Genomic DNA, 141,454 nt, shown 5'->3' on the forward strand with positions numbered 1-141,454 from the left:
CTCAGAACTAACTGATATTATTTTCTAACCTCAAGCTTCAAAGTCAGTAATAATAAAAAAAATAATAACATTTCAAGCCAGTAATTTTAATTTTATGAATCTATTACATCTCCCTGATTATGCTTATATGATGATTCAATAATTGCTCCTTAATGATATGCTTGATGCACAATTCCTCTTGTTTATTAGTAAAAAAAAAAGAGGACTCTTAATGACATGCCATGCAATCAAGACTGGCCTCTATCGGATTTCCATCATTTACATTAATTGCACTTTAGACTGCGTTGTCTTGTGTAAAGGGCTGTTGAAAGGCAAACTTATGATAAATTACGATGCACAAATGCATTTTATTTAGGTTTAAAATACTTTTTCATTTAATAATTCACCTATTTTCACTCCTTAAGGTTCTCTTATAAATGGTAAACCACAGAATTGTGCCTCAACACAAATTAAAGACTGATGATGCACTTATTAGTTATTTATCCATCAATTGCTGCTGTTTGGAAACACTTAAAGCTGTTTCATGAAGCTGAATCTGTTTTTGTTTTAAATATGGTAGTCATTTCTCTAAACTGTTAGTATTTTTGAAATAATAATTGTATTTTTCTGTAACAAAAAGAGTGCATTTCACACCAGTCAGTCAGAAAATGTGACTGAATCACAGCCAATGGTAATTAAAGAACTCCAATCTGATATCTTTATAAGCCATTTTCCCAAGATGCTGGGTGCACGAGTCTCATTCTCCTGACTTCTCGGAGGAACCTTTGAAAACCATCAAATTCCATCTCTTCATCTGAGTTCTAGCACCTATTGGGAGGTGCGGGCCGCCTTAAGTGAGACTGCGACATCCCATGAGGCTCACTGATGGAAAATGTGTCTGGATTTCCACCCTGACACCCATCTTCCGCCACCTCCTGCTATTGTGGGATCTCGTATCTTTGGCTCAACCAGATGTCGCAAGATTTCCTCACGTCTCTTCAAACACAAACACCAGAACGCCTTCATCAGTAGATCCCTCCTTTTAAGGTATGTGCGCTGACTAAAATAAACGATCAACTGTTTCCTAATGGCATTGATTACACAGTGTTAAGTACAAGAGTGGAAGTGTATGTGGATAATTGTGTGCTTAGTGGATCAATTAAGCAGTAAAAGCCATCTGGCACAATTAATTGTAAAACTAAGGAGCTCAGAGATTTCTTTGTCTGCTGTTTACCTGAAGAGGAGTAAAATGTCTTCCTGTTGTTTGTATTAAGGCAATAAAGACATCTCACACATGTGCTCAGCTCTCACTGGTTTCATTTTCTGTTTCCGTTCCAAGCGGCATTGAATTACGCTGCCTATACGACATATACTTCCTGCCCTCATAAGATTAAACCAACCAGGATGCTTTAATGCCACAATATGATTTCTATTTTTACATTTGCTTTACATATGATTATGTTATTACACATTTTCAGCGTGCAATCACAATCAGGTTGCGTTACGGGGTTAGATGTAATCCCAAAGTAATACAAATTCAGCTCACATGCTAATGATATTCATGAGGTGCAGTGTGCCCCAGCCCTCTGCCAGGAGCTTGAACATGGTGTTAAGCCTCCGTCTTCCCCCAGAGGTGCAGGCCAGTGGCAACATTTAAGGGAAATGACATAATCTACACCTAAAAGCTGTCATCTAAACAGTAGTCTGGCATCGCATGGTGTCCAAAAGCGTCTCCTCAAAAACAAAAAGGCTGGAAAATTAAATCTCCAAATTGTGCAGTCTCAGACTCTGATCCTCTTCTTAATAATTAGTGCAAACTTACAACGTGCACTTTTCGCTTTCCTCCAAACATCAGAGCAGCTCAGGCTGTTGTTATCCTTTATGTCACTACCGGGAGCTTTTTCAGAAGGACGCCCTTGTCTCTTTCACTGGCTGCCATTTAACAGTAAGACAATAACCTCCTTAAGTACGAGACTTAGTCTCAGCTCCGGCTGCATTATGCAGGGGGGGGGCTTTTGTAATTAGTCTTGCACTATAAATCAAGTGGTGTGACTCTATTTCGCCATGCCCTAATTGAAAGTGCTCCCTTTCTTCCCGTGCTGTAGTCGGACACAGAGCTCCATCGGATGGTGATAGATGTGGAACCCAGCACAAACAGTTTGAACCAGTCAGGCTGTGATTGATCAGTACCCTCTGGGATGTCGGGTGGATCTTTCTCCTTCAGCCAGGAGATAAAAGCCTTAACGACTCTCCCGTCTTGTTGCACCTCCCGATTGTGTGTTTGTGTGCGTGTTTTATTTTTCTTCTTTTTCCGCAGTGTTTGACCTTGAAGGTTCGTGTGCTTTCTGGGTTGTGATTCTCAATGATTTCTGTCCTAAGTGCCAAAAACGTGCCTTTTATGTGCTATTGATACTGCTGTACACACAGTACATAAACGCCCCACCGAGGAGGCCATTTGCATGAAAATTTAGTTGATTTATGAGTGGATTCTATAGCATTTTCTATAATCAGCCAGGACACATTTTTGCATGGGCTTAGTAGTGGCCGTAGTGATTCCTCAGTACAGTGCTGGGGCCCGACTTCAAAGAGCATTTTGTTCACACGCACCCTCACAAAAACACAGGGTGACTTCACTGGCTTCCAGTGGCAAAGGTGGACCAGCTGGGTTTCCCCCCCAACCCCCACTTGTGTTCATTTTTCTGTTTTTTTCCTCTTATCCCCAGTTGTTCTTTCAATTTTTATTTCTCCCTGAAATCGCTCCAGAGATTTACAATAGCTGTTGTTGATAGAAAAAAGGGGGGCAGGGGTGTGGGGGAGAGAGAGAGAAAGAGAGAGAGAGAGAAAGAACGAGTGATAGCTGGTGATTCCTGTTTATATCCATGATGTCCGGATGGATATGGCTTTTGCAAGTAGAGATGCATCGGAGGGAATCATTGGGCATCTGTCCCTGGCACTCTGGTGTCACCATGACCCTCCTGTGAGAGAGGCAGCGAGGGCCGCCGCAGGGGGTCTCGCTGAAAAGACATAAATTTTAGCGGGTGAATCAATAGAGTGTGAGAATTGTAAGAGATGCATTGGCTTGGCCCCTCTGACGGTGACCCTGTTGTATCGAAAGACAGCTTGGATGTGGCATAACGGCGAAAACAACAACATGAAACACACGCTAAGACACGATGGAGTCGGACGTCCTTTGATAATGTGATAACTTTCTCCTAATTCTGTGGAAAGAGAAGGGGTCGCCTCAGAGAAGGAATAAGGAGTGGTGATGGGGTGGGGGGTGGGGGGGTCTGTGCATGGGGGAAACCTTTTCTCCCACAAGATGTATAAATAGCTGCAGCCATGGTTCTCTTCACTGTGTCAAAGTTAGGACACTCAGTGGGGTGCGGACTTCAAAGAAAGCAGGGATTTCTCCAAAGCAACTGCTGGCAATTTTGAATCAGCATTCCCTCTGAAAGCAATGTAACCTTTCACCTGCATTCCTAGAGAAAATGCCAAATTAAGAATATACAGTCTCGTTTACGAGCTGGAATTGTCCAGAAAACACAAAAAAAACCCTGGCTGATTAAGTTTCAGGTCAGTTGAAAATCAAGACGTCCCCGAAGGTTAAAAGGCGAGAAAACATGTTGAGAACAAACAAGTCTGTTTTATTGTTACTCTGGGTGAAACATGTGTGAAGCATTTCTTATTTCAGTCTTCGAGCGAGACATCTGAATTCACTGTACACACACACATGCACACACACACAAAAACAGAGGGAGGAAAAAGGAAAGTTAAGCCTATTCATCAAAGAACCGGGTGTTAACATGGTATTGTGTCTTTGATGGAGTCGAGATGTGGTGCATTGTGGGTAGCGGGGTGCTCTCCGGCCGCAGCAGGATGCCGGGAGCTCTGTCCAGTTTTCAGGTGCTGTCGCTCGCTTCTTGGCTGTAATAATTAAGGGATAGAAATACACTAATCCCCCCCTGCCTTTGAAGCAGCAGACCACTTACTTTACAGCTACATTACCCACACACAGGTCCCAATGTATGCTTCACTGTATGAAAGAGCATATGGTGACTGAATGTTCCCACCGCGCCTGAACCTCTTTTAATAGAAAATCCTCTGAATCATAGTTTCTTTATCTATGTAATTAAAACAGCAGCAGATCATTTAAGACAGGGATTAGCTCGCCCAAATGCTCTGCTGTTGCTCATTTAGAATTAGCAAAGTGCAACATTTCCAAGCTATGAATAAAGATAATACAGATCTCAGGTCAGCAGTATCAAGGTGCGACGTGTTGATGGAGAGAAGCCGAATGCCTCTGAACATCCTGATTTCTATTTTCCTACTCATTACTCATAATCCTTTCCTTACCCACCTCCTCAAAGCAGGAATAACAGCATCAGAGGCAAGACAAGGATATGCCATTTTTAAAAAAAATATATTTTATATAGTTTTTTTTCTGTATTAATTTGCCAATAGCTTTTGTGATGTTCGTGTGTCTGAAAACACATTTCTTGCAGATGAAAAGCGCTCTCCTCCCAGATCAAAGAGGAGTCCCTGCTGAACGGCCCTACAAAGAGCGTCCCCCCCCCCCCCCCCCAATCCCTCGTAAGCGCACTGTGGTTCAGTTCTCCCTCTGTAATCAGATCTCGGGGAAGAAAACAACCAGTGGAGATTGGCAGCCCACAACAGGTTTTATGGCTGTTGTTTCAGGTGGGAGGCGAGTTAGTCGGACGAACGAGCAGTGCAGGGATTTCACACTGCCCTCTTGTGCTTTGACACACACGGCACTTCCTCCCTCCCCGCTCGCGCTGACTCATTTTTACCGCTGCCTGTGTTTGCAACCCAGGCGGCACAGACAGCCGACAAGGCCAGACAGTTGTATGTAAATGCTGAGTGCTGTTTTTTGTGGTTGCTGTTGTCTCGCAACACTTTTCTAAATTCAGGTGCTAAAGCATATCCACAATTACGTTAGTGACACTCGGCCTTGGAATGACCTTACAAAGCCCTCACACAAATGGATTAGCAATATATATCGCTTCTGGAAGCATGTTGCACCTTGATTATTTTTCCAGCTGACATTTCATGTGGGTGGGAAATAAAGAAATACCTCAGAATCAGAAATATTTACTTACACGTCTTAAAAACGAGGAAATACTCCCTTGCTGTTCCCTTTCCTTTATTACGGATTAAAAAGGATTCTGAGGCGCGCTCTTCCTCCTCTGCCACATGTCAAAAGGGTAGAGAGGAGGGTGAGGAGGAATAATTGTTTGATCTGTCCTTTTGCTTGTCGCTGCCCTAATCACTCAAGACTGATTCACAAAATGCAGGCTTGAATGTCAGAGGGCCTCCTGCGGTGAGGTGGAGCATTTCAGCGGCTTTGGACAGCCGTGCCCCCGGTAATCACCACACTCAACCTGACTGGGCACTCCAGCACTCCCCTGATTGAGCACCTCAATCTAACAAGGTGCTATTGCCACGTTTTGACAAACCGGCAGATGCCCCGCTCCCCCCATCCCCTATTATAGGACATTTCTTTTTCACGACTCAGCCATGCTTGGCTGCCTCAGATTCTGGAAATGAGGAGAAGGGGGGGCTTGAAGGTTACTGTCTCTTAAATAAATCTAATAATTCCACATCAATGGATGGTTACATCACCAGAGGTCAGCTTGTTTCCTGTCATGTCCTGCCATAGAGCCATTTTGGGGGGACTCATTTTACATTTCCCATGTGATTTCCAGCCACTACCAGGCCTCCCCGACCTTGATTCCGTCTTTGACACGGGGGCTCACCCTTGGGGAATTTACGTCCCGACCCTCGCTAGATAGAACCATGTTTACAGATACCTTTAACCTCTAGCTTTTGCCTCTGGAGGCCTAATTGACAGCAGAGCAGCATTTGAATGGTAAGATTTTCCAAAGGAGCTGCAACAAAGACTCAATTAAGTGACTCATTTAATCCATAAATCAATTAATTCATGTAATTAAATCACTGCCAGCATAACCAAATACTGACATCTGATCAATTCACAAACAAAATTGACAGCTTAAAGATCTATAAATTTATAATCAACTAACTGTCTGTGATCAATAACCTGCAGTGTAACCTACCATGTCCTGTATTGGCAACTGTCCATTCCTCGTGTCACTTTTGAATCCATACAAATGGTGTTTCACAGATCAAAATACCTACACAGCACAGAAACCACAATATAATCCCCTACGTAAAGTATGATCACTTCAAACTAAATCTGCCGAGTCATTCTTCAGCGGCAACCATCCAATGAATATTTACACAAATCAGCGATTCTCAGAAAGCCTCTGCAGATGTAAAAATCTGTAACAGACGCCAGATTTCACGCTCCGCGCCTTTGCTGTTGTCAAAATGGATTTTTTTCGGGGATGGGGGGCACCGCTGAATAGTCAGAAGTCCCGCACTTGTTCTTTCATACTTTGACAGCTTATATTACAACTTTTAACCTAACGTGCTGGTAATACAGCGCGAAACCCAAATGACCCCGGAGGACCGTGGCAATTTTCTAATCTCCACGCTTAAAACTGCTAGTTTAAGTACCGCCTGACGGTCTCGGCCTGCTTAAGGGGTTTATTGTGAAGTATCTCTCATAGAATTTCAATATGTCACCCGAAATAACGGCCCCACACTTCTAAAAAGCATTTGAACTAACTACTGACTGTATGTGTTCTAGCAATGCTTCAGAAAATATGATTAATTGTAGTTTTTGCAAAGCTGGATTTAAAGTGTCATAAATGTCTCCATTCAATGGGAAATGATAGCCTTTTACAGGCCGGTGAGGGTTGAAATTCATTGTAGCCTTGCCTCCAGTCTTTTAACCTCTCACATGTTTTGAGCTTAATATAATATTGTTGATTTATCTGTGATGCATTTGGAGCCGCGGGAGTTTCTCCGCTCTTATTCAGGAATGAATAGTGCGTCTTTAAGGGAACAGACGGGTGTTTCATTATTCTCATTGGCTCGACTCGAAATTGTGGCAAGAACATGGCGGCCACTCCATCAAAAGGAATTATGTTCAGTTTCTCACAAAGACATTCATCATTGGGGTGACGTGAGGTATTAAAGCAATGAAAGACTCTTAACTCCCGTTAAAATCGCCACCTTCCTGCTGGTGGAGCCGAGGGAAAAGCCACTTGGTCTCCCGCCTTCCTGGTGGCATTTGCGACGCAGATCCTCATAACCTGACGCTGAACGTTGATTAATAGCACATTTAGCACAACTTGTAGCCTTCTTCCCTGTAATGAATTGGAGTCATTAATCAATAAAGAGCACGACGATGCCAGCGGACCGAAGACACGCTGGTCCCTAATAGAACAAGAGAACGCTGACGCTCAGGTCTTTCACACCATTGACCACCCTGGCTGAGATCCTCATCCCACACCTGCTTCAATCCATTTCAGTGGCATAATTAATGAATATTATCCTCACCAGTAATAGTCTCAACTCCTATTGATTAGTTAGGGACGCCTGCTTGTCATGCCAAGCATTTATATTTACGAGCCTCTATTATTACACAGCCAAGATCAAACAGCGAGTTCACAATATCTGGCAACAAATTACATAAAGGAGTCAATACATTTGTTCCAAATTAGATGCAATTTCGACTGAACTAACCAATCAATTAACGTTCTAAAGGGAGCAAAGTTAAAATGCTGGCAGGAAACGGCTGCGCGCTTCAGCGGTGGATAAATGACTCTCAGGTTGGCCTTGCTGTACCTGAAAAAGCCCCTTCCCCATCCAAGAGCTGTCACGCATGCCTCCGCTTCATTCAGCTTGATTAATGATAAGCTGTGGGGCACAGCTAGAAGGTCTCGTCTCAATTATGAAAAAGGCAGTAACTAGTCCATTGTGCTGACGCCTTAATTTCACTGACAAGCCTGAAAAGTAGCAATATTTCTAAACAGTGTTGAATCATTTATCACTCAAGTATTGGCATCCTTTGACTCCCTGCCTCATTCATTCAAACCTTAGCCGCCTTTTAAGTGACCCCTCCTTACCCCACGTCACCTTTTGCCCATAATAAGTCAATCCCCTGTTAAAACTTACTGATTTTAGGGGGAAATAAAACTCAATCAGTTTAACAAATTCCTCTCCTGTTTCATCTTGTAAATAAATATGCTTAGGAACAACAGAGGCAACTTTCCCTATTTCACCATTAATTTCTAACGAGTTTAAAGGGAGAAGATAAGTGAGTTTAATATGCACTGGAGGGTAAAGAAAATATTCTATTACTGCGTGTAGTGTAGAAATTACCCCATAAAGAAACTAATATGGCAATTTGGGGAGCAATTTTTAATATGGCTTTTATGATGCACAGTTCTACTTATGCTAATGAAGTTGTCATCGCAGTTGTTCACTGCTGCTAATGCAGAGCCCATCTTTCAATTTTGTGAGAATTAGACTTAACTGTTACGAATGAACTTCATTAATGCCGGAATGAAAAGAAGGAGAGAAAAAATAACCATGTTATTGTGTTTTTTGGTCTGTTGGTTCTGGGATTGTGTGTTTTATTCTGTTGTGATCTAATTTTGGGGTCTGGAAGAAAACACTCTTAGGTATATGGGGACTGCTGGAAAACACAAACAACCAGCAGGGGGTCATTATAGGTTTTGAAATAGATGCCACAGAAAGTCTCTATGAGAAGAGGAATAATGTTGTTTATGATTGCTGCTGTACTTCATTATTATATATTATAATTCGAGTATTATAGTGTCACGTGGCCTAAATTGGATATTTAGAAAATGCTACTCTGGCTGCGTTAGATGACAGAAAAACCAAAAACATCAAAGCAACGAGTCTTCAGATGATTCAGTGAGGTCATTTGCTCCACCGAGGAGGTGATGTGGTAGTTGCTGTGTCTCTGAGTACAAAAACTCAGTTGTGAACACATTCCTGTGAAATTTTCAGGCGATATTGATCACGGGCCACAAAACATATGATTGGTGATATTGTGGGTTCCTGAAGGACCTTAAACCCTTGATACAAAATTATGAGTGTAAGTCACAATATGTGAGGAAACGTGGTTGGTGCAACATTTTTATTTGAGTTCCTTTTTCTAGTTTTAATAAATGTAATTTTTTGCAAGAATTTCCCTCTTATTTATAGAAAATTGCTGTCCAATTGACACTGTTTTCAAAGTGTGCAATAGATTATACTAACAAAAAAAGGTTTTGAAGACCAGGTTATAAACTCTAGATGACTTGTTAAACATAAAAGCTCCTATGAATTATAGAAACATGTCTTTTTCAGAGAGAAAGAGCAGACGAAAATTAATGTCCGGTGTCAATTCTGGATGGAGTAATTACCTGTTGAGTCTTCATTCATTTCAAAGTGAATGCTGAGCTTGGCTCAGTGAGTACAATCCCTTAATCTTATTCTGTTCACTGATTAGGAAACCCGGAAATGGTCAAATGCGACTGGACAGATGTTGGAAATCAGGGTTGATTTTTTTAATTGCTCGGTGCACTTCAGACACGCTTTTCTCTCCATTATGTGATCCCAGTTTGGAAAGAAAGAGAAACAACATTTATTTGCTTGAAGTATTTTTGCCTTTTACAACAAAGAAGTTTTTTTTGCTAAAAACCCAAACAAAGCCTCAATACTTTATTTTTGGGGGTGTTATGAAAATGTATGTGGACATTTTCAAACAATGAAATAGAATGAAACATTTAGATTTATCCAGAGTCGTTGTTTTTTAAATCCCCAAACCACTCCAAAGTTGCCAGCTACAATTAGTAACCGACAGTTACTTTAAATATCTTGGAGAAGAGACAACTGGTGGTTAATGTAGCAGCAGCGGGGATGGGAAGCAGACTGGAAAGGTCCTGACTTCACACACCCAGACCTTCTCTTCATTTTCAAACACGCAGTCTTTAGCCCCAAACAACTGATGACCTGCAGCTCAACTTCGCTATTACCATGAAGTCTAATGCAAGTGAGATCTAATCAGACCTACTTCACCCCCAGCTACCACATTTCCCAACTTACTTTGCCCAACAAAAACCTCACCTGAACCCAGCTAAAAGAATGATCATCCCAACAGGCTGATTTTTCTTGGACAGGCATGGAGTTGAGCCAGTGGTAGTATTTGGGTGGAACAATAAGCCGATCACATGAAGAGTAGCTACATAAATGCACAGAAGTGGTACAAAAGAAAGGAAGAAGGGGAAAAAAACTGGTGGAATGTTCAAGACATGACATTCCAATGGCACTGACATGCAAGTGGGAGCGTCGTCTTACATCGGAGTGCTGCTAACATTCATTCTTGACTTCTCTCCATCTTTATCTGACATGTGTGAAATAAGGGTATTCCGACTTGTCTGTGAACGCCGTGACATCCGCTATTACACATTTCAGAGGGTTGTCGTCGCCGATTTATTTGCAGGTTTTGGAAAATGAATTTAACATCACTGGATTAGAAGGCGTAGGATTTATTATATCCATCACCACGGCACTGACTGACACTAAGCTGTCTTTCAAGCGTCCAAATGATACCCTCAAATTTAATGAGATCTTAAGCCCTGCCAACATATAATTAAAAACGTTGACACAGAGAAATAAGAATGCAAAAATGTCTGCGAGGCCTTCGCAGCGAAATTCCATCCATCCTGAGCGTACTATGCTTTAAAGAGCAATGCGAGGCTACTGATGATTCACTGCTGCCTTGAGAATAATCATGAACCCATAATCAGAGTGTTGTTTTTTTTTAATGCACCTGTGTTTCCTCACATGGGTCACACTGTTACAGTTTGTTTTCCTCGTTTCTTATTTTTCCTATATCGGACAAAATGGGAGCAATTGTGTCGTTAGCTCCTGCATATTGCACAGCCTCCTTCTCCCAGCGGGCGAGGGCGGTGACAGGGTCGGATGTCAGGCCAACGCTTGGCTGGTACGTGTTGTGCCTTCGCCCAGTCCTGCCACAGTGAGCATATGGGCGGAGATGCTGGCGTCTCACCAGCGTCCTATCACCTTTGCCCACAAACCGAGCGGAAGCTAATAGGATAGTGTTTAATTCGAGCGACATACTGATGCAGGGATATGCGCTGACTGGTTTTATAGAGTACTTCTGTCTGATTTATTGACTTTTCTGACTTCTGTTGAAGTCCTAGAATTTCTCGTATTGTCTGACTTGTGAACTCTGTTTGAAAACATGATTAATTAGAGTCCTCGAACTTGGACGGGTAATCGGGCAAACAGACGTTTTCAGCCTCTCGGTGGCATGTTTTCTCACTCGCCCTCGCAGCGAGGAAGTAACGATACACCAAAGCTGGCTCGGTGTCTTTGCAACTGTCGATCGGAATATTTGTTGTGGCACCAAAAGAAAAAACAACATATGGTGGAGGAAAACATACTGTATTTCCATCCACGGCCTGTTCGCTTTGTGGCAACATAAGTTTCTTTTTTGGTAGTGTATTGCAGCTGATTAAGCCCGGATGATAACACAGGCATGAAGAGGAAGGACCCCACCCCCTTCAGGAACACTAGCTAGACCTACAGTCTCGCTTACACTTTCAGGAGCTGTCGCTTTGAATCGGCAGAAGGCAGCCAAGCTGAAGATTTCCCACTGACTGGAGAGGAGTCATTGGCCAGGCTTTCCTTGTCACTGGGACTTAAGGCAGTCAATGATCCTAATGCTTACACTGTTGTTTCAGCATTCCAATTTTTAATCACTGCGTGACCTGTCAGACCTAATGAGGGCAGTCGTGTAAGAATGATCAACCTACCAAAAAAGAGAACATCATATTCTGAGGATGGCATCCTGTTTTAAATGTTTTTTTTATATGCCCTAATACATGCAGGAAGCATTTTTCTGCTTCAGAGCCCTGTGCCACACACTTCCTTTAGACTGATTGGTTGCTAAGGTGACCTGTACTCTGACCATCTTATGTAATCACAGCTCATAACGTCAACTGCTCAGACCTGTGCTCACCTTTTCTAAATCACCCAGATGTGGTATAAAAAGCAAGAAAAATGCTAAATCACTAGCACTGATTTGTCAAGTGAGTTAATGAATGCATGTTTGACTTAGTCTGGGGTTTTTTTTCCAACTCAAAAATAATTCACTGCATCCCTGTGTGTACACAGGATGGGTATCGGAAAAGACGTTTAAGCCAAGGATAAGCACAACTGGCGTGCGGTTTGTCAGGTGCCCCCTCACCCCCCCCCCCTACTCTTTAATCCTTTGTACGCACAAGGGTCAAGAGGAAGAGTCTTACTGTAGTGGCTGACTGAAACATCGATGACAGAAGGCTCTCCACTTTTAGTCGCGTGCCTCTCTTGAAGAGCCTCTCACTGGATTTCCAGTGAAGTTCCAGGAAGTTCCAGGTTTCTGAAAGAAAGTCTGTGCTACTTATCGGTCGCGCAGGTCACGATAATTCAAAGGCAACAAATGCTTCATGCTAAATGGGGACTAAATTTAGGAGTGTTTTTAGGGAGGAGTTGTTGCATAAAGGGAGGTTCTTGTGAATTTCACATGTGCAAATCAAAACAAACACAGAATTTAATGACCGAGTGATATGGATACCTGTGAAATATTTTAAGCATTTGGTACTTTTGAAAGAAATACCAGGTTGAGTTTGATATATATTTTAGTCAACTATTAAATCATGCATAGCAACAAAAGTTTGAATTTAAACCTAATTTAAATTTTCAAATCTGCAGCACCGAGAGGACAAAAAGAGGATCAAAACTCTGTCATTTTCAAACCTTCAGGTGAAATAACTCAAAGTCCATAAAGTGAAAACCACTCTAAAGACGAACATTAAAAAAAATGAACTACGTGAGGAAAGACATGAAACAAACATGCAATTTGCGCAGCAATGTACAGGAGAAATGTAAGCTGTGTGGCTCAGACCACAGACCTGCGCAGGGTCATTACAGTTCACTTCCCAGTGATCACTGACTGACACACTGATGTTGGAGTACCTGTGCACGTGTACGTGACAGGAAAGTTGACACGGCAGCGCTCCGCATAGCTCTTTAATGCTGCCAACATTCTGGGGATTTTCTGAATGTCTTGACACTAGACATTTGTGAGTAACAAACAGAGGTATGATTTTTTTTTTTTAAAAGTGTATTAAATAAACATTAAGTATAAAATAAATGGATTTTAAGTACTTCAGATGAATAAATGAGCTGCGCCCCCTGTATGTGGCCTGTTCAAAGCCCAAAGAGAGTTAAATTGAAAGCTACAGAAGTAAGAGCTATTTTAGAAGACATGTTAAAGGTTAAAGGTTGTATCATGGAGCCTTTGTGTAGCTGACTTCTTTATTAATAAACAACATTCATTAAAAAGCAGACTGGGGGTACCATAACTGAATATTACCACACCTCTCTCTTCCTTTGTGTGATAAGAAGAACCCTGGGGATCCCTCACATGGCTCCAAAAGCTACTGGGGAATTTCTCTTAGAAGCTGCCCCTTCAACTCAATTCCTCCCCACATTTCCAAAGGCTTTCCATTTGTATCCCCTGGAAACCGCTCCACATTCTTTAAACTCCCCTTCAAGGGGAAAAAAGGTAAGGAGGAGGAGGAGAAGGGGAAACAGGGCCCTTACACATTTTGTTATGCCCTTTGATCACACGTTTATCTATAAAACAGATGGCTGTCCACTGTCCTGTCTATATCAATGCATGCTTATTTTCTGGTAAAAAGGGGTCCGGAGATTGGGTTTAGCGTATCTTGAATCACAAATCTTGAAAAAAGAGCTCTCCTATTCTTTCCAGCACTTTAAAAGAAAGCTTAACTGCCTTCCATCCCCCATGATATCCATGTCTACTGTCAAGTGCTTTACTCAGAAAATGAAAGACAATTTTCATTCTCATAAAAAGATAATATACACTTGGAGATCAATTGCTGTTGTGTAAAGGGCGAATTAGCAGAGGCTACCCGTGGTATTACCACTAGGGCAGAAGTAAGGCAACGTTTCAGTGGAAATATGAGATATCATCGAGGTTTTAATAACACAGCAAAGCAAAATTCAAAGGAAAAACTTTAAAAAGTTGGCCAGCTATAATCTTTCCAAGCTATCAATAATTCTTTGCAGCTGGGATCTCTTCCTGATAAGAGTTTCAGTGCATTTTGGGAGGATTTGTACTATTTTGGTTACTTGTGCCAGTTTTAGTAACCAGCAATTGACAGATAACAAAGCCCCCAGTGGTCAATGAATTGGTTGCATTTATGAGGTCATGTCCGTGGGACAGGAGGTCAGGATGATGAATGGTGGCAGACCTCGAAAGAGATGCTCTTTCCCATGTCAATGTGCCGTAGCTGTGGCAGACGTGGGGGGAAGTTGCAATTTAGGCATCACCGTATCTACCAGGGGGGCTGCCCTCTCGGGTAAGTGGCTTTGCAACAGAAAGCTGACGCCTGCCGCTGCCATCAAGGTTGTTGTCGCAGGCAGCTCATTAAGTGGAGTCGCCATGTTAAGGGATGAATGTTGCCCTGAAAGAGTGACGGCGAGGACGAGAATTACAGGAGGATCGGCGCCTGGAAATGAGTTCTCATAATGTTGCTTACACGAGAACACGGGTGAATATTACCTAATCAGTCAAATCCTCCCAAGCTGACACTTCTTGCGAGACGTTCCATGAAACCCCCCTGGAACCCTTGTGCCCCCCACCCGCGGCTCAGCCCTGAGGGAGCCCCCAAGAGGGAATCTGTGGTTTGGAGGTTGTCCTTGACAGATATTCTTAAAATTACTCAAATGTTTTATGCCAACAGTGCAGTATCCTACTACTGGGGGCACCTTACCCTCAATTAAAAGTGCACCGGTGAAGCTGCATATTTTGCATTTCGTAACAATGTGCATGTTAAACTGAAGGTGATCTTAATAGGATTTTCTGAGGTTGGGAACCAGAGATTAGGGGCTTTATATTGCAAGAGATGGAGCATCGGAACAGGGGAGTGTTTTAATCTGCACTGGATTAAAAATGCCAGGCTCAAACCTTAAAGGACAAAACATCAAAAAGAAATGCCCATTACCTCTTCATTTTAGTTACCACCTCACATGTTAATATCGCCTAATAGCAAGACTGGGCTTCAACTTCAATACTGCAACCAGAAAATTATCTTTTTATTTTTGCATATTGTGTGAGTTTGAAACATTTTAAGAACATTTTTCTACGCACTATCCATGCATGTGGAAATTGTATATTTGCCACTGGTGGGAAGAATCAAAGAAAAGTACTGAGACGTGGTCTACCTACAGCTTTTAAATATATAATCCATCTGTAATCAAATTTGACAGGTAATCAAGTGCGGCATTTGTTATGCAGACATTTGGACAGACGTAACTCCATCAGCATCTGCATAATAAATGTATGATTTTAATGAAGTTTCTATTAAGCATCCGGCTCACTTTACAAATGATTTGACATGTTGGCTGTTTATTTGTATTTCAGGGGGGTGCAGATTGTTGCTAGGAGCGATAATTATGATGGGGGAGGGGGGCAGAAGAGGTCAGCAGAGAGGGAATTTAAGAAAAAAAATACAATTACTTATAGATGGGGTGAATTAATTTCCTAATGGCATTCACTGGTTTTGCATGACAGCTGCTGAGACCCATTCAGGAGTAACAAAAAGTAAAGGAGTCCCTTTGATGGCAGACAAAAGGCTCCATCATTTCCAGAAAGAGGGTATCGCCACACCAAGAGAGGAGAGGGTGCAAGTGACATGTCAACAAAACGTGGTGGGCTTTCTGCGGAGGACCCTGACATCCACAACGCCTGTGACATGTGTGCCATCTCTTCAAGCTGGAGAGTGGACATTGTTTCCTGCCACGTCTGCATGAGGGGAGGTGCTGTATGTGCAGACGGTATATTGTATTATATTGTAAGACTGAGATAGGTATCTCATCCCAGTGTGCACGTATGGAACATGGAGCAAAGGAATACATTCAATTTGTAAGAATTTATATTTTATGGTTGATTTCCTTGTCTCTTTGTCATAGTTGGTGAACCATCTACAGAGAGAGCCGTCTAAGGTTTGATGTGAATGCCTGATGAAGCTGACTTCCACATTAAGGCAAATTATTTCCCTTGAGCAGGTTGTTCATCAAATAAAGGCCACCTCAAATGACTATAACCTAAAATAAAGGGCAAGCTTACGCAACCTCCTCTCCAGATTCAAATATACACTCTTGAAAATTGCTGACAGGCTAATCTACAGTGTTCTCAAATCGTTAAATTCCCAGTATCTCCCGAGTTGACGTTCCATCTTGTTGCGTTTGTTCTGAGGATTACACCCTCGCTGTATCCGCACGCTGCTTCCAGACGTGGATCACAGACTATTACACGCTCCTTCTTCCGGATGGATGTTCATGCATCTTTCGGAACAGGACGAGTGCCACAAAAGGTTGGTCAGTTTAATTACATGGACACCCTATTGTCCCCTCCTTTCAGCGCCTCGCACCCTAATCATAGTACGCACTGTGCGTCTGCATTTTCACCGTGTCTCCCTTGCTTTCCAGGAGATTCAGAGGCTTCACCAGTTAGCCGCTTTGACGAGGTACACAGTGTTGTCTCTTGCCTCAGAGAAAGAACCCTTCGCCTCATCTCAGCATCAAAGTTTAACCTTTCTCAACTTTAATTACACTAAGTAAGTTCGGAGTGTGCTGCGGTGCTGTCTGGCTAACTCAGCTGCATCCCTGAGCTGATGGGAAACCTGCATGGGTGCCACGGCCCCCGCTGCCCCTGACACACTGATGCTACACAGCACTGACGCCGATGCTGACGCTGGCTCTGACTTTCTCAACCATATAGCCGTACAGTAAGTCTATCCACACTTACACAAACACACATTCACACTGTCCTTATGGGTTGATTTCAAATTTACTTTGGACAATTTGTGGACAGAAAATATGACGTATGCTACATATGCATGTTTGATATAAGATATAAATTGGGGCTGCCAAATGATTACAGCTTTTAATGAGATTAATCACGGGGCAACTGTGTTTGAGTTTGATTATTTCCAATTAATACCCATTCATTATTATTTGTTTCATCTTGTTAGTGCAATAGAACTCCAAGGCCGAAATATGTTGTATCCAAATATTAAAATGATACAAAAAATAATCTTACATTATAAGATCCAACTTGCATCCATTGTAAACACCTTGTTGTTGATTATGTTAGTAAGTCTCAAGGTTTTTGCGATCAGTTGTGTTTCCCAATTTGGGACCTAACGAGGTCCCAATGTTCCGTGATGGTAGTTTGGACATTGCTGATGTACATTCGACGTCAGCACGGTCGCCTACCTCATGTCAGAAATGTTTTGGTCTACAAACTTCTTTATATTGGTCAACCATATAGGGTTTTTTTTATATTCAAAATTCCATATGTTCATATGTGACCTTTTTACAGAGAAGATCCACACCAGGGAGTGAAGAGATACAGCTGAGGTATGTTTGCTCATTACTCATTCCTCTGCAGGGGTGGAAAGGCTGTTTTTTTCCTGTTACCACGAAAACTTCCACTTGGAATTAAAGTGGATTTTGTTGGAAGGGCACTGCACATTCCAAAGGGCAAGAAAAAAACAGATCCATGAATGGGCATAGTGTATTTATCTACATTTGCTCATTTCGCAAGCCTTAACACACCATTCAAGACTGCAGTTCCAGAGAATACTCATGGGAAAAAGGAAGCAAAAAAATAAATAAAATTCCATAATCGTATTATTGACAGAGTGAAATACAACTTGCACTAGGTGTAGAGAAAAACAGAGCACAAAGTAAATTAGTAAAATATGTGAAAAACAGACGCTCTATATTTTATTTTTAACACGGACGTTGAGTGCTTGACTCAGACAGTTCGATCAATTCACAGGTAGTCGATTGCGCCACTCACATGCACACCCTTATGATAATAGGCCCTTTTAGAGTCATTTAATTCTGATGATGAATTGGACTTCCATAGAAAGCCAAAAAGGAGCCACTGTGGTAACCGCATGGCCTGTCAATCACTTGCAATCAGTCTTTTTCTCTGTTCATTCGTTGATGCGTCGAGATTAGGACCTTCTCGACGGGGGGCTTCAAAACACTCGGAGGAAATGAAGAACCACGTGGAAGTTCTGCCGCTGATGTTTGGAAACTTTGCAGAATCTGATGGTTTGGCTTTCACGTGGGTGTGTTCCTTGCACTGAAAAAGACAGGAGAAGGCTGAAATAAAATGAATCCGAATGCACACCCGCTAATATCTCAACCGGCTGAACCCTCGACAGCGTCAGGGCTTTTCATCTATGTCAGCTCCAGAGACAGCATATGTTGCTGACCACAGAGGCCTATAATGAAATGCCCCCATTAAGAGGAAAAGGCCATTTAAATGCTAATGCTTTGTATGTGTAACTGTTAGGGAAGGGTTGAAAATGTCTTTCTGTACAGTACAGTGTGCCAGTATTTAAAGATAATGGCCCAATTTTTAACTCAAACTATTAGGTGGACTTAAAAGGTTAGAAGGTGCTCTAAATAAAAAGAAAAAAAAACATTACGTTGACTGTGTTGCACAGACTGTGTAAGCTCTTTTTTGGTTTCTTTTTTCCTTTTGTGGATTTGTGAAATAACTGTGGTCTTGAAGAGCTCACAGGCTCCTTTAATGATGTTACATTTCATTCGAGCACGCTGGCAGCAGTTAAACATTTAGGGGAAGTGCAACTAATTCGCCAGGCAGGACTGTGAACTGTGGCATTACATCCTTGAAGAAAAGGGGAAAAGCCATATAACAGAATCACCCAGGCTCTAAAGATCTTAATTCCCCATTAGTTCCTTATTCTATCCAGTGACAAAGCTGGGGCCCTTTCAGTCTTGTGTTCCCTTGCATACCAAAGTCATTCAACGGAGGAGACCTTTAGCAAGAGCAATGCTCTATTCAAGCCATGTTAATTACAATTTTAAACCATTATTTGTTTCAACACCTGGTTAACCCATTCAGACCTGTTTAAATCCTCTTTATTATCCCAGGTGTGATGGGAAGCCACTAAGGAGTGAAAGGGTCCTGTGTGTACCAGGAACATAATCAACGTGGCACTACATGTCGTTGAATAGCTTTTGGGATAAGATCAGATGTAACACACTCCAGTCCTCAAGTAAAATAGTGCTGGGTGGATTATGCCTGAAAAGAGGATTTTGTCAAGGATGTGTCCTCAACTTTTCTTTTTTGGTGGTAAAGCACTTTGAATGGCACAAGGCTTCTTCATCAGCTGTATTAGGACTACAAAACTCAATTGCAGGCTTCAAAGCAATTGGCTTTGTTGTGCATTTCTGTGCATATATTTGTGTTACATTTAAGGGCTTTGAGACCAGGGGGCCATGCTGCGTCACAAGGATGGACGGTGTTTCTTTTTCGAGGAGGTGGTCACCGAAAGGTCTCCTCATCTCCTAAGCTTCTTTTCTCTCGGCATCTTTCACCTACTTTGAAGCCGTAGTTAGGCCATAGCCCCCTGTCCATTATGATGTCATTAACACAGGCTTTACACAGGAACTTGACCCCCGTGGAGCTTTTGTTGCCATGGCCACTCACAGCTTACCTGTCTTATACACTTGTTTGAGGATGATCCCATTTCAACAGGAAATATCAACAGAGTGGCATAATAGGACAACATGATGGAAAATGGGGCGAAATGTGTGAAAAAGAGAATATTACACCAGCATAAGAGCTTCTTTTTTTCTGATTTCTCTCAATGCGCCTTCTAATTTCCTAGCCCACCACCGACATCCACAATGGCCTCAGGCCATTTTGTACCCCTCCCGCTGTTCAGATATAGTACAGACTTCAATATAGTAAAGGATAGCCCCACAAAGTTCTGATTAACGAATTAACACCCTCTAATAGCCCTTCACCATCCTCCCTTAAATGGATTAAGGTTCCTCTCTAACACTTTCTTTTTGCACAAAATTTAATTAAGATTTAGATTTGGCTCGAACATGCCACGACAGATTCACGCTGCATTCATGATGTGCTTCAATTAGCAAGCAAAGCAACTTAAGCTGCTTCGCCAATAATTAGACTATCTCCCCTTTAAAATGCTATCTAATTATGCTTTATCCCTGCGTAATTCAATTTATTTGTAGGTTACGGTGTGGGTAGCAGAGCCATATTTACACTGTGAAAGGTCATCTTTTAGGGGTTTAAGCATTGAATTGAACACACATATTCAATTAGAGATCATTTTAAGTCTCTTAAATAACAAATTAAAATACAGCTTCTCCAATTTCAAAACAAAAAAAAAACTATGCATAGTTCATAGCTGTCATAAATATGTTTGCAAATGTCTCTGTCTTTGTTGATTTCTGGCCTCCTGAGGTTGTATCCTATGTATTTGGATAGTGATTTAAACAACAGAGAATGTCCTGCCCAGTGTTAATTTACCTAAAGCAGCAGGGGTCACTGGCATGACCGCTGACCATTACACAGTAGGACAGGAGTGTCCAGCTGATTGTCCTTTTAATCGACAACAGCAGGCCTGAGGAATTTAACAGCATGGGATTCACCATTTTCCCCATCAACAAATAATGTTTATGGAAGATTTACGAGATGCTGGAATTTTCTGGGCTTTCCTTCCTTTCAGCTCATTCAATTAGTGGCTGTGAATGTGTTGCTTAAAGGGGTGACGAGACAATTGAAGGTGTCGTCTAATTATTTTAGCCCAGCGCTAGGCTAAACCACTCCCGCGCAGGAATCCCTGGGCTTGGCTTGGTGATATGAAGTAAATGGGTTAAAGCAGCAGGGGTGATGCAATATGTGGCTCTCCTGGAGATGTTCCCAAACCTCTCACATTTTTAAAATGAATCAACGGCTTGCAGGCCTGCCACAAGATTAGATAGAAAACATGCACAGCACAAGGGCAAATCTAATCACCTACTTTATTTGCAGGTTTATGAGTAGACTTGTGAAGTCAGATGCAGTAAAGGGTTCAAACATGGAGCTCCTGTCACAACTGTTGGCCATGTTTTTCTCCAAACTGGCCTCTTAATTACAAATAGCTAGCACAGCAAAAGCAACAAACCACAAACTGAGGCCTGTTATGTGGCTGGATTTTACCCTTGTTTTGAGACTATTTGTGACTACTCCCTGCCCATCTGCGGGGTGGTTCCCGCGATCTCGTTCTCCTTCCAAGCTCCCCCGTTGACATTGCCATCCCAAATCTGTCCTGATGCAAGTAAACTGTCAGAAGCAGCCCTGGGGGGGCGGTATGTTACACCGCTCAGCCTGGTCCTGTCCCTTCTCTGGCCTGAGGCAGCTTAACCGTGTCCAAGTCCCTGCAACTGCAGACACGGTGACCCCAAATGGGATTGACAGGACGCAGACCGTGGATGCTAGGCCACCAGTCCTGCGATATCACTCATTACCGATGTTAAGAACCTGAAGTGGCAAAAAAAAACATTTTTTAGACTAGCATTAATAGGTTTTTACAGGATCCTTAATTATTTACCCCAAAATTGAATTCAGTTTGCATGTGATTTATGTCGATTTCAAAGAACATCCTGCTTTTTCTTCTGTACTGCTGCACTTAACCGTCTGTCTGTATAAAAAAGGCTTGGCTGTGTCTACCACATGGGTCCCCAAGTGCACATTAGAGAGCCCGGGGGGTCCCTAAGTGTCACCCATGAAATCAGGATGTTAGGGTATGAAAAACGGGGGAGGGACCGCTAGTAATTCTCATTATTGTTAAATGCTCATCGTGCCTGGTGTTGACTTTCCCTTGGTCTAGCTGTGCTGCCAAGAATCAACACGACTACCACCCCCACAGCCAGTTCCTAATACTACAGATATTGGGGAAAAATCCTCTTAAATCTGGAACTGAACCCAAATTAATTACAACATCTGACCACTGAAGGTTACACATTTTCCTCACCACTGCTTTCATTTTAACTGTCAAAAATTCTATATCAGCCCTTATGAAACATGAATAATTATATGCTCATAAATGCAATATTTCCTTACTTTAACTCCAAAGGTCAAAAGCAATTTGTCAGCAATTAACGTTAAGGAGACACTGCAGGCTATAGACATCATTTAAATTGTGGCCCTGCACAATCCATTCTGCAGCTATGACTGGCAGAAAGAAAAGAACTTCTCAATGGCGGATTTTTGACATTCCATAATGGCTTAATGTCTGCGTTTGACGGAGATATCGGGGGAAAAGAGCGGCTCTTTGCACACTGGCGTGGCCCAGAGGCTTTTGCTGTCACTGCTGATGACAGTGACTTTCTCCATGCAGATTAAATTGGTGTTTACAGATTTGCTCTGGGTGTACATTTTTCCCCCTGCTGGGCTCCACTAGCTGATGATGAGTCGCAGATGAGACCAACGGTTCCCGACACTGATGCTTACGCTTCTATCACATTGTGGCTTACCAAACATCCGATACTTTCTTGGCGGAGTAAAATGGCATTACCAGATATTTACATTTGCATTCCACTTCCATCACTTTGATACGCGCTGCTCGGTGTTACAAGGCAAGGAAATTAAACATCAAGATGTTGACAATTTGATTGCGCAGTTTTTGTTGTGTTATAATAGATTTCAATGGCTTTATAGCACTTGTTGTATTGCTGGAGTTGTTACAGCTGGTCAGCAAGAATGTGCTCAAAGTTTAAAGACACTGTGGCTTGTTTTCACAGTTGGCCCCTTTTTTTTTCTTTGAGTCTCCACTTCAAATAGCCCTTGGATGCAAGGTGTGGGTTCACGCATGTTTAAAAGTGCTCTGTTCAACTAGGATTATGTGGAAAATCAGCCGGAAGAGTCAGGCTGACAGCAACGTGAATTAAAGCCGCGTTATATCCTTTCACAAACTGCGGTCATGTGACCTTCCACAGCCATTGTCCCAAAGGTTTGATGCAAAAATATTAAGTAGTTTGTCATGTGTAATTTGCATTGATTAAACTTTACTTTTGCAATCGCCGGGCATGATATGCTGATTGCCTGAAGTGTGCGAGGGTGCATATTTACTCTGAAGGGCACTTTGTTAGTGTAAATTAACTGCACGGGGGGAAAGAAATCAATGAAAAGAGTAGCTGTGACCATCCCAGCTGTAGCAGAAGTAATTGTAAGAAAGTTTAATTGGTTATTAAACTGAGGATGCATTAGTTAGGAATCAGCTTCCAGGAAAATGTCATATTGTTCATCTTTAGCTCAGCTAAGAACCTTTTAACCACTTTCAAACACAAATATATGCCACGTATGTATATCTTTATATAATGTTAATATACTGTGGAGTATCTATGTGTATTAATTTCAGGTTGGAAACAGAAGTCCAGGTTGTTATCGAGTTGTGGCCCCCGGCGTAGGATTGATCCACTTCAGTCCAGCAGCAGGGGGCAGGAGCTCTGGAGGGGCTCAGCAGGGCTCCAAATCAATAAGGTTAATAGATGTGGGGGCCACGCAGTCAGAGGTGTGCAGCCTGGCATTTTCGGTGCCAATGAGGAAAATTCCTGATGACGAGTTGTCTCTTTTGGAGCCTGCATTAATGTCAGTCTGATTACCTGGAGTCAGGATGTCAGATACGGCTTCACCGAGCCCTGTTTCCTGGCCATTAATCGGAATTAGCTCCTCAAGGAGACCCTTCAGAATGGAGACTTTAACTTGCCACCTTTTCACCCGCTGTCCATTGAGAACAAATTGCCAGCCCCCCACCACCCTTTCCTCCTGACTATTCTTTCACTCTGATTTCTATAATGCTAACAGTTTGATAATCACTTGATGAGTAATTTCCTCTCATTTGGGATTTGAAGAGTGAGGTTTCATTAAGATGTTCCTTTCTGCTCCCCACCCACTCCCATTTTCACCTTTCCATGCAGCAAATTTGCAACAGGAAGGGTTTGAGGCTGCAAAAGTGGGGAAAAGACAAGAGATAAATGATTTTTTTTAAAGTCTGAATGCATGATGTTGGTTAAAATAATCTACTCCCGAGGGTGTCATTATGGAATTGAAATTTGTTCGAAAAAGACATGTTTTCTCTTGTTTATCTGGGAGACAATGAGCTAACAGTTCACAGAAAGTCTTTTGTCTTTTTTGTTTGCTCCCATACAAAGTTTGTGCTTAGCTTTCCCACACTGTGATACTCTCTAGACTATTACGATTTCTGAATAGGACCCCTTCAGTTTCTCGCAGACTTACAGCAGAGTTTGAATAGTGCAAATGCAAATGAGGGCGCTTGCTGATCTATTCTCTCGGTACCTGGCTAATGTCTACATGGGAAAAGCCAAATGTCTGTGTCTGTCTGTGTGTGTGTGTGTGTGTTTGTGTGCACGGGTGAGGACATACAGAGGTCGAGGCAAGCCACCGCCACACCTGCAATTAAACACGCACCTGCATCAGCTGAATTAAAGTGTGTGAGCAGAAGTCATGCTGGCTCCACTCCCCTCAGCCCCCCTAAACAAAACACTGAAGTCATTTGCAATAAAAGAATCAGTTGTCTCCTTTCCTTCCCCTTTCAAAAGGTCCTTTTGCATAGGAAATCAGTTGTCTCTCCCTTCATGGACATCCTGCAGTGTGGGCTCCCATGGAAATGAGTTTTGGCATTGTTGTGCCGAGGCACTCCCCCTCTAATAAATTGAGGAGGATTAAGGGAGAAGAATGTAATAAAGGATAGTCATTTCATCATGACAGCCATTTTTAGAGGGGGTTGGGGTAGCCCTAGATTTAAAGGATAATCAGACTGGGGTTTATTTCCATAACATGCATTACAATTTGCTTCTTTGAACTTTGCTGCCACTTAGGTTACTAGATTTGTCCAAGGGGAAAGGAGGGGGGGAACATGATTATCAAATGTTTAGTGACATATTAGAGACATCTGAGTTATTATAGCGTTATGGCTCTTGGAGATTATTACGCATTAATCTAAGCACTTTGAAGTGCTGGCCTGTGTGTGTTCCTTTAAATTTGCATTCTCACATATCTCACTACTTTTTTAATGCTCATTTTACTGATTCTTACATAGACGTGCAGTGGCTACAATGGTTCGTCTGTTCTGTCGGTGCCAAATTTCTCCACACATGGTTTTAGATTTTATTGATCACAAAGTCAGCTTCCAGCTGGCCCCTCCTTGCTGTTTGTTTAGTCTCTGTATCTGATTGGAAACACTTCAGATGGTGACCAGCAGCAGGTGAAGGGGGTGCCTGAGCGTTTGAAGTCCACGCTCCTTATTGATCCCACGCATATTCTAAAAATCAAAGAAGGCATCAAAGGCATAGCTAAACTCTTAAAGACTCTGCACGCTCCAAAAAAGGGCACCAGTGACAGCGTGAACAAGCAAAGCAGGTGGTGGATGCTGGTTGGAGCAGTCACCCCTCCAACCCCCGCCACAAGCAGACGGACTGCTGAAGGCTTCTATTTTAATGTCGGACGACCGTGTGGCTCCCGCTTTGACTGGCACTTGTCTCCCATTAGAGGAAGAAAAAGCAGCTTGGGGAAATCTTCAGTTCAAATTAATTAGTCTAAGCCAACACACTGTAGACACTTGGCTGCAAAGGAAAAATGATTAGAACATAACATTTGGTGCAATTAGCAGACACTGATACTTCAGACAAGGTGATTTGCGTCATTATACTAATGCTATAAATATTAAAAAGGTTCTAATCTTCACAAGTCACTTTCATCGCTGCATTTTTTTTTTACTTAATCCATTAGAAAATGTTAATGAAAATGGCAAAACTTTCATTCAAAAAGGTTTTTTACAACAATGTTTTAGCCTTAAAAAAAAGATATTATTGATGGAGAATATCAGAGAGATACACTAATCTGCTTGTTTCTGTATCTTATGTAACGTTTGAATAGGTTCTATATATTGTTACCAAAAAGTGACAGCTGTAAATAATAGTTTGTAGGACTGGCAGATTAGCTCAATGCTAAAATAAGCATTTCTGTATTTAGCTAAATTAAACCCCTTCCAGTATTCTGATGTACAGAAGGACCTTTGTGAGGACATGGTGCAGGACAGTCATTAAATCACAAGATAACTAATCTTTGTGACAGCAGCCGGTGGAAAGACCCATCACAACAGTCAGTTACTCCACTATTGGCAGAATTGATGGCGTTAAAGGGACTAGGTGCAGCCTGCAACTGGAACATCCAGGATAAATCCACACTTCTTCAACCTCCAGCTCCGGCTCTGATGTATGTCTGTCCTCTGCTCTCCTTGGGTGCACATGGGAGTTATTTGAGTCTTTCTGAGAGCAGCGGGAAGCAGCGCTGCCACACAAGCTCGCTGTTGGATTACCCTCATCGCGTGAGTCTTTGGCCTCTTTCCTCTTGTGACGACACAGGGTCGAGTTCACAAGGGGCTGATTTAACTCATTCACCGCAGTCCACTGCCACTAGCCACATGCCTGCCAGACCAGTGATCCCAGCCCAACGCTAAGTGCTCCTGAAATGAGGAGACAGAACGTCTCTTTTACTTGGTTCACAAAGACACCCACTGTGGTATTAATCCTAAATCTAAATATATCTAATATTTAGAATGTTCACAATATTCAGCATGCACGGTACCTCAGCAGTATCTAAAATCTAAAACAAAACATAAGCACCATCAGTGCTGGAATCCCAGGTGTAGGTTTGGCCACTTTAGCTTATTTAGCAAGGAAAGCTAGTGGCCCCACTGCTTAGAGGGTCTGCTTACATTACCTCTGATTCACAGGGGGAGTCACCACAGGCAGCGGGGTTCAGCTCAACTGGGGTTCGCATCCTAAGCACAGCTTGAAATCAAACTCAGAATGGACAGTTGACATAAATAAAGACGGATGACAGATCTTCACTTCCTATTATTGTACAGGCGCTAGGGCCAAAATAGCCAAGATAAGAAGGCTGCCATCTTGACATCGTGATTGAATCTACACTGTTGGGACTGAGTGGTGGAGTTCCAGTATTCCCAACATCAATTTAAACAGATGCAAAATGTATTGTGGAAAATGGAGAGAAAAAAAAAAGGAAGAAGAATGTGTTGTGACCCACGCTGCAGTCTGCCACAAGGGGAGTGATTTATGATTTGACTAAGTTTTAGAGAGCTGTCATGTCCATCCATCTCTATATCCAGTCAATGGAAGGAACATGCATTTTGAGCCTTGGGTGGAGGCCAGTGAGGTGACTGGGGGCCCAGCAGAAAAGGTGATTTACCGCTGGTCTGTGGAAGACTAACATCGCAACACAGCAGGATAGAGAAAAAAAAGGAACTTAGTGAGATGCTGTCAAATAATGACTTTTACAAAATCAGCAAAGGAGGATTTATTCTGTGTAAACTAAATGCAGAGTTGTGACTGACTGGGCTTTTGCTACAGTTCTAGGAAACTAGCGCCTCCACAGGCCAGTAGAGGCATTACAATGTAGGAGAGTATTGCTGAAAATAACTAATTTATCCACATTCACAGTCATATTATATGGAATTAATGAAGAAATACGGACCGTTTCAAAAAGAGCAGAAAAGCAGATTAAATAATTGTAAAATGTGGTTTCCTTGAAGACATAGGACTTTTATTCTGTTGAAAAAACCCCATCTTAATTGCAACTGGATTATCCATCTCGTTTCACGGGATGTTGTCATTGGGCTCACAGAAAAATAAAGAAAAACAAAAAGCCTATCCTGCTTTTCCTCGGGGGACTTAACAATAACACACACAATGAACTTAGTGACCCTCAAGAGCCGTCTTTTTAGCCGCGGTGTTTTTATTGGCTGCGCTACTGAAGTGTTAAGATCTGCCGGTACAGCAAACGTCTTTGGCCAGACCGAGGCATCCCTTCATTTGAACAGCCACGTCCCCCTGACATCCCAGGAGATGCAGCATGAGTTATGTTCTCACATTAACCAGACTAAGTGGGAATATTCTTTACACTGAGACAATTAATACAGGGTTCTACAGTGGTCTGACATAAGATTATGATGGATATCAGGTGACTATGTTTTAATGAAGCCATTATGAAGGCAGATTTTTAGATATGTGTCAGCTGTGTGTATTAAATATCAACTTTAACTTTAAATTCATTGTAAATTATATTTGTGAATTTTTTTATGTGGTTCTTCTGGAGGTTTCTTCCATGGTTTTCCTTGTTATAGTCTATTATTGTACTTTTAGCCCCATTTCAGTTTGACCACTTACTGTTTGTGACCCATTGCAAGTAATTAAAAGCTCAAATTGATTAGGTCAACTCTTGACATCTTTTCAATAACCGCCGAGTCGAGGAAATCTGAAGCTAACTTTCGCCGTGATATATCTGTGTGGCTTGACATATTTTGTTTAAGAACAATCCCAACAGTTGGAAAAAAGGGTGTGAAAACGACGGCTGCCCGTGGCCAAAAGAATGAACTGTGGCAGACTGGAGTTGGTGAATAGGCCTTTAACAGGTCACAGAATCCATTCAGCGGCCTGACATTGTTATTATCTGGACCATCATGGATGGGCCTAATTAATATTCTTATCATAGGCCTCCGGAGCATAAACAGAATTATCCACTGAGCATCAGTTGCCTTCACAGTCCGTCACTGACTCTGAGAAACAAGCTGACTGGGGGTAAAATGAGTTATTTATACAGTGCTGTATTTTTAACTGTAAATAGTTACTGATCAATAAATACACGGAGGCATTACTTTGCCAATTATCTCATTCGGTCAAATATCTTCCAGCTCCACCAAACAATGTTAAACAATTTGAAAATTGCATTTGAAAGATCAGGTTTTTTTTATGTGAGTCCTGTAAAGACAATCTTGCACATTTATTCGGTGTTCCTCCTCTTTGTCGCTGCATTATGGCCTGTCATGGCAAAAGGGTCCTGAGGCTGACACAGACACATTTTCAGGAGACGTGACGGAGCTCCTTCAGTCCGGGGAAAGTGAGCAGACTGCATCGCTAATTTCCCCGCCACGATAAATCTCCAGTATGAAATTGCCGGCGCGGAGCTCTCTCGCCCCAAGGCTGCGCATTATTGCTTTATTCTATTAGTCAGTTATTACCAGCAATCACAGTCAACCCCCACTGCCCCCCACACACAAAGCCGCTTTTACATTACATCTATCAGGCGTTGTACAAACGCCGAAAACATATGACGGCAGCCCTGAGAGCTGTGTTTCCTCCGGGGCTGGGAGGGCCTCTTCGAGAGGAGGGGACCTTCAGCTGGCCCACTGTGCGTCTGTTCCCTGGGCTAGGCAGCAGTGACACCATGAGGGCCACTTGTTTTCTTCTCCGTCACATTCCCACCACCTCCTATGAACCCTAATCTGAAATGTTTACGGATGAGTTCGAGAAGCTCTCGACAACTGCGTTTAGGTGTGAACGGCGCTGTCGGATGTATGCTTCTGGTGCATGTGGGATGTCGCTAATCACCTGAATGTACACCTCTAATTGTGCCACCTCTTCACCCAGATGTTCAGCCTCGAGACTGCTCTCCACTTCCTCCTATGAGAGGAGCCGCCTCAGGCTATTTACATCACTATCTGTGGAGTAATTACATCACTGTTTTTGTATAGTGCCACGGCAATCATCAGGCGATAACGTGCAATTAAGCCAAGCTCTCCGATTTGTACGTAGGAAACTCCTTCCAGCCTTGAAGATAAAGTGGCAATCTGAAAATGTCAGATTGAAGCGGTTGGCTTAATCTGATTATTTTCAATTAATATGCATGTCCTGGGTATAGACATTGATAAAGTGAGTTTATTGCAGTCGGAATCTGACTCACAAATTTTGCCCTCACACATGTTCGCTGTCTTTTCCCTTGTTTTCCTCAGGCTCCAAATCCAGAAGAACATAATCCCCAATCCCAGCTCTGAAGTTGGAGTATGTCAATAAAGGATTTATATACATTTGTGGTTAAATATACATTTATTTTGGGACAATTTTATCAACCCGGCAAAAAAAAAAAAGAGCTCTGAGCTGTTGTTTTGAGCAGGCTGTTCAGAAGGGGTTGGCAGCTCTGTCACATTTGAGCAGCTTCTTCCATCTAGCCTGAGGGAGCGTGGTGCTCACCGTTTGAAGATTAAAACATCCACTGTCATTTCCTGCTCCAGTGGTTGCTTTCCCAAAAAGAGTGCAGATATGAATTGTGTTTTCCACCCCCTTCGGAGCTGATTATCGGGAGCTAGCCTTTCAGTGGCCTCCACGTTTCATGGTGGTCTCAGGAACAAGCTACCAAAGAGGCGGAATAGGAGGGGTGCGGATCAGCTGTGCGTTGTATTTGTGTAAGCCATTGTTCCAACCAAATACAAAAGGTGAAGCATGGTTAAATCCTTTCTACTTCCTTGTGTGCTTCTTGTGTGTGTGTGCACACAGCCGCGTCCGTGTATCTCCCTCAACTCGCATGTGCAGGCTCTGTTTTTATGTGCGCCGGCCTATTGGCACGTCTCTGAATGTGGCTGCTGGCATCTTTGGATCCTCCATTTATTCTTCTCCTTAAGCCATCAGTGCGTTGTCAACAGCACATCCAGCCCATAGAAAAGGCCGGGACAGGACTAGGTACCGTGGTGGGGGGCTCTAATAGAGCCATCAGTCAAGTGCCTGTCCGGCAGACCATACCACAGAGCGTTAGTGTTAATGCTGAGGCACATGGCGTAAGTGCCGGGGAGCAGGGCTGTTTGTCAAAGTGCACCCAATGTGAAGGAAGTTGTTAGTTAAGTGTGTTCACACTGCGTCACGACTATCACCCTGGAACATGTGCGACAGCATTTTCCTTTTTCAGTTCTATTAATAAGCTGTTTCACGCACGTCAATCAGTTATTTACTCATCGTGCACACAAAATTACATCTTCTAGAAAAGAGTGCAACTTTTGTCTGTCATATGAACTGCTAAGTTATATTGTATTGATTTATATTGTATTGCCATAGCCACTGTAGTGTGTACACTAGTTAATTTCAGATAAAGTCAGGGAGTTGCCTCCTAATTGCAAATGCTTGCAATTCATTTAGCTTTATTTTTTTTATCTAAAATGAGTCTGTTGGGTGGCATAAACGCCTTTGTTTGTTTACCTTCAAGTTCTATGGCATAAGTTTAGTGGTAGGATGAGAAAAAGGCAAGGAAAAACAAGGTAGACCTTGGGAAGGATACAGATGTAGACAAAATTAGCATTGTTTGCAGCACCTGCTACAGTTAGTTTGTTTTCTAAAGGAGCTGCTTCTGTCATGTTTTAATTGCTTCAGTATGTGTTGGTGATTCAATAAAGAAGCAATTTCAACAAAACAAAGTCAGTTATTGTGCAGCATTGTTAAAAATGTGGCAAACTGGCGCATAATGTCACAAAGCAATTCGAAAGTGAGGTTTGGATGTTAAACCCAATCTTCATCAGTAATGATACGAATATTTAATGAAACAAAGCTTGACTGGGGTTAGCATCGTTTAATGTGGTGCTGGCCTGTCTGTGCAGTTGCAGTGCGACCCTGAGAATGACTCTGCATGACCTGGACCCTCTCTCAGCACCACCAGTGAGCCCATTATTCATCCTATATGCAATATTTTAACCCTGATACTGAATTGAGATACTCAGATTGTATCAGCATTTTTTAATGTTTTAAAGTTAAGTCAAAAATGCATTCTTATGTCTTTTTAACCAACGGAAACTTTCTATTATTAATTGTGAACATTTTTTTAGGATCTAAAATAAATTAACACTTTTTTTTTTACACCACTTGACAATGGTAAATAACACTTATTCCACAGATATCATACATTTCTGCTCATTAACATAAGAAACACATTTTGTGCTAATTTGCACCTTTGGAAGTTCGCTGGAAGACGGAGCAGAAGGTAAAATTTAAGGAATATCTTTCAAGACACTTATCAGAGAGGTAAAAAGTGCCCCGGGCACGAAATAAAATGGTTCAGCTGTTTCCAATACAGCAGCCCTCTCAGTGAAAACAGAATTCAAGATGTAAAGATGGCTCATGTCAGAGCATATAGATCTTTTTTTTCCATGTGGGACTTGCTGCTTGTTTAGAGAATCTCTGATCAAAGCTGCCCCTCCTGAGAATGGCTTTATTAGATTTCACACCTTCTCCCCTGGAGCCCCGAGAAAACACAAAGCACGCTTTCCTGCATCAACAAATATTCATTTTTGTCTCGGATCAATCCCTCTTTAGGTCTGTCGTGGCATCGCAATGTAGGCTGCTAGATTAGGCCTGCGTGATGTCTGTTCAGGCAGCAACATTTCGCACGGCAATCGAGCTTTACCTTCCTGGTGATGAGCTCCAGGCCCGTCTGAACGAGGAGGAAGGGAAAGCGCTTTTAATTGGCTGGGATTAAGTTTGGATTGGGAGGACTTTTTTGGTTGAATGAAATCCTGGGCACTCTGCCAAATGAACAGAAAAACGGCGTTCTCTTCCTGTCAACCGACCGCGGTCGTCCTTCGTCATTGGGGGGGGGAGGGGGGGGCATTGCAGCCATTTGATTTTAATGATGTCAGTGGTTTCATTTTGCCCCCCTGTCCTGGCCTCTTTAAACCACGGGGTTCGGGTAGAAGCAATCGAGCTCCCTGTTCCATCTATTTAAGAATTTGGATAAAACACTTCTCATTTCCTTTGACTCCATGCTTGAGGGGTATCAGATGTATTTGGCACGAGTGTTTGATAAGTTTCTCTCAAACTAAGGAGTTGTGCTAATGCTGCCAGTGCTGGAGTGTTTCCTTTATATTATATTTATTATTTTTGACCATGTAGTGTTATATTGTATAATTATCTGACTTAAATGCATCTTAAAACAGAAAGAAACACCTTTTCTAATATCACAAGATAACATGCAGACATGTTGCTCTTCCTCAAAAGTCTTTATATTCAAGGTGTTATTTAAAATAAGTGTTTGTTTATTCCATGGAGTGATTATCACCACCTATATGAGGCTTCACCACATAATGTTTGACAGAGTGTCACATTGTCCCTTTTTCACCTTTTTTCGAGTGCCGCTATTGACGGCACACAAACAAACAGCCAGAGTGCAATTTACTCTCTCCAAATGAACTGTCTGGCCTGGGAGCCAGAGGTTAGCGCTCTCATTTTCCTCCCTCTTTGCCGCATCTCCATGACAACGGATACAGAAATCACACTGTGTGCTGGGAGAGGAGGGAGGGGGGAGGGAAAAAGGCCTGGTTGATACCACACAGTGGCACTTTTGTGGCACATGAGGAGAGCTGGGTTCATTCAGATGAGCCGGTCAAGGATGAGTATTCACCCTCCTAAAGAGGGAAGATCTGGCCAGACAGAAGAGGAGGAGGCCTTGGCCAAAGATGTGATGTGGATCAAGCCCATAAACTCAGCAGCTGAATAGAAGTAGGTGACTAAACCATTTGTTCCTGCAATACCCAACTAGCGTATGAAAAACAAAGTTTTAACAATATCTGGGGGTTTTTTGCGTGTTAAATTATTGATATATTTGTGTCAAGTTTTGCGAGACACAGGCATCCTCTACTGGATGATGACCTAATGATTGTCCCAGAGTGGAAACTAGATCCTACATGCGGAACCACAGTAAGAGGAGTTACAGCCCCGGACAGAAGTGCTGCTGTGGCTTATAGTTGAGAAGCTTATTAAAATTCAATGCACACTTTGTCTGATGGATTAAATCTAAGAACTGGAAAGGCTTCTTCCTCTCTGTGTGTAAGTGCATGTGTCTAAATCCATTCAGTAAACCAGTCTAAGTCTTCACGCTATTCGCTGAACAATAAAAATCAATACTATTAAATGCTTCTTTAAGGAATCTGAAGTGTTTCCCCCGGAGGCTTTCTTGTATCTTTTAGCCTCGTCTTGTCGATGAAACATTCAGAGGATCTTAAATTCTTCATTGCATCTCTGAGGTAGAGGTTTCCACCTCTTTTTCTTTATCCCCCCCCCCCGATGGTGTTTTGAAGATTCGAGTAAATGTTCGATCAATAGACAATATTCTTGGAGGAACGTGTGTAGCTTTCATGCGGCGCTAACTTATTTCTTCCTGTGCCCCAGGTGTCTAGGGCATCCATCCAATCAGGGCATCCCGTAAGAAGCGGGCCGGCCGACCACAAGGCTGATCATTTTCGCTTCCTGAATGCATTCCAATTCCTTCACAGGCGTATAAGCAATTTTTACAGTAGTTAAGCAGAGGTGGAACTGCTTCACATAATCTCGTTCAGACCGTCTCCGCTGTCGGCCTGGTGACAAATCATGTTAACTCCCAAGCTGAGCTCAAGCACAAAGTGGAATAAGCTTTTCTCGCAGTGATAAACATGCAAGCGTGGACGGCGAAAACACTCCTGTGATCAGTGTTATCCGTCCCTTCAGTGCGCCGAAACTCCCTCTACCCGGCGAGGCACAGCTTGTGGTAATGGATGTTTAATTTGAGCCTGTTTTCCCTGGACTTGTGCCTTTTAGGCAATGTAACTACACTATAATTCAGAGCTAAAACAGCATGCCGTGACAGCATTCACAGTATTTTCTGCTAAATTTTATCCTTGATGTTAGGGTCAGGGTTCCAGTTATGAGAGGTCATGTTTGGAGCAATGCCTTAAGGACATCCAGAGGTTAGTTGGAATTCCTTGGATTTTTTTTTTTCTTTATAAACTTTGGGGCATTTTCCAAGTCTAACCTGAGTCTAAAGCGCTACACAACTTGCTTTATCTTAAGCTGCCCACAACTACACTTAATGGTGTTCTAAGTGAGCCAACGATCTTCTCTAACCTTCATCGTAACAAAAAAATAACTCACAAGCGCACAACAAAAAATACCATTTTGATTTATATGATGATTTTGGAGACATCTGTTGTGTGTGTGTGTTTGTGTTTCTGGGACACTCCTAACACACACATGTATGTAAAATGGCCATTTGCACTGACTGCGGTTGATCTTGAGAAAACTTATCCATGTTTTTAACAAAATAGGCCTCCACACAAGGCTATTTACATCCAGCTTTCCACAACACATTTTTGGTCAGAGTAAATAAAATTATATCATAATGACTGATAATTTAAAAAAAGCTGAATGTTTTAGCCAAAACTATACTTTTAATCCTATTGAATATTTGTGTTGTCCACCTGTGTATGTTATTACATGACATGTTTCCCAAGACTGATTTTCCAGTGCTTCAACTGACTTTTGATGCTTCTTCTTCCGGGGGCCCGCTGGAAAACACGGCATGCCCTCCTCCCCCTGCCTCATCACCCCTGCTCTCCCCTTCCACTCTTCCCAACCTCCCCCTTCCCACCTCCCCATCCTGTGTGAGCCTCATCAAAGTAAAAGTAGCTCAAGGATTGCTAATTCTTCAGATGGTAGCACAAGTCCTGGCGACCCTGAGGTCGAGGAATTCTTTGCAGCATACTGAGGTCATTTTTGCCCCCCCCCCCCCCCCCCCCATTCTCCATCTCTTTCTCTCCATCTTACGCTCTCTCGTTCCCCCCCCAAAATGCTTTTTCTCCATTAATCGGGGCTCACAGCTCAAACTGGCCTTCAACTTCCTCCCCAATCCTTGCTAAGCCTGTCATTTCTGGCTATTATTTACTTTAATGGGCTTTGGCTGATCCTCGGCGAAGCCTTGGATCTGAGAATAATGCGACTGAGGGTAGTGGGCCAGACGCAAGCGCAGGGCTGCCTGTAGATTAGCTATGGCAGATGGGCTTTACAGGGGCTTCCTGTGAGCAGGAGTGTTGATTGAGAGGGCATAATGAGAGAGGTGGTGTCCTCACAATGGAGCCAGCCACCTCGCTGCACCTCTTGGGTCCAAACAACCTCCGAGCCCCTCAGCACTCTCTCTCTCTCTCTCTCTCTGTCTTCTATGTGGAAGTGAGTGCAGACACAAGCACAAAAGCTACTGTAAATAACCATGAATGTTAATCCAGCATTAATTGGTTACCTCTTTAAGTGGTTGTGCACTTCCACGAGCTGCACTCCCCCATTGTCACCTTTTTTATTGTGTCTTTTACTGACTAATAAAACTAACAATCCCTCTTTTCCTTCTTGAATCATCCTTTTATTTTTCTGCAATCTTTTGCCATCCCGTTGAAAGACCTCTTTCAGAGGTACTTCCACATTCAAGGAATGAATTGTTCCCCCAATTGTTCTGAAAACCAGCTACAGTATGAAGCTAAACTCTCTGATTCTTGTTTTCAGCCACGACAGACATTTCCAGTTTCCGCGTCTCATTGTAGATACAACCGAAACGCTGTTATTGTCATTACAACTAGTCCTCCAGCGTTGCTGCCCTCATCTGTTTCTCTATATACTGCAGTGTTGACACTGGGCCCCAGGCCGCATTAGGGCAAACACTCTGCACACCAAGTGTGGAAAACTTCGCAGTGGTCCCGGGGTCAAGTTTGTATACACGAGTTTAAATTTTGTTGCCTCCGACTCTCTGTGTCTCCAGCTCTGGAAGTTTCCACACAAGGGCCACTACACAATCCACAAACTCCAATTATCCCCTTCCTCTGAGCGCCTTAAGCAAGTTTTTCTAAACTCCTTTCACTTCACTCTTGTCAAGCACTGAAAGAAAAACTAACCACCATGTCAAGAGAACTCGGCTGCCTAGCAACAGGGCCACAGTTTAATTCTGATTTGCTTCAGGTTTTGAGTAATGGGAATTGACAATGTTAAGCCAGCCACAAGTGTTGTTTGTCACCTCTGAAATGCAAACAAAAAATGCATTGTTTTTCCGAAGTATTGAGCATGATTGATGTTTACCGGCCACAATGGCATCATTCATTTCTCCCTTGTGTTTTTGCCAGGATTGATGTCATATCTTTTCATGGCGAGTTAAAGGTTTTGAAGGGGCATGAAAACGCGCGGCTTTTCATCTTGCAGCAGACGGCGGTGCGTCGCATAACTGGTAAAGTTTAATGATTCCATTCAGCCCCCCCACCTCTCTCTTCCCTTCCTCGGCTCACCCCTCCCCAGGCTGCCGTTCATCTCACCCAGAAATAATTTAATAAGAAGCTTTGGCCTTCAGAAGTCCGTATCGTGTCACAATCGCCAGCGGACGGACAAAAGGCAACTTGAATGCAACAAAGAGGGAAGTCCTGGAAATGAAAGCTTTTGATGGCCTTCTTTTATTTGTTCTGACTTTTGTAGGGCTTTCAAGACACAGTTTGATGGCGAAATATTTGCATTAGCATGCAAACTGTGAGTTTATTATAAGCATACTTATATTTAAATTTACATTGCTGATGGGAGCTGAGTATTTTCAGATGCACACAGGTAGCTCTGCGGTTAAGCAACTTACAGTACTGAACCACTCTCTGGTTTCACAAATATGCACAACCAGTTGCGCTACTATATCAATTTCCCTATTGTAGCTTTATATACGTACATATATTATGTGTTAATCCTGTTATTCTATACAGATTTGTGTATTTGGCTATGGCATCAGAGGGCAACGCCCCCCTCCCAAGTTGATGCACTGTTACTGTAAAACACAGTGTGTTAGAACAGATTCTCAGATTTGACTTCATGAAATAGCTGTATAGCTAATTGCTACAGTTAGCAGATGTGGTTGTACCCTGGTGTTGCTGTGATTTCGTTTGTTAGATTTACAGCTACCAAAGCAGTTTGTGTCCATATTAGTGACTTTTCCTCCATAATTTGGTCCATTTAGGATAGTTCTCCTTGTCCCCTGGGCGAGCTTTTGTGTTCCCGGAGAACTGTGCTTGATTGTGTATGATTTGGAAGCGGGTAATTTCTTCTGCTCTGTGGAGCATTTTTCAAAGGCACAAATGACACAATAAGAAAGCCATCCATCACAAAGGAAAATTAGTGTAGGAATAAATGGCAGTCTGCGCCCTCCCTCCTCTGTGTCCCGTGTGAAGTTGGGATGATTATTGAGGCAGACAGCAGCGAACGGTCAACAATAACCTCTGTGGCATGAAAGGCTCGGACAGTAATCCAAAGGAAGCCCGCAGAGGGCCTAAGACTAAATAAACAGTGGCTACGTTGAAGCTCTCGTATCACCCAAAACTCCCCCTTCACCCATGTTTCTGCTGCAGGTTTGTAGCACGGACATCCGCAATAAATTGGAAAAGCTTCATCTTTGCTGTAAATAGTGTTCCCCCGCCCAGAGACGGCGCCGGCCTCGGTGATAATGCACCACCTTATCCTTACCAGGCAAAAGAGACGACTTAATTTCCTTAATTGTGGCTCGAACCCCATGTTCCACGCGGTGTAATCGCCCACAAGTGTGCACCTTCTCCACCATATGCAGCTCCATTCTTGCGAGATGCAGCGACGGTGACGTGTGTAGTATCGTAGCAGAAGTCGTGCATATGGCACATGCAATTTCACATCATAAGTCTCTGTCGCTCTGTGATAGCATCACTATTCGCGGGTCTCTGTTTAACATAGGCAAGTGTGTTAGGCTTTGATCAAATGTACATAATTTCATCCTAAAAGCTTTTTACATTGTTTTGTGCAATCATTTAACACCAGGATGATAAAACGTTGGTGTCTGCAATCGCTTAAACAAAACAGGGAGCGTATATTCTGACTAATCTATACATCGCGTGCCTTGGGAGAAGGCGCATTTATAATCGCCAGACTGCCTAAATAATCAAGAACCAACAACAAATAGTGCTCGCTGTGAAAAACATATCTGACGCCTGTCAGGTTCTGACACTGTCTGAAATGTCTTCCTGCATCGATAACAAATGGCTTTCAGCACTCATGCCATCTGTCCTTAATGAGTCCATTTTCTCCCCAATCCATTTCCATACTGTATTGTGCATTGCCTTGCGTGATTTGCATAATTGTTCAAAGAATTTTGTGCCAAAAGAGATATCCATGCTGGGAGTGTCTGCGAGGAGAAAAGAGAGGGAGAGAGTGAAGATGTTTGTGATATAATGTGCAAAGGGAAATCCTTCTCTCTCTCTGTCTCTCTATGTCTCTCTCTCTTTCTCTCGTCTAAGCCCTGCAGTAACCTAATCAGGAGTTGCTTTATCTGCTAATCCACATTTAAACTTTAACCTGTAGGGGGCCTCTTTGTGTTAGTTAATGTAAGCATAAAAGCAGAGGCCGGCCTGAATGACTAATCAGATCCATCAGACGTTGTAAAACCAAATAGCTTCTCCAAAGGAAATCAGAATTAGCGTGACTCCCATCTTTGGAGGGAGGGTGAAACAATGGCCATATAACAAAATGGTGGCGTGTAATGAATCGGTGCTCAAAAGCCAACTTCTTAATCAGCTCAGCTGTGTGAGCGTGACGGAAAACAGGGACGTTGGTAAATAAAAGCACGGGCGTTGGGACGCAGACGGGCAGCTGCCGATGGAGAAGAGTTGGAAGCGGAACGCGAAGGACAGGCGTAGAAATGGGAACAAACGCGGGCAATTTGATCAAAAGTCATTTGAGGGAAATCCATCCAGGCCCGTGGGACACGCCGCAGCTAAGATGATAAATGACGGCCCTGACAGCTGACATATTAGGCTTTTAATATTTCAGTATATAAAGAGAATTAGAAGTTCAAGCTCAAGGCGGGACGTAAATGGGATCATCTGACAACAATAGTAATTCATTGCCCCATCTGAAACACTGAAAGTTGACTTTCTATTAGGTGCAAACACCAGCTGAACACAAAAGGAGGTGTTTACACTTCCTTTTACGAGGCCACGCCCCCCGATTTCAAATTTGATTTGTCCAATCACAAACGATGAAACGAAACCTCGCCATATAAATGTAGAAGCATTTGTTTGACTCTGAATATGTGGAACAATTCATTATTTACCGTGACACAAATAGTCCTCATTGGGTGCTGAAGTCAATTACCTGTCACAACAGCTAAATGGTGCAATTCACATGAGGCATCAAGAGAAGAGGAGGGTGGTTTTTCTTTCCCTTTTCTGGGACTGGAACATCTGTCGGCAGAGTTCACGTTGGCTCCTCTGGGAATCGCACTCCTTTCTGTTTTCCCTTAATATCCCCCGTACCTTTTCAGGTGAGTCTGTGACACATGGAAGTGATGTTTAAAGAGTTTAAATAAACGCGTGATGCCTAAAGATTCCTTCTTTATAGTAAAATAAAAAATGTATCATCTAAATGCATCATCTAAACCCACATCTCAAAATCCAAAACATGCTAATAGCAGACATTAAGATTCACCTGATAGAAATTAAATTTAATTTAGATAGCAGACGATTTTACCAGTTTGCACTTAAGAACCATAAAGGAGACGCTATCACAAAATGTAACGCGTCTATAGCTCCATGCATAATCCAAACACTTGCATAGGTAATTAGCTCGCTGTATGAGAGGGGCTGAAAGCTAGGGGGGTCCACGCAGGGTGATTAACATTTTCATTTTAATAAAAGGTAGCTTCTCCCATGGTACTCAGGCATTGCTCCATGCATACCAAATAAAGATGGGGGCCATTGTTCGATTGTGCTGTGGCCTCGGCGTAGGTAACTCTGTATTTTCCCTTTGCGCGGTCTTGAGTAAAGAGGGGCTGCGTGTCCATTTGCTTCACTCCTGCTTTTATTGTCTCATTTCTGCCAACGTCCCAAAGCTCTCCAAGAGGATCTGACTCCATCTAGTGGCACAGCAGGCTCTCTTCAGCATGCACGACCCTGCGAACTCCAACTGAAGCCCTGTGTTTGTGCAGCTATAGCTCCTGCAGCCAGGAAACGCAACAAATAAAGTACAAGAGTTCATTTTTATTTATTTTACCTCAGGTTTCACTCCTTTCTTTCCCTGTGGCTGTGCTCCTGTGGCAGGGACCAGGGGCAATACAGCGCAATTTTTGGCGCCAATACTCGCCGCCTAATAATAAAAGCAGCTATCTCAAGGGACGTGTAATCTTTGCACATCCTCATCCTCTAAAGCTCATTATTATAATAATACCACAATAAAGTTGTCTCTGTCACATTAATGTTGCCCACTTTTTTGGGGCGAATTTTAATGAAGTTGTCGTGTCCGTTTTCATTTAGCAGATTACGATATATAAAGAAACAATAAGCGAGGCCAAGGCTTTGCAACTGTAATCACGCAATTTGCCAAGACTCTCAGGTCTTATGACAGGCCAATTTCCACACTTATTAAGCCTCTGACACACTCGCAATAATCGTATTAGCCATTTTTTTTGTTGAAATTAGCCCAATTTCTCAGATCGATGTAATAGACTCTCACACGTAACCGGTGATGTCTCAATCGGTGCTGAGTAGCTGGCAGGGGGTGGAAAGGCCGCTGCATACCCAAGACCTATCAGTCAAACCATTCACTGGCCTTGGTGTGCAGCAGTTTGAATCCTTTTCAGTTTCTTTTTTATTGTTTAAACCAAGTTGCAACGTGAGACTTGACAAGAACAGAAGAATATCTCAAAGTTTCCGCTCAAATCTGCTCCCTCAGCCTCAAAAATGGGTTTCTTGCTTGCTGCAACCCGCGTTTCGCCTGAGCAACATCGGCAAGCTTACCGCGAAACCGGTGCCACCATAAAATGAGGCCTCTTGCTGGGAGCGGTGTGAGGAATGCTCACACTGCGAACCAGTTTTTTCGGTGGGCTACGCCACATCCTGGTACTTTCATGTTTAACCCCTGACCCCTGGCACATCTGGAGTTGGACTCAAAGATGAGGAAGTTTCCCTTTCTCCTCTGTCAAAGCCAGTAAAAGGGAGAGACTTAGAATGTTTGTGTGTGTCTGTGTGTGTGCGTGTGTATGTGTGTGTGTGTGCATGCCTGTCTGTCTGTCTGTCTGTCTGTCTTGTCAGGTCTAAACTATGGGACTCTGCAGTTGTGCAGTGCAATGAGAGTGCGACCCCCGAGATGGCGAGAAATGCTATTGTTCTTTTTGACGGCGCGGCCTCGAGACTTGGAGGCAGATAAACATCCCAGCTGGAGCTCCGGGGGCCTTTGATGTCAGAGGATGATCTGGACACCAAAGCGGAGCCAGCACAAACATGCCAGGCTGGATATTTTAAGTCAGGAATGGAATGATGTTTTTTCATCGGATCGACTGGTTCCAATCAGCTTTTTATGCCTTATTTTATTACAGGGTCTGTTTTTGCTAAGCGGTGTAAAGTGGAACATTTAGATATCACACCGGTCAGCTCGGTTTTCCAGAAGCAGACTGCATTCTTTGCCCGGCTCTCTCCGTTCTTTAGCGGTTTCAACATTGTCACAACTATAATACAAAAGAAAGAAAAGGCGACAAACAGTGCCGGTAGGAATTCCAATACCCCCATCAACGGTCGTCTTGGTGGAAATCCGCGAACACTTAAATTGAGATGTTTTATAAGAAACCTTCTTTTGGGAATAGCAAGATGTCAGAGTCTTCCTGCTCTTTCCAGTTGAAACAGATGCGGCTTTTTTCCCCCTTTATTTAAAGAAAAACACTAAACTTTGTGCGCGACACTTGAAACCAAGTGCGACACTTGGGAATTATCCCTCTGTTCACTTCTAAGGAAGTAAGAAAATACCCTGTTTGCTAAAATACATAAATGTATTCAATGAGATATGGAACGCTTATAAATGTGTTGTCACTGCGCGGATAATTGCGGCTTGTCAGCCTAAAGCATTTAGTGATATATCGCACACATACAACAGTATTTCCCACTGCACCTCTTTTACACCACATATATGCTTTCTGCAGACTTTTAAAGATTCACACAGGGTGGCAGTTTGGCATTTTCATTCATTTAAATCTGTGTAAGCAGATTAATCTTTGGAAGTTTGAGGGGATTTTTTGCACCGTGCACGCTAAATCACAAACAAGGTTCGTGCTCTTCGCGTTGAAGCAAAGTTACGCTGGAGGTTTTGATTGTTTGAGATGAGCGACGGGTTTAATCTCAGGCAGACGCGTGCATAAATATCACCACTGAGGCACGCGTGGTGTGGAAACAGGCCGCGATTTTTACATCCGTAGACTTCGCTGAGACAGGCGACACGGGGATAGAGCCTTTCACAAATCTCACTTCCACGTGGTTGTCTGACTTGCAGTTTATTTTTTCCACCCTTGCTCTGCCTCCTTAGCTCTTACTTGGACCCCCGAAGTGCAAAAAAAATAAAATAAAATGCTTGGCTTTGTTCATCTGGGCCATTCTCCTGGCAGTTGACATCTATGTTTATGACAACCCAAAGGCACTGACGGTGACTCTCAGTCGGTATGGAAAGCAGCTGTAAAAGAAAAGAAAAAAAGAAAAAGGTTGTGCACAAATGTTTCAGATATTCTAGATGAAAAACTGGAAAAGATCGGTGGTGGGTGGGGGTGGGGGGGGGGGGGGGACTGGAGACTTGGAACTAACTCTGGGAGTGTGTGAAGTCCCAGATTACAGGAGGTCACATCATGCTAATGAACATCGTTTCAATCACAAACACTTGCCAGCTTATTTACAAGGCAGTTTGTCCCAAATCAAGAGGTTAATTACATCTGAGACAGAGTCCTACATTAGGAATTGACCTTTACATTTTCTTTTCTTGCCCTTCCCCCCACCCCCCAGTCTGCTGTGGATATAAAAGCTAGCATCTGAATGTCTGCCTGCAAATTTCTTGATAAGCTTCAGGCGCAGACCCTCCACTATTACTTTTCTGGTTTCTGGGGAAGTGCCTTGACTGTGTAATTAGCAAGTATCATCAGACAAGACTCGGTGCCACCGAGGACGTTATTTTTCCTGAAGTTTCCGCGCCCCGAAGCTTTCCCCCAGCCACCCAAGAGTGTTTGTTCTTTGTGAAATTAGATGGGTTTAATTGCTGTGAAAGAACAGCATAACATGCCCCCCTCAGAACTATCCCCCACACACACAAGCATAATTCTCCTACATGAAATGTCTTAAGATCAGGCTGGCTAATTATGCTAATAGCCAACCGTTCGACCGTGGTGATATGTTTACTGAGGGGACTGATGTGTTTCCTTTTGCTTCGTCATAAGCCGCCCGTCAGAGGGTCCTCTGTGAGCTGGTGCACCTGAAGGCAAGAGGACCGTGCCCTCATCCATCCTGCCTAACCCATTACCCTTGGACAGGAAAGAAGATAAATATTGTTGCAGATGCCTAACTCTCTGCAAATGAGATTTTTCAAGCCAGATTTATCAAGCCTTGGCGGGGTGTTTAAGGCTCTGAAAACTTGGCCCTCGGCATGATAAAATGGCAGCACATGTTTCTGAATCACCCGCCGCAGTGTTGTTGCCAAAGGGTTATGATGATACAGTCAAATCCATGTTTTCCTGTTGTGCGGGCGTTGAGAGTCTCATATCAACTCAAAGATCTAAATGATCGAGTGGGTTATTTATTTTTGGCGTAAGTCCTTTTATGAAAAAAGCATTATTTTGTGTGTGTCGGTCCAGAGCTTAGCGCCCTCTGTCCGCTTTTGGAGTTTTCTCTTTGCCTCTTTGGTAAAAATGCAAACTTGCCACAAGGGCAACGATGGGAGAAACTCACTAGCTTGTGCGTCAGAACCTGTTGCTGCCTGCTCCATCGTCATAACGACCCTCTGCGGAGCGTCCCATGGCGGAGAACCATATTTATGCTGGCAATATATGTGAGGGAATTGGGATCATAAAACTTCACGACCACGCAAAAACTCAGTTTCGTGCACCCGTGACGTCTTCTTTTTTACACTGAAAACAAATATTTTGCTCACATTTGCAGCCGCGGCGACTGGATAAGATTTATGGCCCTGAAATAGTTCTTTACTGCTACTATCAACAAGGCGTAATGTTTTACCTATTTTTCCAAAAGTGTATTGTTTATTTTTTCAGACCACCGGGAGGAACCCGGCCACACAACGCTGAGCGGCATGCGTGTGCAATGTGGCATGTCTCCTGCAGGCCATCAGGGCTGAAGGACGCAACCAAAAAAACAACATGGAATATTCCATTTGCCCTCATAAAGGTTTGACTTCCACGAAAGCCAAATATAAGTGCATTCTTTATTCACCCACGACCATAAAATTGAATCAACTTGCTTGGAATCTCTTGGTTGACGTATGGCACTTAAAATGGCAAAAGGATGTGACCGACAACCGTACGTCATTTCTAACAAAAAGGTACTTTTTTTGTGAATGACACATTATGAGAATTCAATATCAGCATTGGGAGGGAGCTCCTATCATAAAGACTGACTTAAAATGATCTCCAACCCTGAGTTCGTTAACTAGCCAGCTTTTTTCAGTGAAACTGGGATTAAGTAACACCAAAACCACCATTTCTTAATATGTTTCCATGATCAGATTTTGTTCATATTGTTTGCCTTTCTTAGTTAACAGCAGCTAGTTACGTTCAAAACTAAATGTTTAGGTCATGCTCAAGAACTCTTTATATAGTGTAGATGAGGCTCCTCCCACAGAATTTTAGATCCTTGGACCAAACCAAGGCCGCGTTTACATGAATTTTCTGGGTGAAATCGGTAAACTTTTGTCACGTTTCGGCTGTCTGGGTATATTGAAACGCAGTTTTCAGTGTCTGAAAGTAGCAGTAAATCGACAGCAATATGTAACAGTGGCGAAAGAATCAACAACGTTGATTCTCGAACAAGATGTTCGCGCCATTTGGCATCGTTTTGCACCGTAGTGTTCTTACGTGCCTTCGGTACAAATTGTCTGAACATTTGTGTGTTGTGTCCCACAAAACACACCGCCGACGAGTGGCCTGTCATGGACCCTACTGCTTTTTCAATGTTTCGAGTGTCCCTGCTAGTCATTCCCGTGGTAACGGGGCCTCAAGGTTGCAGTTCGTCGCACTTTTTTTTAATTTTGTTCAAGGCTGGGAATTCTTTCAGTCGATCCATGCTCACGCCAGGGGAAACGTTCCCAGGGAATCAAATGAGGAGCGTCAGAAATCCTACCTGCTGCTATATCCTACATCATCTGTTTTATCATCGCTGCATCTTCCTCAGCCCTCGCTCGGGTCTTTGAGTCCTCTAGCTCAAACATCAACACCAGCTTAGAGAGATTGATGCCACGGCCTGCCGCGGTACAGACTTGGAGCTTCGACGACAGACGCGGGAACACATCATCCATCTTTATCTAACAGCAGTCAACGCCGTCTCGGGCTTGTCGTCATTCAGACAAACGGCTGATTCGGGGCAATTACATTTGCTGGATTCCCACAGGTGGAACAATCCTCACCCCCATCAAGAGTCTTTTAGCTTCATGCTTCAACTGAATGTGTAAACGCTGTTATGGATTGTTGGAGCGACACCAGTTTCCATGATTCAGTAGCCAATCGCGTTTAAAGAACGGCCGCCGCCTTCCGCTGAGTCGGTGGATCGGCTAACAAACGTACAGTAAAGTGCTTTCGCAGATCATTCTAGCGTCGCAGCGAGAGTATTCTCTGTCAGACGAAATGTAATTAGGTTAAATCCCAGGTTCTCCACACCACTCGGTCTGAGACGTGCCTCTGGCTGCGGCTGCGTCTTGCACTTTTTTAATAGGGGACTTGCTGGTCGTAAGACTGTCACTTCCTGGTAAGCAGTATTCAGAGGCAGGAGACCCAGGGCACTGTAACACTGTAACTCTAAACTGGGAACCACTCTTGGCCGCCATCTTCCCCAGCTCAGCCCTAAACACCAGCAGCAGCACCAGCGGGAGTCCCTTGTAAAAATAAACACAAAATTCAGGCTGAAGACTTTACCTGTCCTTCAAGAGGAAACATAGACCGGGGGGGGGGTTGCTCCTTTATTCGTCTGCTTGGCTTTGGTACCGTGGAGCCGCTAAAGAATATTAGGAATGCGATAACGAAAGCTTAGATAGCCAGGACAACAGCGGCGTGGCGTCTCCATTAAGGTGACCCTGCGTTTCCGTGGCGAATCAACACTCCGCTCAGACACTCCTGTCAAATCAACGGGGAGCCCCGGAATGAACGATCTGTCAGGAGGCTGTTTATACCCCCTCGCCCACTCCTTTATTTAACACTCTCACATTAAAAAAGGGAAGAGCTTTTTAATTAGCTGCGGACTCTCCTATTTTAATCAACTCACAGGCGGAGTCCAGCTGTGACGGCCTTGACAGGCGCAGACTGGTGACACTCCGGCTGCTGTCTTTGAATCTCCGATGGCAACAAACCAGTTGAGCGAGATGGATGTGCTTTTCTTTGAGATGGAGCCTGTCTGCTTTGATCTGGTGGCTTGTTTTCTTTGATGTTATGCAGTTAAGTAAATAAAAAAAACCCTCACTAGAATAGGCAGGTGGTTGCGCTACATTTTAAAGAATGTAACGGATCACAGCTTCACTTTATCAGACATCAGCTTCTTTGCTCCTAATTTCTTCAACTGTGAACTCATCTCTCAGCTTTTATCACTGAAGTGTCTTTGAGTCCTTTGACTTTATTTCCATTTTTCTTGTTTGTTGTGTTTAGTAAGACAGTCTTGTTTTGATATAGCTGCCAGACAGCCAGTGGGATGCTTTGAATTTAATTCTCTCTGTTCACCACACTGCTTTCATTGACATGACAGGACATAGCAGATGGGAAAGAGCGGCTCAAAAACACAAAAAAACTTGGAGAAATCAAAGCTTATATCCTCCAAATAATGGAATGCAATTAAAAGCCGAGAGCGAGCTGTCAAGTGTGGAACATTAGCCTGTTCAGTTGAGCCATCAATGACTTTTTTGATCTTTTATTACATATCTTGGAGTAGCCAACTGTTAGCCTATGATGTGCAATCTGCTCTCCTCTCTGACTGCCACGCAAACGTGTTCGCTTTGGAGCCGCGGCCCTATGCGGAACTCTCGGTGGACAAAACTCATTAAACTAATTACACGTCGAACCGAAACAGATCTGAGCGTAATGATGTATGTGATACCCATGAGGAACTGGGAGCACGCCAGCGCAAATCTGCCAGGTCGCTAGTGCAACCCTGAGTAGGAAGACAGAGCGCCTCCCTCGCATGTGCGGAAGGATTAATAGATGTCGCACGTGCATGGGTGGCGTAATGTGGATTTTTGGTATGTTGCAGGTTTATTGCTATATATTTGTGATTACTGTCCATTGTAGGCTCATGTAGATGAAGGATGACGGCTGATTAGAGGAGAGTTTACCATTAACAAAGGAGAAAAGGCAGATTTGTTTCAAATGGCAGTCTTCTGGAGCGGTAAATTCACTTCCAGGGCTAGTTTGACAGTCTTCCTGTGCCAGTCTTGGGTTTTATATGCGTTGCAGACAGCAAAACTCTTGCCTTAAAAAGGTTGTCATGGTTCAGGGATCCAGGCCAGATCCCTCCTTCACTCCAGAGACCTGAGAGCTATTCCTCCAAAGCCTTGTTTAGTCTGTGAGAGTTGATAAAAGGGGAACGTTTATTTTGAAGCGAACCATCCCTTTGAAGTCCCATTTAAAAGAGATTGTGTAATGAAATGTGGGATGAATGTGTATCCCGTAATAGTTGGGGAGGAATGGAAGGAGACATGGGGTAGAGGCAGCAAAGCAGAATTGATGGTGCGCTCCATGCGCGCTTCTAAGAAGACTCAAGAATTAATTAATTGCCACTTTCATACTTGGCCGTTAAAGGTGCTCTGACTTGTTTATTGTGTTTCACCAGGCAGGAGAGGGGATCACATTTGATTTCACCATTATGTTTCACAACTGACGCCAATTCCCTGTCGTTTCCCAAAACGCCCTTCTTCCTTTGGTTTTCCACCCTTCTCCCAACGTATCCGGCCGTGACTGTTTGCTGGAGGTTTTCCATGCATCATAATTGTTTTGCTAATTTGCTATGCTAATTGTGTCATTAATTTGGGGGGTGGGGGGTAAAAGGGGGGGCAAAAAAAGGAATAAAAATGGAGAAATAAATAAACAAGTAAAGTGTTGAGCGTTACCGCCGGGGCTACCGTTTTGTTGACATTAGGGATGCAAGCTGACTCCAAATTCTCCTGCAAGTTTGCCTCATTTGCCCAAGGCGAGCGAATTGATGTGCTTGGTGTGCAGGCACGAAGTTAGTGTCCCTAACATCTCACCACGGGAAGTGCAAATATTCCTCCTCTAACTGCACGGCGCACCCCACCAATTGAACTCCAGTGGTGTGGTCAAACAATAACCATCATCGCTGTGTACATGTTTAGCAATTTAGTTGCTATTTTATCACCAAGGACGTTAAAACTAAATGAACGGAGTATGGGGGGCAGGGAGGTAGCAGGGTCATTTAAGTGTCACTGTAATTTCAAGAATCCGGGAAGCTTTAAAAATTCATGAAGCAGAAAAGAAGGAAGGAGTTTAATGGATCAGGGATAAACTCAGCACAATGTGAGGGGAGCAGAAGTCTCTAAATAAGCTTTATTAAAGATGGCAGAATGATGTCACAGCTGTGACTCTGGGAGAGCGTTTCCCACAATTACAAGTATTTATACCTTCATAATGACTGAAATGAATGGCCTATTATTTTCTTTTGTCGAGAAGATAGCAGATATTTAAATTCAATGCGAACAAACTCAAAGCATTACTGCACAGTATAATAATTATATGTAATTCAAATGAATAAAACCTGCTGCTCAGTGTCCTCCCACTTTAAAGTGAATCCACGATCTTTTGTGTTGTTTTGGTCAGTCATAAAACTGTGATGCGCCAGAAAAATAGTCGTTCCACAGACGTAACACACATTTTGGACCTTTCTGCTGAAGGCCTTCTTTTATTTGGGAGCAACAATGTGTAATTGGGGGGAGCGGCCACAAGGTGGCGACCAAACAATTCACATCTCACGTGGAAAATGTGCCACGTTATAGACAACGTAAATAACAATATTTTAGATTGATAGATAGATAGATAGATAGATAGATAGATAGATAGATAGATAGATAGATAGATAGATAGATAGATAGATAGATTTTTTAATGAATCATACAAATGAAAAGACATTTTTAGGAAGGTGGCCATTGTGTGCCTTATACAGAGAGTTAAAGGAGAAAGAATTCTAGAAGAATGTAAAGAACTGTAAAGACTTTTGGCTACAGAGGATAAGTGCATGATGATTTTGTGTCCAACAGGGGGCAGAGTTGGACATCACGTGGGCATTGACGGAAAGGACTCCATTTCTGTGAGAATAATCCTAATTACCCATATAAGGTATATGTTAAACCAGGCCAGGTTCATATTTCTGTATTCCAAACTATATAAATCCGCTTTAATAGTCCTAACACACCAGGGAAAGTCCTGGAAACTCACTCCCATACACCAGCCTGCCAGCTGTGCCTGGAAGTGATGTGGTCCTCCTGACCTATCGAGCAGCAAGAGAGAACTTCCAGTACTCTTGGCTGGATGAGTAATCAGTGATGACATCATCGCAGCCTGGTAACACACGGTTAACAACAGTCCGGTGATGCCTCGGCTTCCGTGTACTGTATTTCACAGCTTTTCACACGAATGACCTTAAAGGATGTAAATCTGAGGAACAAATGATGCAGTCGAACCCCTTCTTCTGCAGAACTGGGCCCTGTGTGACTCTGCGGACTAAACACAGCGAGGTGACACTAACGTACATGTGTTGTGGTATGTGGTGGTGTTTGACAGGTTCTGACTCCGGCGTGTAAATATTTAGCTTCGCTATAGGAAAGCAGCAAAATGGCACAGAAACAGCCCGTGAATCACACCGTTACCCAGTAGTGACACTTTGATATCTGCATAAAGAACAAGAGAGGGGCAATAAAGATGATCATGACTGTCACTTCCTATTTCATATCTACCTATTTCATTTATAAGGCTAAGTCATTTACGGACGGACGGACAGAGGGACGGACGGACGGACGGACGGACGGACTGACTGACTGACTGACTGACTGACTGACTGACTGACTGACTGACTGACTGACTGATGACTGACTGACTGACTGACTGACTGACTGACTGACTGACTGACTGACTGATTGATTGATTGATTGATTGATTGATTGATGATTGATTGATTGATTGATTGATTGATTGATTGATTGATTTCCAGGAGGGATCAGACCTTTTGGAAGAAAGAATTTCCCTCAAAAGTGACTCTCCCTGGAGATTGCGCAATGTGCTTTGCTTCATACACCTACAGGAGAGGTTGGAATATGAGAGCCAGGCTTGTTCCTAATAGAACATCAATTTTTTCAAAAAGGGCTCAGTGAATCACTGAAGAGCTGTGATTTGTCATGTAGCATGTTGGGACCATGTGAAGAGACGTCCAGTTGACAGTACGTTGTTGTTTTCTTGGCGCAAGTAATTGTGTTACACAATCTACATGGGAAACCTGCATGGGAAACAAAACCCAGGGAACTTTTCTGAGGGAGCCCAGCCTAACAGGGAAGGAAAAACCGAGCACATACGCAAAGGTCAGGGTAGCGGGGCCCAAAAAACACCAGGAGAAATATGGGAAGATGCCCCCTTGAACGACATTATTGAGAGTTCCCTCCAAACGAATTTGCCCCAGGGAGGGTAACTTTCCCTATACATGATGCGAAACAGATGTAGAGTCATAAATGATCCATGAGATGAAGAAGAGGAAGACGGTTTGAATGTTGACAGCTGAGCATTTCTGCTCTGGAAAATGTGAACGTGGAGAGTAGCACGAGAAGCAAAGCGTGAAGGACCCCGCGTGCAGGACTCACGGTCGTCATTAGCAACCTTCAAGAGTGAGCGGCGGTCAAAACAAGAACGATGCGGTCTTAAGCAAAGGTTACGGTTTCATAAAGCCTGGCCAAAACTATTTGGATAAAGACCATGTTGTGAAATGAGGCGACATGCACTCAAGCATTTTTTCCTGGGCCAGGTCAATATTAAGAAACATGTAGATTTATGCCAAAGAAGTTCGTTCTCTTCTTTCTTTTCCTGTTCTCGTCACTTAGCCAACATTAAATCACCGTGATTTCATTATTTCCCAACGGCCGCAAGACTGGAGACCAAAACGATCCATAAACAAATGTACCCTATCAGCGTTTCTTTTTCAGCCTGGTTATGGCTTTTTAAGCGCCTCGGTAAATGATTATTGCTAGCATTGTTGTCCTTTCTCTGATGTAATTAAGCAAAGAGCGGAGAATTATCACTAATGGGCACTGAGGGTTACAGAGGCAGCCAGTGACAAAAAAAAGATGTGAAAGTGAGAAGGGGTGCGTGTGGATATAAAAGGTATAGGGCAGATGCACTTGGGGATTGATGGACCACAGTGTCCCTTGTCCAAATCTAAATGGCTCTTTTAATCCAATGAAAAATGAGAAGTGTGCCGTAACTCTGTTAGAAGTGGGTAATGCAGCCAGGGGAAATGAAACAGGGGCCAGGTTTGCAGGCCTCCTCCACACTGAGTGTAAGCGCTAACCTGATTTGCACTGCACTAGCTCCAAGACCAATATCAGCCGGCATCGTCCACAGCCCATCAGGAGTGATTAAATAAACATGATGGACAGTTAGCCGAGGACATATTAACTTTGACATCTGTTTAGCATGTGCTTGTCTTGTCACCGTCGAGTTTGGCGCCACGTAGGCGTGACTCATGCCTAAAATTCAGAAACACGAATAGGGGGTGAACGGTTTCAGAAGTAGATGGGGCATTTAATGGTATATTGAAGAGGCTGGAAAATGTGACTGTAAATCTTTCTATCAGGTATGATGACCCACATCCGTCTGCGGTTAAGCTTACCGCCAGGCTATAGGGGCCTCAGACTCATCTGTCACTGCCATCTGGGAGTAAGGGGTCACAAATTAGCAGGCTGAGCAAAGGAGTTTAGGGTTTTGAAAGTTTTGGAGGGGCTCCACCGCTGTCTCACCTGTCAGATTAGGTGGATGAGTGTGTGTGTGTTCCGTGACTACCCGTCCAGTGTCTGCAAGAAAGTTGGCTTCCATTCGGTTACGCCTGGAAAATTAATCTTTTGCAATAAAATAAAATATTGGGTTCAGCACGACTTTTACAACACTCATTCTCCCCTCCTGCAGATTCATCTGTGTAAAAGAAAATGGCCCTGTCTCATAAAAACGGGATGGATCTCCCCTACGGAAGGCTATCGGCAGGTTACTGCCGTATGGAGACAGCTGAACATTATAAATGCCTGTTTGGTAAAAGAACCAAAGCCAAATTAAAATATGGAACACAGCACGTTCCCAATCAACAGGCACTGCAGGACAATTACTGTGACTGAATTAGACGCACGTTTTGATACACGATCTGTGGTTAAATGAACACGTCGATATGGTGATTATTCAATTGGAGGAATAATCCCGAAGAAGAGATGAACTCGGGAGGGAGAAGACAAATAAAATCACCTGAAAATGTATATTAACATTATAACTAATATTGTGACTCGTTAGCAAAGAGATTGAGTAAGTGTGTTAGCATTAAGTCCTTTCGCAACCCACAGTTGGTGAAATTGTGAAGAAATCAATGTCAGAGCTGTATAAAACCAATAAGCACACTGATATTAACATATATATCATTCTAAAAGTTTGCGTGTTGGCAGGGGAAAAGCAACAGACTCGAGCAGCAGATGTTTAGACAGGTGTTAGACATGAAGAAACCTCCAAATATCAAGTCTCCCCTGCGATTTCTTATGTGTTCTGGAAGAAAAATGGCTGAAAAGGAGGATATTAACATGGGATAAATGACTGTGACTGGCACTCCTTCAGGAGATGGTTGCACGTTGTTCTGGAACCTTGGCTTCGGTGAGGTATTTCTGGAAATGAAAAGTCAACATTTGCATACAGAGTGCAAAGCTGTGGACGCGATAGGTCAACACAACCATTGGATTAGGCTGAAAAACAAATGAAATATCGCACTGCGATCGACAAAATATGTGCGTGTAATTTTTTTAAAAAAGTTTAGGGTATGTTTTTTTTTACCTCTTATGGTTAAAACTAGAACAAAGGCTGGCAGATCTGGAGTGAAACCAGTTAAATTATTTGGAATCTGTAAGATTGGGGTGTTTTCTTTGCTTTAACAAAAGCGGTTGGCTGGAGTTTTGGGGTGATGCTGATTGGATCAAGGAAAATTCTCCAATTTTTTACAGTGCAGGACCAGATGCAAGAATGTGAGCAACATTCTGCAACACGAAACATCTCTCCGAGTGATTTGTTGTTGCTAACTTTCACTTGTATACGGTGTTTTGTAATTCCAAGCAGGGAGCCCAGATGTTTGACATGTCACCCGAATAAAAATAAACCAACCGGGGATATTTTTACCTTCTTGTGCTTTTGATGTGCGATAAAAGGACGGGATGGGGTTGCATTCGGGGTGTTGATGTGAAGAGTTTCCAACAGTCGCGCGGCCACTTATCCAGTTCCTCTTGTCCGAGCCTCCCTCCACTCCTTGGTGATTAATTCGAAACGTGAGTGGAATTACTCTATCAGCAGGCCGAGGGAGAGGACGAAAATATTTACAGAGCTCCTAGGAAGGGAATTCATTAGGAGTCGACTCGCGGAGAGTCACCTCCTCTGTTTTTGTGCCAATGCAGAGGGGGAGTACTCGAAACCTGGACCCTTTAATGTCAAGTCATGTGGAAATGAGTTAAATTTCATCAAGTCAACAACACAGGCATCAGTCTGAAACCCAGATATGACCTGTCTGCATGCTAACAGGCAGGCTACCATGAGCTCTGCATGTCCCTTTATTTCCTTGTTTGCAGTGTTGTAGACTGAGAGCAAAGCTTATTGGCTAGCCTGCAGTTATTCCAGGTATTTTCTTATATTGTCAGCAGCTATGAATTTAAAAAATTGTAATTTTACTCAAACTCCTCTCTGTCCAGCGACCTTCAGACTTAATATAGCAGGAGATAAACCAAGGTTCTCTGTCTAAAACAACAATAAAGAATAACCACTCTAAACCCCCAAACTAAATTTTGACATAAATATGTTCAACTTAAAGCAGAAAATACCCACAAATGAACCCGGCTGTCACTACACGATTTAAGCTCCAGTAAGTACATTAAGCCCTGGATCCCTGTGGAGGCTAAAAATATCACCTCACACCCTTTTGGGAAATTGGCACACGCAAGTCTTCCAGCTAATATTTCTCACTTTTGCCGTATGTTGATTGGCACGAGACACCCCGCTGCTGTGTTATTTCCTCTGGCTGTACTCTTCCTACCATCCACTCCTTCCTCCTCAGCAGGGGTCAGCTGACCTCACTCAGACGCGCTCTGCGCGAATGTCTCGACAATTACCGGGGGAATAAGTGCGAACCTGTTTCTGCTAACCGATTTAGGAGCTGTGGAGTCTGATCCATAATACTAGCAACATATAAATATCAACACTTGTGTTGTAGCAACAGATTCAGGCGGCCACCGCAACCGCTCGATGCTCCGTGAAGCCAACCGCCACCACAGCGCTTGCGGTGAGTGACAAAAACCACAACGGCACAGGCATCTCATAAGTCAACACTTTGCTGTTATATATTTATAATTATTATACGTCGCATGTTGAAACGATTGCAAACAGTCGCTGCGTTTCGATTCCTGTTGTTGTCTGTTCCCATGATGTTATTTATGCATTTGTAATGCTGGCGTTTGGCTCCTGACACAGGATTCCTTGGCTCGGTTTGCAACCCGTCGACCAGTCTGTGCATTAAAGGAAGAGGAAATGAAGCCCGATGCAGTGGGAGCTCACCAAATATGCATGAAACATGACTTTATTCTTCCGCAATCAAGTCTTTCCTGTGTTCGCCTTTTTTCAAGGCAAAAACAAAATGTTAAAACAATTACAACAGCGATACCTCTGTCGCTAAGGCTAATCTTAACACAGTAACCCCCGACTTCACTTTGAGAGGTTTTTCTGGATTACAACAAGGCATTTAGCCACGTATGAATCCCAGCTGTCCAGGATGGTAATGCGGGTGGTTACTGGCACCCAGTTACCTCCTGTCGTCATACTAAGCGTTTCCCTTCATTTCTTACGTGTTTTCTCTTCCTGACATCCGGCTCGGGAACTTTCTCAGGACTACAATCAACGCGAGTGACTCCCCTCCCCTAAGTAAGGTGTAGAACACCCACGCGGTCCCTCGCAGTCGTTTGGAACCAGTTATTTTAGTAGACTGATGACGTCTGGCTGTGCAGTCAGACCAAAGGAGAATATCGAGGGATTTGTGCCACTTATTCTTAGTGCTGCTGGCATCCTGCCATTCCTGCCGGTGTAACGTAAACATCTATGACCTCTATAGGGCAGACTCACCCAGGAGACGCCAGTCATCGGGATCAACCCATCCTGAAAGCTGTGACGAGGAATCTGGCAAAGAACCTCGGAAGCGTGGGCTCAAAGTTACCTGGAACCGACATCGGCAGCACCCTGACGTCATCTGAGAACGCTGGATTGAGAGTTAATCTTGATGGATGAGGTTCCCCAATCAAACTGGGATGTGGACTCGCTGTCTCTTATGGAGCTCATAACACGAGTGCCAGCAGTTCCAGAGAGGATTTCCTTTAACTTCTAAACCAATTTGGTGCAGCTTTTATAACACATTGAGCAACCACGCAAAGTTCTGCGTTAGGGCAGCAACATCTCAGCAGATGATGATACACCTTCATCAGCCATCCCTTTGATGTCTGAATCCCTGTAGTTCCCCCGATGAGATGCTGTATTAGGTCATCTCCAAACAGTTCAAATATACAGTATAATGTTGCAGAAGCTTACAGGAAATAAAGCAACACTGTCTCCTCACCCTGGTACCAATGTCTGAAGCAAAAATAAGGAACCAATGAGGGCTCCTCCACCCTGCTGATTACAAAACCCTTGGTGCCGTTCACTAACTGGCATCTCTCTTTAAAATAAGAAACTCCCAATGCGGGGCAACATCCCGATAAACCACTGGGAGTGCATGGAAAAACATCTCCTTAGATGTTACATTAAAGAATAGCACAAATTAGCATCCATCAGACGGATTCACAACACGTGGCCGAACATAAATCCCATATTTTGGAAAAATATACTTGTTATCTCCATGGAAGCATACCAAATGGAGCCAGAGAGATGGCCAGAAAACTTTTAGCTGGGTTGGCCGGAACAAAAATCTTGACCTGCTGCTCATTTCGGGTCAAGAGAACTCAGAGTTCCGCACAATCTGGTAAAATGCAGCGAGCCGATGACGTACTATGCAAGTAATGACTGGCAATAATGTAGAAAGGTTTATAGCTCCCTTTGCTCATATATGGGAAATATAAAAAGAAGGTTTACTGGAACATATTTCAGAGATAGGGACTAATGAGAAAACATAGAACCAAAAAGATAAACAAGAAAATGGGATTTTAATCCTTAGTCTTCATTTTGAATGGTGAATAATGGCTTCGATATTGTTGAATAAATTATAAACTGGATTTATTAAATCAACTCAACAGCTAGCATGATTTTCGCTCCCCAAATCTTACCCTTGACGTACAGGCCATGTTTATTAACCCCTCAAAAACAATTCTACATACCGATGCTATGAGACTGGAATGGACTGGATTCAACATCCCTAGTGCAGGTGGTTTAATCCATTTGGATCAGTCTTTTAGTTTTCCACCATTAATAAATATCTATGTTGCTCAGATTTTTTTTTTTAAAAGTCCTAAACATGTCTCTCAAACACCGACCTGTTTCTTTACAGATGAACATACCAAAACCTCACCAGCATGGTGAGAGTCACCCTCTTCCAGAATAACCGGGGGCTGTTTATACGGCCTGGAGGGCCACGGGGCTGTTGACTCAGCTGAGCTGCAGCTCCCCAGCAGCCACCAAGTGTAAGAGCCTGACAAGAGCATGCTTTTAATGATGAACTTGGGTCCAAGCAGTGACAGAGGGTGTTCCCTACAGACCAGTTATTTTTTGGCTTTTATTTTTTAATTGATGTTGCCATGTAATTCCCCCTGTTTGGACATTTGAATCTGGCTCTTTTACAAAACAAGGGGCCATGGGCGAGAGAGACAGCTCAGTGCAGCACAGGGTGTTTACACAAGGAAAGCCTGGCTGCGGATAAGAACAGGTTCCAGACTCTCGCTGTACTTGAAACTTTTCACACGCACCTCATGGCACAGGGCGCTATGATTAGCATTAGCGCTATTATAAATTCAAGCGCAATCACCGGAGTCGGACTCAGAGCGCACCTGCTGACAGCTGGCTGCCGTAAACATGAGGAATATTTGAAAACTCCTTGGAAAAACGGAAAGAACATGGCGGCAAGTTTGGTCATTTGCACTCGCTCTCCCAATCACTGTCTGACATTTCCGAATGCCGTGACGAATCTCTTTAATAATAAGAGAGGCACACGCACTTCCGCGCTCGAGGGCAACATTTCCCTCCATTATCGTGCTCCTTTGCCTGAGATAGTACCTTACGGAAGTCAAATAGATCTGCCCGACTCTTTCAAATTCAAATGTCATCCGATTGTGATAAACCTCCCAGAGGTGGAAGGAAGTGCAAATGGCATATATGTATCATTCTATCCAGCAGATCTAATAGAGAGCTGAAAATATTCATGGGAGAGGTTATACCAAGTAGCAAACCTCCCTCAGCATCCCCTCCAGTATTTTCCCATCCCTCCCTTCATGTGGATGTAAAAAGCCAACCTCGGGGAGCCCAGACCCAAACAATGTGATCTCTTAGAGGCCCGGCAGAGGCCTTCCCACCACTTTCCTCCCAATCTGCTGGACACTTCCTGTTTGTGTAAAAGATTTGTTGTCTCTGACATCTCTCTCCTTTTCCTTAAATTGAGCGGAGTGTAGCGGCCTCGTAATATTACATCTCCGAGGTCAAGCCCACGAGGTCAAGAATTTCCATCAAGTCGGGCTGGAATTTAAGCTGGTGACGATTGCATGCTAGCGCTCGCAGGTCGCACACATATTCCTGACGCCAGGATCAAAACAGGGTTGGACAAAACACTTACTTTTCTGTCGCACTTCTGTCTCGTGCTACCACGGAAACCTTTTTTTTAAGGGAAAGTCCATTCAGTGTGAGAGATGCAGTAAATATTTTCTTAGCCTTGACTACGCCAGGGGGATGGCGATCGAGCCATCCTTGACACCTATAGAGCACACAGAGAAAATAAGAGCCTCATTAGAATCACAAGGAATGGGTCCCTTGTGGGCCCTTTTGGGTTGATTCACGTCCTGGATATTTCGGACTTCTGTCTGAGAGATCCATTTACCTGTTTTGGGGTCAGTTCATCATGTAAATAGACAAAAGTATAGCTGTCCCGCATCCTTAAAGAGTTCTAAACACATCTGGCATATGTTATACCACTGATGGATGACCTCATCCATGCCAAAAGGTCTATAAATGGACATTATGGTTCTGATTAGGTGATTAATGTGGCAGAGTTTTATTTTCTATCAAGGATTCACGCTGATAATAAACTTTCACCTCGTCACTCCCGTTTTAACACTGCTGGAAACGAGCTGGAGCGATAACACTGTCCTCCACAAAGAGTCCGCTCATGATGGACGAGCCTGCGGAATGCTAAACGTCAAACGGCCGACTTTTCTGTTGACATTTGAAAGCAGCACCTTACCACAGTATTTTTGAGAGTTGCAACTACAACCTAAAGCACATGCTTGAAGTAAATTCTTGAATCACAAACACTAAACACGATGCAACTCAGTGATGCAATATAAATCCACTTTATCGCAGCGTTCTGAAAAGCAACATCATCCGCATGTTTGAAATAAATTAAGCCTGGGAGCTAATGGAAACACAATGTCTGTACAAACACGGCGTAAGTGGATGACAGCAGACAAAGAAAAAAAACAAGACGTGGGGCTCGTCACTGTAATTGAACATTAACTCCGCAAATGTGTTAGCCAAGACGTGTGCTCACAATGCATATTCTGGCATAAACAAGCCAAGAAGGGACACAGCGGAGTCAAACTTCCACAAGTAGGATCCAAAACTTCCTGTTTGAAGCCAAATTTGGAGCATTACAATAGGATGACAAGGGCAGAATCAGCGGGAGGGGAAAGCAAAACAAAGGGCCCCTGAAGTTTTGGTTACAAAAATAATTTTCGTGGGTTTATTTCATTTTCTTGAGTTTGAAAGGCCTAGCAAGCTAATTCTGCATTAACAAGATACACTGGTAATGCAAATAGCAAAGCGCCTTTTATTGTTTTGCATCTTTTTTTTCTAATTAATCTTGCATGTTTTAGCTTCAAGAGTTGTCGGACTAACCACAGGGGGATGCTCACTTTTAAACTGACAGAACGAACTAAGATAAATCACTTTATTGCCATTATATTTAAAAAAAAATCTGACAAAATCTCAAGATATAAATCTGTCCGTTACAGACATTACATAAACACATTTGGTGAGGGCCTAAATGTAGCAGGCATGTCATAAAAAATGGGAAAGTCAATGAATTGTTGACTGGCGAGGCCTTAAAAGGCAAAAGCGGGCTTCATGTGTTCCTGGCTGTCAGACTCAGGTGTTCCTGATGACATTACCGAACGCCGCCTTTCGTTGTGCTGATTGCCGTAGCACAGATGACCTCGAAGTTATTCGTTCCTCATGTTTCTTTCCCGCTACAAGATGTCAAAATTCATTAGCAGCCATCTGGCGAAAGGCTTTTCCCTTCGTGAGCTTTAAAGCTTGACCGAAACACAACGGGCAGACTCCAGAGCAGAAACAACACGTTTCTCTGCCCCCTGCTGCAAATTTGAAATACATTTTTAGTAAATCTACTACTTTTTTCTTTTTTTAGCTGTGTAGTATGTAAAACCCATGTAAAACGGGAAGGAGCAGCTTCCTGTCAGCGCTTCAGGGTCAGACCTTCACAGAGTATTGTCTTTCTTCAGCAGGTGGTGACGCGGTGGTTTGGCATTGTGCTGCCTCTGTTGTTTTGGTGTAATCGTCCCGTTGTTCCCTGTAGAGCTTCGGGCTACCAGTAATTACCTCGGTCATCAATTCATTCTATTGCAGCTTAAGTGCTAACTCGGTTAATCGGGTTAGAGTGATTTGATTAACCAGAACATCGCCCACTATCACATCTCCAGGGTATGAGACTCTTTCTGGTGTCACCTAGAAATGTTTCAATAATGCTGTGTTGTGGTTAGCGCTGTTGCCTTAAAGCAAGAGGATCCTGGGTTCAAATTGAGATATTTCTGTGAGGAATTTCCATCTTTTCCCCAAGCTTGTTTTTACCCTGGATTCTCTCATTTTCCCTACCAAAACTATGCTCAGTTGATTGGCCTCAACATCTGGATCTGGGCCCCGGTAATGCATGTTAGCTTACCAAACATGGCAATTATTTTGAACTGTGCAATTTCGGGATACGACCAATGAATAAAAGCTCGGATAGCATGATTATCGACATTACTGCACCAGTTTTTCAGTTGGATAGTGAAAACAGCAGGATAGTGCATTAAGGGCGGAGCTAGATAAACTGCCAATTGCTGATTGGTTGACAGAGCAGCCTCGCCTTTATATGCCAACACATGCTCTCCACGTGTATCGGTAATATTAGCACACATTTTCACGCGATACTATGATGTCACTCGTGAACTGAGCTGTACTTCTTGTCACCACCGCCGCGTCTCGACAACGACTGCAGCCCAGAGCTCATTTCTCACATGTTTCTGATTCTAGCCGTTCTCCTGGTGTCAAATCTTGGGCCGGCCCTTTACAGGCCGATCTAGAGGGAACATTGCACTCTGTTTTCGATTTCGGAAACATTTTGAGCATGCCAACCTCAATCTGAAATAAACACCCACCATCCATCCTAAAAAGGTGCAGTCCCACAGGAAATTTCTATTCCCACTCAATCTTCTCCCAGCAGATGTCCATTTTTAAAATCTTCGACATCTGTTTCTGCTTGTGCAGTGTAAATCACTGTTGTAGTGCAGGGTGTTGCAACAACATCCTGTCCCCGCTGAGAAGTATTTGTCTGGTGGAAATCGCAGCGCAGATCCAAGGCTCGATACATAGCTCGGTCCACGCTTCCTTAGGGGTCTCATGGGTCAGATTTAGACTGTTTACAGTTCTTGTGGCAGCGGGACCAAGGGCCCAGCCAGCGAGTTGATCCCGAATGGCTGCTCGCTGCTGTGACAGGATACGCAGGAAGATAACGTTCGGCTAATGGACGATTCTTATCGTTCACGGTAATTGAAGATATGATGGAGCCCGATCATAAGCCCCCCGGAGGTGTAAATGGCTCCGTTGCTGCGTTTCAGAGAGTGAGACTGTCCTCCTTTCAGCAACCTGCTCTGACTGAAGAGCCCTCTGGCGTATGTCACATATTCTCAAAAAGTTTGACCCTGCGTGACCTCCAAGGGTGAGAAAACCCACTTAATGTGACTGGGTTACACATGAGCGGGCCGAAGCCACCAAACAGGCCTTCCATGCGGCCCTGAAATGTTTGTTTTTCCTTTCTTCCTTTGTTTGCCGATTACTTTCACCACCTTTGACGCCTCCGACGCTAAAACTGAGAGGATATAGGGCTTGACGGCAACTCGGGCTCATCCGTCATTACCCATCTGCACAACAATAGTAAGTGTTGCCTCAGACCGAGGGGGCGATGTTAGGATGCGTTCCGCTGCTCAGCACCTGTCAAGGCAAGGAGAGAGACAAATAGTGAAAGATGAAAAGAACTTGTACATTCCTGTAGATGAATTAAAAGGTGTTAAAGCTCGCTGCCAATAATTTCTGAGACTGCTGAAAGTCCGTCGAGATGTGGGAAATATTCTTAGAAAGCACAGAAAAGGGTTAAAGGAAAGTAGCCCAGCACCGCGGCTCCAGCCCGCCGGTTTCCCTCCCCTCTCCCAGCCCCTGAAACACCCTGATCCAAGCCAAGGGCAAACTCGTGGCAGCTATTAATACAGAGTGTCGACAGGCCCAATCACAATCAGAGCCCGACCATTCCTTTCATGCTGAGAAGATGACACGGGGGACCGTCGGAGCAGAGAGATGATCGCCGGGGCGACCGTCACGATACGGAGAGGAGTTTTTCTTATGACATGTGCAAGTAATACGCCCTGCAAAGCTTGTGCAACAGGTCCTGACTCTAAGGGGGTCCACCTGCGTGGAAAAACAGCATCGATATCCCACAAAAGCCCAAATGAGTGATCAAAAACAGATATTATGGAGGGGGGGCTGGCGACAGGGCAGAAAGAGGAGGAGAATATGAGGAGGAGGAGGAGATGTGCTATTGTGTAAGATCTTGTGCATATGTGTGTGCGCGGGTGCTTGTATGGGGGCTGCTGTCCACGGGGAGATCTGGGCTAGGACACTGCGTGGCTCCAGTAGATTTCATTCATCACTGTGTGTGTGTGTGTGTGTGTTTGTGTGTGTGTGTGTGTTCGTGTGTGTGTGTGTGTGTTTGTGTGTGTGTAAGAGGAGTGGGTGTGCGTTGGTGTGTCAGAGGGTATTCCTGCTCGTCTCGCTCCACCAGTTAAATCTGGGCCGGTTGGTGGCTCACAGCGGTGGTCTCTGTCCTGCTCTGGAAGCATCCACAGCCTTCTGGTTCGGCTCTACAGGTAGGAGTTCCGTTCCTTTTCACATCTTTGGATCCTTAATCCTGCTTTTAATCCCTTTTGTCCCTCGTTTTCCATTGATTTGAGCTGTTTCGGACATGGTGCAATATTTAGGTGCAACATTTTCTGTAAATATGAAGCACGTTTTTTTGCCTTTACTGGCCGACTTAACCCGTTGCTCCCTGCCCTGTTTCCCCGGTAGTCCAGGTGAAAGTACGTCGGCCGCCTCATGCCCCCGTGCACTATGGTATGGAAAGAATGTAACGCCACATTATTTGCACATTAGATGAAATGAAGGATGGAATCTTCTGTAAAGTTTACATTGTCCGGGGAGAATTGGATCCCCTTCCTGATAAACAGTAGCTCCGGGCTGCCTGAAAATCCTCATTTATTCCAAGACCAATAACTCAGACCGCTGCTCGGAGACTTAAAGGTTTCATATTTACAGTGATGACTTTTCTCTTGGCGACCGGAGCTGTTTCTGGATCTGATCTCAGGTGCTCCCTGTGAAAAGTGCCTTAAACAAACCATCAGCCAGTGTGGAAGGGAGTGAGAAAGTCAAGGATTTATTGTTATTTTCTGTTATTGTAAGTTCGGCATATTTCAGTGGGTCCGATAGGGGATCCGTCCGGAGGCTTCGCAGGCATTCATTCGTGCTGTTTAATCACGTGAAAGCGGAGTTTTATAAACACAACTCAGCAGCGAGGGCTTCTGATGCTAATATTTCCATTAGTCCCCTTCGCTGAACACACGAGGTCATGGACATTATAATCCTTTTTCTTTACATCATTTAACCCAGAAACATGTTTCCTCAGTCTTGGGTCAAGTTTCCGACTTCCTCGCTGTGTCCAAAACAACCCGCTTTCAAGTCGACATAGAGGAAGAGAGGAAGTAGCAGGAGGTTGCGCTTGAGGTGCGCGACACTTGACACCGGTGTTATTACGGGGGCGTTATATTAAGCTTTAATTTCGTGATTAAATCCGCCTCTTTCTGCTGGCGAGCGTGTGGGTGTTAAATTTGAAGCCTTAGAAAAAAGTGTCTTAAACCAACAGGAAGCTGATCTGAAATGAGGCCTAAACAAGGAGATGATGAGGTGTAACATTGAAATCACTTCGTAATGGGGCTGAAATAAATCATTAACTCCCTCAGACAAACACGTTAGTGCCGTTCTGTATGGGAAGACAGATGGCTGCGCTCATGTCCGAGCAGCCAGGCTCGGATAGTTTTGTTGATGGGAGCGGTGATTCTGATGAAACTCGGTCCAGTTTGGCCCAGGGGCTCATCTTAATTGCAAAAAGAACTTGTATTGCAAATGGAGAAAAAAAAAATTCCCCTGAACTTCCCGCTGATCCTGATATTATCTATCGCTGTGAGCCGGCCTTGTGTTGAGTCGAATGCCTCGCGGTCCATTGTTGTGGCGTAGAGGATGCAGCTTGCTCTCTGACCCCTCGAAGAAGGTGTTTGCCTTCCTGTCTGTGGTCGCCCGGGGTTTATGGCTGTCATTCAGCAATGTGCCATCTTATTGCTCGCTGGACGCTCGCTAAATGACCCGCTTCCGAGTCGGCTCCCGTCCGCGCCACCTCGCCTTTATTATGGGACTGACATGCATAGGCGGCAATAACTTTCAGCTTTGTTGATATTTGCTCCCCACAATTGTGCACTCACCTTGAGAGTCTTTACTCATGGAAAACTACTGGCAGGTCGCTAGAAAACATATGTAAACATATGGCATCCTTTTTTTCCATTTGTGGTCATCTGAAAACTCTGACTCAGACAGATAGAACCTTTACTGCTGGTTCTCAAGGGCTGTTCTGAAAATGAAAACACCTAGAGTCTTTACCTACGCAGGCCGGGGTTCGCTCAGGAAACGGGCAAAGATAGTTAGTCCCGCTGTTGCCCTTGGCACCCGCGCACAACTGTCCACACATCTGCAACCGATACTATTATTTATTATCTTTTTTTTATCAGAAAATTTATCCCTTGAAAACCTGGCAGAAAAAGGTGGAGAGCAATGACTGTGATGAAATGGCTCTAAAAAAGCAGATCAGACTGCATTAGTTGGACCAAGTAAGCAAGGAGGAGCAAGTAATTTATCCATGCAAACAAGGTTGAAAACTTTATTCATATCTGTAGATAATGTACAGTCGACTCGGCCTAACAGGAAACCACTGAGCTTTGTTTTTATGTCATGTTTTAAGGTCAGCTAATAGTGCTACGACGCCCTCTGGTGGCAGGATGCCCACAATGTTGAACACAGCTGCCAATTCAGATAGCTCCTATTGTGGTAGTTCATACAATACTTAACTATGTCCAGTCCACACAATCTACTGCTTTCTGCTTTAAAAAAAAATCCACACAGTTAGTGTTAATATGTTTATTGTTTATTTCTACCTACCTGCATTTATTGTACCTAACATCAATCACAAGCACACTTTAATAGCATACGCGATTCTCGGGCTAATGTTATTACATCGCCTCCTCATTAAGTGATTCCAATCACGCAAAAAACTGAACAGTGGCGAGAATTTGCTCCCGCCACAATCTTACATTCCGCTTGTACAAATGAGGCAAAAAGTTGCCCGGGGGCATATTTTCAGCTTGCGCACAGGTTTGATTTTCTCACAGAGCAAAGTTTCCACAAAGCTGAATCCCTGCTGTCCTGTTTGTTTAGGTGTGTGCTGATTAGAAGTTCTCATGCTGGGTACAATGTATCTCCGCACACCGAGGGCCTGAAACGTGACATGTCTTTTGCAGGGACTGGAGGCTCACCCCTCTATTTTTCCCCTCCCCCTCATCTCCCCTCGCCGCTCCCCCGGCACCTCGGTGTTTAATGGTGTTATCCAAACTCGCACTTTGCCACGCAGTCTTCATTAACGCGGGCCGTAACGCAAAAGGCATAAATGTTCTCCCTTCCGGCTGCTGACGGTCCACCCAGATGGACGGGCCATTTAATAAAGAGACTAGACTTTTTACTGTTGCCATTCATTAGCCAAAAGACCATTTAACAGAGTAGGGAAAATGAAGTCTGTCTGAATAATGATGCTTCAAAGGGCATTTTTGGAATATTGAATAACATACAACATCTGTTTCTCGTGGCTTCCTGTTTTACAGAAATAACATAAAGCGTCAGGATGGCTTTAATGTGCAGGTCTTTAATGAGCTGGTGGAGGGTGAGCGCTTTCCTGGGTTCTCGTTTGGATTAGGGTTTATGGACCATGCCAGCAGTAATGATGGCTCTTCCCCTAGTGACTTTTTGTTGTTCTGTTTCTTTTATAGGACTCACTAAGACCCTCGCCCAAGGCCTGTTTCAGTGGCGACAGACGCGCCCTGCCAACAAGCCCCCCCTTTAAAACAGGATCAAGCACTTGAAAAGGGAAAGATGGAGAACGCAGGAAATGCGACAGGGATAAAACTAACATGTGGCATGTCGGGAATCCTGGATATCATCTTTGCTCTGGTGCCCATCGTCTACGCCAGCATCTTTGTCATCGGGGTGGTGGGAAACAGCATGGTGGTGGCCATCATCTACTGCTACATGAAGCTGAAGACGGTCGCTAACATATTTGTGCTCAATCTGGCCATTTCGGACCTCACCTTCCTCATCACCTTGCCCATGTGGGCCACCTTCACCGCCAGGGGCTACCACTGGCCCTTTGGGGGGTTCCTGTGCAAGGCCAGCGCGGGCCTGGCGATCTTCAACCTCTACACCAGCATCTTTTTCCTCGTGGCCCTCAGCATCGACCGCTACCTTGCCATCGTCCACCCGGTGCAGTCGCGCCGGTTCCGCACCATGGTCTACGCGCGCATCACCTGCGTGCTGATCTGGCTTTTTGCCTTTGTGCTCAGCTTGCCCACGGCACTGACCAGAGACGTGCTCAACATCATCAACTTCAACAGGACGGTGTGCGCCGTCCTGCACAAAGACATCGAGGAGAGCAAGAGTTTGGCGGAGCTCCTGCTGGCCATCAGCCTGATGAAATTCCTGCTCGGCTTCTTAATCCCTTTCATCGTCATCATTACCTGTTACTGCCTCATTGGACGGGCACTGCTAAACGCGCGCAGCATCCAGAAAAGCTCCCGTCCCGGGATGACGAGGTGCTGCGCATGCTCGCCGCCGCCGTCCTGGCCTTCTTCCTGTGCTGGGCGCCCCATCAAGTGTTCCACCTGATGCAGGTCTTCACCCAGCTGATCAAAGTGCAGAACTGCCCCCTGCTGGACATAATCGACACCGCCATGCCCTTCACCATCTGCATCGCCTACGTCAACAGCTGCATCAACCCCATCGTGTACGGCTTCGTGGGGCGCAACTTCCGCAAGAACCTAGTGCGCCTGCTGCACTGCTCGCCCAGCGGGGCCGCGGGGCCTCACCCCAGCATCAGCTCCAAGATGAGTGCGCTCTCTTTCCGCGTCTCAGAGGGCCTGAGCCTCACGTCCAAAAGCAAGGCGTCCCCTGACGTGAAGTGAGGAGAGGGAGGGTACAGAGACATTCCATACGTGAAAACCCTACTAGATTCCCAAGCACTGAATCATGCAGCCTGGTGAAAAACGTGTATGTGTTGCTGTGTCTGACCAAACGACTTTGTGCAATGTTTATCTGCAGAACAATGAATTGTGAACCATTATTATATATGAAAAAACATCCCAGGCTGAGCTGACAGACTACATGTTGTCCACCCATTGTGTCTCTCACTATACGACCATTATTTATGCATTAGAAATATATTGCAAGACGTGTAATGCATGTAATGCAGTTTGGTGGCGCCACGTTGGAACAGTGCTCATCTGAGACGTCAGAAAAGATAAAATCCATTCCTGCATGTATATATGTAACAATATCAAATATTTAAGTTTGTATCTGTGATTCCACCCCAGTTGCCGTCAGATACTGTATGTGCTGACCCAAGTGATGTGCTCCCCCTGGAAAACACACAAATGGACACCTCAAGCACAGCTGCTGGCTGTAAATACTTTTGGTGGTTGTCTTTGTGATATTTAAACATGTTTTCTTACTCTGTATGTTCTGTGAATACATGAAAATCTGAATAAAATGGGCAGAAATGGCGTTGCTCTTTTTCAGGTCTCTCCTCCATCTGAACATCTGAACATAACATTATTAAAACAAAGTGACCTTGGCCCAAAGTTCCCCTCAAAGTAACTCTATCAATCATTTATGCATCCTTCAGATGAAAACAGCAGGAGCGCGGCCGTAGAGGGTCCAGGGAGGATGTGTGGCGTGCTTCCTGGGTGGTGATTGGTGGGCTGAGGGCAGGTTGGGGTTATAAGTGCTGGCTGAGAGGCGAGCTCAAACTCACTTCCAACATGAGGATCCTCCTGGTTTTTGGATTGGTGGCTGTTGCCCTGGCGGAGATCACTCGCTTCGAAGGGTAAATCTATATCTACAGTGAAAGGGGGGGGCTCGTCTCTTTAAGATTACAGTGCGCTTTATTGACCTGCACCCTGGCTGCGGCCGTCATGCCTTTCCTTTGGAAGTATTCTAAGAATTTCAAACCTTTCCCGGTCTTTGTCATTTAATTTCACTCACAAAGGTTCTTTTGTTCACCGGTAGTTCAGAGCTGTGTTAGTAAAATTCCTCAGGAGTGTAACCCTTTACCTGCTGCCCAACCGTTATTAAGAAAGAAAAATCTGGGATTTTTTTTCCAAATCTTCCCCGATGAATTGAATAGAACCGAGCAGACAGCTCTGTCTAAAGCAAGGAGGTCAGAATAATACAGAACTTTTCCTCTCGCGTGTGTCTGTGTTCCTCCATATAGCGAGAAAGTCTTCCGTCTGCAGCCCGTGCTTGATGAGCATGTGACTGTCATCAAAAACCTGGCTCAGAGCATCGAGGTATGAAATGTCTTCTCAGTACAAACCAATTTCATGTTCGAGGATCTCGCAGTTCTTCAAGCCTGTGACTTTGGCGCCATCTGCAGCTTGATTTCTGGAACCCCGAGAGCGAGAAGCAGGTGGGCATTGACATGGATGTGGACATCCGCGTGCATGCCCAGTACCTGGACCTGGTCTACACCACCCTGGAGCAGAGTGGCATGGAATACGAGTAAGTCTCAACACAAATTAGACACGTTCGGGCCTGTGCATCTTTATTTATGCTGAATGGGTTCCCAGGATCCTTCTTGAGGACCTGCAGGCTGCCGTTGATGGCCAGGCTGACAACAAGCCCTCCCCCCGAGCTCACAGCTACACAAAGTACAACACGTGGGCTCAGGTATGACGGAGGAGCCGCGATCGCTGAGCACACAAACCTCAGCGGGGTTCTTACTCGGAATCTCTCATTTCAGATCCAGTCCTGGATTGCCTCCATCTCCACCTCCAACAAAGATCTGATCAGCAAGGAGGTGATCGGAAACACCTACGAGGGTCGCCCCATGACCCTCCTCAAGCTCGGCAGAAAGTCTAGCTTTGCCAAGCCCGCCATCTTCATGGACTGCGGCATCCACGCCAGGGAGTGGATCTCCCCTGCTTTCTGCCAGTGGTTCGTCAAAGAGGTGAGGAAGCACAGCGAACGGGAGTGACGGGCCTCGGAACGTTGATCACGCCGTGTCCCTCCTCTCCCCTCAGGCTCTGTCTACCTTTGGCAGCGACGCTCAAATGACCAGCCTGCTCAACCAGATGGACGTTTACGTCCTGCCTGTCTTCAACATTGACGGCTACGAGTACACCCACACCAACGTGAGTTACATCTTTGGCCTGGCCAATGCCCCTTCCCCCTGCTGCCGCCCCCTTTGTCTGTTGATTTGTTGCGTGAATGTGTGACGTGCTTACTTTGTCCACTTTATGGAACTATAGAACAGGATGTGGAGGAAAACTCGCTCCAGGAAGTCAGGAACCAGCTGCGTTGGAGCTGATCCCAACAGGAACTTTGATGCTGGCTGGTGCAGTAAGTTCACATGAAATCGGCTGTTCAGTGAGGCAACGATGGTCAGAAACAAATTTTAGCACCCGCATGTCAGATGTGATGGAAATTCCCAACACACCAATGCAAATAAATGATGATCATCAGAAGTAAAGTAAGATTAAAATAAGTAGTGACAACAATGGTTTAAGATTACAATTGTTGCTTTCCATTCGCGTAGTTTTGTATTTCAAGAAGAAAAAGTGAAAACTGTTCGGAAGACACTGAGAACAGACCGTTTCTCTCCAAAACGTTGCAACAGCGCCCCCGTCTGGAACAAAGTAGGGACAGACAGAGAGAGACTCAATAGCTTTCAATTTTAGAGAGTTAGCAACTTTTCAAATAAATTATACACCAAGCCTCCTCAGACACTTTTGAACATGGGCAGTTTTTCCCACTCATATTATTAAAAAGCCTTTATCCTGCATAAAGCATTGATCTATGAAACCCTCATGTTAATCAAGACTTTTTTTTCCTCTTCTTGGCCGCCCCAGCTCTCGGAGCCTCCAGCAATCCCTGCAGCGACACCTTCTGCGGGTACAGCCCTGAGTCAGAGATCGAGGTCAAGAACGTCGCCAACTTCATCCGCAGGAACAAGGCTGTCATCAAGGCCTACCTCACCGTCCATTCCTACTCCCAGCTGCTCCTCTTCCCCTACTCCTACAGCTACAACCTGGCAGCACACCACAGCGAGCTGGTAACGACATTTTAGAAAGCATCTATCTTAATACCACGTGAAATTTTCTTTATCGGAGAGCATCTGACGCAAATGCGCCAGGGAAGGAACGGTCCCATTATCCTCTCCGTTATCTAAAGACCCCGCTGTAGCTGCCTCTTCTCTGCTGCACTCTCACGGCTGTTTTCCCTCTCACCGGGGTGTCCGAGGGTTGCTCATTTAACACTCACACCCCTGCGCTAACACCCTCTCCAACTGAGGCTGATCACACATCTCCCCTCGCTGTTCCTCCAGCGTAATTTGAGCTCTCCCCTGACCCTTTACAGTACAAAATAACTCTGGGGAGCTGTCAAAACTCATTTGTTCTGCTAGAAATATCAATTCCTGCAAGGGCATCTCTCTCGGGCTTTCATTTCCTGCTGGAGCCCACAGGAGGATTTTATTATCTGTCCTTAAAATCAGAACAACGCTTCTCCTCTTGGTTGTCGGTTTTTCTTAGAAACAAGAATTTGGGATTCGATAGCAATCACCTTCAGCTCATTACAACACATTGTACAACCTTTGTTTCTGCTCTGCATCGCAGTTGAAGGTTGCTGAGGGGGCAAGTGCCGCTCTGCGCAGCCTGTACGGTACTCGCTACACCAGTGGACCCGGTGCCACAACGATCTGTAAGTTCAATCAATGCTGCAGCTTCATTTGTGGTCGTGCATTTTTCTTTCACCCTGCTGCGGATGCACGAAGCACTCTTTCATGAAAAGACTTCCCCGACTCTGAATAACTCCCCTCTCTTTTGTCCGTGCTCAGACCCAGCTGCTGGTGGTTCTGACGACTGGGCCTATGACCTGGGAGTGAAGTACTCCTACACCTTTGAGTTGCGTGACACTGGTCGTTACGGCTTCCTGCTGCCCGAGTCCCAGATCAAACCCACATGTGAGGAGACCATGCTGGCCGTCAAGTACATTGCCGCCTACGTGCAGAAGAACCTCTATTAAGGGAGCGGAACTGCCAGGACCCCTGCCAACTCAGCTCCTCTTCACCAGCTCCCGGCTCCTCCAATCTCTCAGCCATCTCCAGCCCGTATCCATGGATACAGCCACCTCCCGCCATGTTTCCTCGCTGTGCTTGACAGAGTGTCAAGATGAGTGCAAACAATAAAATCAATGATCCATCCCCACATGCTGAATCAGTCTTTATGGATATATGATAATGTAATGTCTGACAGACTGTGTCTTTGTTTGATGTAAACACGCACGCACACCAAATCATGAATATATTAGTGTATAAAATAATGCCCCCACTTTTCCAGTCCATCACTAACATGTCTGTAGCTGCAATGAGTAAAGTGAGGTGAAATTTAACAACACACAGCACACAGCAACTCAGCGCAAGACAAAAAGTCCAACTATCATTCTCTGGAACTCTTTCTTGTTTTGCTGGCACGATCCCATTGATGGGGGGTATAAATGCTGCAAGGGGTTCAGTCCAGCAGCACAGTATGTGGCAGTACTTTGGCAGCATCTCCGGCTAAGCCAAGCAGCTGCCTGTGCATAGAAACCACAAGGAGCCAAAAAACAGCAGGGAATCAGACTGTAACAGAAGGTAAGGGGGGCATTTGTAAACAAAAGGTTAGCTGTTGTAGGTGGAATTTGATTTCTGCAGCCAAGGACATGCACTGATGCTCATATAAGGTTGTTTTTCTATATAAATACACACAAGTCATATGCTCTAATATCTTAAGTTCGCTTAAAGGAAGCCACAGTGGTGGTGGTCTTCTTCTGGCTGGTTCATGTCACTGTCATGTGTTCTAGGTTTTCACCTCTAGGTGGCGACAAATCACCGAGGACCTCAGCGCATATTATTGCGTCATCACTCTCACCTCGAACGTCCCGTCACCCGGTAAAAACGGCAACTGGCTTAACGTTCGCGCGTGTTTGAACGATCAAGACCGCAGAAAAAGATGTCGGCAGGTCACACGTGGTCTTTCTTCTGTGACACAAGCTCCAGATTTAAAAAACAAAACAAAAAAAAACCCCCGGACGCTCTGCATTCTGGGTATTGTTGTCCCTGGCGGACCGGCTCTCGAGGGGGGCGTGGAGGCTCGTGCTGGGGAGCAGGTGGGTGTGCGTGGAGGCGGTCACGTGACTGCGCGACCGGCTGCTGTCACTCGCTATAAATCAACCTCTGTGTGCTCGCTAGGTCCTTTTCTCACCGCAGAGCCGCCGAACAGTTCGGGCTCCTTCAGTCATGGCAGGTACGTCGAGTTTCAACCTTTTAATCTACTTGTTTTTGCCCCTCGTCCCAACAAGAAGCGGCGTTCAGGCTCCCCCCGAGTTTTTGAACGCGCTCTCAGATGTTACTCAGGGTTATGACTTTGTTTTAAGTGTTCGGTTGTGTCGTGTTTTGTTTTTGTTTGCAGTTAATATCAGCGATAAGTTGAGGACAGACATTGGTGTCTGGAGCTCTCAGCCACGTCTGAAATTCGATTCTAGTACATGGCAGTGACGTGAGATGGCAACTGTGATTAGAAGCCGCATGATGCGACTTCCTTCCCGTCATTTCTCACCGATTTTTAAAGCTGAAATCAGATTTTAGTTCAGATAAATTGCAGCTCTGGCTTTAACCCTCCTGGAATGTGACGTCAAGATGGGTCATGAATGCAGTGTAAAATTGAGAACAGTATGTGCAACTCTGCTATTTAAGGCAATGTGGGTAAGATTTTGTGGCACATACCGGCTAGAATAACGCCAAAAATGCTTGATTACCTATACTTCTGAGGACAAAACGTCCTATTTTCCATATCCTGAGGTTCATTGACAGAAATTGGCACCGGAAGCTGAAATTAAGTGGATTCAGGTGTGTAGAAAGATGGCCCCCATGGAAGGAGGGGGCCCGTCTGCGTTTATTCAAATATGTTATTGCTAATTGGAGAAAATGGTCATTGCTACCCTCATCTTATTTCTCAAAGGAAATCTTAGAAATATGTTTTCCAAGATATTTGAGACATTCTTCCTTGGCTGCAGCAATGAAAGCACATATCACTTAATCGGTGATTGTTTCTCATAAATCTAATTATAAAAGATGATCAGCTCTACAAAAACTTGCTTGGACCTGAGGTTTTGCAGAGGGAGACCATGTGGAAAGACAATATTGTTTGGTGCCAAATGAATCAGAATTACTGAACTGGAATAATGGGTGCCATGATTTACTCACACAGAGCCGGTGGATAAGGGCTTAACACACCCTGGATGCTTCAGATTGCAGTATTGCACCATTCTGTATCTAATGGGTTGCTTCTTTTTAGATTAACTGTTCCTGTTTTTTTTAGATTAACTGTTCCTGTTTTTTTTAGATTGACTGTTCCTGTGTTTCTTAAAGGCGGTGTGGCAAACGCAAGATGGAGCAGCTTTTCCTGACTGCACCGTCTCAGATTCACAGGCTGGTGGTTGTTGGGACATTTTGGCAGTTTGCAGCCAGACTCTCCTGGCCACCATCAGAAGCGCTGGTTGTGCAAATAAACTTCTGCTTTTACAAGCTTTTCAAACCGGTACTGCCGGTGCCTGACGTAAATATGCCAGAACGATGTGGAAAAAGTTTCCCCCGGGCTTTAATTTGTTTTTTCCAGCATCTGCACTGGCTGCTGTCATGAGACCTAATTGGAAAGAAAATGCTGCTTCAGCAATTTGGCTGCAACGTCAACAGTTGTAGAAGTTTCAAAAATGACAGAAACAAGCGACTATTTCTTATGTCAATGTGTGAAAAGTTGCTTAATCCTCTGGAGTGTTTGGCATTATGTCATGATTAATCATTTAATCTTTTCACACACACACCCTGCACAACTGCACATGCAGCAGCTTGTTCCCCAGGTTAATGATTTTTTAAATTTTTTGTGTGTGTGTTAATTTGCATTCAGGTTTCACGTTGCAGTTCATTTTCTACTTCTATCAATATAGCTGTGGATATTTTCTACGCGTCCTCTTGGAGAGGACCTGCTGATTTGAGCCATCGAAGTGAGGGAGGGGTAATAAAGTGAAGCTCTAGCAGATTGTCTAACTCTTCTCTGAATGTGTGTACAGAGCAGGCTTTTGTGACTCTGGCGACCAATGATAACTACGCTCGGGGAGCCATGGTCTTGGGCAAGTCCCTCCGCAACCACGACACGTCCAAGAAGCTGGTGGCCCTCATCGGTCCGGAGGTGTCTGAGCCTTGCCAGTAAGATGCCTCTGACTGGTTTCTGGCCCTGCACCCTGCTCGTGTCTGTCGTCCTCTGCCTGGGTCGCTGCGATTCATTCTATAGTCTTGTGACCCTTCAGGTCTGTGCTGAGGAGGATCTTCGATGAGGTTTTGGTGGTGGACGTGCTGGACAGCGGCGACACGGCGCACCTGGCCATGATGAAGAGGCCTGAACTGGGGGTCACCCTCACCAAACTCCACTGCTGGACTCTCACACACTTTTCCAAATGTGTCTTCATGGACGCGGACACAATGGTGAGACTTTGGTTTGGGTGTTACCGTGGCAACGCGCGTTTGACCTTTTGCTGTTGGCCGCCTCAGGTGCTGTCCAACATAGACGAGCTCTTCGACAGAGAGGAGCTGTCTGCTTCTCCTGACCCCGGCTGGCCCGACTGCTTCAACTCCGGTGTGTTCGTGTTCCGCCCGTCTGAAGAGACGTACGCCAAACTGCTGGAGTACTGCTCGGAACACGGCAGCTTCGACGGTGGGTCACTTGCCTCCTGCACAGGCGTAAAGTCGCAGCTGGACATGAGAAATACTTGGTCTGATCCTCTTCCTGCTAAAATGGGGGTGAGCCTCCCTGGGGTCTGGACAAGGCTCTGGGGGTGTTGGAGTTAAATCTGAGAGGCCCCGTTTTGACATTTGGAAGCTCCTGACGAGGTGCACTGTAACTGAACAAGTTTGATAGCAGAGGAATGTGGAATGTTACACTCAAACGCGTTTTATCTTGGGCAAATGTCGACTCTAGACCCGTAAGGAGGCAACTTTTATAGATTTACGACCTGCTCTGACATGTTCTTGGGTGATGTAACGGTTTAAATCGGCTTGAGGGAGGGCAGAGGGTGGGATTCTTCCTATAGGTTATTCTCTCATGACTCCTGCAGCAGATTGAGGAGACGCGATTGTGCCCGTTCTGTTGAATGCAATGGGAAATAGTCTGTTTTTTTGTTTGTTTTTTTTTTTCCCCACCAGTTTCCTGACTTGAGCGAAACTGGGATGATGGGATGGAACTGGCCTGCGCCTGAAAGCGCTGCCTCATTTTGGCTGCCAGAATCGTTGGAAGGAATTTGTCCTTCAGTTGCCGCGCCAGACAAAAGGATTATTGTCCTTCCGAAAGACTTGTTTTTGTCAGTGCACATTTATGTAACCCTCGGCGTCGGTTTACCCGCATTTTCATCCCCAGCATTTGAACGCACCGCATGTGTAGACACGCGATGGTGCGCTTTATAAAGTGGTTGTTATTTATAGCTTCGGACGGGCTTGTCATGTTTACTGGTGCATGAGTTGGACGTGCGTCGACCTCTGGCATTTAGTGGGACGCTCTACTGTACGGATGCTAACGTGCAGCTGGAGGGGCGGGGGGCGGCCGAGGAGAGGCGACTATTGTTGAACTTGGAGGGTCTGACCCGTCCACCTCGAGCCAAAGCGCCCCAGCAAAGTTATGTCGATGCACATTCCCGTCGGCCTGGGCCACCTGCCTCCCCGGCTTCGGTGTTCTGGTTTAGTCAGCTGTGGACACATTGATGTAAAAGCTGATCTGAACCGTCCTAATCCAGGCTCAGATGAGACGTTGTGCAACTCATTTGTAACCGACCCCTGAAACGCTAAAGGCTCCTTTGTGTCTGGCTACGCACGCAAGCCAACGCCACGAGGGAGAATTCGTTATTAGCCAGTTTTTATGGCTCCAATGTTGTGATTTGTCCTCGGCGGAGGGAGAACACATTTTGAGGTTCGGTCTTGCCAGTGTGTGTTTCCAACCCTCCAGTTTAACTGGCCTTTCAAAACAAACTCGGTCTTATCCAACATGTTTACGGGGATTCGTCAACCCTGGTGTTTTGTTTTTTTTGGCTGGTGCATCATGACGAGAAGAGGCAACTGCACCAGGATCAGTTAATCTCAGCCTGTCGAGACCTGAAGACGATCCATCTTTGTCCAGAAGAGGACTAAATCATCGCCGCTTTGGCTGCATTAACGCACGCGCACGTCATCACTAAAGAGGAGGCTGCTGACCGTCGGACGCGTTCCGTGCAAATACTGAAATATTCTGACTGATCTAAGGGGACATAAATGTCCTTTTATGCTTTTGGAGGTGGGAACACTAAAGCTTTTCTCTGCAGGTGGAGATCAGGGCGTGTTGAACGGCTTCTTCAGCGACTGGGCCACCGCTGACATATCCAAACATCTGCCCTTCATCTACAATCTGAGCAGCGTCGCCATCTACACCTACCTGCCGGCATTCAAGCAGTAAGTGTCAGTCGGGCAGCCAGTGACTGGTTCTGACTGGGAACTGGTATTCCGGTGGATCGGAGCGTCCGAGCTCCCCCTGTAACATCAGTAGCCGCTGAAATCTTGGGTAATATCCTTGAAGCCTTGAAGTAAGCAGATACTGGGGTCACATGAACGTGTTGCTTGGTGACGTTGAGCCAGGCGAGCGGCGTCCAGCGGGCCTCGGCGTGGCGGGCTCCGGTGTCCGCCGGCCGAGCTCCCAACAGCTGAAACCAGATCCCAAATTAGAAGGGGCTATTTCCAGGCCCTGTGTGTTTGCGTCTCAGCCTGGTGTTTATTGTGGGGCTCCATTTTGAACAGGACAACCCCTCCGTCATCGCTGCCTCCTGCCTCCAGGCCTCATCAACAAGTTCTTAGGTCGGGTATTTCCACAGGGCTGATTAACACGTGGCCGTCGGTTTGTTTGCACAACCGTCGGCCGGATCAACTTTGCCATAAGACAAACGTCCCCCGGGAAGATGAAGATTGTGACTCTCGTTTCAGGTTTGGTCAGAACGCCAAGGTGGTGCATTTTCTTGGGAAGAACAAGCCTTGGAGCTACACGTACGACCCCAAGTCCACACAGATTTCGGGAAATGTCTCCGACGCCGCTGCGCATCCCAGCTTCCTCCTGGACTGGTGGAAGCTGTACTCCAGCACTGTGGTGCCTGCCCTGCAGGAGCAGTTTGGAGACCAGCCCTTCCACTCCGGATGCGTGGAGGTGACCGAACGGCTGTCCAGCTTCAGTCTGTCATTGATTTTGTTGCTCCCTGGTCAGCAGCAGCAGCCATGATGGGAGGAATAACCAATATAGATTCCCCCAGATCATTAACTGACTTATTTCCAAAAGGTCAAATTCACTCTCATAGACTTGCACTCGCTGTCATTCTCATTCACCCATCAGACCCACTTCCTGTCCAGTCTTTGCGTCTCAAAACCACATCTTAACAATGTTGGCTTCCATTCTGACACCAGCTAGCTCGTCATCGTTCAGAACTGAAGCAACTTGCATATTTCATGTTGTGATCAGTTCACCTTCATTTCCATGCTAATGACCTTTTCTGTGTCTCCATGTCCGTGGTGTAAAGTCCCAGTACAGTGAAATAGTCTCAGATGAGAGTACACAGGTACGTGGTATCGGCAGCTTCTCTGGAGGTCCAGTGTGTGGAACAGGAAATGTAGACGTCTAGAATAGCACTATAAAATGATTGAATGAACCAAGAATCTGCCTCTAAATCCACCGTACACACACGGGACCTACAGGAATCTTCCTCTACATTGAATGTTTTGTTGATTTGGAAATGCTATTAATGGCTAGTTGTGTTCTGTGCAGCCTTTGAGTCATTTCAACCCATTCTGACTGTTTCTTTTAATTCTTCAGCACGAGAGCCATCCCACACAAGCGTCGGCTCTCGAACCCCAGCTGTCCTCCGAAGAGCGGAAGGAGAGATGGGAGCATGGTCAGGCGGACTACATGGGAATGGACTCGTTTGATAATATCAAGAAAAAGCTTGATACTTTCCTGAAATAAAGAGGCTGTGAAGAGCGATCGCTTTTTTTTTTTTTTTTTTAAAAGACAAACTACCAGCAGATGTGTCAAGATACTGTAAAACATTACACTTTTCTTTCTTACTGCTGATAAACTTATCAGGATACGTCAAACTAGAACTATCTATGCAAGACTCGCTGGTCACTAAATCCTGCTGCAGTTCTGCTGTACATTGTAGAGTCTTTCCATGGCATAAAGTAGGTATTTTTTCAAATTTTTTTTTGAAGATTAGAATTACCGATGTAATTTTACATCAAATACACTTACCTAGGCTATTTAAGCCTCTCACAGATGCGTAGTCATGTTTGCAGCACTTTGACACGCCAAGAGGTGGTCGCTTGGCTTTACACTTGATCTTTAGTGCCTTTGTGTCCTGTCAAGAGTTTATTTTGTCTTGTACTGTAGTTCCATAAAGTGTTTGGCCAGAAAATATTAAACTTTTCCGAAGTTTCACAAGCGCTTCTGCATCTGTGGGTTGTTTATAGGATCCTCTCCATTTGACTGACGTATGGCCTTGGGCTATACCTCTCAGGTGTATGTGCGCGCGCGCCTGCACGTTATTAATTGCAGGTGCGTCGCACGCTTCTGGCAAAGCAAAGAAGCCAAGAGGATTCCCTCCTAAGCACTTCCGGTTTTGTTTTTTCGGGTTTTGGCATTTGCGGTAGCCGTACGTATTCGCAATACGTGTTTTGATGAAGTTTTTATACTTTTGACTCGTCTTTAAAGAATAACCCCTTCCTGTATTATTGTATTAACTTAAACTGTAACGTCCACGAGCCGCTACCGTACCTGTTGGAAACTCGCAGACTAAAACGGGAGTTGACTTAGATGTAACTATAAGTGCAACAAATGTTGTATGTTTTGATCACTAGTCTGGCGACTGGCATCTCGATTGGTGCGTTGCTGCGGGGCTTTTGGAACGGGAGGCGTGATGTGACATCCGCCGTCGGTGATGCGGGGCGCGGCGCCGGGAGCGTAAACGCACCATTCGGCCAAGATGGCCCCGCACTCCGCGTTCCGATCGCTCCTCCTGGTGTCGTTTTCAGTCTTCCTAACTGTTGCGTTGGGCGTCGGGCTGCCTGCGATCCTCAATGCGTCGATGAGGACGGTCGGATTACCGGAGACGAGCGTCACCGAATGTATAGTTATGCTATATTTACTTTTTGTGTTGTATGTTGCGACGCCTCGAATTCCTAGAGGATTGGTGGAGGTAATGTGTCAGCATGAGTCTGATAGCAACTAAATGAATTTGTGCCATGTTGTTCGACCTTGATGTGTAATGCGAGTGCACATTTTTCCAGATTGCATTGATTGTGTGTCCGCTTAGTAACATTATTTTGGTGAAAAGTGCTACAATTGGAAGAAGTAATGAAAAAAAATGAGATCATTCGAACTTGCTGTTCCCATTTTGCAGCATTTTAGCACCGCGCATGGACACTAGATGTTAGAACATGTCACTCTGCTCTTCAGGTGCAGGGCAAAGCTGTGTTCATTACAGGTTGCGACAGCGGGTTTGGACGCGCACTTGCGAAACACCTGCACGAGCTCGGCTTCACCGTCTTCGCGGGGTGTCTCCTGAAGGTACAGGTGCCCCGCACCCCTCCAGCCTCCCGCTCCGGCTCACCCCTGACGGCACCTGTCGTCTTCGCAGGATGACGGCGGAGAAGGCGCCAAAGAACTGGAGGAGTTTCGCTCGGATCGCATGAATGTGGTCCAGCTGGACGTGTGCAGCGACGAGCAGGTGAACCGGGCCGTGGATGACGTGAAGCGGAAGCTCGCGGACTCGGAAAAGGGTGAATAAAGTTCTGAGTGCGCGCGCAAGCGCTCGGGCGGTTGGGGTCTGTGGTCACTCCTGTGTGTTTTCCAGGTCTGTGGGCTGTGGTCAACAACGCCGGTGTGTCAACATTTGGAGAAGTAGAGTTCACGTCCATGGACACCTACAAGCAGGTTTCAGAGGTCAACCTGTGGGGCACCATCAGGGTCACCAAAGCTGTCCTGCCATTAATCCGCAGGGCCAAAGGTCAGCCTGGCCGGGTTAAACAATGTCCAAGAGAAACAACCTGACCATTCTTGTTGCTTTTGCAGAATCAAACTCTGCTTTTTGGCTGATGATTAACGTGTGTGTGTGTGTGTAGGTCGTGTCGTCAACCTTGCCAGCATGTACGGGAGGATGGGGAACATCATGCGTTCGTCGTACTGCATCTCTAAATATGGCGTGGAAGCCTTCTCCGACTGCCTCCGCTACGAGATGAAGGCCTGGGGGGTCAAAGTCTCCGTAATCGAGCCGGGAAACTTCATCGCGGCCACCGGCATCCTGACCCGCGACGTTGTGGCCAGCACTGCCAACAAGTTGTGGAAGGAGGCCCCCTCGCAGGTGAAAGAGGATTACGGGAAGGCCCACTTCGATCAGCACGTGGCTCTGATGCGCTCGTACTGCAACAGCGGGCAGAAGGACGTCGCCCCCGTCCTGGACGCCATCACCGACGCCATCAGGTCCAAGCATCCGTACACCCGCTACACGCCCCAAGAGCCACACTGGTGGATCAGAATGCAGCTGATGACCCACCTGCCCGGCGCCGTCTCCGACTTCCTGTACTTCTAAAGGAGGAGGGGCACCTGCTTTGAGTTCCCCCACCTCTCTTCTTCGGACTTTTAGCTGTGTAGCACAAAAACAGGAGGGCTGCTCTGCACTTGCAATCAATCACTGATCGAGCCTTAAAGTGTGTGTGTGTGTGTGTGTGTGTGTGTGTCTGACCGTTACCACACAAATCTCTTCCACGGTGGTAACCCATCTGTGCCGACGCTATCGCCTGCTCTTTGGCGTGATTTTTATCCTCCTTTCCCTCCGTTTTTGCCTGGCGCTTATGTTTTTGCTTCATCTGAATCTTTTGAAGCCTCGCTGACACGAGGGCCAAAGGCCCCGCTGGGCCCCAGAGAGGACCCCTGCTGTCCTGTTGTGGAATGACCCGAGGTCACCTCCTGTAAGGACCATGGTGTGATTTTGCTTTGCCCCCTCCCCAGGTTACGCAACAATAACATGCGGCACAACATGCTCTGACAGTGAGGGCGATTGATGTGAGTAATGGGTGAAAATCTGGGGCCATCCTCCCTCCTTTGTTGGAAAATTACTTTGTATATAAAATGTGAATGAAAAGAACATTTTATTTTGAGAATAGAGCTTTTACAAGAATGATTTAAAAATAAATTGAAGGAACTGTTTAAGTTGGTCTTTTTGGTCGTGCAATAGCACGTGTGTCCACAAGGTGACGCACTCGAAACACTCGGTGCAGTAACACGACTGTCCACCGGGTGGCGCACTTGCCACGCAAAAACAACTCCCAGTGGAAGGTCTCCTTAAAAGCAAACGCATCAGGCATTTTTAAATAGTTTATTACATCTTTAGAACACGAATAAACTCTTGTAAATAATTACACCTGTTGACAAACCTCCCCTCCGTTAAAAACAGTATTAAGATCAGGACATCACTTCACAGCACTGTCTTCTCGATGCACAGCATGGACCTGCGTTTCTTCACTCCCATCCAGTGAAACAAGAGAAGTCTAGAATGCAACACAGAAGCACCAGTGGGGGTGGTCTTGCTGAGTCAGGGGTGAAGGTGTTCCAGCTGCAGCCGTAGCATGATAATCCCACACATGGATTATTTCTGTCCAGCTGCCAGGCTCAACATACGGCCTCGGAAGATCCTGGTTCACAACCATGCACGTACACTGAAGACATCCTTTATAGTTGACTATTGATGTATTTCACATACTCAGATGGCTAAAAACTGAGGGTCTTCTAACACAAGGGTCTCATGGACATTTGAAATGATTCTTTGACAGGTTAACATGAGGTCCAGGTCATGACTAGGTCACACCTGCTGGATTACGCTTCTGCTACCCAACATGGAGACATTCAACAAGCTAAATTTGATGAAATTCAGCAACGATAAGGTCACTTCTGATGTACAGAGATCATCTGACGGGCGCCGTGTGCATCACAAATGGAAGAGGTTGCCAGCCCGGGTCAAAAGAAAACGAGCGCTCGGGGGAGGAAACAGCCACCCAAAGTCATCGGAGCCACATGCAAAGTTCAGCCAGACAGCACATGGAGGTGATGGGAGCAGAGGGAACGGGTATAAACACACTCCCAAGGCACATTTCATATCTCAGATCCTTCAAAACGGATATTTGATGCCGTGAGGCTGCAGGACAGGAAGTCTGGAGACATCTCTCACACACACACACACACACACACACACACACACACACACAGGAGCTGTAGACAAACACTTTTCACATCAAGAAAAATAATTCAAAATGGCACCAACAGACGCGGGCACAATTAACGACATGGTCGACCAAAAGGACGAAATACAGGAGGAAGGCGCCGCTGTTGCCTCCACACATCTGAGCGAGTCCAGCACTCCTCTCTCCCCCACTTTCTCTCTTCAAAGTTCATTTTTCCATCGTCCCTCTACCCCCACACTTCCCCCTCCTCTCAGGCCACAGCTGGAGGACTCATCATTGCGACCATCCTCCTCCTCCTCCTCCTCCCTGAGCAGCTCTGATTGCACCCTTCAGTCTCAGACGTCCTTCGCGCCACCAAAAGCGTCTCGATCTATTCTGACTGGGACAGCTGCCGTCGTGGTCCCGGGGGAGGGGGGGGGGGCATCGTGACCAGACAGACTTGCCCTGACCTGATGCATCCAGACCTGATGCATTTCAGCCATGTTAGTTTTTAAAACCGTGCAGCAGCGGCACCTCTGGCTGACCTTTAACTCCTCCACTGATTACTGACTCAGGCGCGGTGACATCATCGCTGCAACCCCCCCCCCCCCTCTCCCAGCTCTGAGAAGACTGTTTGAAAGTTAACATCCGCCCACCCCCGCTGCCTCCCCCCACCTCTCTGCAGGCGAAATGTCCCCTTTGGCAAGACCGGGAGGAAGTTTCCTCACAATGCTTCGTGACTCGTTCACCCACACCTGGGAGACCCCCCCCCCCCCCCACCCCCCACCCACCCAATCGCCCCTTCCCCCTCCCCCGTTGCGTGATGCGGTGAAAGGCGTGACCACAACCGATATGCGTAAAGACTTTTAGCAATAAATATATTTTGGTCACTTTTTTTTTTTTATTCATGATACGCAAAAAAAAAAAAAAAAAAAACTGCGGACAGGCGAGTCCACAACTGCCAAAAAAAAAAAGAAAAAAAGATTAAGACAGACAATTAAAAAAAATAAAATAATGCAATGACATGACCTCCTGACCTTTAAGGGCTGGACTCTGAAATGGACAGTTAAAAAAAATAATCACATTTTAAAAAGAAACTGTTAAAAAGATTATATATTATCAACAAAATGGAACTAAATGCAACTCTAATAGATAAAGGTGGAAATACATGGCGTCGCCTACGACCTAGCACATCTGGATAATTTAAAAGGGGTGACCAAGAGGTCTGTAGTCAGCTCTCAGGAGTCCAGAGTCTCTCTCTTTTTTTTCTTTTACATCTCCCACGTTATTCGTCCACGCCTCTCCGAGCGCTCTCCACACCTCCTCTTGGAATGCTCGCTATTCAGGCACTGAAGTCTCCGTGGTGCTTCGAGCTCTCGGGCGGGGAGTTTAAATGTTAGTGTGTCCTGGCTTAAGTATCTGTACGTGTACGAATATATAGATCGGTATATGCAGTTAGGATGCATGTGAGTGTGCATGCCTTTGTGTTCAGACAGAAGAGGGGGGGGGGGGATCAGGAAGCAGCCAGGGCCTTGATCAGGTACAGTTTGTCTCCCTGCTCGCTGGTGAAAATGGGGGCCTTTTTGTAGTGTTCAACTAGCTCCTCCATGGAGTGGAACTTGCGCTGTCCGATGCAGTAAAGGTTCTCCTTCAGCTGCACTTTGAAATGCTTGTTCTTGCTCTGCGCCTTCAGCGAGATGGAGAAGTCGTGTGGCTGTGGAAGGAGAGGGGGGGGCGACAGGCAGAAGGGGTTATTAAAGAGACAAGAATAATGCTGATGGATGCGACAGGGCTCGTTACCCACCGATGACTCGCTGTCCCGGATGAGGAAGTCCCCCTCCACGCCCCTCTGGTTGAGGGCCACCTCCGCCTGGTGGCGCGTCACCTTCCCGTAGTACCACTCCTTCCCTGCGAAGCGCCCGCTGCCTGAGGGCGAGATGTAGTCGCAGTCGGGCGTCGGCGGCCCGGCGGACCCCCCCGCCTGTTTGTGGGAGACGGAGTCCAGCACCGTGACATAGTTTTTGGGCACCAAGCCCAGCTGTCCATCCGCTTTGCGACACTTCCACCACTCTGGGTCGTTCTCGGGCTTCTCCACCACCTCCATCACGTCGCCCTTCTCGAAGTTCAGCTCCTCGGCGTTGTCGGAGCCGAACGGGTAGAGCGCCTGCACCGTGTGCAGCACCCGGTTCCCATTGGCGGTGCTGTTCACCACCGCCGCCAACTTCTCCGTCAGCGATCCGGTCTGGTCTCCTAGTCCTCCCGTGCCCCCGCCCCCCGCTGTCCCGTCCACGTCCTCCGTCACGTAGTTGGACGGAAACCAGCCCGAGCGTCCGTTGTAGCTGCCGCGCCACCAGCCGTCGCTGCACTTCTCCATCACCACCACGCGCGTGCCTTCACGAGGGAGAGCTCGTCCTCCCGCTCGGCCGCGTAGCTGAACTTGACGTAGGCGGGCAGGTTGAGGTCGTACAGCCGCTCGCCGTTGTCCGCGTACATGTCCGCCGTGTCTGCGTTTGAGGCCGTGTCTCTCATCCCTCCCTTCCTGCTCTTCACCTTTCCGATCCCTGCGGCAAAAAAAAAGTACAGAACACGACAAGTCAAGCGAGGGGAGGTCAAAGGTCAAGGTGAATTCGCTCGGAATCGTTTCGGGGTAGCTACAGTAGCGAAACTGTGTTTACAGTCTCTCAAAACAACAGTCCCTGGGAACAGGTCTCAACATCCTTCTGTTCACGTCCAACAAGTTTTAACAGATACACAACATCTACACAGCGACACACGCTGCCTTAAAAATAAACCGCTGAAATTTGAGGGAAGGGGGGGGGGGCACCCAGACAAATACTAGGCAGCGATTATGAGCATTAGTGGTTGTGCTGAAATACAGGAAGGGAGGGTATGTAGGGCTAAAAATCAGTCATTTTCCACATTACGGTGCACTAAACCCCCCACAGGCTAAATCCAAATACATTCCTGGGGATTAGACTTGGGTGCTGAGGAAACAAAAAAACCCAAAGCCAACGTGGTTTAAAAAAAAAGATGTGTGCGAGGAGAAGTGAAACAGGTCACTTCCAGCGGACACAGGAGCCGGGAAGGAGCGTACCGACGGTTCTGGCACGCACCGGACGGGCCGATACCGAAGCGAAGCGGCGGTTTCTGATCACAGCGAGCCGTTTGCTTGCACGACCCAAAGTCGGCGAGGTGGAATTACACCGAGGCCGAGCGTAGCCTGCAGGGCTGCGCGCGTTCCTTTACCGGGCCAGAAACGGTGCCGATTCGGGCATCCAAGCCGTGACCCAAACGCGTGTGTGACTCAGAGAGCGCAGACAAATTTCACGGCAGTGCCGAGAGTCAAACGGCAAATTGCTTCCAGGTAGAGCCTGTTATTAGTCGCACGGCGTAGGTAACTAGAGGCTGCAGACGGGCTGTTAAAGGCTGATGTCTGAGCGCGAAGGCCGCCTTTACTTCTGAGAGGTGTGGAAAGATCAAAGCCAGACGAGCCAAATGAAAAGATTGAACCAGCCGTGGTTGTTCTAAATATAGCAGGAAGAACTTGGTCGGTGCTGAAAAACCCATGTTGAAACTAGGTAAACAGCCGTGCACCTGAAATCCCCACGGTGTTTCTGTGCACTGCTGCTGACCTAATTCTCACCAAACAATGGGTCAAAGGTCAGCCCTGCATAAATATCTCTCGAGATCCGGCCGAGACTGACGGCTTGATATTTCATTTCTTCAGGGAGGTGAGACGGTCCCGTTAAAGGTGTCAGCTGTCTGTTAGAGCACCCATATATGTGAGAACATATGTTTGAAGGTGGAGCGACGCCAGATAGGTCGGTTTACTGATGCCGAGTTCGAAAGATAGAATGCAAATATCCTGCTCCCTGGCCTCGTTCGATCAGGTGCTAAACGTTGAAGGATGAAAAACTGGTGTTGTGTGTTTGTGTTGTGGGTCTTCCTGTGAGACGGATGCAGAGGGAGGAAACTTGACAAAATAGCTGTGAAGCAACATGTCGAGAACCCCCCTCAACCTTCACTGTTGCCCACGAAGGAGGCTGCAGAAGCAGAGAGCGCCCGCGCAGCCATTTTGGCTGCCAAAAACAGGCAGGAATAAGGTTTGTTTTCCAACTCTGGCTTCCCTGCTGCAGCCATTCATCTATTGTCTGCCCGGGCCCTCTCGACCTCTCGGCTTCCCTCCATTCCAGGACTCTTCCTCTGGATGACAACTCCCCGCGTCAGGCTGTCTGATGGGCCTGAACATCCCCGCAGTTGTGTGGAACCTAATGTCCGGGACGTCGAAATGATCACACAAACAAACCCAAAAGCAGATGACAACTAAAGTCAGACGGGCTAATTGCTACGTAGCAGCAGCGATGACATCACTGGTCCGGCTGGAGGCTGCCTCAAAGCACTTTTTCTGTGTATCCATAGTAATTCTGTGCCTGACAACAATGTGTCACTTGCCTTCGAGCAGACGTGTGATGCGACGCGCCACCCATAAGCCATATGGCCTAGCATAAGGGCTGGGACACGAACATACTGACACCACAGCGATGAGTCAAACTAGCTAAAAGGAGAAGACACGGAGGGACGAGAGACCAATCTTTGGCGGGGACTTTCTGGGCGACTTCTTAAGAGTACGTCATCAAATCGAGCTGCTGACGGGACTGACTGATGGCTGCGAGAGAAAACGCGCCGCCCTCTTAACTGAAGCAGTCTGAGGTTCAGAAGCCAGGAAGATTCCAGGCTGACTGTGATGAATTCCAAAATATATCAGCTATCGTTTCTACCTCGCTCCCAAACGCCCGTTTCAGCAGTTTTATCTTTATGGTCAGCCAGCAATGTCTTTCCCCCCCCCACTTGACCCATTTTTCCTCAATAATTGGGTCAGCAGAACAGAGGTGAGGTGTTGGATCTTTTATTCGCTCTGAACCGGCCGCTCAGCTCTACGGTCAAGTCATTAAAATGTAATTTCCCCGCTTTTTTGGGACACAAAACAACATCTAAGAGTGGTAGAAATGTATCATGACAGCCAAAGTTTTGGGATTCTAAAGTTTTTTTCATCCAATAATTCAAAAAAACCTACAAGTTATAAACTGTAAGGGAAAACCCAGACGTTTAACAGGTCGCAAATGCATGTTAGAGGTAAATAAGGCTGAAAAATCACAGTGCCGCCACGCCAGGGGCCGGAGGCTTAGACGAGCTTTAAGATCAGAAAACCATATAAGAGCTTTAAAAAGCCGACCGCTGAAATTGGTTGTGCAACTACGAGCAAGCGAATCCTTCCCTACGCTGATAAACAATGGTGCAATCATTCAAGAGAGTCGCTGCACTATGAAGATGCACTATGGATATTGTTTTCTAAAGTGTTTACGATGCTGAAGGCTTCATTAAATCCAGACCGCTGCTCACTTCCTCCCGAGCAATCCTTTAAAGGCAGAAAACAACAGGAAAACCAAACACGGGAGAAATATTCTCTTTCACCAAACTATAACTAATGATAGTCTCCGGGTGGGATGGGTGGACAGAGAACAATGCAGATAAAAGTGGAGGAGCAAAGGCACAGACAGCGAGTGCTGCAAACACAATGATCACACTTCCTTCTAATTTCTCACTTCCTCTCTTACATGCTGTCCAAAGCTCAGGGAGAAATGTGGCTCAAATTAGAGTTTCCGTTTGCTGGGGAGGCTGAGAAACAGGAAAGCCAAGGGAGGGGATCGAGAGGGAGACAGAGGAGCGCGACGGCTCTGGGTTTACATAAGTAAAAGGTTTGCTAGCACATATCTCGTGCTCTCGGCGGCTCTTTATACGCTCCGGACCGGATGAGGGGCCGTGACACGAGACACCGCTCAACAGCGACGAAGTGAGATTACAACACTGTTAACAATCCTCGGCCCCCGGAGCATTCCTCTGATAACCAGCAGAGGTGCAGGAGATGGTAGCCGGGGTCTCATCAATCAGCAAAGACCCCTTCCTCCCCTACGCACAATGACCACAGTGTTCTACACGAGTGCCCCGCGTCCCTCCGACTGCAGCTCCTCGCTGGCTGTGAGGAAGGGGACCTTCCCCGGACGAGCTCGCCCTCGGGACAGCGTAAAAGGAAACATACTCTGCTCGAGATACTCAACAGGGGTGGAGGGAGGGGGTCTGCGAGAGTGCTAATGTAATCCTCCGAGTTTCAGCCCACTTGTTGAGACAAACTCGAGAAAAGTGAAGCAGGGTTGTTGTTTGTGCTGAAAAGAAAAAGAAAAGAGGGCCTGCTGAGGCAATTACAGGCTTCAGCTCAGCAGAAGCCTCTTCAGAATGTATATCCACCCAGTACCACGCAGACACCCCTGCCCTGCCCGCTAAACATGTTAGCACAGAAATCCCCGCTGCTTTCATTTAGCCCAGCTAGAAACCAAAGGAGGAAAAAAAAAGGAAAGGAAAAAACCAGCCTGACAAGACAACTGCTTCAAAACGGCCCAAACTTCAGACAAACCCCTTACACACTACTCAAGATAGCCAAGAGTGTAAATAAAGAGCTTCCAAATGAGTTCACGGGAGTAAAACTCACGAAAGAAATGCTTGAATAGGTTAGCCATGTCCATTGTGGGCTCGCCGTCTCTCCCTCTCTTTCCCGGCCCCGCGCTCTTCTCCCACTGCGGCTGTGGAGTTATTCCTTGTGAACACCCTGAGCGCTGGCTAGAGAGTGGAGGAGGGCGGCCCACTCTGAGGCCATGTGATCGGTCTCAGCCAATGGGAGCGGACCGTGGAGAGGCCACTCTTGCAGCACTGGAAGGCAGAGCAGCAATGGCCTCATGGAGAGGGGAAGAAGGGAGGAAGGTAGGGGGGAGAGGGGAGATCGAAGCTTCGGCTAGAGAGAGAGAGAAAAGATGAAAGGAGGGAGATAAAGGGAAAGCGAAGCTGTTCTAGCAGCATTCTGCAGCAGGAAGGGCTTCTAAAGCAGCACCAGGCACACAGAAGAAATCTGCGGTGAAGTTAGAGCTGAGTCACGTCACTGCAGTTTCCTTTTCTTTGCAGACGCTCGTAACTTCACTACAAATCCAGGAAAAGTCTTCAAACAGAGAACCGGCTGTCTTCTGATGGCTCATACATATTCTTTCATCGTGTGCCTCCACACACAGGCGCCATTACCGCAGAAAAAGGTTTAAGATACACACTTTCCAATAGCCAGCAGTGATACCAGGCATCAATAATGGGCCGACACCGACCTCATTGCAAAGTATCAGGACTCACAATGGCCGTCCAGACCAGCCACCGATACTCAAGGCAAGAAAAAAAACTTGTCTCTTCACCAGAAGATGAGAAGGTCACACAGCGACAAAACAGTGGAATCCTGAGGCCTCTTTTCCAATCACTGGAATCATTATATTTGCTGTCTTTGTGTGTGTGTGTGTGTGTGTGTGTGTGTGTGTGTGTGTGTGTGTGGTGTGTGTGTGTGTGTGTGTGTGTGTGTAGGGATGGGGATGGGGGGATGGGGGCATATGGCGCAGCTGTTCACCTGACGTTATCTAATAAATGGCGTTCGTGACAGGCAGGAAGCTGCTGAGAGGCTCCCAGCTGTTCTGCATGACAACACCTGACCTCAAAAAAGAGGCAAAAATATAACATGCAAGAAAATGATCCTGCCAATTAAAGAATAAACGCAGAGGGATCACAGTTTAAGTGGCACAGCAAAAGAGATACGTTGGGGCATATAACATGGAGGCGGCTTCCTGTGTCAGCATTTGTAAACAATAAAACGCCGCACAGCGAACAGGAAGTAAGAGTCCACGTGTCCCACTGATAAAACGCTTTGCACAAACAGGCAAGTGACCGCCAGTAAACGAGGACGCCCTTCGTTAAGCATTAACCAGAATATCCCCCGTTCTTTCTGTGGTCTGAGAAGGTCTTCCTCGCTTGGGGAGCCCTCTTCAGACCACATCAAATACAGGACGATAAGGCTGACTGAGGTGTTGAAACTGCCTAAATAAACAGCAGGTCAGGGCTGCTGAAGTGGCCACAGTGCTAAAAAACCGAGTCAGGCTGGAACGAAGGCTTGAAAACAACAGCCAAGGCTTATGTATACAGTTTCAGTAGGCTGGAAGATAGTAACGGCAGATGACAGTGCCCAGAAATATTCCTGTTGTGTTGACAGAGCAGACAGCAACAGAGCCATGTACGGCAGAGGAGGAAATAATCCACCACCAAGCTGAACCGACTCGGCTCTGCACTAATATCTCCACTGTCTAAAATACGTCGTCATAAAAATTAAGATCAACAAACTTCTTCGAGCTCTTCAAGGTAAATGGAGAGAGGGAGACCTGCACAGAGACGCTGGGCTTCTAGAGAAATCTGACAGTCATGTTTCACTTTTAAGTAGTCACCAATCAGAGCCTCGCCTCATCGTCCTGTTGTGGTTTATATCGTACACCAGAAGCCACAGCAAACAGGAAGTAACATACAGCACAGAGTTTGCCAAGTAAGCAGCGCCCAAGTGTAAAGAAGAAAGACCGTAAGATTGATGTGATGCTGCTTCATAAAACACAATTAATAAGATTTTTGTTTACCAAGTGTGTCCTTGAGGTTCTTGACGATAGAAGCCTTCCTGGCGCTGTTTTTCCTCTCTACGTAGTTGGACGGCACAAAGCCGGTCTTGTTGGTGGCGTTTCGAACCCTCCACCAGGACTTAGAGTCATCGAGGAGCCAGAGGCGCTCGTTCTTCTTGATGTCCAGCTCCTGGTCCTGCTGGGCCATGTAGTCGAACTTGGCGATGACGATCACCTCCTCCGTCATGATGAACTCTGCTGAAGAGGAAATAAATCAAGATAAACATCAGACGGTTAGGCGTGAATGTTTTAAAGTGATCTAATGGGGGGGGGGGGGGGGGGGGGTTAAACTCAGGGCAATTTGGAGTTAAAAAAAATATTGCTGGGAATGTAGGTGGAATAATGCGAGATTTTGCTGTTTGTGCTCGGCGAGCATGACGTTAGCATATGAAACGTCTGAAACGTTAGCATATAGCCAGGACGCGCTGCCGCTCACTGCTTTGGCAGAAATACGTCCGACATGCCCAAAACGGCCGATGGGAGCGAGAGCAGAGCTCAGAGGAGCGTACACACACACCCATCGCCTGCAGGGAGTAAAAGCAGAACATTGAACACACACACACGCGCCAGCATTATGGTGCTTGTATAAAATGGATTCATCAATAACAATTAACCCAGATTATAATTATTTGAGTAGCGACGACACTCAGGCACAGATTTTGTGCACTCCTTTTTAACATCTATTCTTTGTATCTGAATTTTCTTTTTTTTTAAATTCCAATTTCCAAGTAAAAATGTCAAACCTTTAAATAGCTTCTTCTGAGACACAGCTTCAGAGGAAATGGGGACTGGAAATTACATCTGAAGATTAAATTTAGAAACTGGAACAAGATACCTGCGCATTGCTGCTGCAAGGTTCCACATAAGAGCACAAGGAAGAAAAGGTGCAGAGAAATACCAACTAACTTTAAAAAAGAAAAATATATAAAAAATGAATTCTCAGAAAACTCAGAAACATCATTGTGTCTCTTCTTGTTCTGTTTGGAAGGTGGTGTGAATATGAGAACATGAACCCTGTAACCAGATACACCCCCCCTGCACAAACCCCAGACAGCGCTTCAATAGTTTAGTCTTGTCAGACATGCCCCCCCCTTCAGCTCCACCACCACAATTGTACTGGTGAACTAACAAATAACAGATCCAAATGTCTATTCTTCTCTTTCAGCACCGACTGCTGCCAGGGGGGTACAAAATATCCCAGTATCCACATTCTTCATAAACTTACAGACGGTAAGATTTCCTCTCTGGAACAGTCCAGCGATTGTCTATTGTGTCACGCGTCAAACGTGAACAGCCAGGCAGATGGCAGAGATTACTTAAGGGAGGAAGTGCAGGGGGCCGGTGCATCGGCAGTTGGCTCTGTCACGAGATCCAACTGAACGTGGGGCGTTAATGCACTGGGATATTTCTCCGTCTTTTGCCCGCCGCCTATGCAAATGCTGCGCTTGATATGCACGGCCGCCGAAGCTCCGTTGTTGGAAGCGATGCTTATCGCAACAAGTTCGAGCTTCCTGATCGGTTTAAAAATGAACATTTGGTAGGATGGCGACGGGCAATCAAAAGTTGTTTGTGCTCAACAATGCGCACATTCACCAGCAGCGGGTCTTATGACCCGTGCAGCCTTGAGCGGGGCCGGCTGCACCAGACTTCAAGGAGCGATGCGCTGCTGCAACGGGTACTTAGCTGCTCTGTCATGGGACCTGATGGAGCCTCTCCTCTGCTCCCCCAAAAATGACTTCAAGACCAGACACTGACTTCATTGATCAAAAGCTCTGGGAGTTTTGATTTGAAGCAGCGGTGCCCTGGTTTCAGCCACAGCTGACCTTGAGAGGCCCCTGAACCTGATCTTGGAGGAAAACAGGGAGCAAAGGGCAGAATACACTGGGAAAAATGAGGTTAGAACTGAGTAGAGCATAGATGTGTGGTGGAAACGGGCATGTCAAGAGCCTACATGCACAAAACAGGATTTAAGAGTGACCCATAGGACATCTGGGTGGTTCCTAGTAGTACTTTTAGGCCGTTTGCTGAGGCATTCGCTTGTAGCATGTTAGCACCTGCTCCTTTTGCATTTCTAATTGAATTAATGAACAGTGGGAGAGGGAGCGGCACGGAAAAACAAACAATGTGGCGATTTACCTTCCTTGAGTGTGGCTCCTTTGACCCACACAAAGGCAATAATCTCCTCACTCCCTGGGCTGGGCTGCCAGAGTTGCTGACGAATCAGTTCTTCCTTTTAACGTTCTCCCCTCCCATTTATAACACTAGACCACATGATCACAAACGCAACAGAAAACACATCTCTGTCACCTTCGCTATATACCGGTAATCCCACGGCGCAGTTAACATCAGCGTGATCTCGCAGACGCAACGTTAGATTAACAAAATCTGGCAGCAGATGCTATTAGCTAATAACGTAGGTCCGGACCGAGCGACTGCCATACCCAACGCCAAAACACTAAACCAGGTGAGATGGGTCCAATTCCTCCTCCTCTGTCTCTGCCGCGACAACAGTTCTTTTCGTTGATTTAAGGCATCACGGGGTCACAACGATGATGTCTGCGCACTAGGGAACATCAGCGCTCAGCGACAAAAGGGAAGAAATAAAAAGCATAAAAGAACTGTGAACCACAAAGCACAAGTGCACCACATTGGCATAACAGTGTAGCAACACAGGTAGCAGCTAGCTACTATGAAACAGCTAAACTACTTCACCACATCCTGTTCAGTACAGCTGTTGCGGCAGCTCAGAATGCTGCGATGCCTGGCTCCAGTCGGAGAGCACACCCAGTGGCTCGGCTTTGACTGTAAAGAATCTTAGCACAGCTTTCAGCATTATTGCTTTGCCTGCAACCTTCAGGTTGTGGTTCACACGGGCGGAATACACCAGTGCAGGGTACCGAGGCAGCAGCATGAGCTCACAGAGGCAGGCCGAGTAACCTAATCCATGTGACGGCGTGCTGAAATCACAGCCTGCAGGCTTCTGGAATGTGCTATATGCCTGTTTATGCCCTCTGGCACTGCTGCGCTTCCTCTTCAAACTCGCACCAAGTCTAACCAAAAGATTCCAGCTGCAGGAACCGGCCTCCTCCACCTAACGGACGGCGCTGGGGTGCGCCGATGCCTTCGCGCATGTGCTCATTTTTTCCTTTCCCCATCAAAACTACAGCCGGGTAAATCCCACGAGACGGCGTCTCGTCCCAGCTGTCCTAGATTCTCTCAAAACAAAACAGCGGCGTAACAGCAAAGGGTCATGGGAGTCTTGGCCAGCCAGCTGTGAGACAGGAAGTGTGGACACAAGAGCGACTGGATGATGGTGGAGCGATGAAATCTGACCTCTGGATTCAGATGAAACCATGCGGCACATCTCCGTATCTCTGCTCTGCTTTGATTTGGGTAATTTACTACATTTAGGAGAGCGACATCCAAAAATACGGTGACTTCAGTGCTAGGAGAAGACTGGCGACTGTGTGAAAGCAGTTAGTTCTTCGCCCCCGTGGGACCGTCGTCGGCAGTTGAGAAAAACCCGAAATAGACCACAGTCTGCTGAAGGTTTGCTCTCATAATCTAAGCGACACCAAATTTGCAAGCTGTCACAAAGGCCAAAAGGCCTCTTAAAGGCCCAAACACGTGGAAAAAGACGAGACGTCAGTGGACAGTGTTGACAAGTGCTTTTCTGGGAATATATTTGTTCGCCATTACAAAGTCCAACAAGGGCGGCGTCACAGGCCATCAGCAGCCGTGCTTTAGGCCCCGCTTCTTCCTGTTGGGAGCTCCTGTATTAATAACAGAAGATCGTTTGGAAACCAAGGCCCCTGTCAAAGAGCTGAAATGATACACTGCCGTCCTCTTAGTCTGTGAACATCCTGACAAATTTGAGCCCCAGGGTGCTGTCACAACAAGTCACTGGGGACATGGAGGGAGGGCAGCGTGTTGGAACTTGTGGAAAAAGCATCCTGAGAACAGCAGGCATTCCAGATCGCTGGCTGATGCCACAATGGCCCAAAATTCCGTCAGTAAGTGGGTTTCTATGCGCACCTGAATCAGACTACGCATCCCATTGGCGCGAATAATTTATGCCACCAACTTTCCGTCTACAAAACAGTTTGCTGTAGTCGGATTGCGGGTGGATTCGAACCACCTCCAAAAAGGTTGACCTACGTCACACGACAGCAATCCCTTAAGAAGTTAGCCAGAGAGCTAACAGCTAAACCAAGAGCAGCGTCATTAAACTCGTCCGTAAAGCAGCAGCAAAATGTAACACATGCGCAGATCGCCGTCCACACTAACCCTAACCGACAACCCAAACTACACAACTACAGCTGAGTTTTAGTCGCGCTTTCACGTCCATGTGCATTGTTTGTAATTGCACCAATCAATCATTCACTCAGTCTTTATTTATATAGCGTCTGTTACAATCAAAATTGTTTCTAGGCGCTTTACAGAATCCCAGGGCCTGACCCCCAACAAGCACCATAGCAGGACTTTGGTTTTCATGTAAATGCACACAATAAATTATAAAAAAACATTTTTTTTTTAAAAACTACAGAAAGTGAGACCGTGACTGGGAAGCTTCTCATACATTACAACAGCCAACTGCGAGGATGCACATCCCCATTTCTGCACACCTCCTAAACCCACAGAAAGCCCCGATGGACTCTAAAATACCACTGAAACTCCCAATCAGCTCTAAATATGAAGCAACAGCAAATGTGGCCACAAATGAAACCAAAATTTAAATTGGTATCGTATCTCTGGCGATCTGTTTCTAATATTTGGCTTTTTAGTCGGCGTGTTCAAGAGGGACCAGTTCCTTATACCAGCAGGTGATGTGGTGGTAAACACAACTTTGATAGACTGTTCAGCACGCTCAAAGAAATCAGAGAGTAAATGAGGAAATGATACAGCTGAAGCAACGACCACGATTACAGCCATTTCAGGACACAGTAACAAAAACTCCCTGGTTTCTCAATTCTCATATAACCCTAAAAATGTGGTTTTCAGCTGCTGAAAAGGAAAATTCACTGTTGGCGACTCTCCTCTTCTGACTCTACGGTGATAATACGAAAGCTGGGGTGCTTTGATCTCATTAAGGTCTGCATCACTACAACTCTGGCATTCTGAAACCGAAACAAAGTCGGCAGCAAACGTTCCCATTTTTGTGGTTCCCAGACGAAAATGCCTCTCTACAGTAATTAAAGGCTGTGCAGAAGTCTGTCAGCGTGTCAATAATTACACAAAAATATATCATACTGCAGCTGCAAAAAGATCCCACCCACACAAATGCACACACACACACCTTTTCCGAAACACACATCCTAAAATCAGTTACAGCTGCAGACGACCACGCACATTTAGATCTATCAGAAATACCTGAGTCATATGACTCTCATTGTTTTAATGTACACTTCAGACCACACCATCGGGGTTAGGGTTTGGCCCGCCGCCTGTGACGTCACCTTATCGCGCAGTGAGTTACCAAAGCGTGACATTTTAGACTTACTTTGGTTGTGGAAAGTAGAAACACAGAGAGGAGTTTGAAGTGGCCAAGATCTTAAAAACACACAACAGTGATCTCATCGGCGACGCACAAAGGTCCGGTCATCTTTTCGAACTTATTCTGCAATGAATCACAGTCACCCAATAGGTTAAAAACATCTATTGGTACAACGTGGAGCCATATAAATAGCTGACAGCTGCAGGGATTGATCCTGAAATAGACATTTTGGTCCAATTAAGCTAAAATAACTGTTTAACATTAGGCAAGGAATGCCTCCACTGTAACGGCTCCAATCTGTGCGCAAACACTTCAGCTTTAAATGGGCTAAACGTGTCGCACGAAGCCGCTACATGCATTTTAATATAAACCCGTAGCACTTTGGGTCTCGGGAAATGCGGTGCAGGCAATAAAATCCCATCCACACACGAGTTGTGCAGGAGTTCCAGCAGAGACTTTAGCAGCCCAGCTGCGTCCCCCGACACCTCCCTCGGTTATTCCAAACGAGACAAATCACAAAACCGCTCGAAACAATTACATGTCATTGTAGTGCACACACGGGGATGGAGGGGGTGCTAACCTGCCGTGTAACAGAGCCCCGGTCGCGTATAGACAGCCGTGGCCCGCTTGAGTTGGCACGGTGAATTCAAGGAGAGGGAGAAGCTAGCTCAGGCGAGAACCGTCGGTGCGGCGATACCGTCGCCGTCAGCTCCAGCGTTCGCACCACGACTCACCGGATCAATTGCAGCCACGTCCTCGTACCGCCTCTGAGGGTGATTAAACGCGAAGGAGCGTCACAGACTACGACGGGATGCGCATAGACCGTATCCAGGATCCTAACTAGCAGCCATTTAATTTTTCCACTTGGGCGAGCTAGCCTAGCCGAGCAGACGCAGTGCCCCGTTGGAATAGCATGTCTGCATAAACGCATGTCATTGCTCAGCGGCGGAGCGGCTAGGCTAGGCTAGCTAACAGAGGTTTCACGAGCCGCTCCAAGAGCTAGGTGCCGCCCACTCGCGGGCGATTGGTCGCCTTGGAAGCGGCTCGATTCTGATTGGGCAGCAGCGGCTTCAATCAATCACACTGCAGCTGTTCTCGTTTTACGCGCCTGTGCGCGTCCATCATATGGTGGGGCTTTTGTGGGGATCGCAAACCTGTAATCTACGAGTAGGGATGTGTTCTTCGGTAGATATGTCGTTGTTTCATATTCACATCTCGCGATATGCAGTGGCAGGCTTTTAAGAGACAAAATTGGCGCTGCGGAGCTCGACTGAAGTGGCAACCTGTATACGTCAGTGCAAAATCATCGTTACTCTTGGTATCAGGCTACATAATACAAATTGTAGGCCCTTGTTTTGCTTTTACCACATAAAGGCATTAAATGTGGAGGTTTGGTGTATATAAAATACGTGCAGAAGTTCGCCTGGGTTTATGCTCTAGTTTGCATCCAACTTAGAATCTGTGTCACTGCATCTTATGCAGCTCCCCCCTGGAAAATTGTGGTCGGTTTACCTTGTACACGCCTGCGATGCAGTGGGAGGCAGAGTGATTTGGAGGGTTGTGCAGCTCGCTGCAGGATGCAGTCTGTTTCCTGTTCAAACATATGGGTCTCTGCTCTCGGCACACAAAACCCCCACCTCAAAACAGGACTTCGACGTACTCAAACCGAGACGAGCGCCCCAGGAACTGTTTGTTCGTCGGAAAGCTATATAAAAAAATCTTTATTATTCAGCCTTTTACCGAGTAACTGTTGAATGAGGGCGTCATCATTCAGACCCCAGCATGTGATCCAAACAGCGAGATTTATTTCCATCTCCATTTTGTCTTTTTCATTATTTATTTATTTTTAAAAGCATGTCAAACATCCAACAGAGGGTCACAGATTTACCAATTTATCATGTGATCTGTGTGCAGCGGGTGACAGCTCTCCCAGCTCCTTCTGCTCCTGAGTCCCTTCACGACACCCCCAGCATCGGCCTGTCAGGAATGACAATAATACGCTGAAATGGTGCCGCAAAGGCTGGATGAGATGGATGGTGAATGCCACCTGCTGGGCTGCGTGCGAAACTCCCCTGGTGTGTCGACATGTCCCGTCATCTTAATTTCATTCCTGAAATTTGGCTCTGTCTCACGGATCCAAAACACAGACAGAAACTACCGAACCCAACATGTCGTCGGGGCCTTTAATGCGGCCCGGTACCCCTGCCTGTGGGCGATAGGCTGATGTAAACAGATATAGAATATACAGACGCTGATATAAAATATAAGTTAGAAACAATAAAGCCCTGATGGATGAAGCCTGGACATAATAGACTAGGAAAATACGTCATTATCCCCATGAATATTAGGGTTTTTCTTCATGTCTTACTCATTCCACCATCTTGCCAAAGAAAAGATTGCAATTCCAGGTGGTTTATGCAACACGGGTGCCATTTTTTTTATTCTTTCATTCCTTGTATGTATGATTTATGGGCTGACATTTACACAGTGTGACAAATGGCCGAGTGACCCCTGGGGGGGGATACACCGCATCCTATTCTGAGAACGAAAAAGTGCATATCATCATTACTCTCCACATGATTTGACATCAAAGCAGTGCCATCCGGGGGCTGGGGGACGCGGTTCACCATGTTACATTTGTCTTTTATTTTCACGCACAAATATCAAGACATCAGTTACACAACGAGCACCCTTCCAACAACACCACGATACAAAAGAAAAAAAAATCATCAGATGCAGATCCAGACATTCAACCAAAGGACATCGTAAACAAACAGAGCCACAGAGCAAAGACTTCATTTGATGGGCGAGTCCAGGATCTCCTGGTAATCCTGCCGAATGGCCCGGCTCACCCGGTACAGCTTCAACCCCGTCAGGGTGAAGACGCTGACCATGATGACCAGACCTCCAATTACATCATAGATGGACGGGATCATTTTCAGGACGATGAGCTGGAGGAACATGGCGACCACGATCTCCAGGTGCTGCACGGTGCTGACTAAGGCGGGATGGAACCTGTTGAGAGCGTAGTAGACTCCCAGGAACGCCACGGTGGAACAGATACAGATTCCAATTAAGTATCCCCAGGTCTCCGCGTCCAGAGGAATGATGGGCTCCTGCATGACAAACATGGTGGAGGCGCCCCACACGGTGCCCGTCCAGCCAAAGGTAAACAGTGCTGTCCACATGCTGACGCGCTCCTTAATGGCCCGGTAGACGATCATGGAGAGGGCAGCGGTCAGGCCGGCCATCACCGTCATCGTGTAGCCGAATGCCTCCTTCCAAAACCCCAGCCTGGACTTCTCCTCATCCGCTACATTGGGCACCATGACCAGGCACAGACCGAACACGCTGCCCACCACCGTGACCACGTCGGCGTAGCCCAGCCGCTCATCCAGCAGCAGGAAGGCCAGGATGGCGCTGAAGACTGTGGTGGAGGCGCGCCACATGATGGTGCCGTTACTGGGCGGTACGATGGCGAAAGACGTGTAGGCGCAGGTGATTGAGATGACGTTACACACACCGTAGAAGAAGAGACGCAACCGGTAGCCCTTAGGGCCGAAGGGACTTTCGTGGTAGTAGAAGACCACCAGGATGGACAGCACTTGGATCACGGAGCGGATGAAGAGCAGCTCCAGGGAGGGCACTTTGGAGCGGTCCGCTGCCAAACGGGTGATGAGTGCTACGCAACCGTGAGCCACCGCCGCCCCGAACAACGCCATCCAGGTCACCCTGGAGGCCAGCACGTTGGCTTCCCCGAAGCTGGCGAGCTGACCCCCGACCCCCTTGTCTTTTTGCACGTTCGGGCTCTTGGGCTGCGTCTCCATGGTCCCAAAGAAAGTCCTCCCACCTCTGCTGTCCGACACCAGCCTCTTCCCCGGGCTGGCCTCCGCGAAGGCGCCGAAATCTTCAAAAGAAGGCGCGTCGTCGTAGCCTTCATCACCCGGCTGGGGGCAGTGGGTGGCGTACTTGACTGTCACCGTGTCCGGGTGGATTTTTACCCGCTTCTTTGATCCATACTGGAGCGAGGAGGGCGAAACATCCATGTTTGTGTCAGAAGGCGGAGTCTTTAAAAAAAGGACACAAATCACTGTAGTCTTAAATGGAATGAACACATAGACACTCATAAAATGTCTCATAGATTGATTATAACTACTTTCCCAGCATCCACACAAAACATCCCTATATTGACACACTCGGCGTGCACAATTGATTGACTGCATTTAATTTAATTTAAGAGCCTTCATCCAATGTGACGCCTGTGTTAGCAGACCTCTGTGTACATATATATAAACATATATAAATATAAGCCACTCATGGTTCATATGAGCCACGTGGCAAACATTCTGAGGCTGATCCACTGTGATGGAGATGACATTACATAACTGGAAACCACACAGGGGCTTGAATGTGGGCCACTCGAGAGATGAATGGAGCTGCCCAGCATAAATAACCGGAGACCGTGTGAAAATGTCGAATGTTGGGTGCAGATCAGTAGTTTGAGGGATTATTTACATCGGGAATGAAACAAAAGGCAACAGGGAGATTAGACTGGCAAGAGAAACAATATATTGCTGATGGAAGATAAATAGGCAAATAGCCAAATAGGTTTAAACTAAAAGTTTAGGGATGCTATATTATTAGACCTTGTGAAATGAATATTAAATGATTTTTAATTTGTCAATCCGTCACGGTGCATTCTGGGTTATGCCCACTAGGAGGCAGTCATCACACTCTCTCTTATACGCGATGGCTCCTTTTTCTGAAATACATATTATATATAATATATATTATGAAATATATATTAATGTAACTTAACCCTTGATTACGATTTAAAAAATCATTTTGTCTCAATATATTAGCAACAATCATCTAAGCGTTCATTTTGGATTTTGGGACTTTTTCAGAAATTTCAGAAATTGTAGAGCGGAAAAAAGGACGAAAATGAAAATATTTACACGTCCAAAATGATATTTGTTCTTATTTGAGTTGGGTGACATCTGGCCATGGTGACAAAAGTCTTTAATTTTATATTAAATGCGTTTTCAGTTTCCAACCATCCTGCAAAATTAAAGAGGGAAAAAAAGAAATGGTAGCTGATACTTTTGATTTTCGTTACTTCAAATTTTAAAAAGAATTCGTGTTACAGAAACAATCCCCGCGCCTTACCTTTTGCTCTTTGAATAATTCCTGCTGGTGCGGAGAGCTTTTATCATAAAGGGAGACCTCGCTTGATTTCGTGCTCCTTAGCCTCGGCCGGCCGCCATCTCCCCATCTTCCTCCTCCAGTTGAAGCGCCTGTCGGAGGTGAGTGCTGCTTATTTGTCCTCCGCGCTCTCGATGGACTAAGCTGCTGATGAGGCTGCTGCTGCTGCTACTGCTGCCGGGGGTGACGGGGATGAAACTGAAGCGGTGAGGCGAGGGGAGGACGAGGAGGGGAGGGGAGGAAGAGGAGGGAGGGAGGCATAGAAACGGTGAGAGGTGCAACTGTCACCTCACTGCCGGCGCTTCATCCCCCTCCTCCCTCCCCACCTATAGAGACGTCATCCCGCGGTAAGAATGGAAGGTAACGCTCCCATCAGTCCCCCCCCATCATCATCATTATCATCATCATTATCATCATCACAAAAAAAAACGTATTGAGGGAAAGACCATTCTGTAAACCAAGCAGACATTTGGCTTCCATCCTTCATCATTATTCTAAACACACCTCCTAATCAGGAGCGTGCACGTGATTTCTTTATTTCTCTCTAGGGCTTGATGTAACTTGATGGGATTCCCATGATGCTCCCTTGGAGCTTCTCATTAGCGCCCAAGAATATTCTCATAAGATTGTCTGCAGCCATTTCTCCAAGAACAAATCATCTTTGTGCGTGCGCGCGTGTGCATGCAGTAGTAGCAGCAGTAATAATGTCTTACATGTTTACATTTTAGAAAAGGAAGCCAATAAAGAACCAAACTTCCTGAAGCTGAAGGAAATGACTGAGATCATAATTCTGATGAAAGGCAAGCCGGCATTCATGGTGTTTTCAAGATTGGTGGGGTGGGGTGTGTGTGTGTGTGTGTGTGTGGGGGGGGGGGGGGGGGGGGGGGGGTTGAGAGCTCTAATATTAGATTGTTGATTTTGAGCCCCGAGCAACTCAACAGGATCTTCGGCCACTAATGAGCTGCGCACCATCGCTACATACATGCGACTGTGGAAGAAACCTTGTGACGTTGTTGTAATCAACCCTGCGCCCATATTTGCTTTAAACACTCTCCATCACCCCAATGGGGTGGGGGGTCCTGGGGGTGTTTAGATTTAATCAGAGCAGGTGAAGCTTCCATCACCCCAACATCATCCCCTGAGAGGAAGCATCACCACATCTGGTAAAGACAGACCCACCGTGTCTACTCTCAGAGTTCCTTCCATGGTTTTTGCAGACATTTTAAGGGAAAACAAGAGAACCTCAGGGTTTGTTTTGGATTTGCTGCTGCGCATCTGGATTTCAGGAGACCTCAGGTGTTGATGTAGCCAGGTCCATTTGGCCGTAAAGCTGAAAACAAGAAGCTAAACCTTCTAGAGCTCCACTGACTGACAGACACATCTGGCTGATAACTAATAAAATGGAACAAACTGGACTCAGAGACAGTTAAGATGTGGATTTATGTTCACTGAATGGATTTATTTCATCATTTAACATTGCTTCTATCAACCAGAGAGACCAGAAATTAAAACAAGCACAATTTGAAATGCAGCCCAGAGATGAGGAGGAAAATAAGTTCTCTGAGCCAAAACTGGCGCTCTCTGCAAACGCGCTCCCAGGGCAGCTCATCCCCAGACAGCTGAACTTGTTTCTCTCTCTTCTGCTCTCAACCACGACACATAAATCATGAATGGGCACGTTCGGCAGATTGCTATAAATTATGAATATGTGGACAATTTTCTTTCAAACATGCGGTATAGCAAAGTGTTCACAGGTGGCCGGGAGTTAGCGTGCATATTCTTTATTATCCATCATCACAAGATGGTGACAGGGCTTTAGCAGAGGCGAGGATATTAAGCTCCCCCGGTGACAAATGTCTCTAATGGGCGACACACTGAGTATGAACAGGCACAACATGTTGCTTTTCATTACCTTTGAGCATGTGGGTCCTGGTGAAATGGCTGATAACAGCCCGTCGTTCTATTGTGGATGGACTCCGGGGCCCACCGAAACGCCACACGAGAACAGGAGGGGAAGAAACGATGCATTTCTGCTGAAATGGGTCCGTTGGGTGGAAATAAACAACCTGGTAAACAGCCTTTTGGCAAAAGCCTTCAAAATGACATGTTTTCTGCGGAACTTCTGAGTAAGGCGACAAAATGCCTGTGAGTAAAACTGAAGATGGACACAAACACAAAGGTAATTTGCAAAAAAAAAGGAGACAAAAAATACCAAAATATAAGGCTGAATCAGCTGGTGTGGCTAAATCTGCCATATTTACATGATGGACGTCGGTGCTCATATTTATTAAAGTGCTGTTTACCTTTTGAATAAACAAATAAAACGGGACAAAAGCAGTCCTCTTGCACGAGGGTGCACACACACATTTAAATAGAAACAAGCTATGGTAACTATAGTAACCTGTGAAATGCGCAGAGCTAAATTCAGGAAGGAATCCAACAGAAACACTTAAAATGTGCCGTGTTTGTCCTAAAAACACCATCAGAGGGTGGACCAGAGAGACCCGGTGTTGCCTCAGGTGAATTAGCCTTCAGAGTCTGTAATTAAGATCCCCTCTGATGATGAGTGGCCGTGGCCTCGACCTTTTCAGGCTTCTGACAAAGACATCTGTGGAAGGAGTGTGTGCGAGTGTGATTCCCGTGACCCGTGATGCAAGAATATTCGAGTAAATGTGCCCCATTTCCTTTGTGCCAAACCTTTCTGAGGGTACCCGTTGAGCAAACATCTTGAGGGATCACGTCGCTGCCTCCAACGCACTTTTTATTGAGACCAGTTTGATGTCGTCTTCATTGTTCAGCACAGAGCTGCAGCAACAACAGCAGCGTTTGATGCTATCACGGGAAGCACAAAGGAGGCATCAGTCAAACTCTGGGGTGCGAAATAAAGCCGATTTCGCGAATCTGTCAGGGAAAGGATACAAAAACAACACCTTCTCGTTGTGTTTCATAACACCAGGAGCCATGACGACGGCGTTAGCAACCACCTGTAAGCCCCCAACATCAATAGATCGATTGATACCAAGCTGCGAAAATTCAACCCACTATTTACAAGGTAGCCCCGACGGACGGCTGGCTGGGCAATCGGTCAGTCAGGCGATGAGTCGAGCAGCAGGGAATCAATATACAAGTTTGCTGGAAATTCGGGGGGGGAAAAGAACAGATATCACCACTGCCACCTGTCACTGCACATGCATTGATCCGTTCCTCCGTCAGCTCGGTCGCGGCTCCTTTTAAACCCAAAGAGGATTTGCCAACGAACACGGAACCATTCTGTTGATCTCTGACAACTCCAATAAAGGAGGAACCTGAACAACAAAATAAAAATAAACAAAAGCCAGCAAAGGACCAAATGAAATCTATTTGAATCCAGCACAGGACAGTACTCAGATTCCTCCCTCACCTGAAAATAAATGCGTCCTCCCGCGTTCTCGGTGGCGGTTCAAGAAAGCGACGGTAATCGTCGCTGAAGAACGGTCCAATTAAGGCAAAAATCTGGGTTTCGTTTACAAGAGGAGCAACGAGAGTCATGGGAAGGAGACTGGCCAGGGTCAAAGGTGATTATTGGAATGATGGCAGGTTTATTGGCCCTCCCATAAATCTCCACGTGCACTCCGGGTCATGCTGTCACTCTTGGCAATGAGAAGACAAGTCACGGCTCCGAGGACAACAGATTGCCAGAGTGACTACAGGTTTATTTATAGGACTAAAACAAAGGTTTCACCTTCTATTTTTGTTCCTGCTTATTCCTCATTAGAGACATGCTGGATCACGTCCCAACACACACTCCAGGTACACACACTCACGCTAAGGGGCAGCTTAGAGTCTCCAATCGCCCTAAAGTGCATGTCTATGGGAATAAAAGGGAGAAAACTCACATTATCTGTGTTAAAAGACTGATTACCAGAGGATCCCTTAGGTAAACCATTCCAGCAACAGGCCAACTTACTCGACACCACGGGGGGGTCTTTAAGTGTTTGGAGGTTGGTGTCATCACAGCTCTGCTAAAGTGAGAACAGTGTATTTCAGTCGCCCCCTGGATTTAGACTTAATATTCCCCTTTGGATAAAGAAAATGCGTTGGGTGCAATATTAATGCTGTTTGTCACATTCAAAAACTGAAACCACAGCTGGGCGGGAGTGTTCACCTGCAGAAACAACTGAAGCTAATCACATTCTAAGAAAGAAACATTGTTTTAGCTTGTTTGCTCGACGCAATCGACCTGAAAACTGCTGAGCTGTTTCTAGCAAAAACACCGAGGGGATCGACTAATGATATTTCTTCATTACTCCCGATTCAATTTTTTTTCAATTATGCCTTTTTTCATTAAACCCTCCTCTGAAACACGCATTCCCTTCGGTGCGTTACAGCGTGAAGTCGGGCCCATTTGGCTTTGATTTGGCTGGAATGGAACATTTTCTTTAAATGCTCTTCAATGCAGGAGCATCGATTGGAGCACTAAGGTCACCCCCTTCTACTACTTCTCATCACCGCAAATGCCGTTGCTATGAAACGCAACCTATTGCCAAGCTGATTTATCATTTGTGCTGGAAAGGTTGACAAGACGGAGATAAAAGAAAGAGGTAAAACACAAGAGATAACTGAGTCATTTGTAAATTGCCAGGATTCAATTGCTGATTAGGGGACGCTGATGATACTATAATAGGATGCGGGCGCAAATGTCATCGCTCCATCAAGCCAGACCATAATATTACAGCTCTGTGCTGTGATGCATTTAATCAGTCGACAATGCCACAGGATGAAAGACACAAATCCCACAGTAAATGTTAGCATGCTCATAAACTAGCAGGGCTTGGGTTAGCGGAGGTCACAGGAAAATAAATAAAGCTGTTTTCACACGCTGGCTCGCTTGATAGATTCAAAGCTGCAGTTTGAAATAAAGGTGGAAGAAGAAATAGTCTTTCATCAATAGTTGTACATTATTGGGCGTAATTGAACGGAGTCCTCGGGTAATATGTCTTCCCTGCACGCCCCTAGGCCTTGACAACGCTGTGGTTGATCGCCGCTCCCACACCTCCGCATCGGCTCCAGCAGGAAAAACCTCTTCGATCCGCAAGGCCGAGCGGGCTTTATTGACCAGCCGCTGCTCTCTGTGGCTGCTATCTTTACTGCCTTGTTACCAGATGGAGCCACTCAGCGCTGGCAGCGTGAAACGCAACTTCGTGCTCCTCCCAAGCAGGAGCAGATGGAGCGTGAGGAGGTGGCTTCCTGAAGTCTTCTGAGGAAGAGCTCGTCTCAAATAACCAGAATATCCACATTTGGTGGAAGACTGGTGGTCACCTCAGTCCATTCTTCCCCACATCATGAACTGCTCACATTCACGTGCACTCTAAATCTGATCTTTGGCCAAACGTTTGAAGCAGGGGCTGCAGCCTAGATAACAACTGGACGGCGCCTGGATGACCTCTCGTGCTCAAACTGCATATTTTGGACCTTCAAATCATGCTTTAGTCCAAAAAGCGGCTTCTTCCTGTCCTGAGCTGGACATTGTTTAAAGCTTGCGAGGAAGTGTTAGCATGCATTAGCATGTAGCTCACACTAAACTCTCCTGGTTTTGGCCACTGACAAGTCTTCTGTACCAAGTAAAGGGAACATGAACTGCAGGAGGGATGCTGGAAGTGAGGAGTTCAATATAACATCCTCTGTCTGAGAGGATTTGTAGACTTATGGTCCCAAAATGCCTTATTTAGAGAGAAATCCTCCCTTGTGACAGTTTTCTGTGTCCAGCTGGGGGGGATTTCTTCTTTGAAATACTGGCTGCCCTCAATTCTGGCACCTGGATCTCATGGCATCCTGACACACGGTAAATTGCTGCTACCGTTATCATCCCATTCTGTCCCCACAATCTGCTCCATCTTTGTGACTCTGAGATGGTGGGTATGCCAGCAGACAGCTTGCCGACAGGGCAGAGGCTAAGGAGGCGGCTGAAATGCTGTTTCTACAGCTTCACCGAATGCAAAACTGAAGCCCGGGAGAGAACAAGTCACACCAAATATGAACAGCTTCAATGTGCTGTGCATGTGTAATCGGGTCACGCTGCTTTGTTCTACTTCCCCCCTCTTAACAGGCCACCTCATCCTCCTGAAAACCACATTCCCTGTCGCCCCCCATCTTTCCACAATGTTCTGTTTTGTTCCCGAGCCCTCGCGTAGCTCTTTTTAAAAAGGAATAACAGGAGGAGGGTGTGTGTTCATGAGAGGAAAGAGGGGAGGAGGTGGGGGACGACTGATAGAGTGAAAAAAAAAAACGAGGCACGTTGCACATGAGTCACGGAGGGTGACGCAGACAGACGGCTCAGGTACACGTATAAGATCTGACCCAGAGGCTGCAGGCAGGCAGGAGGCACGTACCATCGCCAAAAGGCAATAAAACCTGGAAAAAAACCATGAAAGCAGGATCGATAAATGCCGTAACTGAGGGTTACATCTCCTTTTTATGGCACATATTAATGTCTACATGTAGCGTCGCCTCCTCAGAGCAGAATGTGTCTTCAAGAACCACTTTCAGACACAAGAGGAGGTTAAATAGCAGCATGTGATTTAAAAGTAGGCTGGATCCGTTTATGATGGCTCGTGGAATCATTTATTCGCCCGGTGGTGACATCATTTAAGCCTTTTGGTTCTGTTTCTGTTAAGGGAATCCTCTCGGGGATGGTAAACGTCTTATATAAATGATCGTAACACTGAAGGTCGCCCCCCCATCACAGGAAACGATGTGGGAATGGAGAAAACCCACGCGGGCACGGAGGGAACATGTAAACATCACATCAAAGGGACGGCTGGGATTGAACCCAGCACCTTCGGGATTTGCTTTGCGTCGTTTGACAGAGGCCTTGCAGTGCCTCACTACCCAAACATGACGCCACAGTTCCTGGTGCTCTGAACCAGTTCTTTGCAGGGTAGGCGCTCCCATCCATCCAGGGAGGAACCTGGAATCCACCCCCATAGTGACCCAAGAGGCAGCCAGTCAGGCACCTCGAAAGACCAGCTGCCAAGACACCCATTACAACGAAGACTCGTCCTCTCCCACATCAGGACCAGCATGCCTGCTGATCTAGACCGCCACCAGTTTGCACAGAGGGGAAACAGAAGATGCCGTCTCCATCACACTTCACACAACAATGTCCCACCTGGAGCTTCTGAGCACATACGTCAAGTTATTGTCAGTAGATTTTAGCTCCTATTTTAACACAGGTCCACCATGACCTGATTAAAAATGCATGGATCCTGGACTTCCTGGACGCCATGGTGGCTAACCTCACTTCATCCACCCTCAATCTGAACACCGGGGTACCCCAGGGTTGTGTTGTCAGCCCTTTTCATTCTGTTCACACAGGACTGCAGAGCCATCCTTCCCGCCCACTCCGGGGTAAAGTCTGCTGACAGAATATCAGGAAACAATGAGAGACACTATGAAGAGGAAGTCCAACAGCTCGCCAGATGGTGCCCAGACAGCAACCTGGACCTCAACCCTGCCGAGACAAAAGAGAAACTTCAGGAGAACCAGAAAAGTCTCTCCCCTCTGACTTGAAGGAGAAGGAGGAGGTCAAGAGGGTCAGTTAAACCAAACTCCTTGGCCTCCACACCAGAAGGCTCTTTCACAGACCCTCCAAACCAATCACCTTCTGCCTCAGAAAACTAAAAATGAAAGTCATACAGGAAGGGTGCCACTGTCACAGTCCGGTACAGCGGCTCCACTGCAGAGACTCACAGGCACCGAGGACTGTGGGGGACCAAGCTCCCCCCCAACACACTCAGATGCACAATATTATTTTATTTTTTTGTGATACTAGTCTATTTATTGCCATTTTTTATTGCAGCTGGACTCTGAGTTCCATTGTATGTTTACACTGACAACAAAGCGTCTGACTCGGTGAGGACACGTGAATGGCCCCTCTCACTAATGTTCCCCACCCACTCGGTGATGACGTCATCGTCTTCTCGGGAGACAAAAGCAAAACTGGGGAAGGATGCGAGATGACTCATACGCTGAATTTTAGCAGCTTAACTTCCTGTGTAGAACACGGTGTCCTTCAATTCCCAACAGGCTTTGTTCCTGGAAATTCAAGCACACGAATCCGAGACGTTTATCAAAGGGGCAAAGACAAACAGATCAAAGAAGAGCTGGAGAACACGCTTTTTGATCAGGGTTTCGCACCTCTGCACAGTTCTCCCACATTTTTGTCCCCTTTCTCTCAGTCATGACTCATTTCTTTAGCGTGTTTTGGCGCAGTTCTTCATTCTACGGGAGAATGCACACGCTCCACGCCTGTGTTTACGTGTGTAGTGGTGAGCAAACATCACAGTTGTTTTATAATTGAATCAACAGGAAAGATGAATGCCCCCAGACGGAGCAGCAGATGGAGATAAAAGGCTTTGACAACAGTCTGAGAGCTCATTACAATGGGGGGACTATTTTACAGACCAACACATGGAAGATGAGAAGATGGCTCACGTTATGTTAAACAAGATTTCTGTGACATTATCACTCCCCACCTGCCATTTTCATGGCATTTTAGCAGTCACGTGCACAAGAACTGCCATGCGTTTGCAGATCCTTTGGTCAGGATTTGAACCTACAACCAGGAGTGCCGCATTTTTAGCTTAAAAACTATAGAACTGCCTTGACTGAGGCTGTTAGCATTAGCAGGTGCTAACTACAGTGAGCTAATTCCTTCACCTGCACTAAATGTGAAGGTAAAATGTGTGAGTAATGTAAAAGTACTGTAAAAGTTCACAAAGTGGTCATTAAGGTCCTGGCTTATAAGAGCTCGGTGTAAATGCTAATGTTAATCGGGTGAAGACAGGATTAAAGCAGAGAGCACGGTTAGTTCGGTCTCTGAAGGGATGAAAATTGAACACATCGTGAAATTGTTTGACTTCTCAGTGAACTCCTCCGAGTTGATTTTTGGCTCTTCCAACTCTGGCACCTGAAGGATGTTTGCGTGACATTTGAGCGTGAAGCTACAGCACCACGTGACCATACAGCGCTACATCGAGCAGGTGTCTGGCAGCGGTGTGAACACCAACAGCGTGTTGGTCGCTACACGATAAAAGCTGTTAACACGGTGGAAGATTCTCTTTTTCCACATTTCTTCTCACAACTGGGGGTTTTGTCTGTCCTCTCGCGACAGGATTCCGGGGGCTCACGTATCATTGACTGACAGTTGGCTAACTGCAGGGCGCACCCACCTAATGTGAGGCATAATGGTTTTACTGGGAGGGTGGCAGCTCCCAGCTGTGGCGCCAGTTAAGATATTGGCGGCTGCATAAAACCAAAGCTCACATATTGAATTGAACTGGACGAATTAATGGGATTCCAGATATGTTTCTGCACCTTGTAATTATGCCTTCGGTGGTAATTTCCAGTTGGCATAGCAACTGAAGCTGTGCAGCCAATTAAATTACACATGTTGGCCCGTTGGACATGAAAGTCTTCAATTAGTGTCCAGATAAACGGCAGAACACATTGTTTCAATGGCAACAGGAAGACTGTGATCGAGCCGCGTCGGGGGATGAAATACTGGTTTTAAGCCATTGTGGGAGATGTTTTTGGAGAACGGGGTAGATGGTGGGGGTGGAGGGGGTCTGGGGGGAGTCTTGGGTCTTCACCTTGTCTGTACAGTCAGAGGACAGTAACCACATGCCATAATGCACACATGCTGAACATAAGGACAGGCCCATTTAGCTTCTGATGGGTTGGTGGCGTTGCCGGTGCAACACTGGATGACTCACGCCACAGAAGTGATCCGCCCACCCTCTCTACGTTGTTCGCATAAGGAGGCCCCTGACCTCCATTCATCACGAGTCATTTGAGTCACAGGTGGGAGCCGGAGCTCGGACCCACCTGCCTTCCTCTGTTTGCTCCTGGATGTTAAACAAACTCTTCATTTCACCTGGGTTCTCAACCGTTCTATTGGCCGGCGCAGAACATCGCAGTGGATTTAAGAGCACCTTTACGTCGTGGGTGGAGGCTGACGTGAAAGGTTCATGAGAGAAAAGTGTGCACAGCGATCTGCAAAGGAAAGCTGCACTTTAGTGGCACAGCTCGAGTGGCAAATGGCTAAACTCTCTGCACACGCTCAGCTCATTTGCATTCATCAGTGAGCAGATTTAGCACACTGTTGAAGTGCAAGGCTAGTTCTTTTAAAGGTTCTGCATCTGCTCTCTCTATCGGGAAGACTTCGCTGCCTTTTTCATGATCCCTCCCACCCGCTCGTTGCACCGTCCCTTCTGATTCTCCCTCCCTCAAAACATGGATCCTCCGTTGTGCTGCCATGCTTCACTTCACCGTAGTGACAGCACCACCCTGCAGCCGCACAGCTATCTCCAGGCTATCAGGTAGATCACCCCCCCCCATCCCTTTTTTTAAGTGAGTGATGCTGTGTCGGTTAGGAACACTCACCCACTTTATACAGATGTCACTGCAGGATTTATTACAGCGACAGCACTTAGAAACTGGCTATAAATAAACAAACCTGTGGAATTCAGCTTTTTCACGCTTTAGTGGCTAGCATTTAATATGGAGAAGGAGGGGGGGGGGGGTCCAAAACCAGCGCACTGGCCTGTGGGGGCTGATGGCTAACTGGTGAATGAGGTTAACTCTAAGAGACAGTTCCCTATCGGCTCTGAACTGTGGCCTCATTGTCGCAAGGATGTCAACATAAATATGGCGAGGGGGGCAGCAGGGAAACGTGCCACATTTCGCTTCGCCATCCATTCAGTTCAGAGATGATGAGCTGAACCTTCATCCTTCTGTGTGGCTTGGAGCCGGCGGGTGGGGGATGTTGGGGGAGGAGGTTCCCAAGGAGTCTGACAAATCAGTCGAAGAAACGGCGATAACAGAACAAAGGGCGCTACGTCGGCTCCACGTTCATCCTGGTGTTGGTGCAACGGAAGAAACCAAATCGAGGATTAGCGCATGAACCACATCTGCGGCTGCCACATTAGCAGATGGCTCCACTTGAGATCAGCAGGGTCATCTCGACAGCACCCAGCGCGCCTCGCCTTGTATAGCTGCCTCGCTGCGCCGCCGAGTCACAATTAGCATCGGACACAAAGCAGGACGACCTCGCCCAAACTCCTTAGTGGCTGCTGCAGCCTCTCTGCCGTCACCAGGGACTCAGTCCAATCTGGACAGATTAAAGATTGACTCTGGGCAACTGTGTTGCCACTGAGAGCGACTGAAGACATGACAAAGTGCAGACAGAGCTAAAAATGTGGATCATTGATCTAAAGCTTTGGCATTATAGCTTTGCTAATGCTTCCCAATTATTGATTCATTCCATTTTGTGGAAATTCCCACATTGAAACTGCAAAAGAAGATGGATATGAAAGATGGTATGATGTTATTATTATTCTGAATTGAGGTGTTTTTTTTTAAATGACATCGTGGAACAACAAAGCTCTGAGATCAGGTGAAACCAAAATAAGAGGATAATGTCCATATTTTTCTGTGTAACTGAAGAAGTTATTGTGTAATTCTGTCAAATGGAGTCGTTCAAAAGCCAAGGTTTAACTCAGTTTAACTGGAAACACACTTGAACCCGCATTTAAACCAAATTTGAACACACCGGGTCACAACGTATTCTCCATTTTTCTTCCCAAGCCAGGAACATGTGCGAATAAATGCAAATGTGAGCTGCACATTTGGTGTTCCAGGAACACTATACATGTGTGAGGACCCCCCCCCCCCCCCCCACTTCCAAATATAGGACACTTCGCACAAAATGTGATTAAGGTGGCAAATCTGCAAGTGTGTGTGTGTGTGTGTGTGTGTGTGTGTGTGTGTGTGTGTATGTGTGCGCGGGGGATTAATACCAACACCCACCAAGACGTGCCGGCTTTATCACACTCTCACAGAAATATTTAGCGCACCTGGAGATCCACACATGTCCAATCCAGCAAGAACAGGTTTGGACCGAAGTGTGTACACAGAAATTAATCTCTCATTTTTCAAAGCTTCATCTCCCTCGTTCCACCCATCTTCACTCTCTCTCTCTCTCTCTCCCCCCAGTTATTCTGTTTCTCAATTTGTCATGCTGCAAAGGCAGTTCGGAGGCAGCGGGCACTGTGCTGGTGCCTGCGAGCCGAAGCGCTCGGAGGTTGAGGCAAAGCCGAGATGACAAGCGGGTGCAGCTGCGTCACAGAACCCTGCGAGACGGGGAGAAAATCAAGGCCACGCAGGGGTGTTTCCCCTTCACGCTTCACCTCTTGGCTCCTCCTGGTCAGCAACAGCTGCTGACCTGAGCCTCCGGCGGCTTCCTTTTCTGGATATCTTCATGGTCCAGTAGGAGCTGAGACAATCTTCGAGATTGTCACATTTTGGCATGTAGATCTTGTTCAAGCTGGAAAATTATAGTGCTGTTTTACACACGTTTTAGCAGAGGCAGGCCAAGAGCAGGCTCGCGTTACAGCACCACACTGTGGTAAATTAATACAAATCCATCTCCCTCCAGCCTTTCTTCCCTCCACGCATACAGTTTTTTTCTTTCCCAGCACACCCATCCCCCCCAGTCAACAGAGGAGGGTCTTGGTAAATAATTGAGGATGGTTCTCATTCTGCCTTTAAAGGCCTTTATTCCCCCCAATGGAATCTTTATATTGATATATATTAAATGCTATCGTCTTTTCTTCATTTGATGGCAATTATGGAGAACGTGCAGGTGAAGAATGCGGATCAAGATTTTTTTCCTGAGGAAAATGAGGTATTTGCTGACCCCTGCTGTCCCCAACGAGGAAGTTCAAATGAGACAAAAACACTCTGGTGTACATTGGTTTTGATAAATATTCGATTATTTTTGTCCATCTGTAAAAATGTTGAACACAACCAAAATCAAAGCTGCACAATTAAAAGTAAATTACCAAGCCTGGTGCCCTAATTTAAATCAAATCTAAAAGGTACAGAATAAAAATGCCTACAATCCAGAATACCTGAGTAATTTTTTTTTAAACATGTATAGTCATCACAAACTCAAACCGTGAGAAAATTACATAGACAGTATTTAAAAAAATATAAAACTCCCACATTACAGCATGAGCCCAAGCTGAATATCTGTCTCAGTAGTTCTTTGTATAGTTTTAAGTGCGATAAAAGCGCAATAAAGATATTTGTTGTGCAAACTATCATGAGAGCCACCTGCGTGTTGCTGAGCGATAATGAGGTGAACAGTCTTCATTTCTAACTACATAAAACTCTTGATAGATTTAAACTGCTGTCCAGGAAGTAGATTTAACTTACAATCATCGTGGAACCCATCGCAGTTGTGAGCGTAACATGAAACTTTTCTCAACTGTCTGGTGCGGCAGTCTCTGACATGGCTTCCATGATATCGGCCAAGACCGAAGCGTCAGAGTTGAACTCTGGCACCTCAGGGATACCTGGCTCCTTCGGGCTCTCTGTGGTAACTTCTACGTGCATGGGGTCGTCTGTAGTTTCCCTGTCTGAGGGCGGGGTGGTAGGCTCCCCCTCGTGGGACTCGTTGGCATCCAGGTCTTCTTCGGTCTCCTGAGATGAAGGTCTTTGGTCGACAGATGAGGTATCTGAGCAGAGTGGTTCAAGGGTTTCATAAATCTGCCCCAAAAGTAGCTGATTTTTCATTTCTTTTTTCCACACATGGGTAGGATTGAAAGCCTGTAATTATTGTGAGCATCATCTAAGCATATCCATGGGTTTAGAGCTACTTACCCAAGCGTTCCTGATCACCAGAGCCAGCGCTGTAATTGGCAAGTATGGAGCTCTGGCCAATGTCATCGGAGGAAACCATGTCTGACAAGTCTGGCATCGCTGCCTCGGAGATATTAGTATAATCTGCGTTAAGCAAGAGACGGATGAGCATTTTGATTTGTGTGATAAGGCAGATTTAGACAGCAGGTTTGTGGGTTTTTTTTACGATAAGATCTGGTTACCCAAGTCTGCAACTGGCTGAGGGGGCGAGGTCGTGCTCGAATGTTGCACGGCTCCTTCATTTTGAATTAGATCTACTTCGCTGATGCTGGGGTTGGATGCAGCCACTGAAGGTGGGCTGTGGTCACCCACAGCTGGCTCCTCGTTGGAATCCTTCGGCGCAGGAACATTTTTGCTGAGGTGGGTGGCGGGTACAGCTGCACGAGTCGGAATTCTGTGCAAGTAGCCGTAGCCAATGCCACAGCCTAAGCTTAAGACAAGAAAAGGCTGTTGCATTTATGGCACCACATGGATGAGGAGAAAATAAATGCGAAGATGTGAAATTTACCTTCCCTCCCCTCCCCACGCGCCATTAGGAGTCACCACAACCTCCCTACATTGGTCAGACTGTGTGTTGTAGACCATCAGTTTCAGTGGCTTCCCCTCGCCGGCTTCCACCAAGGAAAAGAAATCCTCGGACTGCGAGAGGTTTCACCACAGGAGAAATGGTTTACACGTGTGTGTACTTGGGCATTCATGGAGGGGAAAAGAGGTAGAATATCTTACATCTTGCAACACCTGGTCAGCTCCCACAATGAAGTCAGTGTGAGCAATGAGGCCAGCTAAAGCTGCAGGTGATCGTGCTTCCACATCCTATAAAAAGAAATGTATAGCCCCCAAGAGATGACAGAAACATTAACATTCTGAAATATACCTTCTGTTGTTAATGGTATTGTTATGAGGTGGGTGGGCAAGCCTTACCAAAACATGCCAAACATTCTCACTGGCCCCTTCAAAGTTGCAGAAGCGGACACTTGCACCCAATAGACCCTGGCCACCCCACATGTTGCTGGGAGTCACCTCCAGCTCTCTCATCCGCTGTGTTTTGGAGTTGTACACTTCCAGTTTGACTGGTTTCTCCACATTGGCCTTTAAAAGATCTTTCAGCAAGTCACCATCTTTATTCTGCAGAGACAGGAAAATATTTGTGACTTTAGCAAATGTCGAAAAAGCAGATTTACCAAAAGACGTGCATTCTGTCCAAATTAGCAATGGCATTGTCACTGAAGTAATTTTTAGACAACAGTGGCAGTTAGAGGATTGCTTATAAAATGAGATGCTACTGGTATTTTAATACTGTACTGTACTTCACATATGTAAGGATATATCCAAATTTTGAGATATAACCATGAATATAAACTAACGGGCAATTTAAAGGTAGCAGGAAGTCATGTTTCTGCCATTAGAAAACACTGGTGAATATAACTGATAATGTATGAGGAAATAGGAGTCTTAAATCTGCTTACAAGTCTAGTGTTGCCTATAGAGAGGATAAAGTCAAAGAAGGGTTCCAGACCAGCCTTCAGGGCAGGTGAGCCCTTTTGAACCTGAAAGATAAGAAACATACATAATGCACAAACCTATTCAATTCAATGGAAATAGCTTGATTTATACCCGAGGGGCCATTTAAGAACACACAAACGTAAACCAATACAATCAATAAAGAGTACATAAGTACAGTACAGGATGGAAACTGTGGAAGGGGAAGTTTTTTTTTCACAATATTTGCAGGCCTTGGTAACGCTCAGAAGCCTGGATGACATCCTGGTGCCACCTCATCATGGGCGGTGGAAACCATTATCGCTGACCAGTTTTACTGGTCAGATAAGTTACTGAATAACCTGACATTTAAAAAACATGCAACTGCTTTTGCTCACAGACGCCTCTCCTATCGAAAAGCACATATAAAGTGTCACTAAGCTGATATGAACATTTTTATTTGTTTTGGGTTTTTGATTTTATTTTTCCTTCGGTTCAGGAAGCACTAATATTATGCGACACCTTACCCCATGTACGTGATATCCCCAATTAGTTCCACCGTCCAACAAAAACGAGCTCTGCGACAGGCCCATGGTTTGAAATACCTATTACTAATTGAATGTCACTGAAGTATAGTCGTATACTAAGTCATTACTTAAAAATATACAGGTATTTTAGCTAGCTTGCGCCATCTGAACGGGTTGACAGCGGGCGCTTGGGCTGAACAAGACTAAGCTAATAAATAATGATACCAGAAAAATCGAGTTAACTGCGGAACACATCCGTGAGCATCATCCATCGGTATTCGATTAGCCATCCTTGTACGGCTACATGCGGTTTTCTGCAAATGGAAGCAACTAATTAATATACCTAGATAGAAAGATATTGTAGTAGATATGAAGCTTCCTTTCCATTCTACTTGCAAACAACAACACAAACAACAATAATTTATATTGTAATTATTATCATGTATAGGCTGATCTAGATCCACTGTTACACACATTGAAAAACCTTATCTTTGCACGTTTTAATACACAGTTATAAACACGTTGCTATTTTAAATTCTATGTCAAACCCATGTCTTTCACGTCTTAGAGAACTAAATACAAATACTGGTATGATCTAAAACTCTCCTTTCTCATTCTAATCTGTCGACTTTAAGTGGAAATTTTCTTCTGTTGACAGTTGTCAACCCGTTATCACATTTATCTACAGGAAAATGAAGGGGGAATAAAAGAAAACATTTAATCTAACACACCTGTTCAATTCCCACCCAAATAACAACTGGAAACTATAGTTTATTGAATGGATTTAAAAAAAAAATTACATTAGACTTTAAGAGAATTACAATAATTCCCTTAACATTGGAAAGGAATCTAATTTTTGTTCCAAGTGTTTTATCCACTATTACAAATAAAATGGAGGCTCTTGTCAGGTGATTTGTTGTCCAAGACTTTATGAAGGTCTTTGAGTTTCTTGCCAGTATAAACACAGAGACACTGTCAGTGTTCCAAGGTACTGTCAACATGATTTGGCTTGTGGCTTTCCTGTCCTGCATTGGTAACTATAACACCTACAAATCCTTCTTTTTTAGTGCCATTGTTTCTGCTTTAAATGCTGTCTGTATATTTATGTCTTCATGAAGGTCTGATTGTGTATTTCAAATCTTTTTTACTGTAAATTTCCTAGGTTACCAGATCTTGAAGAAACATGTTGTCCACACTGTCACATGGAGCCACTTAAATAAAATGAAATTGCATCACAGCTTTTGCGTGTTTTTACACATTTCTTGACACCTCCAATGAGCTTTGCAGACTTTTTCTGGCAATTGTACCATTGAGTAGGCTGAGAAAGGTTATGATCCTCTCGTATATTGTGAGGCAACTTTAAAATACCCAAGTGAACACAGGGACTGTGACAAAACTGAAATACTTTAACCCCGAAAATGCAACCAGAGTGGATATAAAATTCCTTTACTGAGTCCCTCAAACCAAATCCATACTTAATCTGACTTCTACTGTGAAAAGATGGTCACAGGGAGCACTTTATGGGTTTCAGAATAACATTTTATCCAGGTCTTTATTACATTGTAAACACAATAAGTTTTAAGGGTGTTGGCAACCCTCTTCAGCTTGTGCCATCAGATGCTTGGGCCTGACAAAAGAAAGCTAATAAATGATGTTACCAGAAATATCAAGTACCTGCGTAACATCCGTGATTCTGTCACCCGGTGGTATTTGATTAGCTATCGTTGTAAAGGCTCTATGAGGTTGCTTAGCAACTGTAAAGAATTTAACCCAATTTGTGAAATCCTTATAAATGTTTAATAGAAAAGTATTGTGGTAGAAGTGAAGCTGCCTTTTGTCAGAGTGTTATTATTAATAGTAGTAATACTGTTGCGTCATTACTGTTTAACATGCAATGAAAAGACATTATCTTTGTACAAAATTTTTAATTATACTGATAACATTATGAAAATACTGGTTTTAAATCCAATAAAGACCAAGAATATTCGCTTTGAGGGGTCTAACCCTTCAACATAAGTGGAGTGGAACCTTTTTTTCTTCAGGTATCGTATTTATCTATGTGAACATGATGAGAAAAACATTTAATCTAACATGTGAGCACATCTGTTCTATTCCCACTCTGATAAGAAACACAAGCTATGGTTTATTAAGTGGATAAATATTTTAAATCCCATTTTATGGTAATTATAATGATGCTTTTGACATTGGAAAGGAATCTAATACTTGTTTATGTGTTTTTCCTCACGCTGTATTGTAAACTAGATTCATTTAAGGAGAAATGACAAATAAAACAGAGGCATTTGTCAGGTGAATTGTTGCCAAACACCTGAAGGTCTTCTCACCAGTATAAATACAGGGACACTGTCACTGGTCTACAGCAGTGCCCCAACATGATTTGGCTTGTGGCTTTCCTGTCCTGCATCGGTAAGTCTAACAACTACAAATCCTTCTTTTTTTAGTGCCGTTGTTTCTGTTTTAAATGCTGTCTGTATATTTATGTCTTCATGAAGGGCTGATTGGTGCTAAACCATCCCCCCCCTATAACGGGGACAATGGGAGGGTGGTTGGAGGCCAAAATGCTGAACCCAACAAATGGAAATGGCAGGTAAGCATCTGTGCTTTTCGCGCTCAGCTGAAAACATCTGTCCCATTTGAAATAACATCAAGTCTAATCACCATCTATTGGGTCATTTCTCCCCTCAGATTTCTCTTCAGCTGGGCTCTTATGAGGAGGGTTATTTCTCCCACATCTGTGGAGGAAGCATCATCGATCCCTTCTACATCATGACTGCAGCTCACTGCATCATCAGGTTGGTCCTCTCGCCGCTCTTTAAGGCCACCAGTCTGTAATCAACCTGATCCACTTGGGTTTGATGCCTTCAATTGGTCTCTTCCGTCCCCCTCAGTTCAAACCCCAGGGAATACCGAGTGGTGTCAGGTGAGTACAACATGAACGAGGATGAAGGCAGTGAGCAGTTCAGTTCTGTGGAGAGGATTATTGTCCATCCCGGGTGGACTCACGACCTTGGCAACGGGTATAATGACCGCAAAATGGTAGAACTTTGGCTTTTGTAGGCATGATTTAAACTTTGCAACATATGTGCTGCAGGAATGACATTGCATTAATGAAACTGAGTCAACCCATCTATGACAACGGCTATGTAGGGATGGCACAACTTCCTGCTCCAGGTCAAACGTTGCCTCATAATTTCGACTGTCACATCACTGGCTGGGGATACATTGACAGTGAGGACACACTTGCAAATTTGGAACCCCATATTTGGACATAAATAACTCATTTTTGCTGATGGTTTTCCACAGTGTGGGGCACCTCACCTCCAATCCTGCAAGAGGCTCTTCTTCCTGTGGTGGAACATTCTGTCTGCTCCCAGCCCGAGTGGTGGGGCGTCATCGCTCTGAAAACGATGGTCTGTGCAGGAGGGGACGGAGTCCTGTCTGGATGCCAGGTACTATTATTTACAATATAATTATGTTTTCATTTGGTTGAAAGGGATTAGAAATACAATATTATTATAATTAAAGACAGTAAACCTAACATCTGGATGTTCTTCTTGGGTGTTTCCATATATTTCTAACCCTTTAGGGAGACTCTGGAGGTCCTCTGAACTGTTTCACCGACGGGGCTTGGAGAGTCCACGGCGTTGTCAGCTACGGCCCGGCTGGCATGTGCAACCAGTATAGGAAACCAACCGTCTTCACCAGAGTGTCTTCCTTCCTCGACTGGATTTACTCTGTGAGCGTCATTTGACATAATACAGTTTTTAACATTGAACATCACAATTTCGGCCATGTAATTCAAACATTTTCTATTTACTGTGCGTTTCCTAGGTTACCAGGTCTTGAAGAAATTAAGTAAGCCTCTTTTTACATGATACAAGTCTGATCCATCCCAATTTTAGCTGTGCATTTAAATGTTTCTCTGTATGTTTCCTAGGTTACCAGCAACTGGAGGATATATCACAAAGAGCCCATGAAATAAAACAATATTGCATCACAACTTTTGTGTGTTTTTACCCTGTATATTTTCATTGAAAGGCAATACTTCCTGACTCCTCAAATGAGCTGTGCTGCCTTCCCTGGAATTCTCTCCTGTCGGATCTTATATATTTTGAGATGGAACCTGCATTGAGACAGTGTTGATCCTTTGACCTCCCAAAGTGGGACCGCAGTGGACATGCAATGCACTGACTAAAAGATTCAAACCAAACACCAATCAATTTAATTTCTAATAGGCAAAAAAAGCCACTTCTTGGGTGTAACAATATAGTGGTTCATATCTTATGTGGTGTACTTGCAAATCTATACAAGCATTTAAAAAAAGTGCACAAGTGGTCCAGAGATATCCAACAATAGTAGCAGAACACAACAGACATAAGAAGAACAGTAACAATTGTGCCAGACGACTGCTACCAACTAAGTGTACAGACACAATTCAAGCATGATCGGACACTCAGTCGTTTACTGTTGTCTATACGGGAAATAAAGCCGCAGAGAAGCTCCAGACCATAAAAGTCAATAGGACAGAGAGACCGTAAAACTACACAGCTACTTCTAACTGCTGGTACCAACAGCTGCGAGACACAGCAAGCACTCAGACGATCAGACAAAACTAAGAAGTGATGATGACAGAAAAATCGAGCGTCTCGTATGGTATCTAGCGAGCGGTGTTTGATTAGCTTTCCTTGAAAGCGTTCTCCGAGGTTGCCTGGGAACAAAGAGGGGCATGTTTGGGGATAAAACGTTTGAAACCCTTCTTTGTAGCATTAATATTAATACCATTTGTTATATATGTATATGCACAAGCTTGGCAATAGCATCCAATGATAATATCAGATTATAAAATACAGATTTTCTAACAATGTCCATCATTTTCCTCCCTTGTAGGTTAGTATAGTTCTATTCTGTAGACACATTGTGAAACCTTGTCAATGAGTAATTTAAGCTATCGAACATTTCTCAACCATGTGAAATCATCTGCTCTTTTCCCACCTGATAACAAACTGTTTTTTTTAATAAATAATAGCACAATAATGATAGATTTTCAGATATTTCTAATTTAGAGATTGCATTTTTAAAGAGAAAACAATTGGTTCAATGCATTTTATTTATATGTCCAGGAAAGCAAGAAATCCTCATTTATCTAAAAGATTGAAGCTTTGGCAGGTTATCTGTTGTCCAACACTTCATGAAGGTCTTCCAGTTTCAAACCAGTATAAATACCAACCACTGTCAGGGTTCCACAGTACTTCAACATGATTTGGCTTGTGGCTTTCCTGTCCTGCATTGGTAAGTCTGGAAAAACATGACCTTTCCAGGGCTGCTGTGTTCTCATGTTCTTGTGTTCCCCACAGGGCTGATTTGTGCTAAACCGCCTCCTATTCATGAGGTGGACAATGGTAGGGTGGTTGGAGGCCAGAATGCAGCGCCCAAAACCTGGAAATGGCAGGTAATAATCAGTCGCTCAAATTATTGATTCTTTTTCCAGAAACGAGAAACTCTGACCTCCTGTGGGTCTATTTCCACCCTTTCAGATCTCTCTTCAGCTGGATTCTTATGGTGAGGGGTTCTTCGGCCACATCTGTGGAGGCTCTATCTTTAACTCTTACCACATCATGACTGCTGCTCACTGCATCCTCAGGTCAGATCACCTATGAGCCTTAACTCCGCCCACTTGTACAACACCTGAGTGCATTCCTGCGACGTAAACGCAGCGTGTTTGTGTCTCTCCCATCCTCATCAGCTCAGACCCTCGACAGTACCGAGTGGTGGCGGGCGAGTATAACCTGGATGAGGAGGAAGGGAGCGAGCAGTTTCTTCCTGTAGAAAGGATCATTGTCCACCCTGGGTGGACCGGTGACCTTGGGAATGGGTAAAGTGACAGAAAATTACATCCCTTCTTAAAAACAAATCCTCAGTGTGAGTTGTTAAACATTGTCCTCTTTTTCATCTAGAAACGATATTGCTATTTTGAAGCTAGCTGAACCTATCTATGACAATGGCTACACGTCTTTTGCAAGACTTCCTTATGCCCATCAGACGTTGCCTCATGGCTTCACCTGTTACATCACTGGCTGGGGCCGCATGGACTGTGAGACTAAATACAATATTGGGCCCTCTGTGTAGTCTAGATAATAGTCATCCATCTTCTCTGACTCTTTTCCACAGATTGGGGCACCACACCTTCAATCCTGCAAGTGGCTCCTCTACCTGTGGTGGAACATTCCATCTGTTCCCAGCCTGAGTGGTGGGGAAGCATCGCTCTGGAGACGATGGTGTGTGCTGGAGGGGATGGAGTCGTGGCTGGATGCCAGGTACCAGACAGCACTGGTGTTTACTGTCCAGAGGAGGCATGCATGCAGAAGTGTTTAAGCTACAGACACTTGATTAAAAGTGAAGATATGGTTCTAATTTCACAGTAAACTTATTAATAGTTGCACACATATCAAAGAAAGCGCTGCATGTTTACACTACATAAGGAATTGCGCCTATCAGATCAGAGGAACATCTAAAAATATGGAATGGATCATTCTTTTGAGACAGAACACAGATTCTTAAGGGTCCCAAATCTTGTCTTTGGGCACAGAATTTGAAGGCAAACTGCAAATATCACGTAGAAAGCTCCACACTATAAAGGCAGTGTTTACTGAAAGGTGTACTGTGGACCTTTGGGAGGACGTTAAAATATTTCAGGTGGTCATTTACTTGGTAAGCTTTTGTGCTCATGGAACAATAAAGGCAAGCATCTGTGCAGTCTTCACACTGGACCGTCTGCTCTATTGTGTTGCTGCTGCTGGTCCTCCAGGGCGACTCTGGAGGTCCCCTGAACTGTTTTGTGGACGGAGCCTGGAGGGTCCACGGTATTGCCAGCTACGCTCCCTCCGGAAGTTGCAACCAAGTGCGAAAGCCCACCGTCTTCACCAGAGTGTCTTCCTTCGTCGACTGGGTCTACTCTGTGAGCGTCCTTCGCCTTTGCTATAAAGTCTAAATGATATATTTTCACCTTTTTCTAATGTTTGTCTTTGTTTTCCAGGTTTGCCACCCCTAGTGAACCATTCTGTCACACAGAGCCAACGAATAAAAAAGCTGCAAATAAAAAGCCAAATAAAGAGGAATTCTTGTCTCAAAACAACCAACAAGGGATGAGGGTGGCGCAGACAACCAGGATATTTAACTTTCCAACTGTTATTCCACCATTCTATTTTCAAAAAAGGGGAAAAATCTTGACAAAAACAGCCTGGAGGATTTAAAAAAAACATCTTTATTATTCAGAGGGGCGGGCTGTTGAAATGACTAAGATGACAGAAACTGTTCTTCAACAGCGGGTTTAAGTGTGAATTATGTAAAAAATAAAGCAGCTTTGTTTGCTCTGCAGGACCATTCAAGCAGAATTATGTACAACGCAAAAGGCAAAAAACAAGTAAGACACGTTCTTTGAAAATAAGGATTTTAAAAAAGCTGTACTGTAATACATTACATCGATAAACACTCACTGTTGCCATTTCTTCATGGGAATTGATGGATTTTGTACAAGAGAAACAACAGTTTGCTTGTAAAAATCAGTGCCCTCTTCGTGGCTTGGTACACCCATTAGATTAGGAATTTTAAAAAACAAAAAGGCAAAAAAAAGCGAATAATACATTTCCGACGTGCGCTGGGCACTTTTCAAAGTATACAATTAATCAGAACATCTTTAACAAACAGGACCTGCATGCATTATGTTGTAAAGGGTCCAGAAAGGCTGCGTGAACAGCTGTAGGAAGGGTGAGATATGTACAGAAACGCTCTAGTGTCCTCAACCGCTCACCCGTGACCTCACCATCGCCTCTGTAGGTTCTCGCTCGAAACCAATTGAGGCAGCTCTTCAATTTCCAGGGGTCAGTGCGCAATAAAAGATTGTATAATATATGCAACTTCTATCCACAGAAACCCCCTTTTACAATGTGTAATTTATAGCCCAAGTCACAGACTTCTGAAGGGTTCAGAATACAATCAAATAGATCTTTGCAATTTAGTTTTAGTGGCATTTTGCTAAAAATCTCATACCATAAGTTCGCCTACGAAAAATACTCAGAACATGGGAGATTAATAACCTCCATAAGTATACCTTTCTCTATAATTCATATATATTACAAAGTTTGTCCCAGATTGAAAATGACTCATTTGACTTAATAAAATATTCAATTTGTAAGTGATTAGAAGTCTTTTTTTTTCTACTTTCTCCAACCTGCATAAGTTAGTTACAAAATATTAGTCTAATTCTCTAAGGTTACATTGTAGGCAGCAACACAATAGATGCACAATTTAGTTTCAGTGATTAGGGAGATTCCACAGTTTTCAGTCCCAAAGCTTAAAAGGAAGCCTCGGCTTCCCCTGATAAGCAGGCACATCCAGTAAACTTCAACACCCCGTTATATTGCCAAAAAAGAGACTTAAATTAAATAATTAATGAAATGATGACAAAATAACTTACCAAAAACAAATGTTAAATGAACAAGTGAAACAAGTGAATAGATATTAAATACTTTCTGTTGGACCCGTGGTCCCGTTTCCCGTAGCAACACCTACATACACATGTGTGGTGGAAAAAAATAAAATTAAATGAGAGGAAGATTGCACTTTCAGGTGAAAACGTCAAACCACAGTGCTTACCGAGTGAAATTAGGCTTTGTCTGAAATAAATAGAACTCATTGAAAAGGAAATAACTTAGAAACAAAAGCAACTCAGAAAACACAGCCACAGATTTGTGATGGTGTGAACATTTTTTGAATGATCTGGCTCATAAATAAGAAAATTTAGTGGCAAACTGTTGAATCGACCCCACGCGAGCGAAACAATGCCTAGAACTACTTCCGCAGATAAAGTGCTAATCGAGGAGCTTTTAGAGGGATATTTTTGTACCATGTTAGACCCTTTAGGGAGATCCTCAGCATCTGAGTGGGGTCCAAAAGGGAGGACATGAGCTGGACTACATTATGGTTTGACTTGGTTTTCGTATGAAGGCCATCAGAGCAATGGTCGCCACACGCTGCCTCCAAAAGCTAGAAAAATATCCCTGAGGTGCACATTCAGCTGTGTTGAGATCCCCACCCTGGCCCCGCTGAGAGCCCATTTCCTGTTAAATGGCGAGTGGTTGGTGGCGGTTTGGTTCGATAAGCTTACTTGGGAAGTGAGGGCCGGCATCGGGTTCTACGGGCGTGACCTTATGCTTCACGTCCTTATTTTTTTTTTTTTTAATATTCAATCTTGAATCACGAGCTGCCATCTCACACGGCAGGAATCTCTAACCGCTTTGCTAACATTTTGAAGGCAAGTCTGGATTCTAACATTTCAGGCAAGCAGGAAATCACAGCTTCCACCCGCATCGCTCAACACTGACGTTTCGTGTGCGTGTTCGGTACCCCTCTTACTTTCTTGCACTGTCCACAGAAATTTCCTCAGACTTTCACAGATTCCATCACAGACAATTCCATGGCTTCCTCCAACAGCTGATTGTCCGTAAAAGCGGCGGGGGGTTCTGGGACGGACTCTGAAAGGCCAATCAGTGACTCCAAGAGGCACGTCCCCGGGTCGCTTCCCGGTGGGAGGCTGGGATAACTAGGCAGTTGAAAGTGAAACAAGTTGTCCATGTGTTCGTATTCTTTGAGGGAGTTGTAGAGCGAGCTGGGCCCCAAGCAGGGGAAACCGTCAAAGAACTCCAGGTCTGACTCCGAGGAAAGGCTCAGGTCCATGTTGTAGCTCGCAGAGCGGTCGACCGAGGGCGAGGGCGTGCGCGGCACGCTACTGCAATGGAACAGGGCGTTCGCCTGGTTGGCGTTCTCGTCCAAGAGTTCTGAAGCCGCTGTGGCTCGATTGTCCGTGTGGTCGCCCGCAGAGTCCAACAGTCCAGCGTGGATATTGTCGTTTTCATCGGCGAAGTCCACCATGCTAAAGCTACTGAAAGCCTCCGTGGACGACTGCTGTTCTTGCCTTTCTTCGCGGCACTTTTCTGCACGGATCCCGCTGTCATCCCCATCAATTTCCAGCCGGCTGTGATGCCCGAGGAGGCTCTCGCCCGCCTCGGAGTCCTCGGTCTGTCCCGAAGTGTCCGACTCCGCCATGTCGCTGCTGCAGCTGTTCTCACCAGTCGCCACCAGTTCCGAGCCCAAAGGGAAGGCCGACGCTGGCGGAGAGGCGGAACTTTTCAAGTTTCTCTCTTTATTCTCCTCCCTGGTCTTCTCCAGCTCCAGCTTCATGATAGTGTGGATGTAATGCGTTTGGACCCTGTTGGGGTTGAACTCGATGCGACCTTCCGTGTTGCCGCAGCCGTCCCTCGTGCAGCCACATGGGAAAAAGGAATGATCCATCTGTGAGGAGCCAAGGTTCTGTTAGTCACGGGCGGTTTTGTCAGACAGCCCAGTGATATTCTTGCGGCTCTTACCTGACACTTGATGCCAGCCAGGCTGCAGCCACATGTCTCCGGGTCACAGAAGCCCTGGCAGTCGCAGCCGCAGTTCTCCCTCGAGATCCTCAGCTCATGAAGTTGCTTCTTCTCCTCCTTATCGATCTTTTTCACGCCGGCCGCTTTGAGCAGTGCGTACCGGCGTTTGGGAGTGTACGGCTGCAGGAAGGAGCCCTCGTCCAGGTTGGCGCCGCTGATGTCGACATCGTGTTCGGGGATGTCGTCCACCGTCAGCTGCTCGGCCTCTGCGCTCTCCTGAGTACCGTTCTTGGTCAGCTGAGGAGAAGGACGAGGGTTAAACCACGATCGTTTGCGCCAACTTTGTACGCCTGAAGCTGAATTGCTCACCATCATCTTTAGAGCTTCCAGCTTCTCCTCTCTGAGTCTGTTGAGGAGCTTTTCGCGGCGGAGGAGGCGCTGCTCCACGGCAAACTCGGCCAGAGTGTACGTGCGGAGCACACTGTGGCGCTGCTGCATGCCAAGGGTGCATCCTCCTCGACTGGGGACGCTGGTGAATCCTTGGCAACGCGGGAAGAAGAAGACGGTCACCTGGTCAAAGGTCACATTGCCCCGCCGCGCCTTTTTCGCTTTCTTTGGGATGGATGTTGCTACAGAGGGAAAAAGATGCATTTTAAATACACGTCAACCAAAAATGTATTTTTCTTTCAAATGCTACTTTTATGCGCCACTAGATGGCGCAAAGCTCCACTAATTGTCTAGTGCGCAAACCCCGCTGAGCAGAGTGTCAGGAACACCCCTCTGATTCATTGCGCCGGTCCTTAATGGATCCTTATCCTGCAGCCCATTAAAACACAGCTAATGAGAGCCTTGCACATTTTCAGCCTGTTAAGCGAGAGCAGAACTAACAAGAATCCTTTTAAACCGGCTTGTTGTCTTCTTTTTTTTAAGCCCAGGAATTTCCCCTCGGTTGCCAAAACAGAGACGGAATCACCGGAATCACAAGCTGGTGACAGGATTTTTCGGGGCTGCCGGAAAAGGTGGAGACTGAAAGGGAAAATTGCCTGTCACCGACGGTTCCCACAGACGGGACGGGAGTCAAACCTCTCCAGACAAACACATGCACACGCACATAAAACCCATATGGAAACCAAAGTGGAAGCACGTGTGGAAAGAACTCAATCAATTATTCAAGTTTGCTTAGAAATTCCATTTGAACTGCCCAGGAATATTCAAAGTTTTTCCTCCGCTGAAGTCGCCACATGTGCGGAGGATTACTTTTATTTTGCGGTGGGGAACTCCTATTTTCTCAGACGTGGTGTTTTGCTTGGCCCCACCCGGAACAATTATCCGCAAAAAAAAGCAGATGGGAAAGAAAATAGGCGATAACTGCAGCGCGGCGCAGCAGAATCAGCCTTTCAGCCCGACGCAGGTGCAGACAATGGCCCCACTGTACCGTCTGATCTGTCACGGGGGGTAATAAAGAAACTGCCAGTCTCAGCTTCACATCCATCAAATCCACTCGGGCTTTTGACACTTACAGGAGGCAAATGACACCTCGCCATAAATAATAGCTGTGCTGGCTGTTTTTAGCAGTTTAATTCACAACGGATGACAACTTTCGCTCCAACACAAACAGCAGATTTTAAATGGTCTGCACAATCTGTTCTTTCAAATGTCTCTGCATGCCTTCTTTTCTTCATTAGCCAACAACCCCCCACCCCCGCTCCCTTTTGTATCCCTTCGCCCAGCCTCTTTCAGCACCTGTGCTGGGTGCACGCCTGGGCTTCAGACAAGGCTCTGTGTGTTTCCAGTCCTGGCAACCAGCCACCCTTCTCTTCCTGTCTTCCTGCACCAGCACCCTGGAAACCTCACAACTGTGTTTGCCCTTAACCCTTCAATCACTCTCCCATCCAACCGCTCCCCAAATGGCGAGCAGATGCGTCCGCGTGCAGGCGGAAAATAAGAAAGACGCTCGCACCAGATCTCTGACGGAAAGGTGAGGCTCTTCACGGACGGCGAGGGTGCAGCGTGAGCAGATGCTGCATAATGTGATTAGCTGTTTCACAACTTCAGGGCATAAAATTAAAAGGGGTGCGACATTGTATCTGTGACTGGGTTCACAGGCTAAGAGCTGTCTTCATATTTCACCACCTCATATTTACAAGGTTGCAGTTTAAGTCTTGGTGGAGCAGAAAACATGGGGCAAGAAAATGCATTGGAAGCTCTCATCAGGTCAGAGCAGATGAGTGGCGATGCTGGAAGAGTAGTACTCACTGTTATAGTTTGTTGCTGGGGAGCTCGGGTTGCTGGGATTGGAATCCAGGGTGTCTGAGTAGCAGCTCTCCCCCTCCGAGTCCCAGCCTGAGCCGGCTGAGGAGAGGGAGGAGGGTGAGGAGTAGCACGGGTCCTCGTCCACCTCCTCGAACTTCCTCTTGAGAAGCCCGCTCATGGTGCTAGCTGGAATAATCTGCAGAAAAGAGCAAAGAGATAGGACGACCTTGACGTTAAGGCTGCACGGAAGCTACAGAGAGGTTTCAAATGTTATTGATATTAGCAGCCCTGTGCTTGGCCATCTGAGACCAGAGCAGGCGCATCTCTGGCTCGCGCTACATGCTGCTGGAAGTAGTAATAAACCACAGAACAGGAAGCAATCAATCAGGCCAATTCACATAAGTCAACAATTACTGGACCCTTCAACCTCTTCTTAATCTCATCAGCTCTGCAAATGCATTGATTGCCAGGAGGGACCAGGCACAGATGCGAACAAGCGATCGTTATATAAGCATCTAGGCCCTAACCACCACATCCTTATTACCTGTCCAGATCTTTCTGTTTGTGAATTCAAACTTGTGGTTTAAAGATCATTCTTTCCGAATCTGACGCACCGTGCGGACGTTCGGCGCTGCACGACACACATTCCGGTGCTGCCGTGACATCACCCAATGCGTGTGAATTCCCAAACAGCACCTGGAGGCGGTAGCGGATGCGTCATGACAACAGAGAGGATGTTTCGCACGTTTCCTGAGAAGGCGAGGTGCCTGCTGGACAAGAGGGGCCATTGTCGAATCGCCAGCAGAGTTTCTGCAGGCCTAAATGGGAGGGAGGGGCTGGGTGGATGTGTGGGTGGAAGGGACTGAGCAGAGAGGGGAGACATGCTTGGGCGCTTGTCCAAAAGGCACTCCCATTGATGATGTGGAATGGGAAAGAAAGCTTTTTACACTACACATAAAGTCATCATTTTAACATCAAACTGTTTATCCTCCTCGGGATTCTGGCCAAATCCCTCGCAGCTGCGCATCCATCTATCAGTTATTTTTAGTTTTGCGTGTTCAAATATTTGCTTGGCAAAACCTCCCGTTTTGTACAAATGTTTATAGGGAACCACCGAATGTCATTGCGGCGCTTATTGTTTCATCTTCGGCTCGTTAGACGTTTTTAGGGAGGCAGCTGCGAAGGAGAAACCTTCAAATTAGTGAAATTTACGTCCCAAACACGTCAGCTTCTAGACCAAACACGGCTTATCATCAGCCTGCTCACAGATCATCTGTTGTATGTGCGTAAAGAGCAGGACACACCCATGCCGGGTGATCCAATGGCTCTAAAGCAACGCTATGGGTCGCCTGCATGGCTGCTTTTCTTATCAGGGTATTATGCAAGTGTCAGCAGTCAGAAGAGAGAGAAAAAATCCGCCCAAGTATGCAAGGAGGGGGTCATTTTCAGCAAGCAGTGTGGAGCAATTATGCAAAAGCGGCGCTCTCTGACGTAGGTTTTTAAAAAGACATCAGAGTCAAGGACAGGAGCTTCATTCCTCTACATGCACACATGCAGGTTTACTAGGACGGCTGGAGTCAGATATTATTGGTTACTGTGCACATAAGATGAATAACTCACCCTGTAGTAGGTCAGAGCTGCTCATACACAACAAGCAAAACTGCTTTTTCACATCTTTGACCACAGGCATATTTCAGATTAGTGACCCAGTGGGAGACATTTGTGGAAATGCCATTCACAGCTGCTAATATCGCCACACTTCCTGATGTAATAACTTAGCTGGACAACAAGTGTATTTGGCACGCTGCTCCAGCGTGAGGAAACGCACACGGGTTCGCCTTCTCTTATTTTTTTTTATTTTTTTTTGCCATCTCTCCCAAACCACCCTCTGCACGTAAGGGAAAAAAAGGAAAACAAAGCTGCGAGGCATCCTCGAGGGAGTGCAGGGCGCCAGCTAAGCAAAGTCTTTTTAATTAGAATCTGCAGTGAGGCAGAAGAGCAGGAAAGGGATAGAGGAGGAGGCAGCGGTGTCAGAACTGGGTCATTGTCTCTTGACTGCAGTCTACCTGACACATTGATTTGTTAATCCTGTTCAACGGGCAGAAACAATGGCGAGAGGTTAATCCCGGCAAGGGGACGGCTTGTAGTCAATCTGGAGCTTCTCAGCCTGCTCATTCCCCGAACAAGGCCAAGAGAGCAAGGAGAAGGAAGAACAAGGGACCGAGGATTCTGGGGGGGAGACAATTGTGCATTGACTCATTTGCAAGAGGAGGAATGCAGGGAAAAGACAGCAGATAAAAGAATTCACAGGCAGCTCCCGGGGAAAAAGCAGTGCCTGCAACTGTCTCCTCCGAATGGAGAATGGATGTGATCGGACAGCCGAGGCGGAGAGGGAAGCGCAGCGTGTTTTCTCCGCGCGCTAAATTATGCATCACTGTCATTCCATCAACCGCGCACAGGCAGGCAGATAAAGAACGCAGCCGCCGAGGTGCTCCCCAGCCGGTTGTCACGGCGTTGGGCAGATAAATCTCCAGCGGGGGGATTTGTCACCAGAAGCGCTACACAGCAAGTCAGATGCATAACTATGTCAGAGGAATGAGATTATTTTGGATCCTTTTGGCTGCGCACGGTTAATCAGACAGGATCCCAAATGATCTTTATTTCAGCTTCTGAAGATGAATCCTGAGTTGTTTGACAGACTGATTGAAAACTTTATAATTAAATGATGTTTACTAGTGGAAATTGGAGGTGAATAATTACTAATCACCTAGATAAATGGGATTTCTGGCTGCCCCCCTTCTAATCCTAACGCCTTTAAAGGTCCAGGAGAATCCAGAAACGATCTGTGCAGCTGGGAACACGTGCAGAGGCAGCATCCAGTCTAGCGTGCCCCCTCTGCCCCCGTCTGCTCAACAGGACAAGTCAGAGTTGACTTTTCCCTGTTCCGCCACCTGTCTGGCCTATTTTGCCTCCGATAACCGTGTGGGTGGCAGCAACAAGTCCGGGTAAACTTAGCCGGCAGAGAGCATTGACATGACGTGCTGACAGCCCCGACGCAGTGTCTGAATGACTAACTGACTGAGTCAAGTGCTCGTAAAATGTGATAATGATGAGCCTGGGAGTCTTCCTGCCTGTGTGCGGGCGTGTGTGGACAGGCCTCGCGTCCCTCCAGGCCCCTAGGTATTGTTCTTCTCACCTCCCTCTCTGTCACTATAAACGCCGGAGCTAATTGATCAAAGCTGCGAGGTGACGGCGGCGCTGGATTTCAGCACACTTGCATGCTGGGAGGACGCAGCAGCTGAGCCGGTGCACAGAAGCGCTCCGCCTGCTGGAGGAGCTGCCGTTTTCCTCCTGCCTGATCCTTGTTGTCCTCAGTCGGGACCCGGAGCCGGCCGTGACGACACCTCTGAAACATCCTGCCCCTCCGACTTGACCCGCGTGCACGCTGGCTGTAAAAGCAGAGGTAGCGGGAAGATGGGAGGGAGGACCGTCGAAAACAAATAAATAATGTCATGTCTCCCAGCCGCAGGAATTCCATCCTGGCAGGGCTGCTCGTTCCCGTAGTGGGAAAGAAACACAAGCTCTATCCAACCCAGATGTGTTTTCTACCACTAACCACTGGAAAATCTTACTCCCACAAGGCAGCTGAGCTACCTCCACGCAGCCACACCTGGCAGGGTATTAGCTTGCACGTGTGGCCGATGCACGCTCGGCTGTCATTAATCTGTAAAGCAGGCTGGGCGATGGCCTGCAGGTCAGAGAGTCTCTTCTCTTACTGATTTACTGGGAAAGGAGGGTTTTACGCGCTACTGGCGAGAATCTGTGCAGGGACAGACCTGAACTGTGACCAGTTCCAAACAAAGGCAGAGTTGAGCAACTCCAAAGTTAAGAATTCCTTTGCAATATTGCAGCATGTATCCTCTCTCTATATATGTGTGCATGTGTGTGTGTGTGTGTGTGGAGGAAGGGAGGACGTGGCTGCAGGTTCAGGGGTCAAGCTCCAGTCTGGGACACTTGCAGCATGGAATGCTGGGAGAAGACAAAGCAGATGGGAGCTCCCTGCTGCTGTGTGGCAGACTGTCTCTCTCTCTCTCTCTCTCTCTCTCTCTTACGCACACACTCGCTCACCCTCCCTTCACCCATCTCTGAGCACAAAGTGTGGGGGCCATCCTGCGTGACCAAAATGAAGCAGGCAAAGACAACCTTGTCTGAACCCGGCACGACTTACATAGAGGCGCACATGAAAGCGAGGGAGCCTCTCAAGGTTGTGAAACGTCCCCTGCACAGCGCAGGAAGTGGCGGTCCGGTTAATCTGTCCGACAGCTGCACTCACCACAAGGTTAGCTGTGGATCATTTGATTAGGATGTGATGGGACTTTTATTCATTTAATTTGCAATTTATGCTTATTTTTCAAGTCAAATCAGCAAAATTGGCTCACAAGAATGAAGATAATTGGTTATAAATTGTAAGACTTAATAGGAATAACATATCACAGAAGTATAGATAAAGAGTTATTTGACTGCACATTCCAGGGAAATGGATAGCACATGGATTTCACGACATCAAGTGCTATATTCCTTTCCTGTAAACAAAGGATCATTCAGTTCTCTGTAGCCTGATTCCAGAAAACATGATTCTAAAAAATATCCGGATGAGGTCGCGCTAGAGGCGCCTGCGTTCCCTCAGAGGCTCAATCAACAGCAAGAAAAGAAAGAAACCTCGGATTATGGCTCATTTTCGCGTCCGAACGCATTAATATCGGCTTCAATTGAGGCACTCGCGCCGCATTTACGCGCTAACGGAGATGACATGCGGAGAAAATAATACAAATCCCAACAATGGAAGCGCGCACACCTGGTTCACCGGCGTCTGCGCGCTCAATTGATCATCATAGGAAAAAAGAAGCTGTACGTGGAACGATCGGGGCCATGTTCCACAGCTCTCGATCGCCATGATTAATGCAAATTGGAATGACAGCAGCCCTGTCAGCTGTGCTCACATGCACTGCCTTCAGGAGTCGCTCGAGTTACAAGAGGCGCACCAGCACCGCGGAGGTGAGAGAGAAGAACTCCACACGGACTGAATACACAAAGCCGACTTCATCAACACTTTGCACAAACGAATCCACAACAGAATGGGTGAAAAAATTAAACCCAAACGCGCCGATAGATTTAAAACTCCGCGCTGACAGCGACGGCCGAGCTGGGAAGTTTACGCAGAGCACCATTAATCAGTGATTGATATCTAAATCAATAGTGGATGAGCCGGATTGGGAGAATCTCGCCTGAAGCGACAAGTTGCGTTATTTTATTTCCCTGATCCTTCTGGTTAACCCTCGCGCAAAAGTGATTGGCACAAACTCGTTGGCAATCATTTCAATAAAGTTAAAAAAAGGAGAGTAAATATAAAGTGATTATTTTAAAGTAAACGACACTTGATCGCCTCGCACAATCACGCACATATCACACGATTTTAAACACAAAGGAGAGGAAAATAAAGTATGATTATACCCCCCCCTCCTCCTCTGAGGTTAAATACCCCAATAACCCCGACAGCAAACTCTCCAGCCTGCTTCGTACTCACCACCAATTCCAGTATCCGATCACCATTAGGGACGAAATAACGCTGGGTGACAGCCGCAGATCACAGTGGAGGTAATCCGAATAAAACACGGCTTCTGTGCCCCCCCACCCTCGCGGAGCGTACAGTAGCTCCTCGGTGCTATTGTCTGGCTCTCCGGGCGCACGGAGCCTCCGTACCAGCTGAAGCGCTTCCCTTGTCTGTGCAGACTACCGAGAAGCGCAGCCTTTTTCGTCAGTGGAAAACTCCCTCCTGGCGTCTGACGCAGGCGGTGACACAGGGAGGCTGCCCACGCTGCTTCCTGTCTAATGTGACTCTACCCGCCGTGGACAGGAGGGACACGCTCCTTTGGCTGAAATCCTGCTGACCACAGACAGAAAGCCAGTCGGATGTTAACTCTCAGTTCGCGAAAACCGAAATTAATTGTGGGAGGAGCGGCCGAACAGCTGATTTCCAGTCAACAGGAAAACGCTGTCGGAACACTATAAAATTATGACTCAGGTGAATTTGACGCGGAACACGCATCTGTTAGAATCAATCTGACTTTAAAAAAAAAAAAAAAGCACTTGGAGAAACTCCAAGCAGTCAGTTTTCCAAATATCGTGACAACGTATACAGGCATTAGTGATAAAAGGTTACACAACATAAAAGGTTTCTAATAGGTCTCTTTGGCAGATCAAAGGTCATAGTCACCAAAAGCCATTGTTCCTTGGCCCATTATTTCCTGAAAGTTTAATTAAAACCTGTACATGTTATTTAGCTCACAACAGACAAACAGACAGCCAGACACACAGACAGCCAGACAGACAGCCAGACAGACACACAGACAGACAGACAGCCAGACAGAAACGATGTCTGTCACATAACCTCCAAGGCAGATGCTAATATATTTGGCCAATCCACCGTAACCCTGGTCCCTTGAGATACGCCCCCATGCTACATGCTATCATGCTAGTGGCTCAAACGTGTCTTGAAAATAAGCTTCCGGTTCATATATTAATAGCAGGAGGGATATATTGGAATCTAAAATGGAGTCTAGTTGCATTGGTTCTAAAAGTTGCTGATCTTCAAAGAGGGAAAAGTGCTCCTTTGTGTCAGCTGTCAGTGAACGATTTACTCGTGACCTCCATGCGTCTCCGCACCAGCGGAGGTTTTGTGATCGCAGATTGAATCCATCTTTTCTCCAAAAGCAGCTGCGTGGCTGCCTTTGCTGACCTCCTCTCAGGTTGTTACATTTGTTACTTCCACAGCATCACAACGTCACTCTCAGCTGGACCTGGTATCAATATGGGTACTGATCATCGATACAGCTATCTGTCGCTAGTTTCTTGTTCTACCGCACAGGCAAAAGGGGAAAATCAAGGTGAATGACAGCGAAAATGGTGCCGCCTCTTTCAACTAATCAGCAAGAAGTTACACGCAATGTGCACATTTGCAAAATTCGCCAATTCCCTGAAATGTGGCTCCAGAACCATAAATTAACTTTTAATCAAGGCTGCATGACCGTGATGATGAGCATGCTAGATGATGGCGATTAGACCCCGTCATGCAACCTTTCTGCAGCGAAAGATGAATGAAATTGCTGCTGATTAACACCTCCAGGACTGTAGGGATAGCGAAACCAGACCATCCAGTCTTTGATTAGATAAATACAAGTAGGAGACAGCCTCTGAGAATGCCGTTTTGCTTGTTTTTGTATAGTTTCTCAACACTGGTTTTGTGTGTCTCTTTGTGTGTGTGTGTGTGTGTGTGTGTGTGTGTGTGTGTGTGTGTGTGTGTGTGTGTGTGTGTGTACATTGCTAAAAAGGGGGAAAAGTAGGCCAAAATACAGTGGGTAACTCCTAAGCTGAAAGATAAGGTTTTAAAGGTCAAAAGGAAGTTGAAAACACATCAGGTTTGTCCTTAAAAAACATGCTGGGTAAAGTTCTCACAGATAAAAGAAGTGTGCATTCGTGTTCCGGAGGAGAGCTACCAGAGAAACCGAGGAAGGTGTGAATGGCGGGGACGAGCAAAAAGTAGCGATTTTGTCGTTTACTCTGTCGGAGCGCTAGATGATGTTTGAACGGAGGGACAATTTTTGGGAGATTTTTTTTAAAATAAATTCTCTTACTTAAGTTCATAAATTTCCATTGAGACCAAGAGGAAATACCCTCGATGTGGCTCTTTCTTGATACCCGTTGAGGACTATCAATTCCTTTTTTTGATAAACAGGGAAGCATTCTGGAGAACAGTGGGCTCACACATGTTTACCCTCTTTCCTAAGATGTGCATGTGTGTGTGAATGTTAGCTGGGGGAAGGGGGGGTGGGGGGTGGGGTGGTAACCCTTAGTGCCAAAGCCACTGAATCAGACTGAATACATTATGGCCACTTTCTTTAAAAGTGTGCCAGAGAGTTCACGGATGAAGACGCCCCTCCAAGAACACAATAATGGGCTTCAATTCTTTCCATCTGCAGATGGAGAGGGGCCTGTGACTGCACGTGCTGCGAGGAGCCGGATCAGTGATATTCCAATTTACTGCCATCAGAGGCTTCCCAAAAGTGCCCCAAGGTGAAGATCAGACCTGGGGTAAAAATGCCAAAACTCTCAATAGATTGGCGTGGTCAGACTGAAAGGTTCCCCAGCAGGAAAATGCCAGACTAGATTGTCCGGAAAAACCTGGAAATGAGTAGAAGATGCAGAGAAATGTTCAGATGAGACGCCCTTGTAATGTTGTGTTGCTGTTCAGACCCAGGCGAGGGAGGGGGGTTCTGATTGATGGCCCCAGCTGTCCCAGAGGAGAGGAACACAGGCAGACAGCTGGCCACCTGTAGCCCCAGACGCGACCGTGATGGAGGCGCGTGGCATTGTGTTTCACAGCGGAGGGCAGAGTGCAGCACAGGGTTCAGGACACTGTTCATCACAGCCAGGAAAACAAGCGAGAGGCTCCAAACAGTCCTCCAGGAAAGAGTCTTTGCGTAAATAAGGTTAATTTTCCAGATTTTTGTTATTTTTTTGGGTTTCCTTTCCCCTCAGTTGCCGCGTAACTGCTGCCGCCTCGGTTTGGGGGCCGAGATTGCCCCGGGACACAACATCACCGGCATAAACACTGTTTTGACACAAGCTACATGAGAGAGGAAAACAGAAGAGATGAGCTCACTGAGGCACAGGAATTAATCCAGGAGCAAGAGGGAAAGAAGGGAAAAAAGATCACCCTCCCCCTCTCAAAGCAAAGTAGCCAATCAGGGTTCAGGGTAGCTGCTTTACTTGGAGACCGAAGAATCTGTGTGTAGTGATATGACATCATCAGCTGCCCATTAAAGGAGAGGTCAGTTTTTTCCTCCCCCCCCCCCCCCTTAAGGATGTGACACATGAACAAAAGACCCTTTCAAGCACCCAACATTTTTGATCGGTCCTTATTTTAAATTTGCAGACAATTCTGTTCTCTAAAGGATAATGATGATAATTACAAACATGTGCAGGGGTCGGACCAAGGTGATAATGAGACGTTAGCGGTTCCGAGTTTGAGCGGTCCACAAAAAAATAAGTACTTTTTTTTCTTTCTTTTTTTTTTGCTTCTTGCCTTTGTCGCCACCGCATTTAGAGAAGAAATGTTCAGTTTTCAATGCTCCCATTCATTCGTCTAACAACAAGCGCTATGTTTGGGCTGCCCTGGCTGCTCGCGGCATGCCTGCGTGCTCTTACTGCTTCTTCGTGTCTTTGGCTTCAGGGGAAGAAACCAACACCAGCAGTTTGTGTGTTGTGTGCTTGGCGACGTCGCAGGGCCGTCTGACTAATGCACGCCGGATTGTCTCTCCCAGGACGGCCATGTTTTATTCATCAGCCTATTGTGTTGTAGACTTCCCTCTGACATAATATTATTGATCCCCTCAAAGGGGATCAAAAGAATTGAATCACTTATGGAAACAACACATCTACCTTTATAGGGTGTTTTTAAGGGGAGTTGGAAGTTTACTATCAAATATTGTGCTGTTTTTCTTCGCTGCGGAAGTCAATTAATGATTTGACGACCGGAGAGCCTTTATTGTTATTATTAGTTTGTTATGTTGCTATTATAGCTCATTAGTTAAGGGGCAGAAAATAAACCAGCGGAATTGTCAAAAAACCTCTTTTTGTGATTAAAGGATTAGGGACTTGAATTTTAATAGGAAAATAGCTATTTCTTTTTTCTTTTCTTTATTTTTAGAAATGAATAGGAAAACGCACAAGTTTTAGGCATTTCAAAAGATGGTGAATTTACAATTCTCTAGAATTTAGACACAACTCATTGTGGGTCTGGCTCTGGTAGCGGCACCTGGAGGATAGCTACATTAGATCAATTATTACACTCTCCCAACTGTGAAGATCGCTCGCTGCGCAGCGACAACGTTCACAAGGATCCGTCAAACAAAGGAGGGAAGAAAACAGAGCGTGTGAGCCAGGTGTTGAAAAGATCTAACAGCCGAAGACACAGGTCTGGTTCCGCCAGCCGTTAATTCACACGGCTGAGTTCCATCCCGCTCTGAACGCAGCAGTTAGCCTCTATCTTCATCTTCGACTTTGCCACAAAGACTCCTAAGCTGCCGTCAAGCTTCGCTTGCTAGCCGTGAAAGTGTTGGAGGCAGGTCTCGGAGAATTTAAAGCTCTCCGCGCCTCTTCTGCTAGCTCCCAGAAATCAATAGGTGCCGACCTATACGATCTATAAGATATGGTCTGTGCGCGGAGATAGCGCCACACAACAGAAACGAAACTGCTCATCTGCTTATTTTCCTCTGACTGTAGCACTTCCTCTTTGAGGTGTTTACATGCAGCACACGTGCTTTAAAAGAAAGCCGAGCGCGCACATGCAGACCTGGTGTGATCCTCAGTAGCGTGAGCGTGCGAGGCGGCCAAGAAACTAGCTGATCATCTGTTAAACACATGTGTGACGGGGCTGCCTGTGGGAAATTTGAGGCTGATTTTAATTTGACAGAGAAAATGGTGTTTTGGGGTCGTTTTTCTTTTTTTTTTTCTTGAATGGGAGTCGAGGCGGCATCAGCACACGTTGGCCGTGTCACACTCTCTCTGAGTCAGGGAGAAGGAAACCACTCGTAGCCGCGCTTCCCGTCACAAATACAGAACTTCCTCTTTGTCC

At 45.6% G+C, this 141,454-nt stretch overlaps 10 protein-coding genes across 12 annotated transcripts; 6 read left to right on the top strand and 4 right to left on the bottom strand.

Annotated features, from left to right (window-relative positions):
* The first annotated feature begins 6,624 nt into the window (after nt 1-6,624).
* LOC130514085 (type-1 angiotensin II receptor-like) lies at nt 6,625-68,242 on the top strand. Its single transcript, XM_057013447.1, is given in 5 exon segments — nt 6,625-16,346; nt 16,462-16,499; nt 16,595-16,760; nt 66,457-67,256; nt 67,259-68,242. Coding segments are annotated over 2 exon segments (1,083 nt in total). The 5' UTR covers nt 6,625-16,346; nt 16,462-16,499; nt 16,595-16,760; nt 66,457-66,559; the 3' UTR covers nt 67,645-68,242.
* A 196-nt stretch (nt 68,243-68,438) lies between these two features.
* Nucleotides 68,439-71,943, top strand: cpb1 (carboxypeptidase B1 (tissue)). Its single transcript, XM_057013444.1, has 10 exons — nt 68,439-68,564; nt 68,952-69,027; nt 69,114-69,238; nt 69,307-69,406; nt 69,480-69,686; nt 69,760-69,870; nt 69,988-70,078; nt 70,588-70,790; nt 71,353-71,437; nt 71,574-71,943. Exons 1-10 carry the CDS (start codon nt 68,500-68,502, stop codon nt 71,759-71,761), a joined length of 1,251 nt encoding a protein of 416 aa, XP_056869424.1. The 5' UTR covers nt 68,439-68,499; the 3' UTR covers nt 71,762-71,943.
* Nucleotides 71,944-72,863: 920 nt separating this feature from the next.
* Nucleotides 72,864-78,813, top strand: LOC130514086 (glycogenin-1-like). Of its 2 annotated transcripts, XM_057013448.1 has the most exons (8): nt 72,864-73,020; nt 74,843-74,978; nt 75,080-75,254; nt 75,321-75,483; nt 77,117-77,243; nt 77,769-77,985; nt 78,353-78,391; nt 78,646-78,813. In XM_057013448.1, exons 1-8 carry the CDS (start codon nt 73,014-73,016, stop codon nt 78,793-78,795), a joined length of 1,014 nt encoding a protein of 337 aa, XP_056869428.1. In that variant the 5' UTR covers nt 72,864-73,013; the 3' UTR covers nt 78,796-78,813. The 2 variants fall into 2 exon arrangements, with proteins under 2 accessions (XP_056869428.1, XP_056869429.1); XM_057013449.1 differs by lacking the exon at nt 78,353-78,391.
* Nucleotides 78,814-79,713: 900 nt separating this feature from the next.
* bdh1 (3-hydroxybutyrate dehydrogenase, type 1) lies at nt 79,714-82,035 on the top strand. The gene is made up of 5 exons (XM_057013446.1): nt 79,714-80,023; nt 80,284-80,394; nt 80,465-80,606; nt 80,681-80,833; nt 80,949-82,035. Exons 1-5 carry the CDS (start codon nt 79,811-79,813, stop codon nt 81,413-81,415), a joined length of 1,086 nt encoding a protein of 361 aa, XP_056869426.1. The 5' UTR covers nt 79,714-79,810; the 3' UTR covers nt 81,416-82,035.
* Nucleotides 82,036-82,187: 152 nt separating this feature from the next.
* On the bottom strand, nt 82,188-97,716 carry nck1b (NCK adaptor protein 1b). Its single transcript, XM_057013445.1, is given in 5 exon segments — nt 82,188-84,756; nt 84,847-85,436; nt 85,439-85,603; nt 91,583-91,816; nt 97,696-97,716. Coding segments are annotated over 4 exon segments (1,182 nt in total). The 5' UTR covers nt 91,809-91,816; nt 97,696-97,716; the 3' UTR covers nt 82,188-84,555.
* Nucleotides 97,717-99,524: 1,808 nt separating this feature from the next.
* Nucleotides 99,525-102,556, bottom strand: slc35g2b (solute carrier family 35 member G2b). The gene is made up of 2 exons (XM_057013406.1): nt 102,285-102,556; nt 99,525-101,182 (listed from the first exon to the last, which is right to left on the bottom strand). Exon 2 carries the CDS (start codon nt 101,159-101,161, stop codon nt 99,911-99,913), a length of 1,251 nt encoding a protein of 416 aa, XP_056869386.1. The 5' UTR covers nt 101,162-101,182; nt 102,285-102,556; the 3' UTR covers nt 99,525-99,910.
* A 12,543-nt stretch (nt 102,557-115,099) lies between these two features.
* Nucleotides 115,100-118,284, bottom strand: LOC130514018 (Golgi reassembly-stacking protein 1-like). The gene is made up of 8 exons (XM_057013371.1): nt 118,070-118,284; nt 117,530-117,610; nt 116,985-117,188; nt 116,790-116,876; nt 116,572-116,702; nt 116,246-116,493; nt 116,025-116,147; nt 115,100-115,879 (listed from the first exon to the last, which is right to left on the bottom strand). The coding sequence occupies exons 1-8, from the start codon at nt 118,133-118,135 to the stop codon at nt 115,626-115,628; spliced, it is 1,194 nt and encodes a 397-aa protein (XP_056869351.1). The 5' UTR covers nt 118,136-118,284; the 3' UTR covers nt 115,100-115,625.
* Nucleotides 118,285-120,378: 2,094 nt separating this feature from the next.
* On the top strand, nt 120,379-122,087 carry LOC130513809 (elastase-1-like). Of its 2 annotated transcripts, XM_057012884.1 has the most exons (9): nt 120,381-120,493; nt 120,580-120,674; nt 120,773-120,879; nt 120,976-121,104; nt 121,179-121,315; nt 121,391-121,536; nt 121,674-121,823; nt 121,919-121,942; nt 122,025-122,087. In XM_057012884.1, exons 1-8 carry the CDS (start codon nt 120,460-120,462, stop codon nt 121,931-121,933), a joined length of 813 nt encoding a protein of 270 aa, XP_056868864.1. In that variant the 5' UTR covers nt 120,381-120,459; the 3' UTR covers nt 121,934-121,942; nt 122,025-122,087. The 2 variants fall into 2 exon arrangements, with proteins under 2 accessions (XP_056868865.1, XP_056868864.1); XM_057012885.1 differs by lacking the exon at nt 121,919-121,942 and having other exon boundaries at nt 120,379-120,493; nt 121,674-121,847.
* A 1,224-nt stretch (nt 122,088-123,311) lies between these two features.
* Nucleotides 123,312-126,514, top strand: LOC130513810 (elastase-1-like). The gene is made up of 8 exons (XM_057012886.1): nt 123,312-123,376; nt 123,442-123,536; nt 123,622-123,728; nt 123,831-123,959; nt 124,042-124,178; nt 124,256-124,401; nt 124,893-125,042; nt 125,121-126,514. The coding sequence occupies exons 1-8, from the start codon at nt 123,343-123,345 to the stop codon at nt 125,133-125,135; spliced, it is 813 nt and encodes a 270-aa protein (XP_056868866.1). The 5' UTR covers nt 123,312-123,342; the 3' UTR covers nt 125,136-126,514.
* csrnp1b (cysteine-serine-rich nuclear protein 1b) lies at nt 125,328-136,713 on the bottom strand. Its single transcript, XM_057012883.1, has 5 exons — nt 136,346-136,713; nt 130,765-130,957; nt 128,878-129,137; nt 128,509-128,805; nt 125,328-128,434 (listed from the first exon to the last, which is right to left on the bottom strand). The coding sequence occupies exons 2-5, from the start codon at nt 130,937-130,939 to the stop codon at nt 127,526-127,528; spliced, it is 1,641 nt and encodes a 546-aa protein (XP_056868863.1). The 5' UTR covers nt 130,940-130,957; nt 136,346-136,713; the 3' UTR covers nt 125,328-127,525.
* Nucleotides 136,714-141,454: the final 4,741 nt, after the last annotated feature.

Source organism: Takifugu flavidus, chromosome 17 (assembly GCF_003711565.1).
Source record: "Takifugu flavidus isolate HTHZ2018 chromosome 17, ASM371156v2, whole genome shotgun sequence".
NCBI classification, from domain to species: domain Eukaryota; kingdom Metazoa; phylum Chordata; class Actinopteri; order Tetraodontiformes; family Tetraodontidae; genus Takifugu; species Takifugu flavidus.

Excerpts from the sequence above, each read along its gene's own strand:
- LOC130513809 (XM_057012885.1), top strand. The coding sequence starts at position 120,460 with ATGATTTGGCTTGTGGCTTTCCTGTCCTGCATCG. Across the intron at positions 120,494-120,579 it reads GGCTTTCCTGTCCTGCATCG|GGCTGATTGGTGCTAAACCA; the intron begins GTAAGTCTAACA and ends GTCTTCATGAAG. Across the intron at positions 120,675-120,772 it reads CCAACAAATGGAAATGGCAG|ATTTCTCTTCAGCTGGGCTC; the intron begins GTAAGCATCTGT and ends TTCTCCCCTCAG.
- cpb1 (XM_057013444.1), top strand. The coding sequence starts at position 68,500 with ATGAGGATCCTCCTGGTTTTTGGATTGGTGGCTGTTGCCCTGGCGGAG. Across the intron at positions 69,239-69,306 it reads CAGAGTGGCATGGAATACGA|GATCCTTCTTGAGGACCTGC; the intron begins GTAAGTCTCAAC and ends ATGGGTTCCCAG. Across the intron at positions 69,687-69,759 it reads GCCAGTGGTTCGTCAAAGAG|GCTCTGTCTACCTTTGGCAG; the intron begins GTGAGGAAGCAC and ends CTCTCCCCTCAG.
- slc35g2b (XM_057013406.1), bottom strand. The coding sequence starts at position 101,161 with ATGGATGTTTCGCCCTCCTCGCTCCAGTATGGATCAAAGAAGCGGGTA.
- csrnp1b (XM_057012883.1), bottom strand. The coding sequence starts at position 130,939 with ATGAGCGGGCTTCTCAAGAGGAAGTTCGAGGAGGTGGACGAGGACCCG. Across the intron at positions 129,138-130,764 it reads CCCAGCAACAAACTATAACA|CAACATCCATCCCAAAGAAA; the intron begins GTGAGTACTACT and ends TTCCCTCTGTAG. Across the intron at positions 128,435-128,508 it reads TGGCTGGCATCAAGTGTCAG|ATGGATCATTCCTTTTTCCC; the intron begins GTAAGAGCCGCA and ends GGCTCCTCACAG.
- bdh1 (XM_057013446.1), top strand. The coding sequence starts at position 79,811 with ATGGCCCCGCACTCCGCGTTCCGATCGCTCCTCCTGGTGTCGTTTTCA. Across the intron at positions 80,395-80,464 it reads TCGCGGGGTGTCTCCTGAAG|GATGACGGCGGAGAAGGCGC; the intron begins GTACAGGTGCCC and ends TCGTCTTCGCAG. Across the intron at positions 80,607-80,680 it reads GCTCGCGGACTCGGAAAAGG|GTCTGTGGGCTGTGGTCAAC; the intron begins GTGAATAAAGTT and ends TGTGTTTTCCAG.
- LOC130514086 (XM_057013448.1), top strand. Across the intron at positions 77,244-77,768 it reads TACCTGCCGGCATTCAAGCA|GTTTGGTCAGAACGCCAAGG; the intron begins GTAAGTGTCAGT and ends CTCTCGTTTCAG. Across the intron at positions 78,392-78,645 it reads TCTCAGATGAGAGTACACAG|CACGAGAGCCATCCCACACA; the intron begins GTACGTGGTATC and ends TTAATTCTTCAG.
- LOC130513810 (XM_057012886.1), top strand. The coding sequence starts at position 123,343 with ATGATTTGGCTTGTGGCTTTCCTGTCCTGCATTG. Across the intron at positions 123,377-123,441 it reads GGCTTTCCTGTCCTGCATTG|GGCTGATTTGTGCTAAACCG; the intron begins GTAAGTCTGGAA and ends TGTTCCCCACAG. Across the intron at positions 123,960-124,041 it reads ACCGGTGACCTTGGGAATGG|AAACGATATTGCTATTTTGA; the intron begins GTAAAGTGACAG and ends TTTTTCATCTAG.
- LOC130514018 (XM_057013371.1), bottom strand. The coding sequence starts at position 118,135 with ATGGGCCTGTCGCAGAGCTCGTTTTTGTTGGACGGTGGAACTAATTGG. Across the intron at positions 116,148-116,245 it reads TCAGCCAGTTGCAGACTTGG|ATTATACTAATATCTCCGAG; the intron begins GTAACCAGATCT and ends TGCTTAACGCAG. Across the intron at positions 115,880-116,024 it reads TGGTGATCAGGAACGCTTGG|ATACCTCATCTGTCGACCAA; the intron begins GTAAGTAGCTCT and ends CACTCTGCTCAG.